Source organism: Podarcis gaigeae (assembly GCF_964106915.1).
Source record: "Podarcis gaigeae genome assembly, chromosome: 3".
NCBI classification, from domain to species: Eukaryota; Metazoa; Chordata; class Lepidosauria; order Squamata; family Lacertidae; genus Podarcis; species Podarcis gaigeae.
This window is the reverse complement of record NC_139680.1, coordinates 29,316,286-29,460,464: the sequence shown is the minus strand read 5'-3', so window position 1 is coordinate 29,460,464 and position 144,179 is coordinate 29,316,286. Positions and strand designations below refer to the sequence as shown.

At 42.1% G+C, this 144,179-nt stretch overlaps 2 protein-coding genes and 3 long non-coding RNA genes across 8 annotated transcripts; 3 read left to right on the top strand and 2 right to left on the bottom strand.

Moving 5' to 3' along the window:
• The first annotated feature begins 31,170 nt into the window (after nt 1-31,170).
• Nucleotides 31,171-42,375, top strand: ODC1 (ornithine decarboxylase 1). Its single transcript, XM_083730564.1, has 11 exons — nt 31,171-31,596; nt 35,635-35,778; nt 35,905-36,078; nt 36,226-36,398; nt 36,641-36,775; nt 36,880-36,961; nt 37,211-37,294; nt 38,794-38,956; nt 40,035-40,147; nt 40,722-40,936; nt 41,898-42,375. Exons 2-11 carry the CDS (start codon nt 35,677-35,679, stop codon nt 42,037-42,039), a joined length of 1,383 nt encoding a protein of 460 aa, XP_083586690.1. The 5' UTR covers nt 31,171-31,596; nt 35,635-35,676; the 3' UTR covers nt 42,040-42,375.
• On the bottom strand, nt 37,386-45,310 carry LOC310840699. Of its 4 annotated transcripts, none has more exons than XR_014562011.1 (3): nt 45,202-45,310; nt 43,531-43,681; nt 37,386-37,589 (listed from the first exon to the last, which is right to left on the bottom strand). It is a non-coding gene; the product is annotated as an uncharacterized lncRNA (long non-coding RNA). The 4 variants fall into 4 exon arrangements; XR_014562012.1 differs by having other exon boundaries at nt 43,531-43,653; nt 45,202-45,309; XR_014562013.1 differs by having other exon boundaries at nt 43,531-43,637; nt 45,202-45,306.
• A 140-nt stretch (nt 45,311-45,450) lies between these two features.
• LOC310840689 lies at nt 45,451-70,638 on the top strand. The gene is made up of 4 exons (XR_014561995.1): nt 45,451-45,703; nt 48,213-48,290; nt 65,130-65,252; nt 70,457-70,638. It is a non-coding gene; the product is annotated as an uncharacterized lncRNA (long non-coding RNA).
• Nucleotides 61,529-133,853, bottom strand: HPCAL1 (hippocalcin like 1). The gene is made up of 5 exons (XM_083730889.1): nt 133,639-133,853; nt 133,066-133,297; nt 67,913-68,315; nt 66,055-66,160; nt 61,529-62,151 (listed from the first exon to the last, which is right to left on the bottom strand). Exons 3-5 carry the CDS (start codon nt 68,288-68,290, stop codon nt 62,054-62,056), a joined length of 582 nt encoding a protein of 193 aa, XP_083587015.1. The 5' UTR covers nt 68,291-68,315; nt 133,066-133,297; nt 133,639-133,853; the 3' UTR covers nt 61,529-62,053.
• A 142-nt stretch (nt 133,854-133,995) lies between these two features.
• LOC310840729 lies at nt 133,996-140,463 on the top strand. The gene is made up of 3 exons (XR_014562054.1): nt 133,996-138,383; nt 139,549-139,624; nt 140,100-140,463. It is a non-coding gene; the product is annotated as an uncharacterized lncRNA (long non-coding RNA).
• Nucleotides 140,464-144,179: the final 3,716 nt, after the last annotated feature.

Sequence of the window (144,179 nt, the reverse complement as noted above, 5' to 3'; positions counted from 1 at the left end):
TCTTCTTCCTGCCCTTCCTTCTGTGATGATCAGTATGAAGAAAGCATACCTCACTCCTATTTCAGTAGTTGTATCCCTGGACCATTAAAAAACAAGCAAACAAACAAAAACCAACTAACCAACCCATTGAGCAGTGGGAGCTGATCCTTTAGAGGAAAGGGGCACTGCCAGATCAAACTTTGCCCTCAGCAACCCCTACCTTCCTGCCTTCTTATTTACAATCAGTCATGGAGTGAGTCTGCCTTTCATTGGCTCTATCACCACCTACTGTTGGTCTTCCTACCTTCTGGCCTACCAGTTTCAATGGGTACTAGTCACAATCACTTTTGGGAGGCGTCTCGCTGGGCTCAGGGAATAACATAGTAAACACCTGCCTACCAAGCATACCAAGTGGTGACATCAGAAGTGGATAAGGAATTTAACAGTACTGGAAATGCAGAATATGTGAGTCAAACGTGATCTTTTTTTTTTGTTGTTGTTCATACCCCAGCGTGGAAATATGATTGCCCATCAGCTTGAATTTCACTGATCTGGCCAGAATTTAATTAAACAAAACAAAACAAATTGATGGAGCTCCATTCAGAATTAAGTAGAGAGGTGAAAATAAAGATGGGATTGTGAAAAATGTTTTCATTTTTCTTTTTACATAACAAGATCTTAGTTCCCCATTCCCTGTAATATAGGTAAGAACTAGATAAGAGAGCAAAACAGTGGCAGTTGAGGCACCAAAAGGCAGGCAATCCTATACACATTTACCTAGAAGTAATTCCTATTGAACTTAGCAGGACACACAGGACTGTGCTGCAAATAACCATGGGCCAATAATCATGTATATTTTAGGCTTTGTTCCAGCTTTTAACAGGCTTAACTGAAGTGCTGCAGGTACAGTGGACAAGAGCCTGTCCCAAGTTAAGCTTTTTCAGCACCATTAATTGCAATGGAAGTGTTAAGCACATGTGTCGCTTTCTCCGACTGAAAGCAGTGGGATATAAATGTGCTTAGCTTTGGCTAAATCATGCCCTGCTCATTTCTGGCATTTCACGTGCGACATTTCATCCATTTGATGCCTCCAGTTGTGGCCTAGTTTTCACAGAGAGGTAGCAAATATGTCTGGGTTGTACCAATTCAGGCTGCCTGTGGCGGCTCACTGGACTGTCCTTCATGCAACATTTTGCTGCACATAATAAACTAGACGTTTGGGAGGAAAGTTCCAGTGTGTAACCTTCTCTCAGACGTACCGTTTTTCTATGCGCAGGGTGCATGTGGGATTGTGTATCGCTGATCTAGGCCACACCTTCAGTCTGAAGTGGCGCAGCCCTGAGACAGGCTTACTTCCTCAGCAAAAACTAGGTCAGCTCTTACTGATGTAAAAAAGGGGTTAGCTTTCTGGTCCAGGTAAATACTTGTTTCCTTTAATATAATGCCAAAAGTTTAATAGAGTGGAGAATTCAAGGAGACACATCTGCAGGATATACAAATCAGGGAAGAAACTTAAAATTTGGCAATCCTATCGGAAGGGGATGATGACGGGGTGATTGTGTGAGTGTGTGTGTATTTTAAAAATTAGGTAAAGGGAGCTGTTTATCAGTTCAGCTGGGATCACGCTTCCTTTCTCAAGATGTTTCCACATACCAAGTGTCCAGGGAAGATAACTGCATTCCGTATTGGAGGACGGGGATTTCCAACAAGAGGACATATGTTTCCTAAAACCATTGCTAGCATTTATTCATCCGAAACCGAATCAGCATACCTGCCTGTGGCAGCATGAAAATAAAGAAAAATAAAGCAGGTTATTATCGCTTTGTGTTCATTAAGTTACTGCCTGACGCTTTGTGAAGGCTCATCTTTACAAGTAGGATATAAATACGCAAATAAAAGAGGGGCAACAACTAGGATCCCCTGAAAATCTGTGCATTGTGATGATTCCCAGATCCTCACTAGTATATTTTTCTGGAGGGGCATGTCAGGGAATGTGGGAGCTTGGGAGTCTGCAGATCCAAAGCTGCTACTACTACTATTAATTTTATTATTCATACCCCGCCCATCTGGCTGCATTTCCCCAGCCACTCTGGGTGGCTTACAGTATATATAAAAACTTAATAAAACATCAAACAAAAAAAACTTACTGGTACAGGGCCACCTTCAGATGTCTTCTAAAAGGCGTGTAGTTCTTTATCTCCTTGACATCTGAAGGGAGGGTGTTCCACAGGGCGGGTGCCACCACCGAGAAGGCCCTCTGGCTGGTTCCCTGTAACTTCGCTTCTTGCAGTGAGGGAACCAGCAGAAGACCCGCAGAGGAGGACCTCAGCTACCTCCACCCCCATATTGCCCCATTCTGACCCCCACCAGGAAGGGAATACTTCTGTCTACACCACAGGAGCTTTCTGCAGGTGTATCAGTGGATCTCCAATGGCATTGGGTCCATCTCATGGCAGATCAGGTCTTTCTCTATTTATGCTGCATCCTATGATCTCTCGGCTTAATCCAAAATATACATGGTCACTTATAACCTATTTATATGTTGTGGATTTGGGTGACATATAACCCATGGACTGTGAATGCACTCGGATTATATTTTGGGTATGTGCTCACGTCGTATATTTTGCTTGTGTGTGTTCTAAGTATTTTTGCAATTTGTATTTTTAAAATCTGTGGCCAAACTTCATGAACCTGAGTTAATGACCTTAAGGGGAGTATCCTGGGATTGCGTGGTGTGTTTTTTTTTTTTTACTTTCTCCTGCAAACTCATTTTTCTAATGAGAGCTCATCTCATCCTTGACTTTTGTTTTTGTCAAAGATTTACTGACCCATTTAAGAAAAAAAAACAAAACCTATTATCTCACTGCACTTTTAAACATAGCAAGGGTTCATTTCCAGCTGGTGAATGAACTGTAGCTTCCTGCCGAAATCCTGTGGGGTTTTTTAATACCACAAACATTCCAGGTTGGGGGGTGGGAGGTATTGGCTTGCTTTTGTTGCACTATAGTGCAGGAGTGACCTTTCAGAAAGCAATAATGTAGTAACACTGGGGAAGCATCACAGAACAACTAATGAAGTAGAAAGATGTGTTGGCAGTCCAGCACAAATCCACCATTAGCGCACAATGTTACAGAATAAAGCACCAGTCTGGAGGGATTTTAGCATTTTTTAAAACTTGTTTTAAAGGTACCGCTTTATAGCGGGAAGGTAAACGGCGTTTCCGTGTGCTGCTCTGGTGCCGGTCACCGGAGCAGCTTCGTCACGCTGGCCACGTGACCCGGAAGTGTCTGCGGACAGCGCTGGCTCCCGGCCTCTAGAGTGAGATGAGCGCACAACCCTAGAGTCTGTCAAGACTGGCCCGTACGGGCAGGGGCACCTTTACCTTTAAACTTGTTTCTGTGGAAGATAGCAGAAAAAGATTATTATAAAGAAAACAGTCAATACTATCAAGAGAAGGAGGAAAAGGAGAAGGAAGAGGAAGAGGGGTTTGACTTTCTTTGTGTGTTAGATAATTTAGCAAGGGCAGTATTATTAGACTGAAGAGAATAAAATTCAGATCTGAGAGAAGAAGAGCAATTTTTAAAGACATTTAAAAACTTTGAATATTTTTATTGCAGTTTTTTTGTTTTATTGTTGTAAATCACTTTGAAATATTTTCATGACATTGCTGTACATAAATATTTTTATCAATCAATTAGAAAGTAGTAAGATATCCAAGACAACAGGAATAAAATATATGCAAGGGGGGGGGGGAATGAAGGAAAAGAAACACAGCGATAACTGGGTAGATAGAGTTTTAGGCTTAAAGATGGGAGTAAAGTCACCTGGAAAGTGAGAGACCAATGAGTTAAAGAAACTAAAACCAAATGAATGATAGAAGACAAAGGGGAAGATAGAATGGGATCAAGGAAACAAGTTAACGAAATTGCAGAAAGAAGAGGGGAAGCTTCTGTGGACAATTACGGTGATCTTTCATAGCTGTTTCTGTGTTTTGTCGGTATGTGATGAATGGCTCCCAGTACAGTGGTACCTCGGGTTACATACGCTTCAGGTTACAGACTCGGCTAACTTAGAAATAGTACCTCGGGTTAAGAACTTTGCTTCAGGATGAGAACAGTAATTGTGTGGTGGCGGCACGGCAGCACCGGGTGGCCCCATTAGCTAAGGTGGTGCTTCAGCTTAAGAACAGTTTCAGGTTAAGAACGGACCTCCAAAACGAATTATGTAACCAGAGATACCACTGTATATCGAAGGAATAGCTGCCATCCGCCCCATGTGTCCTTCATTTTAAAATGAAATTGAAAATCTAAAGCTTCCTCATGTTCAGCAAATTAAGAAAGCCCTCCATGTGTCATGGGTTTGCCATCCATATTTTTTACGCCTTGCATGGTCTCGGTGTTAGCTGGTTGTTTTACATGTGCATACTTAAGAATAAAAGATAATTTACAAATGATTAATACTTAGTCTGGCCTTTCAAGAAAAGTGGCAACTGGTTTATTGTGGAGGCATTCGGCGTGCAGTGTTGTGTTTAGAATCGGCTGGGTGTCAGAGACTGATTGGCTCTGAACCTTTAGCTGGACACTGCTATGGATTCATGGGTCTGCAAGTTTTGTCACCAAAGGGTTTGTTGGAAATTGAACTGTTGGTCTAACGGGAACACATTAATTTTGCACTCTGACTTGCTTTGTAGACGAGTCCCATGCAGCTTGGTATATGGGCGTTAATTTTTTAGCCCAGTTACTTCCTTATGCAAGGACTTGAAGAGCCAATGAAATGTCAGATGTGAGCTTCAACCTACTGTACTTCATGGCCACTTTCCTGCAAGTGGCTTGATCAGCTGCTTTCTATTGTTTTGGTTATTCTTTTATATTAAACACTGTTATGCTTTGGGACAAAGATACAGTGGCGCCTCTTGTCTGACTGCCTTTATGCTACTAAAAACAGAACTACTTTGGGCCTTCCCTAAAATTCTGCTCCCGTAGAGGTCTTTTGAAAAATATAGAGAATTTGCTGTCTACTTCTGGTTAATGCTTGATTTACGCTGTTGTTACTGCACCCCATAAAAAGAGCTTTCTCTATCACAACATTTCTAGGTACATAAACAATCATGACTCACTTGTTTGAAAGTTCCTTGTGCTTGAGATCCAAAATACCCTTTAGCCCCTTTCGCTTTGATCTCATGCCTGCAAAAAAGAAACCCTTTTCCTTGAAAGGGGTGAAAGTTATTTCAGTTCTAATAATGCATCAAAGCTAATACATGTACAGTGTACAGAGTTGAGCCAAACCTCAGGATCTCTTTCTCCTTTTCAGTTTTAATTTACTGTTTTCTTTTCGGTGAATTTGGTGAGAGCCTTTTTATGCCTTTTGATGCTCATGAAAGCAAGAGATTAGGATTTCTTTACAGAAGCAATCTGCAGCCATGGAGGCTTCTTTGCATTGGTCTGCTGGTGCTTGTCAGCCACTTCTTGGAGAACTTTTGGATCTCTCCTAAGTACTGATTTCAGAATGTTTCATGGGAAGCTTTTAGAGAGCTCCTTTAGTGTGGGGGATGAATTGAATATGTCAGTTTTGCTTCATTTTTCCCGTCTCGGGTTCATTCCTCCACATTTCCACATCAGTTTGCATTTTTTTAACAACGTCCTCATGAAAATTCATCAGCATTTTAGTACAAATCTCTCCTCATATAAACGGTTTTAAAATTCAAGTTTGCCTAGTTAAAATACACAAGTTTGCAAAGCAAATTTCCCTGCTGAAACCAGTGCAAGATCAGGACGAACAGGGACTCAACCCCGCTTGAAAGTTGTTCCCATTGATTCTGAAACACTTCTGTCTAATCCAGATGTGGTCTGCCGATTGTGTTTGTTCAAAGTTTTCGGAAAGGCACTATGCACTTGCTCACGTGCACTGTCTTGTATTGCATCCAGATGTGTGTCGTAAGCTTAACATGGCATGCTTCACTTCACTGTGTAGAGTTAAATGCAGAATTCATTTTGTAGGCTAAGTATAAACCATACCCTGGTATTACACCATCAATGATGACCAGAAAAACTAGAAGAACAACAGCAATAATGAAGGCTGTGTCTACCTTGACATTTTAAATTTATTTTATCAGATCTGCATGCCACTTTTCAATGGAGGATGGCTATGTTGAGAACACTATAAATTAGCAACTTAGTTATTTTATGATGAGGTTCTCTCTACTCCAGATATGACTTCTACATCACTTAGGAAAACCTTGGGGCCCCTCCGCATTCATTGCACATTCATGATTATTTGCGCTCATGATGGTATCGTGGTGTTACACATGATCCCACTGTCAATACTGTTTTTGGGCTAGACGTGCTGCTTTGTTTCCATTAAGTGCATGCCCCATAGCTTCTAGAGTTTTTTTTACCACAAATGTTCCTGGTGGTTGTTGCACTGTAGAGTGCTTGTTCAGATGGCAATAATATTGAGGAAGCACCACCGAATTAATAAATCAGAATGATGTATGCACTGTCTAGTATAAATCCACTATTATCACATTATTATTGCATCAATGACATGCTGGACAATACACTGGCAAAACAAACAAACAAACAAACAAACAAACAAACTCTGCAGTCTGGAGGGGCTCTTAAAGAACCTAGAAATAGTGCTCATAAATATATCACTGACCCAGGGATGGTATTCATATTAAATGGAGAAAATTGAAGCAAAAATGGGGGGGAGGGGGGATAGCAAGTGTTGATTGAGTTACAAGTTACTGTGAGATGTGAGGTTACAGGGAACCAGGGAGAGGGCCTACATTTAGACCTTACTTTCATTAACATCTTTCCAGGACTTCCCCACCCCACCCCCTTTTGTATTCCATTTCCATTAAATTAGTTCCACAAGTTCTTGCCCCAAATTTTAAGCTTGTTATCATTATTATCACTGACCCAATGTTCAATTTAATTCATCTTATATGACCACTTTCCCTTTATATTCCACCGTCCTTTCACTTAAAAATATTTTTCCCCCTAAGATCGACCCCTGTTCCCTTCTACAAATTCCCCTCTTTAATACACAAAACAGAATAAAATAACAAAGTAAAAAACAAAATATAATTTTACACCCTTTGGATTCCGAATTTCCCTCCCCCCCTTTCCCGGTTTCGATCCCCAAAGTCCATCAATCTATCTGTTGTCAGCCTGGAGACCCCACTTTCATGTCCGAATCTCGCTCAGTTTCACTTTGCCGTCTTTTTAGTAGTCTTTGCCATCTTTTTAATAGTCTTTAGTTTCGAACACCCAGTCTTGGAAAAGTTCTATCTCAAGAAGGTCCATTTTTTCTTTCATCCAGATCTCTATATTTAAGAGTAAAACTCAAATTTTGTTTCTTAATCCTTTTTAAATCTGAATGTCCCAAATGTTCCCACTTCCAGCTTTATCCAATTGTTGTTGTTCTCTTTCCTCACTTTCCTCGGGTTTCTTTTCCTGTTTCGCTGCAAAAACGTTCTAATTTCAAAAACTTCTAGTTCCACTACAGAGGCTTTATTTGTTCAGGAACAAAACCTTGCGTCAAGTCCCTTCCGTTCTTCAATAGATATATCTATTGTCTCCTTTAGTGTAGAGGCCTCTGTAGACAAAATAGTGTTTCATTTTTGCAGCTTTCCCAGGGGATAAAAAGTCCTGATCAAATCCATGAGTATTTTTCCACTTGCAGCGATTCTTGTAGTGTCCCAAAGCCCCCTCTAGAGGGATTATGGTAACTTTGTTTCCTTCCAGATCACACCCAAAAGTCAAACTAAGTTGTTATCCTTTGTTTTAACCAATTTATATCCAAATTGTAACGAATCTAAGCGGCAAAGTCATCGTAACAATGTTCTCTTTTTATTCTCCATCTTTGACAGCTACTTTGACAGCTGTCAAAATCTCTATATCTCCTCACCAGGCTCTCTCACGGATCACTCCCGGTTCCCGGGGGGGGGGGTTGCACTTTAGCTCACACAATCCACTTTTCTCCTCCAGCACTATCTTGTAATTTTCCATCGTGAAATTAATCACTTTTATCAATAAAAAACAGACCCTTCTCTTGATCTTAGTTGTCGGATCCTTGCTTTAAATCCTCTACAACGGGGGGGGGGGGGGAGACAGACTTCCTTTTTGCACCTCCCCCGCTCGTTCCAATTTTTTTTTAAAAAAAATTCCTTTTAAATCCGGATTCCCAATTACTCACGGGTTGTTGTTTTTAGTCCAAATTTCAATGGAAGAAGTCAGCGCTCTCCACCAAATGGCATGCGGCTTCACTCCGCAGGGGAAGCGGAGGACTCATAGCACCACACCACCCCCCATCCCCCGCTCCGTAGCCTTTAAAAAGGCTCCTTCGCGGGTCGGGGGGCGCAAACAGTGCCCGCCGAGTCACCAGGTCCATGGGCATCTGCGCCCATGGTTTTTGAGGGTCCCCGCGTCGCCGGCGCGGCGGTACCCAGCCCCTGCCGAGCAGGCTCCCTCCGTAGCTCGGAGGGAGTCCGCCATTTGGCGATGGCGCCAACCCAGAAGTCCAACTATCTGACTTTTAGGAGACACCTGAAGGCAGCCCTGTTTAGGGAAGTTTTTAATGTTTGATGTTTTAATCTGTTTTTAATCTGTTGGGAGCCACCCAGAGTGGCTGGGGAAACCCAGCCAGAGGGATGGGGTATAAATAATAAATTATGATGATGATGATGATGATGAAAACACACACACACACATAGCAAATTTCAGGAGCAATATTGTGTTTTAAAATCTTGTTCGCTTGGGTTTTATAAATTAATGTTCTTTGGGGTGCTCTCCTGGGGTTTGTTGTGCCTGTTGAATAATCAGAAAGAGGTTCTTTGAAGCAAAGAGATACTTAATGATGTGAGTAACTCTAAAGCCAAGCTGTGCTCCCATTGCTGACCTTGCCTTGTATTTTCTGAGGGTTAGTAACTCAACAAATGACCCTGATCTCTCCAAGCTGGCTCCTGTTCTAATCTCTCTGTGTGTGTGCAAATAGATTTATTGTAAGTGGCACAGCAGACATACAGCGCTGGAGCTGGAGCTGCGCATTCTGTGGAAGCAGGCTAGATTTGGTGGGTGATGCTATAGAGCCAGTCAGCTTAAGATAAGGGCATATTTTCTCAGCATCCAGCCGAAGGACTCAACAAATTCACATAATACATCTTGTGGGAGTGGAAAGCCATCACATCTGATTGTTTTCTCTCACAGTATCTCTCAAAGGCAGATCTTACGTTCCAGATTTGCTGCTTTCTTACTGGCAGCCAGCTTAATGCAGTGGTCCAGTGTTTTTCAGGAAATCTTTCTATACCCTACACGCCTGCCTTCTCTACGTCAGAGACACCCAAGGCTGACTGATTAGGTTGAAAGCTCATGTTCCTTCAGACATGAATGCTGCACTGATGATAAGAAGAAGAAGAAGAAGAAGAAGAAGAAGAAGAAGAAGAAGAAGAAGAAGAAGAAGAAGAAGAAGAAGAATTTATTTATACCCCGCCCATCTGGCTGAGTTTCCCCAGCCACTCTGGGCAGCTCCCAATTGTGTGTTAAAAACAATACAGCATTAAACATTAAAAACTTCCCTAAACAGGGCTGCCTTCAGATGTCCTTTAAAAATAGGATAGCTGCTTATTTCCTTGACATCTGGTGGGAGGGTGTTCCACAGGGCAGGCGCCACTACCGAGAAGGCCCTCTGCCTGGTTCCCTGTAACCTCACTTCTCGCAATGAGGGAACCGCCAGAAGGCCCTCGGCGCGGGATCTCAGTTTCCAGGCAGAACGATGTGGGTGGAGACGCTCCTTCAGGTATACAGGACTGAGGCCATTTAGGGCTTTAAAGGTCAGCACCAGCCCTTTGAATTGTGCTTGGAAACGTACTGGGAGCCAATGCAGATCTCTCAGGACCAGTGTTATGTGGTCCCAGCAGCCACTCCCAGTCACCAGTCTAGCTACCGCATTCTGGATACACATGCTATACAGCTCCCCATTCGTTTACAAATGGCAATCTTTCACTTTCTCCTTCACACTGACGCTGGTCAGATGTATGCCTAAGCAACACAAGAAATCCCAGGTGTGAAAGTAATCTTGAATAAAAAGAACCTCCATCACATGACTTGTGTGATAATTATACACATGCTGATTTTGCTGCAATGCACATGTGTCAATATGGAGGTGCCTTAGGGCGCATCATATCTCCTTCTCATCTGTAATAGGCAACCATAGATCTGTGAAGTTGAGCAATGGCCCTACACACTAGATCATCTAGATCAAGGGAAGTAATAGTGCCACTGTATTCTGCTCTGGTCAGACCTCACCTGGAGTACTGTGTCCAGTTCTGGGCACCACAGTTCAAGAAGGACACTGACAAACTGGAACGTGTCCAAAGGAGGGCAACCAAAATGGTCAAAGGCCTGGAAACGATGCCTTATGAGGAACGGCTAAGGGAGCTGGGCATGTTTAGCCTGGAGAAGAGGAGGTTAAGGGGTGATATGATAGCCATGTTCAAATATATAAAAGGATGTCACATAGAGGAGGGAGAAAGCTTGTTTTCTGCTGCTCCAGAGAAGCGGACACGGAGCAATGGATCCAAACTACAAGAAAGAAGATTCCACCTAAACATTAGGAAGAACTTCCTGACAGTAAGAGCTGTTCGACAGTGGAATTTGCTGCCAAGGAGTGTGGTGGAGTCTCCTTCTTTGGAGGTCTTTAAGCAGAGGCTTGACAACCATATGTCAGGAGTGCTGTGATGGTGTTTCCTGCTTGGCAGGGGATTGGACTCGATGGCCCTTGTGGTCTCTTCCAACTCTATGATTCTATGATTCTATGATTCACTCTCTGTCTGCATCTCGCTAGTTTATGTGTGTGTGAGAGAGATTAAAGCAGGCATGTATATGCAGGAAAAGGAAAAGGCATGGGCTGTGTAAAAAGATGTCTTGCTCGTCCTCGTAACATGTTTTCCTGTTTTATACTTCCCTCCTTCTTGTACTGCCTGAAACAGACATTTCTGGAAAATGGAGGGGTGGTGTGGCAGGGCAGACACTAACTTCACAGGGCCTGATTTGGTCCGTTGGGTCCTAGTAGCTGACTCTCAAAACTCACTGGTGGTTTTGCCATTCAAGATTCCCTTGTTTAAAGACAGGAACAGGTACCACACAAGGGAGTCAGGAAAAACAAACAGGATCTCTAATAACAATGGTTTGGGGTAGCACATTTCTTCCTCTTCTAAACGAATCAGGTTGCATCACCAATTAACTTTACAAGAGTGATGGCTGATTCATTTTATGCATGCAAAGCAGCAAGCTGTAAAATATTTAAACGTTATTAACATGGGTGAATCAGAACAGTTTCCTAAGTGGGTTTGTTCTCTGTGTTAGGCAACGAACTGAATACACTGACAATGTTGTCTACTTTAATAAGAAGGTGATTACTTATTTCAGGGAGGTTCTATGGCTGCAAGGGCCATAAATATAATGAAGATAAAAATCATGATCTGTGCTACTATCGTAGTATCAAATGAGTATGTGTTTGGTACCAACCATGCCTAGACAGTAGACATGATGCTGCCAAGTTATACATTTTTAAAGCCCAATTAAATTTGGTGGAAGAGTTAAGTATCTGTTTAAATTCCTCCCATATAAAACCATGGGATTTAAAAGCACCTAACATTGGCTGAATCATATTCTGTATTTTATAAAATGCAATGACTACATAATTGTTACTGACATATTGTGCAGGATCCAGGCTTTCTGCAAGATAACATTTCTGCTTGAAGGGCATGGGGAGGAGAATCACATTTCCCCATAATTCCAGCTGCAGGGGAGAGGGGAGATTACATGCCCTCAAATACAGTGGTACCTTGGCTGTCAAACTTAACCCGTTCCAGGAGTCCATTCGATTACCAGAATCATTCAAAAACCAAGGTGCTGCTTATGATTGGCTGCAGGAGCTTCCTGTGCTCAGCCTGAAGCCGTGGAAGCCATGTTGGATGTTTGCCTTCCAAAGAACGTTCTAAAACCGGAACACTTACCGTATTTTTCGCTCTATAAGATGCACCAGACCACAAGAGGCACCTAGTTTTTGGAGGAGGAAAACAAGAAAAAAAATATTCTGAATCTCAGAAGACAGAACAGCAAAAGGGATTGCTGCGCACTGAAAGCAGCAATCCCTCTTGCTGTTCTGGCTTCTGTGATAGCTGCGCAGCTTGCATTTGCTCCATAAGACGCACACACACATTTCCCCTTACTTTTTAGGAGGAAAAAAGTGAGTCTTATAGAGCAGAAAATACGGTATTTTAAAACGTACAAGTACCAAAGCGTTCAAGAACCAAGGTACGACTGTGTGCTGCATTATTGGGATTTGGGGAATCAGCCAATTGTCAGCACATGGAACTCTTAAGTTTCATTGTATTCGCGTATCATTGTGTATCGTTTCAACAGGAGTGGGTGCTTAATTTATCCTTACTATTCAATCTAAGGGGACGTGGGTGGCGCCCTGGGTAAAACCTCAGTGCCTAGGACTTGCTGATCGTAAGGTCGGCGGTTCGAATCCCCGCAGCGGGGTGAGCTCCCGCCGTTCGGTCCCAGCTCCTGCCCACCTAGCAGTTCGAAAGCACCCCTAAGTGCAAGTAGATAAATAGGGACCGCTTACTTAGCGGGAACGTAAACAGCGTTTCCGTGTGCGGCGCTGGTGCTGGCTTGTCAGTGCAGCTTAGTCATGCTGGCCACGTGACCTGAAAGTGTCTTCGGACAGCGCCGGCTCCTGGCCTCTAGAGCGAGATGAGCGCGCAAACCCTAGAGTCGGTCACGACTGGCCCATACGGGCAGGGGTACCTTTACCTTTACCTTTATTCAATCTAAGGACTTTTAGCTAGGGACTATTCAGAGCTCACCTGGAGAGCTGGTGAATTTCCAGCATCCATCCTGACAAGCAGTAGTGAAACCAATAGTATGTAAACACTTAAACAAAGTTAAGGACTTAAGCAAAGGTTGCTTGAGTGTGTCCGTACAACAGAGGATGGGTTTTCCTCTCATTTTCCACTTGATTCCAAAATAATGCCTGATCTTGAATGTAGTAACGCTGTGACATTGATAGTCCACATTTTATTTTTATTTTCTATTTTCATCATGTCTTAGGACACTGGATTTTGGAAGTCTTTTTCTTTCTTTCTTTCTTTCTTTCTTTCTTTCTTTCTTTCTTTCTAAGCTTTTGATCCCCCTTTTCTAATACAAATTATGGTACATCAAAGAGGTGCCTACAGTACATCTTTTGTGATCCAAACTGTGAAGTTGTCCGCCAGAAAGACTGGCCAGCAAGCAGGGAGTGACAGCTTTTTTTGTTCTGTCAGATTCTGTTGTTACAATGATATTCTTGCCCATGATCAAGCCCTTTCCCCCCTGTTTTGTAGCTTTTATCTACCTTTGAGTATGTTCTATGTGATCAGTAAAACTGAACTTCTTTCAAGTGGGGTATTGTGGGAAGCTCCTTATTTCTAGGAACCATAGGCTAGGTTCTCTGTCATTCATTCTAAAGAAAGAACACTGTAGTAGTTTATCTCGAATTCAATGTTAGATCCGGATTTTTGTCTGTGTGTGTCTGCGTGTATCTGTCTGTGCGTCAGAGCTTCAGCGTTGTCTTCTATGAACCCACCACAATCACCACTTCCTTCCAATAAATCTGGAAGTTGGAGAAGTACAATAAAAGAGAATCACCTTCACTGGGAGACATGGAATAGTGGTGACTGCCTCAGACCCTTCTTTGGAAGCGGGGGGGGGGGGGGGAGAGACAAGCCTGACACCATGGTCAGCAGCTCTGTTTCCTAATCAGCCCTGCCATATCCCACCAACCCAAGTGAGGCTTTCTATCTCCTCCTTTCCTTAGAGCAAAGCAGAGCGGAAGTGGCATGCATAAGGAAATATAAAGTAAGTTGTTTGGAGAATCCACAAAGCACAGCATTAATTAAGCCAAGGAGAGAGAGCACTGCTACTAATGGTGAAATATACTCGGAGTTGAGTGTGGATTTCATGCTCTTTATTCAGCTCATAGCAGTGAGGAATGAAAGTTTCCCCAAAATATCTGCTTTATATACATTATTTACACAATGGGCCGCACGTGATTGGCTAATTCTGGGATTCTCCTGTAGGCCAATCAGGTTGCGGATTCACTTCCACCTGGAGCTGGATTGGGTGGCTCCTGCGGACCAATCATACTGCTGCATTGTTCTAGGACCAATCAGACTGCTGCATTTTGGATCCTATTCAACTCAGTACATAACAAATGGCATGAAAGGGAGGAGGAGAGAGGCAGAGGCAGAGGGCATTTAAGGTAACAGATGGGGGATCTTTGCCACGATTAGCACTAGTGCAACAGGACTTTATCTCCTCATGCCCCCACAGAGGCCTCATGCCATGCCCAGAAGACATTAAGGGGGTCTCCAGGGCGGGGTGGGGGAGAAGGAAATAATGTTTTGTAGCACAAGTAGAAATCCTTGCACTGACAGAACCTTCTCCTTAGCAATCCTGATCTCACAGTGGCCAACTAGATGCTCTATGGGAAGCCCGAAAGCAACACCTGAGCACTTGGGAAATGCTGTTTGTGGGCTTCCTGTGATCACCTGGCCTCATCCAGCATGGCTTTATTTATGCATACCTCCCAAGTGCCTGAAAAAACATTCCATTTTTTTCGTGTGAGATTGTGGCAGCCATTTTGGGTGCCATGATCTCGCATGCTGTTTTGCCGTACACTTGCCTCCCAAAAGCACTTTTTCGGAGCTGTGATCTCATACGGGGAAAAAATATATGCCCCCAAATAAAGATGTGCTTCCCAGTTTTGGCTCTGGAAAAGTTGGAATATACGCTTATGTACTTACCGATGCCCCATACATATGCCTTCTCTCTATAGGCCCAATTTGGACCACTGCCTAGAAATAGAGGGCAAAGCAAGTGGCGGCAGCTTCTACATGAGAACTTAAGAAGGGCCTGCAGGATAAGGACAAAGGCCCATATAGCCCAGCACTTCGTCCTCACAGTGGTCAAAAATGTTCATTCACTTCGCTCCTCTCATACTTCGAGAGGGCAGGTGGCAACAGCAAAAAAGAGAGTTCAGTCAGGTCAGCAATGGACCCCTTGTCGGAGTTTGGGCTTCAGCAGCTACCCAGTGGTGCCAACAGCAACCCTCTGTAACACCAGCCACAAGTAGATTTTACAAGAAGCACAGAGCTGCAGCCACGCTGTCTCCTTCTCCCGCCCTAGTGTCAGGGTGCCGTCAGCGGCTCCCGGCCAGTTGCCCAGGAAAGTATAAAGACAGGGGAAAGTTTCTTACAATCCCTTTTTATTTCAAACTTTACAGAGAGTGGCTATAGTCCCCAGCCTCTTGGATAATGGCGTTCTCCCAAGTGAATCTCCATCCCTCCTTCTCTCCCACTTCCTCATTCATCATCATATGGGTGCTGCTAAGTGCCCTCTAGGGACGTGGGTGGCGCTGTGGGTTAAACCACAGAGCCTAGGATTTGCCGATCAGAAGGTTGGCGGTTTGAATCCTTGCAACGGGGTGAGCTCCCGTTGCTCGGTCCCTGCTCCTGCCAACCTAGCAGTTCGAAAGCATGTCAAAGTGCAAGTACAGTGGTGCTCCGCAAGACGAATGCCTCGCAAGACGGAAAACTCGCTAGACAAAAGGGTTTTCCGTTTTATGAGCTGCTTCGCAAGACGAATTTCCCTATGGGCTTGCTTCGCAAGACGAAAACGTCTTGCAAGTTTGTTTCCTTTTTCTTAACACCGTTAATACAGTTGCGACTTGACTTCGAGGAGCAACTCATAGAACGCAGTGTACATAGTAGCCTTTTTTGAGGTTTTTAAAGACTTTGGTGATTTTGAAGCTTTTCCAAAACTTCTTTTGCAGCCATTTGGTAAGTTAAGCTTTTAAAACTTTTTGGGGGGATTTTGGGTTGGGGTGTTTGGAATTCAAGGACTTGGTGTTGGGGAGGGGTTTGCAAGAATCTGGAAGCTTGTGTGTGTTTTTTCTGCATTTTTATGATTTTCTGTGACCATTGGGACACTCTGCTTTTTTTAAAAAAAATCTGGATTTGAATTTCTGTGTGCTGGGTGGGTGGGGGAACAGTTGGGGAGGGGTTTGCAAGAATCTGGAAGCTTGTGGTTTTTTTCTGCATTTTTATGATTTTCTGTGACCATTGGGCCACTCTGCTGTTTTTTTTTAAAAAAAAATTCTGGATTTGAATTTCTGTGTGCTGGGTGGCTGGGGGAACAGTTGGGGAGGGGGTTTCAAGAATCTGGAAGCTTGTGGTTTTTTTTCTGCATTTTTATGATTTTCTGTGACCATTGGGCCACTCTGCTGTTTTTTAAAAAAATTTCTGGGTTTGAATTTTGAAATGCTCTTTACAGTATGTGTGACTTTAAAGAGCACTTAATAAACTCTTGTTGTACCAAATTTGGCTTTGTTTGGACTTTTTTGGACCATAGGAACGCATTAATTGATTTTCAATGCATTCCTATGGAATTTCGTGCTTCGCAAGACGAAAACTTCACTAGACGAAAAAATTCGCAGAACGAATTAATTTCGTCTTGCGAGGCACCACTGTAGATAAATAGGTACCACTCCGGCGGGAAGGTAAACGGCGTTTCCGTGCGCTGCTCTGGTTCGCCAGAAGCGGCTTAGTCATGTGGGCCACATGACCCAGAAGCTGTACACTGGCTCCCTCGGCCAATAAAGTGAGATGAGTGCCGCAACTCCAGAGTTGGTCACGACTGGACCTAATGGTCAGGGGTCCCTTTACCTTTAAGTGCCCTCTGTCTTGAAGTTCTTTGCTCTCCTACTTTCAAGGTTCGCCAGGTTCTGGGAGATGGTGGGTCTGGAATGCTTTCTATTGACAACGTGTCAGCCAGCTGCTGCTCTGGCTCTGCCTGCTCCGCCTCTCCCATTATTTCCCAATTTCCCCCCTCTGAGGTGTAACCTCCCGCAAACCACTGTTGTCAATCTATACTTTCTTCTTCTACCTCCTCCCTGGAAGTGTCAGGATGGGAAGGCAAGTCTATACCACTCCTCTTCCTCCTCTGCCCAGTCCCTGGCATCTAGTGACGTCTAGGAAAACTTTAAATGTGTCATTATCACACTGTGCGCTGCTGTGCAATCCCTGCTGCCAATAGGGAGACACAAGAATGTGCTTGTGCATACGGATATCGCAGCACGCACTGAGTTTACCTCAGTTAAGAGGAAAGGGAGAGACACAGTGTGGTGACGTATCTGAGTATCTCTTCCAACCTCTAGTGAAGCCCTCAGAGATCTCACTAAATGAGAGGAGGAGGAGAAAAGCACAACCGGAGATGGGGGGGGTGTAATTTAATATAGCATAGACTGCAACAGGATAGCTGAGATAAGAAACACACACTTATACAGAAGCCAGCATATGGCATCACAGTTGAAACCCAGCTGCAAGAGGAATTGTAGCCAATGTTATTGTGGTGCTTCATTCTTTCATGTGTTTATGGTTTTATTGTGCTGGGTGCTGTTATTTATTGACTGCGGCGTTATTGTGTGTCTTTAATTGTGTTGCCTCATATACTGCTGTTAATTTTTGGTGACTTGCCTTGTAAGGAATTTTGGGGTGTTTTTGAAAGGCAGTTTCCAGAACTACAAAGTAAAAGTAAAACAAGAAATCTGTGTGTACAAATGTATTCAGTAGGTACACTGTAAAAACAGATAGCTAAACTTCAGAAGAATGGATGAAATACAACTGCATGAATAGTGGACACAACAGATGATTAGGATAAAAGATGACTGGAAAACTTGATAGCAGCATTAGATCATGGGTCAGTTTCTGGAATCCATGACTGAACCAGTTTTCTTAGCACCTGAAAATGCCAATTTTACTTATAGTATCTGCCTCAGTGTTTAAGCAACCTTTGGAACTCCTAAAGGCAGTAAAGTAGCCAGCAGATGTAGGTCTTGTGGGGATCTCAGTGGCACCCACTGAATACACACTGACTGATTAGCAAGGTACAGTTTGTTGTGTAGAGTTACATAATGTGTGTTAGTAAGGAGTGTTGAGTCATACACCTGTAGTCAAAATTACTGGAGAGCTTGCAGTTGATTACAAAAGTTTAAAACTAGGACATTGATGATTCACTAAGCCTCACTCTTAAAAAAAAAAAAAAAGACACAGCCACACATACCTGCCAGTATATTATTAGTCTGCATTTGCTTACGGTCTTCTTTCCGTCAAAGAGTTCAGTCAAAGCCAATTCAGTTCCTTTTACCAGGTGCCAAAGTGCTGTGCAACTAAACAACAAAGCACTTCCGTTTCAGCGGATGATGTGTTCAAGAAAATAAAGGTGGCTGTTGTGAGGCTTTTTGTTGGCCTTTCGTTTTTCATTTATTTATTTCTTTAAAACATTTCTACCCTGCTTTTCCTAGTGTCTCAAGATGTATTAAAAGAATGAGGAACAATGCTAAAAACAAGCCCTTATAAAGCCTCAAATGACACACAACAGAAGCAATAAAACCATCCAGCATTACCTGCGCTCCCTTGAAATTATTCAGTGCCTGAAGGCTCTCCTAAATGACCATGGCCATCTAAAATCAGGAGTGCAGTATATGGTTCCAGTTCCTAAAGGAGGCATATCCACAGTGCTGGGGCCATCCCCGAAAAGGCCCAGTTCCTAAGTTCCCAGGTCCTTAATGTGGAAATGTTCCAACTAGTTAGTGTTGAGTCAAAGATGCTGCCCCACTTTGCAGCTCATTTTCACAGGCCACAAAAATGGAGCAGCATTTTTAGCAATATTGCCAAGAAGAGGAGAAATTCTTTAAAAACGTCATTCTGTAGGATAGGGGTGTGGCTACAGTGGCTTTTTATCTGGATTTTTTATTTTACCACAGCCACCTTGATGACGTCACCTCCAGCCAGGGAGCACGGTAGTCTGCGGGAAGCCTGCTCCCTTCGCAAAGGAACTCTGGCTATTAGGAGGATCTTCTATGGCCAAAGCCTTCACTTCTAACAAATCTGCCTGGCTAAGCTTGTACAACTGACTAGACCTCTTTAGCGATGCTTCCCTCTCAAAAGAGGATGGCGGCGTCACAGATATTCTAAATATTGTACATTTATTTATTTTCTTTCTTCTGCCATGGGACTGGATCCTGTCCCAGGAGATCTCTCATCCAAGCACTGACCAAGCTCAAACTTTTAGCAAAGCGATAGGCTCCTTTGCCTTCAGATAATACCTGGGGTCCACCTGTCATATCACATTATGTCAGACGTACAATGGAGATGCATAAACCCAGTGTTCTATCTCTTGTGCAGTTATTTCCGCATTTGAGATGTTAGGAACTTGCCCTTAAGTATGCTGAGCTTTCTCTTGGTTCAGCTCATGGATATATGACAACGATTTTCTGAACAGCGCCAGCCAATCATTTGAGGATGCTCTGCCCATTTAACCAGTGAAGGAGAAGAGTGCAAGATTTCTGCCAATGGAATGAATCCAGTTGTCGTCTAAATAATTTATAGCAACAGGTGATGTGGATGATCTTGCATGTCTTTGATCCTTCACAAGTCAATAATGAGTGGAAGTGATCGGGAAACATCATAACCACTTCCAATTTAGAATGCTCTCGGAGGTGATGGTGGAAATCAGTGACTGCACATATAATGGAGATAGTAGGGGCACTTATGCCAACCAAAGCTTTTTGAGTCCTCGGGTATTTTTCATTTCCATAGCAGGCAACGGGGAAGGCCCTACCTGCTCATACATATGGATTGCAATCACATCTAGCAAATTAGCTCATGCAACTGTTATTCATGCTCTGCTTGTGAAATTTCCCAGGGGAATTGGGCTCCCACTGTTATAAACAGGAGACTGCGCTAGACAGATTGTTGGGCTGATCTAGCAAAGCTCTTTTTTCATCCTTATGTCATTCAAGTATAGGTACTGCACGCATTGTGAAGTGAAACTAGGTATCTAAAGAAAAGAGAAACCTAATCTCCGTTGGCTCTTGACCCGAGCTCAGGTTTCACCAGCATCTCTGTCTTTTATTATTTATGAGTTCATTTGCATTTAATGACAGGCTTTTATATTTATAGTCTCTTTTTATTTTATGACCATTTGCTCGCATGAATTAATAGCCTGTTAATGTCTTCTATTTTCAAAAGTTATGGGCACCATTAAATAAGTTAATAAGCTGTGTTTGACGCTCTTGGGTGTGTGTCATTCAGCAGGTCTATGCGTACCTTGGGTGTGTTAAGTTCCAGACGTATGCATGCTGAAGGGCACTTCTTGCTGACAAGGTATATTTTTCACCTTTCTGTGCCAGGTGAGATCTTTCTGTCTTGGGCGAAACCTGCCCTTATTTTGCTGTCCACCGTCATAGCAGGCACATGGAATTTGGTATAGCATTGCCACAATTAAACCACCCTTCTCCCAACAGTAATGACCTTGAACTTTTGTGCAATCCGTGCATGTGCATCTTCATTCTCTTTCATGGAAGGTGTAGCTTCCCCTTGCATAGAATGTGCCTGCAAATATTTTACACGATTAAAAATTGGGGCATGTCTGTGGAAGTGTAGGAAGAGATTTAAAAAAGGAAAAAGAGTGGCTAAATGTAAGTTAACAAATGGTGTAAGTAAACCAAAACTGACACGGGGACAAATAGAAGAAGACACCTTCACCCTGTTAAGGCTGCCCTTTATCCACATACACAGCCCAACAAGACAACGACAAAAATCTACCAACAGCATACAAAGCAATATGGCTAACCTGATCCAAAACACCCACCCACCCCACTCACACATGAAAACAAAGACCACCACAGCCAACCACAAATGAATAACCACACCACAGGCCAACCCCAACCTCTCTCACCACCAAAGGAACACAAGTGAACAACAAAGAACCTGCACAAGCAACGCTGACACCAAACCCTACATATAGTAAGTAAAATAGAAACCTCCCCCCATCTCCCCCCTTCTTCCTAATGTCTCAACAAATAAAACTGATTTGTAAAAATGTTACATGGGGGGGAAAATACGAGAGAGAGACATTGCACACACTTTTGTAAATCAAGAAAATCTTTAATTAAAAACAAAAACAAATGGTGTAAGGAGGAAAAAGTGTGCATCTCTTTGAATGCAAACTTGAAGCACACAACTGTGGGTTATGGGGAACAACTATATCATGGGTAGGCAAACTAAGGCCCGGGAGCCAGATCCAGCCCAATCACCTTCTAAATCCGGCCCATGGACGGTCTGGGAATCAGTGTGTTTTTACATGAAGTAGAATGTGTCCTTTTATTTAAAATGCATCTCTGGGTTATTTGTGGGGCCTGCCTGGTGTTTTTACATGAGTAGAATGTGTGATTTTATTTTATTTTATTTTATTTTATTTATGTGTTATTTGTGGGGCATTGGAATTCGTTATCCCCCCCCCTTCAAAATATAGTCTGGCCCCCCACAAGGTCTGAGGGACAGTGGACCGGCCCCCTGCTGAAAATGTTTGCTGACCCCTGAACTATATTAAGCACAAAGCTTCATATAGCTATCAACACAACAGAAGACCAGGAACTGCAAAGTTGTATCATGACCACTGTTTTATGGGAGTACTGTTGATTAATGCTCTGGAAACAAAGTAGTTCAAAAGAAAAACCCACCGCCACCAGTTGTGAAGTTATTAAATTGCTATCTACTATCCACAAGAACCTCATTTTTAATGCACAAGCAACTAATCTTTACTTGAAAGTAATGGCTGCTCCAGGCAAAGGGCCTTCTCAGTAGTGGCGCCCTCCCTGTGGAACACCTTATCTTCAGATGTCAAGGAAATAAACAACTATCAGATTTTAGAAGACATCTGAAGGCAGCCCTGTTTAGGGACGTTTTTAAGGATTGGTTTTTTTATTATGTTTTTAGATATGTTGTAAGCCTCTCAGAGTGGCTGGGGAAACCCAACCAGATGGGCAGGGTATAAATAATAAAACTGTTGTTGTTGTTCCAGACTGTTGCTATTTTTGGGTGGGATTTATTCATATATGGGTAAAACTCAGGTTATGCAATAAAAATTGATTTGGAGCCCTGGCAATACGATTTGGAACTTTAGCAGTATGAGCTCATTTCAAGATAAATATTATAAATACCTAGTAATGGTGAATTCATGCCCAGATAATGTTGAAAGTGTACCTACAGTCACAGACTACAAAATAAATAGGATTTGGGGTGACCCACTTGGAACAAAAATCACCCTTTACACAGGCTCACCTGAAGTGAACCTAGCACACTGACTGACTGGAAAATTCATTCCCTGATACTTCCACCACACACCTGTCTGTTTAGGGTGTGAATGGTAGACTTTTGATAATGTGACAAGCCTTTCCTTAGAAGCAAGTTATACTGAAACTGGTGATATTTGCTTTGACGTACATAGATATGTTCCGGAGAAGCCTGTTGCATAAGCAATAGCTTACCGTGTGCTAACTTGCTCCTGCTGCTTTCCCTCTAATGTTCACCTCAGTTGCTCTCACTACTAAACCATTGACCTGCTTTTTAAAGTAAAAGTAATTTGATATGTCAGCACTGGGAATTACTGTTAAGGAAATTAAGAACAAACCTTGGGTGTTCCGGTGGATGAGATGTATACTGTCAAGGGCCTTGTGGCCACAATATTTACGCTTGTGCTCACGCCTTGTCCTACAGGAGTTTCAGATGTCAGCACAAAGCTCTCTCTCTCTTTTTGCCATGTTTTGTAGTGCAAAAATGCCTAAGGTTTTCATTTAAAGAAATGGAAGTGAGAACACCCAAGACGTCTGAGTATTGCCCAACTGTGGATTTTGCAATTATTCTCATAGGCATAAAAACACCCTTTGCTTTTTCTGTGAGGGAAGTTAGTCTGCTAGTGCGTAAGGCCTTTTTGTAGGCTTCATAGTGCTCTGAACTTGCAGTTGTACATATCAGCACCATAATTGATTCTCTTATTTTTGTGTGTGGAGGGGTGGGGGTGGGGTTAAATTGAATTATTGAGTGTAGGGAAAATTCTATTTAATAAGCAGCAACGAACTGGACACCGGTAAGGAAGTCCTGTGTGGAAAATACCACACTGACTGGAAATGTGATACACCCATTGCAAGAGAACTGCGACATTTTAACATCGATATTGCAGCGCTTCAAGAGACTTGAAGAGCAGGCGAGGGACAACTGAAGGAAGAAAAAGGAGTCTACACATTCTTCTGGAAAGGTCTATCTGAACAAGAACATCAAATACATGGGGTAGGCTTCGCTATCGAAAACGACCTTGTGAAGCAAGAATTGGCCTCCACAGTCACTTACGGACTCACTGTTAAAACCGTGTTTATGGAAGACAAACTTTCTCGGCTACGAGTGATTGCCAAAGAAGAAGACACCCATTGAGAGAAACTTACAGAAATTTGGTGGGGAAATCATCTCTGGGGAAAAATATTGGGGCATTTCAGCCCCTTCCAATCCAGGATGGAGCCTGAAGGCTCAAAGCCCTGTTCCATAACATTCTGAATCAAATCTAATTCTGATCCACATGCCCTTTTGGGGTTTCTAGACACAAGGTTACCTGTTGCTTGAACTCTAGAATGATGCTGTACTTCATGATACAAGCAATGCACAGTAATAATAATAATAATAATAATAATAATAATAATAATTTATTATTTATACCCCACCCAGCATTCAGTATAATTTCAGGACAGCTTGGGAGTCATATTTATTCTGTCCTTGTTTTCCCCCCTCATCTATTTTGCTATACGAGAGTCTTCTACCATCTGATGCATGCCACCTCCTTATAACATCAGAACAAAACAAAACAAAAAATCAGTTGACAACAATTTCCTACATCACGAGACAACGGTTCATCATATTGCAAGGCAGTTGCCATGGCAAAAGCTTTGTGCTATTGCGAACCCCCTGATGGTGATAATAGGAAATGATGCCAGCAACATACCTACCCTTTATCAACAAGTATGTGCAGCTTGAGCTCCTTCAGGGCATCTTTCAAGCTTGCTTGAAAATGAAGAGAAAGAGCCTGCCTTACAACAGGACTACGCATGTGAAATGTAAAGTGCTGAATCAATCTTGACAAATAAAGTAGAGAGAAATGCAAAGCTATAGAAAGTAGCTTCAAACATAGCTCCTTAATAATCCCTGCTTATTCATCTTTGCAGAGGTGTGGGGGAGTTTTATAAAGTCCTCTGAACTACAATATTTTGTAATCAACTTTTTTAAAAAAAAACTTCCTACATTACTATAAAGGTAAAGGGACCCCTGACAATTAAGTCCAGTCGCGAACGACTCTGGGGTTGTGGTGCTCATCTTGCTTTAAAGGCCGAGGGAGCCAGCGTTTGTCCGCAGACAGTTTTTTCCGGGTCATGTGGCCAGCATGACTAAGCCGCTTCTAGCAAAACCAGAGCAGCGCATGGAAATGCTGTTTACCTTCCCACCAGAGCGGCACCTATTTATCTACTTGCACTGTGTGCTTTCGAACTGCTAGGTTGGCAGGAGCTGGGACCGAACAACGGGAGCTCACCCCGTTGCGAGGATTCGACCCACCGACCTTTTGATCGGCAAGCCCAAGTGGCACTAACCCTAACCCACAGCGCCACCCGCGTCCTAGAAGACTATAGAGATGCAAATATTCATTCGTAGTTGTTAATCACCCAAGATCAGCTACTGGGTTTTGCTTCAAGGTGTGCTGTGCAGCTACATGAGTAAATCACCAAATTAAGATGGGCAGGGAACCCTTGTTTTCCCATCCACAAAACCTCCACTGGTTTAATACAAGATGAGTAAATAAGATGGGTAATTAAATATATCAGTTCAAAACAACTCCAATCCAGTTAGGGGTAGGGGAGTTCTCACTGTGAAAATGTTTTTTGAAAGACAAACAAGTGAACATCTACATCCATGTCCCCATGACGCTGCATAAAATGTTGCATGTCATACTTCATAAAGCTGTCTATTACCTTTCTCCTCCTCCTCCTCATCATACCAAGTCAAACCTGTGCATCTTTACTCAGAAGATACAGGACATTTCCAGGTGACCTATTTATTGAGTAGTCATCCTGTTTCGTATTCTCAAAGTCTGGGGAGAGGTGAGGCAACTGTTTATCGAGCATCCATTCTGAAGTGTTTGCAAGGAGGTGATGATACTTGATATCCCAGGCTTTCTAGAGCATTTTATTGAGACTTTCCATATCACGAAACGTCTGATTTTGGGGAAAGGAGGTGTACCTTGTGCACCAAATCAACTTGGTGTGACCTTAATTTGCCAGTATGTGGCTGTGTGACAGCTTCAAAGCCCCATTTCCCCCTCTAAGAATTCTGGTCACTGTAGTTTGTTAGCAGTTTATGGGAATTAGAGGAGTAAAGTACGGTGCGAATGTGCTTTGAAATGTACTTTAAAGAGTGTGTATACAATCTGAAAACAGCAGCTCTCTGGAAGCGCCCACAGATACCTATATATTTTCCCCCATGGGTGAAAGAAAGCTGGGAGGCAATTGTGACTGGAAACACAGCAGAAGGGGAAAGGTGAAGCAGCTGGGTCCCGGCCCCCCCATCAATGAAAATTTCTGCTTCAGATTCAGTCACCTCTCTGTTATTTGATCTCTTGCAGACTTCCAGTCACCCTCCGGCAGCTTTGACTTTCAGACACCAAAAATTGCATTTGTTTCAAAGGGAATGGAAAAAAACCCAACAACCAGGTTTCAAAACTTTATGGAAAGCACATGAGGTTAGTGGAATAAATATTTGTTTCTGGATGCATCTGAGCACTTTAAAGCAGAAAGGGCAACCCCATACATGTTTAGTCAGAAGCAACTCTCACTATGTTTGATGGACACGCTTCTCATAGGGAGTGTATTTAAAATGGCAGCTGCCTGACGTTCCTCACTGCAATATGCACAGATCCAGGTATTTCCTTTTCGGAAAAAAGAAGTAACTAAATATCAAACAATGGCAATTTGTTTGAAGCTCTTCTCATACTTTGTCCCAGCAACAACAATCTTGTGGAGCAGATTGGAATTACTGACTTATTGCAGATATGAGGGAGAGAACTCAGGCTGAGAGATCTTACCTAAGGACATTTTTGGCATCCATCTGTCTTGAGACTCCTCCAGGGGTGAAGTCAAACCACTGCATTAGCAGTGCTCTCTTCCACCATGTGAATCTGACCAGAGAAGACATCTGGGCTAATCACCCCAAGCCCAGACTGTGTATTTAGAAGCACGACTAACCTTTTTTGCCTGTGTTTTCTTGCTGCTATATGAAAAAGCACATGAATGTGACCTTTGAAAGGTTTGAAAGTAAACCCTTTTTTTTACTTACCAAACTCTGTAGTTTTTTCTATACTGTACTAAAGTTGCTTTGAAAGAGACTTTAAAGAAGGTGGCTCAGTTGGTTAGAGCGTGGTGCTGATAATGTCAATGTCATGGGTTTGATTCCCATATGGGTCAGCTGCATAATCCTGCATTACAGGGGGTTGGACTAGATGACCCTCAAGGTCCCTTCCCACTCTACGATTCTATGATTCTAAAAACTGGGTATTTTAAAGGTATTTGTTGTTTAGTCGTTTAGTCGTGTCCGACTCTTTGTGACCCCATGGACCAGAGCACGCCAGGCACTCCTATCTTCCACTGCCTTCTGCAGTTTGGTCAAACTCATATATTTCCACACTTTACTTTGCTGCATGTTTTTGTGATTTTAAACCTCTGCTCGAGTTCTCTTATTGGAGAGTGCATGCCCCACGTCTGGATCCAGGGAATTCTTCAAACCAATCATAACCAACAATAGCTGAGTGAGATTCGAAGCAGAGATATTCTTCATACTCCTAGTCCCTACACTACACCAACTCTGTACCTAACAGTTCCTGTGAGGTGCAGAGTTAGAGCAAGAGTTAAGTTCAAGTTCACCACCCCCCCAGCCATGACTGGGTAACCCTGGGCAAGCTGGTACAATTTCTCAGCCTAACCTACCACACAGAGTTGTGAGGATAAAGCAAGGCATCGGCAGTGGGTTGGGGAGAGAGGATCAGTGTATGCTGCTGTGAGATTCTCAGAAGATGGATGGGATCAGATAAAGATGGACTAAAGGAATAAATTGGTGAGAAAGTTCTTTCCAAAAGTGTTACGTGACACACTGAATTCCTGTGCGGACTGCTCCACATGAGGATGTTCGACACAACTTTTGCCAAAGGAACTGGGCCAGTAATATGTGTCTCACCTGCGTTGCCTCTCGTCTCGCCTAACAAAGAAGCAGCCTGTCCTCTGAAACCCCTCTGTAAAGAAGGGGAGGATCAGGTAGCACTGGAAATGCACACAAAGGGCAACTGATAACCAGGACTCCATGCAACCTGCACCACTCTCCTGCTCAGACCCCCCATTTTAATTCTACTTCTGGGAAATCCAGTCACTACAAATGGTAAAACGGGAATTAAACACACTGGGCCGCATTTGTGCATTTCGTGTTACTTAGACTACTTCTAAGAGCCAATTTTACAGGAAAGATAACTTCATCAAATTTGGATCTCCGTGCCAATTTTCTCATTAGCTGGACTTGCTTCTTGCCTCAAAGAGGATGTTTTGGTTCCAGTCACAGAGTTCAAAAGGCTTGATTCAGGCTGCAAGTGGGCAACCTCTGTGGTGAGGATTGTAAAGCAGAATGGGTAGAAGGCAGTTCAGTCCACACTCACCCACCCGCCTGGACTCATTTTCTAATCTTTTCCACCCATGCCAGTGGCAATTATTTCTGATCACCCAGCCTCATGGGGAGAAAAATGGCTGACAAACATTGTTTCATGGGGGGAGAGCTCCACAGTGGCTAGTGTCTTTGGGAGTGGTAGGGCGGAAAGGCAGGTAGACCAACAGTAGGCATGGGCCAGACTGAATGACAGGTAGAGCCAATTCATTCAAGTTTTGTCTCAATCCTACCACTTGCTGAGTTCTACTAGGAGAACACGAACTGAACTCTACTAGGAGAACACAAACCCTAAGGACACTCGCCAGCTCATCGCAGTTCCTCTTGCTTCATGGGAATCACAGATAGATTAAATTGTGGCCTGCCATGGCACGTAAACCTAGATATATTTAAAGTAGAAAACGCTTGTAGATCCTCATGCTTATAATCGGATGCTTCAAATACATCATCTAGTCATCACTTACATCCATGCCTCCAGACTGCTTGGTGAAAATAAGAGGCCCACTGTACTGTGGGTGCGAAAGCCCACATCTGATGTGTTCTAAGATTAGAAACTGGATTTGTTTGGCTTGACTATAAAAACCATGAAGCTCTGCGCCTCGGGTCTTAATTTTTGATCCACCACAGTACCATGAAACACTAAATCTGATTTTCACGGTGAAATCGTCTCCATCTATGTTTTTGTACGGTAGAAGCATCATGAAATGTTGGATCCATGCTTCTTCTTTTTTGCCTTGAATTTCATGGGTATGCATGTGAGTCGTGGGTAGACAGCAGATCTGTATTATCTGATCACTTTGCCTCTGGGAAGTCGGTGGAGATACTGCAAGGCCCAATACCAAATTTCTGTCTAGTGCTTCAGATGCACTTTTATACAGTGCTTTTTATAAAAAAAAGAAAAAAAGGTTGTTACTGTAGTTGTTACTGTAAGTGCCACACTTTTAACATGGGCGGGGGGGGGGGGGAGGTGCCGGTACTGCATATCGTTGAGTACCTCCAGAAAAAGTGCTGCTTTTGTAGAATCATTGAATTGTAGAACTGTAGAATTGAAAAGGACCGTGAGAAACATCTAGTCCAGCCCCCTGCAATGCAGGAATATGCAGCTGTCCCATACAGAGATCAAACCTGCAACCTTGGCGCTTAGACAAATAATATGTTAGCAGTCTTGTGAGCTTTCAAGTTACACAGAAGCCTTTTAAAATTTCCTGTCTGGAGAAATTATTATTTGTAACTCCGTGGAATGTGACACCAGTGTTTGCACAGAATGCTTTGTCTGGTACAATTTTTAAAAAATTATTCTTAAAAAAGAATTCTATGCAACTTGCATTCTTAAAAATCAACCAGCATCTTAGATGAGGACGATAAAACATAGTATATCGTCCACAATGATCTGGAGAATTTCTTGTTCAAAGCCTGACTTCAGGCCAAGGCTATATATACAGTAAGTCTAAAAAAGACAGAGAGCGCAGATTCTTCAAAGTCCATCAACTCCTCCTCCTGCCAATTTTAGCTTGAAGTGGTTGGCTTTGCTTTAGGCCCAAACCAATGACCCTGTTTCCTGCGTTTGGAGCATGACTAACCTTGTAGCTGAGGAAGCTGAAAGGAGGCTGTTGCACAAACACATTCAAAACTGTGTTGAAATACTATATTCTTCTTGGATTGTAGAAATGTAAAAGTCATAGGAAGGGCAACAGCAGGGGTCGAGTTGTGTAATCTTTCGTAATCTGGAATCCTGTGTGAGGCCAAAATTTTGCACCCCCAAATGGATCTTCAAAGTTATGGATCTTCTCAATTTTGCACCTGTCAGCTTGGTGACCTGTACAGGGTTATGCCAACCTAGCAGTTCAAAATCATACCAGCACGAGCAGATTAGTAGGTACCATTGCGGTGGGAAGGTAAATGGCATTTCCATGAGCTCTGGCAAGATGAGTGCCACACCCCATAGTTGCCTTTGACTGGACTTAACAGTCCAGGGGTCCTTTACCATTTTACCTGTGTGGGGAACTGCCACACCGCCCTAAATATGGTGCTGGCAGCAGCTTGAACTATTACTAAGGAGGAGAAAGGCAGGTGGTAGAATTGAGTAGGGTGGCTCCAGAAGGCACCCAGCCAATTCTTTTGTTATTTGCCCCACAAACAGGATCATATATTTCCCCCCACAAAAACTATATAGGCTTTAAATTGGGGGAAGGAGGCAGACTTCTGTGCTGTTGTAGGCTGTGTATTATGTTAGTCAGAAAATGCAACACATGCAGCCCAGCTACCAGTCAAATTTCTGCCTCTTCTGCCATTATCCAGCTAAGTCCCCTTTTCTAAAGGTAAAGGTAAAGGGATCCCTGACTACTAGGTCCAGTCATGACCAACTCTGGAGTTGCGATGCTCATCTCACTTTATTGGCCGAGGGAACCAGTGTGCAGCTTCCGGGTCATGTGGCCAGCATGACGAAGCCGCTTCTGGCGAACCAGAGCAGTGCACAGAAACGCCGTTTACCTTCCTGCCGGAGCGGTACCTATTTATCTACTTGCACTTTGACGTGCTTTTGAAGTGCTAGGTTGGCAGGAGCAGGGACTGAGCAACGGGAGCTCACCCCGTTGCGGGGATTTGAACCGCTGACCTTCTGATCAGCAAGCCCTAGGCTCTGTGGTTTAACCCACACCCCCATTCTTTCTCCTTTGTACAGTGGTACCTCAGGTTACATATGCTTCAGGTTACATACGCTTCAGGTTACAGACTCCACTAACCCAGAAATAGTTCCTCGGGTTAAGAACTTTACTTCAGGATGAGAACAGAAATCGTGCTCCAGCCGCGTGGTGGCAGGAGGCCCCATTAGCTAAAGTGGTGCTTCAGGTTAAGAACAGTTTCAGGTTAAGAATGGACCTCCAGAACAAATTAAGTACTTAACCCAAGGTAACACTGTAACTGTCCCTCTTACAAATAGTAGAATCCCAAGTAAGAAGTGATGTGTTGTTTTAATCATGTTGCCAGCTGGACACTACTTATCCCATAGCTGCCAACTTTCAGATAAGGGATCAGCAGCCTCGAAAATAAGGGATCAGTAGCCTCACCTGTCCCGGAAACAGTCTACGGGATATCTAACAATCCGGGATAGCAGGAAATGGTGCTGGAATAAGGGAATTTCCCACAAAAAAGGGAAGGTTGACAGCTATGACTTACCCTGGTTGAACTTAAGGGCCCAGGAAATGACTGTTTCAAAGCACTCAGTGCCTTTCCTTATTTTATTGACAGCACTGTATTTAAAAGATTTCGACTGCTCTCCTTTACACAGCTCCCAGGGGGCTACTGGCAGTAACAAAAGTAGGCTATAAATGAAACATAAAGTGTGTGTATGTGGAAAAATATTATTAGCATTTCATTAATACATTAATTTAAACGTCTACACTGCTCCTTATACTGTATATTGATCCTCCCACTACTCTTGCACCGCATATGAAGGATCAGAATGTGAACGTGGAAGTGAAGCTTCCCCTCCCCTTTGAAGATGGGCGGGGATGACGGCCCCATGTCTCCTGGCATGCCACGCTCGCCTTCGCCACCTCTCGCCTGACGTCATAATAGCGGTTGGCGAATGCCTTTGGCCCGGTCGCAGCCGAACGCGGCTGGTTTGAGCTGGTGCGTCGTCATGGCGACACCGCCGGGCCTATAAATACAGGCTCTGCGGAGCTGGCGAGGCTTTGTCAGTGAGGCGGCCACAGAAGCAGCAGCAGCAGCCGCTATCCTGCGCGGCGGGCGAGCGGGCTCCGGCTCCTTCTCTCCTCCACAGCGGCCGGTTCTTCCCCCAAGTCCCGCAGGGTGCGACTGGGTAGACTCGACCCGCCCGTCGTCGTCCCCCCGCCACCGGCTGCCGCGCAGGGTAGGAGAGGCTGCTGCTGCTGAAGGACAAGAAACCGCCGCCGCCGCAGTCTGAGGTAAGGCCGGCCTAAGCAGGCAAGCCGGCCACGTGGATGGTGGGGTGGGCGGAAGAGCAGCCGCCGAGCAGGCCGGGCCGCCCTGTGGATGGCGGAGGAAGGGGGGTCCGCGTGGGGCCGAATCGAGGGGTGAATGTGGAGGATTTTGGCGAGCCCTGCCAAACAACGTGGCGTAGCCCACCGCGTTTCCATAAATAGGGGCTTGGGTGATTATTATTAGTAGTAATTATTATCATTATTATTATTAGTATTCGTTAATACTTTACCGTACGCACATTTAATTAAGAACGATTGTTTATGGTCCCCCAATTCCGGTGCATAATGGCCGTCTCCTAATTAACTTTATTAGCAGATTCGTCCCGTTGAGATTCTAAGTTGGCCTTAAAAGTATTTCTTTTCTCTCCCACCCCATATTTTTTCTAACCTGCCCCCTCCCCCGGTGAGATTAGTAATGTATTGGAAGTTCCACTTTAACCCCCCACCTTTTTGCGCGTCTCTCCCCCCCCCCCCCCATCTCCCTAATATCCAATATCCTTGATTGCCGTTGCGGTAAAGAGGATGACTTACTGTTCCTGGTAGGGTAACTACCATTCCGAGGTTGGCCTTGTGGGGAGACGGTGTGTATACGGAACTGCGGGCTTTTATTCCTTATTTGTACCGGGTAGGGAGAGAGAGAGGAAATACTGCAGTGCTTTTTCGTCTTCGGTCTCACTGCAGTAGATAGTTCAGCACTGGTACGAGGGGGTAGTGGGGATAATGAGGGGGTGGGGTGGGAGAAACCTTTGGAAATGGAAATATTAATTGTGGTAGGTTCTAGCCTGAGCAGCTGCTGTTCAGGTGGGGTCTGGGATAGAGGTTGAGAAGCCGGTTTTTTTGCATGTTTCTGTCCAGAAAGCTAGCATTAATGATGGCATGGTTTCAAGAAGTCAGTTTGAACTGGGTTACAGAGCCCCAGACTTGGGCCAACCCATTCTCATTCTATTTCTCTCTCTCTCCCCACCCCCCTGCAATATAAAGGGCGACTGCAGATGCGGCTCTATTCTTCTTGATCTCTCTGCTCCACCCCCTTCACATGTTGGAGCTGGTGTGTGCTTCACCCTGCCACAGTTATCTTATCAGTTAGGGGAGGAGGAGAGAGGTAGCACTTAGTCATTTTTGGCGGCCACATGTACAAAAGACAAAAGCCTGACCTTCCTCAACAGAATTTGCTAGGAGATCTGGCAAAGTGGTGACAGCTGGACATATGTTTAAGGCAAGAGGGAGGAGGAGCTGCTTGGGTTGTAGGAATTGACTGCCGGGTATACAGCTGAAGTTGAGTGCTGGAAAGGAGATGGCTTGTTATGTCTAGTGCTTACGAGTAAACAGCATTTTTCAAATGTGAGCCAGTAAAGCTTATGGGCTGGCCTTCAGCTCCTCTGTTCCAAAGAAGGGACTCTTTGCCATCTTGATGGTGGTAAATAGTGACTGCTACAATCCTAGGAACAGTTAGTGTTTAAACTAAAATGTGTATGCTGTTACTTAAAGCTGTTGAACAAGTATAAATGATACTGTTGTGTGTGGGTTACTTGAAAGAATTCTCCATAAAATGATGTATGGATTTATTTGGAAAGTTTTATGCACAGGGTTTGCTTCTGTGGAATTTGAAGTGGCATGTGAGCATGTACTCCTGAATTTCTGTTGATTTATATTTCTTAAGCAGGATCTATAGCAAAAAGATACGTTCAGTTTACTATGGGTTTGCCCACCATAAGAATTTAAGAGTTCAAATTCTATTGTTATACAATTGGAAGGCCATTGGTATTAGTGAAATAGCTTCCATTTATGCCCAAGGTTCAATGTTATTAGTGGAGCATAACCATAAGGCTATAAAAGATACTGTATAATTGATGAAAGGGCATAGAAAGATTGAGTCAGTAGGGACATACTAAAAAAAAATTGCTTACCTTGCTCCTTCAGTGAAATTACTGCTTTTCAGCATACTTGGTTGGTTGCTAAGATAACGCTTTCAAAATATGGGTCAAACATTGGAAAAGCAGTGTATTTTCGAATCTTGTGTTCTAAAATCATTTGTGCAGGCTGTAATGTACCACATTAGTGACATCTCAGACATTTTCTCATCTGTTCTTTCCCTCCCAATCTTTTAATGGTGATTTCAGACATGGAAAGTAGACTGAACTGAATGCAAATTAGGAATTCAAACACAATTAGTAATTTTAATAGCATCCATCTTGTTCCTTGATAATAAATTGAAATTTGAGTTAAATTTCAGGCCTGTACATTTTGCTCTGTTTAAATTATTTTTATGCTGTTTTTCAGAATTGTAGATCCTCCCTAAGCATCTTATAATGAAAGAATAAAAGATTATTAATTACATAATTAAAATCAATGCATATCAAATGCTTATTAAATATAAAAATTGATATCACCTTGGGAATTTTATTTATATTTGTTAAGTCTCTAAAACTTTTACATCACTTTTCTCTGTTTCCTGTGGCTGTTTACAAAAGGCATGGTGGGATGTGCCAGTGAATTCAAGCACAAATTGTTTCTTGTCTGTCTTTGAAGCAAGTTGGATTGCAGAACTGCAGAGATTGTGCTAGCACAACAGCAGATTGTTTCTATGTTGCATTAGCTGCCTTGTCCCCAATTATGCCATTCATTCCCCTAGGATCTCTACATCTGCCAATTGTTTTACTGTTAAGGGCCTGGAGGTGGCAGGAATGTTTTGACATTATGCCCTGCAGGCATTCATGCAGGAGTCTGGCATCAAGCCAAACCAGAGTGGGTCAATCTGTTTAATGCCATAATTCAGCTTTTTATTGCTTTTATCACCAGGTGTGTGAAAACGTGTGCTGTTATTCACTTGGAGTGACAGCAGAATTACAGTATAGGCAGCATGTTCCCACTGTCTTTAATGGAACTTACTCCAAGGATTTCAGCCTTAAATCTGTAGTGATATTAGAGCAAAGAAACAGGCTGTTTTCTCTAATGTTATACAGATTTTGTGTACACAGCTGCTAGTTCTTGACCCTCAATCTGTAGCTACCAGCTACAGAGTGCCTTCTCTCCTCCATTTTTCTGCCAACCAGTTCCCCCACCCCTCTTGTCTGGGCTCCTGCCAGGAGTATATTTAAACTCCTGAGTGACCAGCATGGACTGTGTATTTGGCAGTTGTATTTGCAATTTCACTTATGCTTTTTCTGTACTCTAGGCTCCCCCTTTTAGTTGAGTCAAAGCAATACTACATAAAATTCTCAAGTGTGACAACTCACTTGACTTTTTGTAGTAGCTTAATTAAACTCCATGGAGAACTTGAGTTTTTGGAAAGCTGTGGAAGAAAATGGACACTTAAATTGTAGCAACTACATGCACCTGTAGACAGACTTCTTCTTTTATGAGTAAAACAGAAACAAACACAGGAAGCTCTGTCTGTCTTCCTATTGTTTGCCTCTTCTAATCTCAATGTTCACTGCAAGAAAGTTTGTTTGTCTTTTGGTACTGGTTTACTCAGGAAGCTCCTAGGTCCAATTTCTTTAAAAGACACATTTTGGCATAAATGTTGATGCCTAAAAGCCTTTTATAATCCAGAACAGTTCCTGTAACTCTGATATGAAAATTGCTTAGGGAGCATAAAGGTTACTTTCCTGTTTCAGGATCTTTCTTTCCTGGAGAGACTTCCTTGGAGCACAACTAAAATTAGTTGACTTCAAAATTGCACCTTGAACTGTGAGAGATGGCTTTTTAAGTTGCTGTACTGTGGTACCTCAGGTTACAGGTGCTTCAGGTTAAGACTCCACTAACCCAGAAATAGTACCTCGGGTTAAGAACCATGCTTCAGGAAAAGAACAGAAATCGCGTGGTGACAGCGGGGAGCCCCACTCGCTAAAGTGGTACCTCAGGTTAAGAACAGTTTCAGGTTAAGAACGGACCTCCAGAATGAATTAAGTTCTTAACCCGACGTACCACTGTATTTTCCATTCCCCTTGTCTCACTGTGACGGGTGGGAGAACTAATAAACCCTTTCCTATGTCTTTGCAGTTTTTCACTGAAAATCACTTTGGTATAACAACATCAAGCAAGATGAATGACTTCAGTGGTGAGGAATTCAATTTTTCTTTCCTTGACGAAGGCTTTACTGCAAAGGATATCCTAGACCAAAAAATAAATGAAGTTTCTTCCTCGGTGAGTATGGTAGATACATTAATTTTTTTAAAAAAACGTTTTATACTAAACGTAGGGTTGTTGCTATTGTAATATACACTAGTAGGCAACTGCATATTGACAGATGAATGTTTTCTTTGTTTCCAGGATGATAAAGATGCATTCTATGTTGCTGACCTTGGGGATGTTCTCAAAAAACATTTGCGGTGGTACAAGGCCCTCCCTAGGGTATCTCCTTTCTATGCCGTCAAATGTAATGATAGCATAGCTCTAGTGAAAACTCTGGCTGCTCTTGGGGCAGGATTTGATTGTGCCAGTAAAGTAAGTGACTGCTTTTAAATATTTTGATTAAATACTGTGCATTAGAAATTAAAATATTTCTGCCTTTGATTTAAATTGTCTTATTTCCAGAGAAACCATTTCTAGAAACTAATGTGCAAACTAAAAAAAATGGATTTCCCCCCCCAGACTGAAATACAGCTGGTCCAGAGTGTTGGTGTGCCTCCAGAGCGTATAATATATGCAAATCCATGCAAGCAAGTCTCTCAAATTAAGCATGCTGCAAACAATGGTGTGCAGATGATGACATTTGATAGTGAAGTTGAGCTGATGAAAGTTGCAAGAGCCCATCCAAAAGCAAAGTAAGAAACATTTACAATTTATTTTAGTACAATCTATATGTTCTCTCGAAGTAAATGTGAGGCCCCAGATAACAGATGTTGACCATTTAGGCAGATCTGTGCAAAAAACAGGTGGCATTGCTGTTTTTGACAGAATAAAGGTAGCTCCCCACCCCCAACTATTAAGCTACTTTTTCTCAGACTACAAATGTGTGTTCTGAAATACATGTGCATGTGTTTATATGTTCTAAAATGTTTTCTAGGCTGGTCTTGCGCATTGCAACAGATGATTCAAAGGCTGTTTGTCGCCTAAGTGTTAAGTTTGGAGCTACACTAAAAACCAGCAGGTTGCTGCTTGAACGAGCAAAAGAACTTGATATCGACATAATTGGAGTGAGGTGAGCAGCAGGGTTGTGTGGAAGAAATTGCACACTTGCTACTTAAAAATTCTGCTTTTAAGAAGGATGGGCAAAACTCCCACTAACTTAACCCTCTTTTCTAGTTTCCATGTTGGAAGTGGCTGTACAGATCCTGAGACGTTTGTGCAAGCTATTTCTGATGCCCGTTGTGTCTTTGATATGGGAGTAAGTACATTTTAAGAGCATTTCCTATAGCACTAACTAGTCGTAGTACTGTGAGATTGCCAGAATGTGTCTGAAATACAAAATATTTAAAGTAAACTTGGGAAACCTGCATTTTTGTGCTGTTGGTCTAAGATGCTAATTCAGATTAGTTAAAATTCTTGTTTGCTTCATTAGTTCAGATGGTGAAACTGATCAATACTATCAATAAAAACATGATTTGAATCACATTTCAATATTTCTGCCTTTTAGGTTGAGCTTGGTTTCAACATGTACCTTCTTGATATTGGTGGTGGTTTTCCTGGCTCCGAAGATGTGAAACTTAAGTTTGAAGAGGTACATAACCTTAAGTGCTTTGTTTGTGAAGAGCATTCTTCAGATTTTGCTCCCCAGATCTTATTAAACAACTCCCAGCATCTGCTTCCAATTGACATGGAGGGGATTTCACTATTATAGGCAAAATATGTTTGTATAAGTTTCTTGAAGTACCAACAAGCACATGAGTCTATGGCGGCTGCAGGTTTCCTTCTCCCACTGAAGCGAGACTTGAAAGAGGCCTTTTGTTGTAGCCAATAGAACAGGTTGTAGCATGTGTGGTGCCCATGACAGCTTCTCCAGTTTGCAAATGTGCCTGTGAGTCAAAAAAGGTTTGTCAGCCTAAATGTAAGAGTATTGCTTAGAGTGAAGCCACCAGTTCAATTATTTCTAATATATATATTTACTTCATTACTTATATTGCTTAATAGATGTAGCTTATAGGCAGTTTACAAGTATAAAACAACTTGTACTAAGTAATAGCTTTACCTACATGAATAACTTTTACCTTGCCTCTGTGGAAGAGAAATCTGCATCGTGATTTTCAAGTTCAAATACTTAGCTATACAGCAACATCAATTTCTGGGCTACACCGTGATACATTTTACAGCATAGTAGAAATTTACTTGCTATGTTGCATAGCCTCCATACTGCTAAAGTGGCAATACAGCCTGCGTTAAGCTTGAAAAAAATGCTTACAGGAACTCTTTCATATATGGCTGTTTCAGTTCTGCTGTAAAACATTGAACCTTCAGTCTTAAATTAGACAGCTAGTATAAGTGAATATACTCTAGAATGAGTTAACAGTAGCTGAAGTGGGCAGGGTGAATGGAGGGATGGGATAACAATGGAAGGAGATAGCCGCTGCCACATCTCTCAACTCCATTGTTCACACTGAAACGAGGGGGAGGCAAATTGCTCTGCTAGCCTGGAGCTGATGCAGACAGTGGGGCTGACTGCCTGTCCTTGCCACCAAAACACCCAATACTGGGGCACAGTACAAACCACTGTGAAAATAATGTGATTCTGGTGTCGCTCTGGGTAGAGGGGACATCTCTGTCCCATTCTCACCCCCCAACAGTGCAAAGGGAGTTTGAATTGCAGCCAAAGTCAGTCCTTCACATTCTAGTTCATTTGAGCAATCCAGATGTGCATAGCTGAAAGTTCACAAAAGCTTTCTGTTGGCTTTAAATCTAGTTGAGATTGCTTGGGAAATCATGAACTGATTTTCCAAGTCATAACTTTTCTTAGAGCACTGTTGTGGATGATTTATCAAATTCAAAGCAACCTCCTTTCCCTAGTGTGGAAGTTCTATATTTCTATTCTAAATCATATCCAAGTTTTTAGTAGATTATTCAGCAAAGAGCCAATAGTTTGTTGCTGGATTCCAACCCATCAGTCTCTTGCATTGAGAATGTAGTGCAAGCTAATTGTTTATTGGATATCCATGTTGCTTAACAACTCTATTAAACCCATTTCTCTCTCTCTCTCTCTCTCTCTCTCTCTCTCTCTTTAAAAAGATAACTAACGTAATCAATCCTGCCTTGGACAAGTATTTTCCTTCTGATTCTGGAGTGAGAATTATTGCAGAGCCTGGCAGATACTATGTTGCATCAGCTTTTACACTTGCTGTTAATATCATTGCAAAGAAAGTAGTAATAAAAGAACACACTGGATCAGATGGTATGTAATACTTAAATCACATCCTGGACCTTACATGTTAACTGGCTAAATACTCACAATTGATTTTTTTTTATAAATTATTGATCTTTACAATTTTATCATCACCACAATCATTATTTCAAAAACAAAATACATTATAAATCCTCTGCTTCCCCCTCCCCTGTGACTTCCCTCAACTTCCTTTTTTGATTCTTTTGGCATATTATCTCATCCTGCTTATTGGTTAACTCTTAATTATTCTTCACTCACCATTTTAACATCTTGTTGCTAGTTCTACATTTATTTTGTAAATTGCAGGTGTTTAATCAAACCCTAAGGGGACGCGGGTGGCGCTGTGGGTAAAACCTCAGCGCCTAGGACTTGCCGATCGCATGGTTGGCGGGTCGAATCCCTGCGGCGGGGTGCGCTCCCGTCGTTCAGTCCCAGCGCCTGCCAACCTAGCAGTTCGAAAGCACACCCGGGTGCAAGTAGATAAATAGGGACCGCTTACCAGCGGGAAGGTAAACAGCGTTTCCGTGTGCTGCGCTGGCTTGCCAGATGCAGCTTGTCACGCTGGCCACGTGACCCGGAAGTGTCTGCGGACAGCGCTGGCTCCCGGCCTCTAGAGTGAGATGAGCGCACAACCCTAGAGTCTGTCAAGACTGGCCCGTATGGGCAGGGGTACCTTTACCTTTACCTTTTTTAATCAAACCCTGCACGTGAGTCAGTTTCTTTACATTGATTCTGTATATATAACATAAATGGTTCCCAGTCCTCCTTAAAATCTCCATTGTCTATCTCAGAGTCTTTCTGTTAGTTTTGCAAATACACATAATTGATGGTGAGAACAGAGGAGAGGTCCTTAGAGGGGGCTGGACCACCCAGTGTTGGAGTGAAAGTTGGTCAGTGTTTTGTTTTCTTCATAAGAATTTCAAAAGCAGGGGCTAGGCGGGCAATTTTTCCTGATGACAGTAACCATGCACAGGACTATCCCAGGTTTCTGTTCCTTGGTAATGGCAAAGCATGACAAAGTTGGGAACTGTCTTTTCAATATCTAGCCAACTGCTCTAATATTCTTTCCCCCCTCTCCCCCAAATAGATGAAGAAGAACCAAATGACAAAACTCTTATGTACTATGTAAATGATGGGGTTTATGGCTCTTTTAACTGCATCCTGTATGATCATGCACATGTCAAACCAGTTTTGCAAAAGGTACTATGTGTATATTTTATATTCTATTATATAGTGTATTTCTGTATAAAAGTATACTGTTAAACTTAAGCCCATTTGTGCTGTAGGTAACTGTTACTTGTCATTTATCTATGCCAGATACTTGAAACAGGAAAAACAAAAGGGCATCAGTTCTTGCAGGACTGGTATAATGAAGATCTAACTCAGGGACTTTAACTCCCCACATCCCCCAGGACCTTTTGAAAATTACTATGGGTCTTGGTGGATCTCAGTTGTTGCTCTGCCTGTTGTAACAGCTGCAATTCCATAGAATTCAAAATGTGATGCAATAAGATACAATATAAGAAATAAAAGCAATAAAATACAATTTAAACATCAGTATGACTATTCAATGTGATGGATGTGCCTCCTCCCATCTTCAGCTAAAAATCCACAGATGACACAAACCACAGTTTGAGCAATCCTATTCTAATTCGTCTCAGCATTATGTAGTAATGGAGCACATTCTAAATACCATATTATTTGCGATTGTCCTATTGTTGACTGCTGTGGCAGTAAGTATGCAATAACTACTTAAATTTTAAATTCTTTCCAGAGACCTAAGCCAGATGAGAGGTACTATTCCTGCAGCATATGGGGACCAACCTGTGATGGCCTAGATCGCATTGTTGAGCGCTGTGGCTTGCCAGAGTTGCAGGTTGGGGACTGGATGTTGTTTGAAAACATGGGTGCCTACACAGTGGCAGCTGCTTCTACTTTCAATGGATTCCAGAGACCAACAATACACTATGTAATGTCAAGACCAGCATGGTTAGTAGTTCTGCTTTTAATGAAAGTACACTCTTAAGTTTGACTTAAGTGTGAGTAAACTTGTTTGAAAAAGGTTATGTATATTATTATGATAGGATAGAATATAAATAGACGGGGGCTTAATAATTCCACCCTGAGTGCACAGAACACATTGAGATTCTTTGGTTGACTGACTTAATAGCCTGCCTCACTAGCTAGTTGCCTGGTTTGCATGTAGTTTTAATCCTTAGTTCATTTTAACAGTCGTGGCTGGGGAAACCCAGCCAAATGGGCGGGGTATTAAATTTTTTATTATTATTCTTATTCTTCCCCCCCACTCTTGACTGCCCTGGGGAGGGAACAAGCCAGTTTGGTTTGTTACGAGTTGTGACTGTGGGCTTGTGTCTTTCAAACAGCATGAGGGGTAAGCTAAGAACAAACCTTGACTCCTGTTTGTAGAAGAAAATTAAACGCAAGCCAGGGTTCATATCTCACAATAGACAAGACAGGTTTGTTTCCTCCCACACATGGCAGTCAGGAGCATGCATGTTAAACATGCATAGTTTAACGTTGTGAGAGATCTGGACAGCCAAATTTGCTGTCATGTTTTCTCTAGTTCAGGGGGGCTGCTGTTTGGAAGGCTTGCTTTATCATTATGGCTTCGTCACAGTTCTATGAAAGTGCAGAAACTCTCGTTGAGTGCAGAATTCACCTGTTTGAGAATCTCAGCATATTCTTAAAAAAAAATCCTTAAGGGTGCGAGTGCAGTGCTTGGCTAAAACTCAGAAGGCAGAGCATTTTCAAAATAAGGTTTGTGGTGCATAGTTTTCACTTTCCCATAGCTAGGAAGAGCAGTGATTTGTACTGTTCACAATCCTTTTTGGTGCAGAATCTAGCAAGAGATTAGTAGAGGGTACACACAGTCATGGTTATCTAGGCTGTTTAGGTTACTTACTCTGTTTCTTTCTCTCCCCCTTATTAGGCAATTGATGCAGCGGATAAAGGAGCAAGGTTTTCAAGCTGAAGTGGAAGAGCAAGATGTCACTTTGCCACTCTCATGTGCCTGGGAAAGTGGGATTGAACACTATCCAGCAGCTTGTGCTTCAGCTAGCATTAATGTATAGATACAGTTTTGGCTAACATGCAAGTTTAGGAATGGAATTTTAGGGCTTTTGGGACCATTAACTTAATTCTTGCTAGAATTTTTAAATGTTTTTGAATGGCTAGGGTGGCGTAAATGTAACTTGAATAGACAACTAGGAGACGGGGAGGTCACATTTATCTGTGTTCCTATGGAAACTATTTGAATATTGTTTTATATGGATTTTTATTCACTTCTCAAGTATACTACTAAAACTGATCCTTTCTGCCTGTCAAGCATTGTAGCTTGCATATCTGGCAGAATGGTCTGGACGTAGTATTGTGACCTGACTGTTTTACAATAAAGTCTATTGAAATAACTGGGTAGCTGTTCCTTGTCTATATATGAACAAAAATCTGGGCTGAATAGATTTTAAGATCTTGCGTTGTCACCAGCTCTGGGCTTGAACATTATTTTGATATTTCTACATAATTAGGCCTTCCCAGAAAACAACTAGGTGGTTCCCCTCAAGCTAGCTTTCACTGTGTGCTGCTTTTTGTTTTCTGCCTTTGATTTTTTTTTTTAATCATACTTGATAAGACACACACAAAATGAAGGGAAGGGACTCTTGAGATAAGGCTTGCATGTTGTAATTATGTATATACCTGTAACATCCCATTTAAAGTATATGAAGTATCTTTTAGTTCTTGGCTACCTAAATTTTAATCCAATACAAGCCTGCTTCTCTCAAATTACAGAAATGCCAGTCAACTATACTTTGCATACAGAACTTTTGTAAATTGTCCAGGCACATAAGCTTGTATGGTTTCTTTGTTTTATTCTGCTGAACAATAAAAATGTTCTCTGCAAAGCATTTGTGTGGGAAAATGGCCCGTATGTAGCATTTAACTAATGAAAACACTTTAAGAATCTGCTGAACTGCTTTTTTAAGGCAGGTTTTTTTTTTTTTAAGTTTAGTATGAATTTTAGCTCAGAATTGGATTCCGCTATAAAACATAGGCTTGAAAGTAAATGCATCTTGTTTCAGTGGGACTGATTTCAAAGTAAGACTTGGAAGCACAACAGCATGTTTGCAATCCTCATGAGAATGAGTTTTGGTTTTGACTGCTTAAGTGTAAATGAAATGCTGCTTTTGCCTTTGCCACATCAGAATCTGGCTTTTCTAGTATGTCTCACCCTTTCATAGTGGTGTTAGCGCCACAAAACTGGGGGGAGGGGAGCTTTGCACAAGCATAATCTTGATCAGCAGGAACTTACAAATTAATACTTGATTCAGATTCTATGATTCCTGGTGTTCTGAATGGTGTATAATAGCTATAAAACAAAATAACTTAAAGCATGTTTTATAAAAACCAGGATGTGAATTATAGCATGTAAATCAAACATTTTGAAAAGCAAGCTATTTGCAACACAATTTTTCCTTAATTTCAGCTATGAATGATGGGTTAAAGCCCAAAAACACTTAGAAAACATACTTAGGATAGCTATTAATCTGGTAGAGAAGTAGCTTTACCTGTACTCCGGAGGATGAGCAGGCAGTATTGAGGAGCTGGGTGTCTTGCAGGGAAAGAGCTCACTAGAGCTGGCACTAGTATTCAATTTCTGATTTTCCTTGGATCTCTAGGGCAATGGAGTTCTGCGATAGTTAGACATGCATAGCTTTGCTGGTCAATTGAGTATAAATTATACGAGAAGATGTTATTTAAGTTTTAAAATACAACAGAACAGGAAAAGCAGACAGATAACCTAAAACGAGATATTAAGGGTCAAAGTCACTACACCTTGATTAGTACTTGGAGCATAATAGCATATTGTCCCACATGGTGTATTCTGAGCTATGATTATCCAAAAACTATATCAAGCTGCCAAAAGCAGTTGCTTCCTACTTTATGCAGCACTGCAGTTACCCAAACATTTGGAGCTCTGCACTGGACAAGGTTAATTAAAAATGCATTCCATCTTCCATAGGTGTTATCTGCTATAGATATGCAGACATTAAAAATATCAATGGGTGCTCTGTCCCTTGCTCTATCTGCTACATTTGCACAATTACTGTTGTGGATGGAATGGGGCTATTTCCATACTTATTAAGAAAACCCATGCCAATGTTTTTTCTAAACCATACCACTGCTTTCATTTAATATCACTTATACCCTAAGCTTATATTATTACTAAGTCTGGACAGTTTTGAATAACTTTATTAAAACTCTGTTGCCAAACTTATCCCATCCCAATTAAGCCTCACCAACAATATAAAATCTGTTACAACCCCTACTGACCTATTGAAGCATAGGTCTCCTGCTATAATATCCTGAAATCTTGTTCTGGCTCTCCTACTAGACACCAGAGTCTTGTCGGGTAAACAGCCTCAAAACAAGTATGCTTGACTCTTAATTAGTGCATGAAGGGGTTAAAACCATAGAGCAAGCTGCCCTGTGAGGCTTAGCCTATGTCACTTCCCCTCACCTTGGGAGGAAATAGGTAATCAAGCCTTTTTTTATCTCACTCCAACATGTGAGGAGGTCTGAGGCAGCCAGCCTTAATTATTTTTCAACCAGCTTCTTTTGTTTCAGACAAAAATGGAGCTTGAAACTAGTATTTTTTCTATACCAATAGTTTAGAAACTTATCTTTTGTAACTAAGCAACATATTACAGCTGTATGGAAAAACACATGGATCTGACCTTGGAAGAGTTTTGTAAGTAAACCATTTTATGACTTACCAAGTGGGCGGTCTACCTCAGTACCAGGGCACATTTTAAAGGTTTTGCAGCCTATATTTCCACACTTTGTTCTTTGTTGCATGTTTTGCAAAGTTAAATATCTGTTGTGGTTCTCTCACCAAAGAGTTCTTGCCCCAAACTTGGCTTTCAGGATCCTAACAAGCCTAGCCTTCAGTGTTGGGAGGCTGGTTCTTCCATTACAGTGGTACCTCGCAAGACGAATGCCTCGTAAGACGAAAAACTCGCAAGACGAAAGTTTTTCGTTTTTTGAGTTGCTTCGCAAGACGAATTTCCCTATGGGCTTGCTTCGCAAGACGAAAACGTCTTGCAAGTTTGTTTCCTTTTTCTTTTTCAATGCATTCCTATGGGAATCCGTGCTTCGCAAGACGAAAAAACTCGCAGAACGAATTAATTTCGTCTTGCGAGGTACCACTGTATTTCTGAGCCAAGCGATTTGTCTACCTTTGCAAGTCTTTGGCCACCACGCCACTCTTGCTCCCTTTCAGGTCTGCTTCCTCATTCCCCTTCCTCTGCTGCCGTCTACTTTTGGCTGCCCACTACAAACATCAAGCACCAATCAACACAGACTGACCCCGGACTGAGTTGCTCCCAGGCTTTTATTGTCTTCTTCTGGTTCTCATTGTCTACCCTCAGCCAATCACGCTGCCGAACTGAAAATTCTAAACCTGCTGTTAACCAACCAGAATGTGTCTTGCCTTCTGTCCTTTTGCATACGGAGAGTTCTATCTCCAACGCCGCCTCAGTTGTCAGTTGAGGTTCCTCAGTGGCAGTTAAACCAAATTTTACTCGGCTTTCCCCATCAAACACATGACAATACAAATGACAGAATACGTGGCAATGTCCATTAACCGTTTCAGCTAAACAGGGTTTCTTCACAAATACCACTACGTATGAAAACTGGGATGGACCGTAGTTAAAGCTCAATGGGGATAAAGGAAAGTGAGTGAGGCAAACAAATTAAATGAATAAATAAATAAAATAAACAAGGGCCTGAGGGTAAGAAGTGCAGGCTAGACAGGGGAGACTAGGAAAGGTGGGAAGATGGAGGGAGGAGGACGTAGGAAAGGAAGGGGAAGATGGGGCAGTGGAAAGGGGACAGAGGAAGGTTTCTGTGAACCGTCCTGAGAGCTCTGGGTATAGGGCAGTATATAAATTCAATAAATAATAATAATAAAGTAGGCGCCTGAGAGGAAGGGTGCAATAAAGCCAGTGGAGGAGAGATGGCGGAAGCACACTAACGGAAAAAATTGAGAAAGGATACTGGAGTGCTAAAGTGGGGGAGGGGGGAGTGGAACAATTGTTATCTTCAGCAATTGTTTTGTTGTTGCGTTAGCTGTTTTGTAGTATTTGTATTTATAACCTTTTCTTTTTCTTTTTGCCAAACCTGTCCTAGGAATGGTAATTGGCCATTTAAAGACTGGGTATACATTTCAGAAACAAAACCATAAACAATATCAGGCTCCAACATTAAATCCTTAATTTCATCTGTGTTGGTTTTATTACATGGCCAGAAACTTTAGATACGCTCAAAAGTCACATCTGGGTCTGAGGGTGAACACCAGGAAGAGTAGACTTAACATACAAAATTGGTCAGGGCAGGAAAATATTGAGAACCCTTGAATTTAAAATAAAACAACTTTATTTTATGCAGTTTTGATGTCAATTGCCAGTAGGTGGCAGCAGTGCTACATGCAGTACTTATTTCTGTCTGCTCCTTGCTTAGCTATGGGCTACATTTTTGGAATCACAAACATGTTTTCCCACGGTTCATATCTTGAGCCAGATAAGCTCACCAATGATGGGAGATGAGAAGGCAAGAGCTTTAACATAGCTGAAGAAATTCAGTTTTGGGTGATTCTAGATGAGTGTTTTTATCATAGAATTGTAGGGTTGGATGGGACACTATGGGATGCGTGTGGTGTTGTGGTCTAAACCACTGGGCCTCTTGGGCTTGCCGATCAGAAGGTCGGTGGTTTGAACCCCTGCGACGGGGTGAGCTCCTGTTGTTCTGTCCCAGCTCCTGCCAACCTCACAGTTCAAAAGCATGCCAGTTCGAGTAGATAAATAGGTACCCTGTGGCAGGAAGGTAAATGGTGTTTCCATGTGCTCTGGCTTCCATCACGGTGTCCTGTTGCGCCAGAAGCGGTTTAGTCATGCTGGACACATGACCTGGAAACCTGTCTGTGGACAAACACTGGCTCTCTCTGCCTGAAAAGTGAGATGTGCATTGCAACCCCATAGTTGCCTTTGACTGGATTTAACTGTCCAAGGGTCCTTTATCTTTTACCTGTGGGTCGTCTAATCTAACTCCCTGCAAAGTCAGATGGCTTTATCTTACACATACATTTTTTTTTTTTTTTTTGCAGTATCTACATGACACTGTTGTCATTAAAGTGCCACTTTGTATTTTCTCCTATTTTCTCCTTTCAGGATGTAAATCAATAATGATGCCTCCAGACAACCTGTTTACTGAGTATTCATTCTGATTGGTTTGCAGGGAGATAAACTGACATTTCATTTTATTTCATTTCACTTTTAAATTGTATACCGCCTTTCTACATTACTATATGCAAGGTGGTTTATAAGCTGAAGAAACAAGTTCACACACGTAATAACAATCTGATCCATTACAAAAAAAGTCACAATAGCTTCAAAATAAACAATTTATTTATTTATATTATTTTGTTTATTGAATTTATATACTGCCCTATACCCGGGGGTCTCAGGGCTGTTCACAGAATAAAACCAAGATATAAAACCACAAAATACATAATAAAAATAAAAACAACAACCCAATAGCCACCCCCACGAAAACACATTTTAAAAGGGCATTGTTTTAAATTTATATCAAATAAAGCAACATTCAATAATACATTAGAATATAATAGTAAACAGTAAAATTAAATATCGGCAAATAATTAAACAGTTTACACTTATCAATGACAATAAAGAATTACTAAACTATAATCAATAAAAATAACAGCAAGTCACAGTACATAAAATAACACAAAGCATACAAAACCATGTAAATGGATCAAATTCAGAAACAAGGGCACACAACTTACAAAATTGTTATTTTTTATGTCCCTGCACTCCTCTCTTCCCAGCTGTTTCTGCTGTTCTCAAAGTAATGGCATGAGAAAGGTTCCTAGGCCTGGAGGGTGGGGCAAGGCAGGTGGAAAAAGCCATTGCCTAATGAGCAGCAGAAAGTCTCTCTCCCCTCACAGTTCTTCTTCTTCTGGAGCAGCTCCTTCAGGGCTGGAGGGCAAGTGTTAGCCTACACTTTCCAGTGATTTTGAGGGGATGGAGCTACAAAGGAGGAGGAGAAGGAGAAGGAAAGTTTGTTGTGTAAGTGGAATGGCAGCATTGGCTCTATGTTGGCAGTTTCACTGTGAGGTATTATCAGTATGCTAATGGCACTCGCTTCTTTTTCTCTTTTTCATTAAATACAGATGAAGCTGTGGAAATTCTGAATTGTCTGTGATCAGCATGGAGACCAGAAAACAGAAGCTCATTCCATACCAGATAAGGTAGAGGTTCTGTGGGTTGGTGGTTCATCTAGTATTCAACCTGTTTTTGGATGACTTTGCACACCACCTGTTAACTTCAGTCTTATCTACAGAAACTCGTGGGGTTTGTCTGTAGCATAAAATATCTTTCAGAGGTCTGCATAGAACAATTCATTTTAGATAGAGATAGCCTAGTCCCAGTTATCTATGCCTTTGTAAATTTTGTTCAGATTATTACAATGTGTTGCACTTGGGACAACATGCTGTACTTAGGACTGTTGCTAAGGACCTTTTATTAACTACAGTTTGTGCAAAACACAGTAGCAAGTGTACAGGGCGTATCTCACCTGTTCTCAGGTCAGGGAGCTGCACTGGTTTCTGGTCCACTATTCAATAAGCAAAGTAACCGTATACAAAAAACTGTTGCCAGGTTAGTCCCAGAAAAGTGCAAAGAGATAAAATAGCTAAGGTGACACCTTTCAAGGGACCAATTTTCTGCATCTGTAATGGCATATAAATTGAACTAGCGTTACATCAGTGAAAGCTGACCCACTGGAAGAGATGTGTAGTATTATCTGAATTTCTAGCTTGGTTCATCACCTCTACAAACCAGAATGGGAAAATACTCTGATTCCAAACAAATAAAATGAACAGAAGCCTAGGAATCTGTCCAATACGAAGTCAGACCACTGGTCTATCTAGTTCAGTATTGTCTGAACTGACTAGCAGCAGCCTTCCTTTATTTCAGGCAAAAGCCTTTTCCAGCCCACTCTAGAGATGCTTGGGATTGAACCTGTGATCTCTGGCATATAAAGCACCCTACCAGTGAACTATAGCTGCTCCCTAAACCTCTGTGAGAAACAAGACTGTAAAATGCTACTTTCCAGCTGGCCTTTCAGACCTAAAGCAAACACAAAACAAGACTGTCTTACAAAATGTCCCATACACTTCAGCATGTCAGAATGCAGGGGGTAGATTCAGAGGACCGCTTGATCTCTCATAACTCAGAGCTGCACAGAGGGAGAAAGAATAAAATGTATTGGCTCTCATCCTTAGGGCACCAGCATGCCTGTTCATAGCAGCCGTGTGTCCGTGTGTGTCGGACTTTTAGAAAACAATGCAAGATTATCCAAATCCCCAGATAATCTGTAGAATGAATGTGGAGTCCACAGTAGGATTTCTAGATGCACAGCTGAATCCTAATATTAAAGCAGAAATCCTTTCAGTCCTGGGTAAGAGCACCAGCTCCTACTAGAGTTCATTGGAAGCTGCTGTTTCAAATGGAAGGTCCAGTTCACTGAATGTGATGTAGTAAACCAGGGGCAGCCAATGTGGTGGCCTCCAGATGCTGCTCACATCAGTCCCAGGCAGCATGTCCAATGATGAGGTGAGTTGTAGTCAGAACTGTAGGAGGTACCTGGTGGGGAAAATTTCTTGTCACCTCCCCCCTCCATATAGGTTTGTTTTTGTTTTTTTTTGCCTGCAAAAATGGTTTTACGTTATTTCATATTTTCTTACAAAGGAATGTGGATTCTGGGCCTCTGATAATAAGTAGGCAACTGTGGACAGATACTTAAATCTACAGGATGGATTGTGTTTTGGCTTGTGTTATTTTATTTATATTTATTGTTTATTTATTTAATAATTTTTTAAAAAAACAACAACCTGCAAAGTGGTTTACCAAAAGAAAAAAAACACCACAGCAGTAAAATAAAGAAAAATCGGCTGTGTGTAGGGGGTGGGGCGAAGGCAAGGCAAGGCCTCATCTACTCGGCCTAGTCTCATTTTCTTCACATAGGCAGACTTTCCAGGAACTGGGAAACCCAGTGGAGGGTAGGGCAATAGGGTGGTTCATAAAAAACTTTTTTTTAAAAAGCCTGCTCCAAAGGTCTTACCTTACTAAACTAGGAATTATATAGCTATATCTGAAATTTCATGCATATCAGTTAATATCTTGACCCTGCTCCACTGAATTGAAATTTCAGCCTTCACGTCATAGGAAAACGGCCAAGTAAACAGCTATTTTCGTGGAGAAGGGTCAATATATTAACTGATATGCATGAAATTTCATATATAGCTATATAATCCCTAGTGTAGTAAGATAAGACCTTCGGAGCAGGCATTTTCAAAAAAAGGTTTTTTATGAATTGCCCTAGTAGGGCAGTAATTGTTCCTTGATAATTTGTCAACCCCCTCCATGATGGCACCTGGGGCAGACCCCCCCTTTCCTACACCCCTGGTTGTAGTTCAGCAACATCTGGAAGGCACCATGTCAGCCAACCCTGTAGTAAACAGTAGCATAAAGTGCACCCATGGGAGATGGCAATTAGGCTCTAAATCTTTTAAGATTCCAGCCTAAACCTAAGGCATTGAAAGTATGTTCATTAAACATTTCAAGTGATTCATATGTTGTTTACCAACTGCTTGTCTGGAGACTGTTCCATCCATCTGTAAAAGTGTGATTTTGTGAGAAAGAATGAAAATTGCATTCATGCAGAAACACACAGGATGCAACAATCCCATTAATATGCAATGTATATACCACCCTGTGTTTGGTAAAGGTGAAAGCTGTTTGCTGTGGGTTTTTTTGAGGGGGGTGGTTGCATATAAAAAATACAGAAGGCAAATTGCGTGCTCCATTGTTCCACAACCTCACATGGAAGCCTTAGCTTTGTCCTAAGCAAAATACTGGAGAGCACATTCCATAGCTCTGCATCAGAGCTAATGGATAATATTCAGACGTCTTACTTTTTTATGTGTGTGTTACGTTTTTATTGTGGTCCCCTCCAGATGTTGTCAGCCCTGATGATTGGCCATACTGGCTATGACTGAGGAAAACAAGAACATCTGGAAAGCACCCTATTGGTTACCCCAGTATTAGAAGGTTTAAACTGAAGCATCTCACTCATATCCCTAAACCTCTTTCTTGCCCTTTCTTGATGTACTAACAATCTTGCTAATCTGTCCAGGTACACACTGAGCCAGGCAAAAAAGTCTGTTCTTTTGTGGGGCCTTTCCGTCTGCCTCACTAACTCCACACATAAAGGGACCCCTGACCATTAGGTCCAGTTGTGACCGACTCTGGGGTTGCGGCACTCATCTTGCTTTATTGGCTGAGGGAGCCGGTGTACAGCTTCCAGGTCATGTGGCCAGCATGACTAAGCCACTTCTGGTGAAACAGAGCAGTGCACGGAAACGCTGTATACCTTCCCGCTGGAGTGGTACCTATTTATCTACTTGCACTTTGACATGCTTTTGAACTACTAGGTTGGACCAAGCAACGGGAGCTCACCCCGTCGTGGGGATTCAAACCGCCGACCTTCTGATCGGCAAGTCCTAGGCTCTGTGGTTTAACCCACAGCGCCACCCGCGTCCCAACTCCACACATATGAAGCAGGAAAAAGAATTTTTCATGGGTACATCAAGGTGTTCATATTTAGTAAGTCAAAAAGAAGGCCAGCATTTTACTCCCTGGAATTTTTGAGATGGGGTTACACACATCATATATAAAAATGTTTTTACAGGAGTGAGCATTCAATCATAAGACCTCCCACCTGTGCTCTGAATGGTTATCGCTACCTTTGACAACCTGGTGGTTTGGACTACAACTCTCATCAGCCACAGCCTACGCAGCTGGAGCTGATGGGAGCTGTAGTTCAAAAGAGGTAAGCAAAGAGGGGTACAATACAATCAAGAACACTATGTGCTATTTGTTCACATATGCAAAAAAAAAAAAGTCACTTCTTACTGAAAGCACTGTGAAGAGGTGGTTAAAGTTAGTGGTTTACTAAAGTGAAAGAACAACAAGAAGAGCAGAGACCCAGTTGCAATGTTTGAATTGTCTGGCAGGGCTAGAAATGGCGTACATGTGTGCGTGCATACACAGGCCCTGAGTAAACGTAAAGCTCTGAGCAAACACTATACAACCCACTGACCAGTGAAATGCAATCAGCACTGGAGCAAAAAGCATTCATTATTTAACCATGTATAATGACACTATGCTGCTACATAGCAATGAATTACCGTAAGTATATATTCTGGAGTATTTGGCTAGGGTACCTGGAATAAGAGTATTTAAATATATGCATTTCAACTAGATAATATATATCTTACTATTATAAAAGGATGCTAGCTGGCACTACGTTAAGATGTATATTTCAGGTTGAATAGCAGTCTGGTTACCACAATTTGTTACGGACTAGAAGGACCTTTGGTCTAATCCGGCAAGTGTCTTCTGTGTTCTTAGAACATGTAAATCTCTCCATTCCAGACCTATATTGGAGCCAGGATTATATGTGTCCTTTTCACTTGTATCTGGCCTCAAATGTTGCTCCGCAGAAGAAGACCTATTGTAGCATGATGAGCAAAGGTGGCTACTGAATGAGCTTTTGGTTGGAAGAGTTCAGGAAAAAACCATCTAAATGATACATTATGCACTGTGTATTTTATAGATGTGTACAATGAATATTTTAAAATCCATAGTATCCAGGCATTTGGGCATGGATGAACACACACAGGGCTCCTGTGCTGAATCATTCATGGAGCTTTTTGCATCGTTGACCCATAAGTTCCATAGAGTTGCACCCACTGCACTAAAGGCACTTGTGTTTCTGATCTTGAGGGACCACTCACAGTCCTCTCCCTAATTCAGGGATTGATCTGGGGCATACGAGTAAGGTGTTCCTTAAGGTATCCAGGGCTTAAGATATTCTGGACTAGTACAAAAACTTTGAACCTAGTCTGGTAGCAGATGGGAAGGTCTTTTAACACGGATGTAATGTGTTGGAGGCAATCTGTTACCATCACCGGTCTAGTTGCAGTGTTCTGCACTAGCTAAAGCTCTGGACCAGACCCAAGGACAGCCCAACAAAGAACACATTGCAGTAATCCAGTTGAGGTTATTGATGCATGGACAATGGTCAGGTTGTCCTTGTGTCCTACTTTATAGGGGATACTTCTCTATTTGAAAAGCTCCTCTGCTTGAAGAGCTGTCCAGGCCAAGTCTTAAAGATAAGGAACTATAAAAACAGTGAGGAATAGGGGCCTAGAAGTTGCACATCAACAGTTAGCACCTAAAAAGTATATTTACAGAGCAGCTGATCACTCTCTTGCCCAAAATGCAGTGAATTATATTTCTGTTTTAATTAGAGTATTTCTCCTTCAATTTGCTGCTATGCACAAACATCAGCATATGCAAATCTGAATCCACCTTTGCCCTACTTTTATTTTTATTTTGTATTGTATTTCCCTTTTTTGGGTGATGTGTTAATCGTCACACTATTTTGTGCTCCTGGACTTGGCGACCTCAACCAGTCATCTTATTCTTAATAATATCATGTACAAAACAAATATTCTATTAGTGAACCATGCAGCATTGCATAGGACAGATCTGCAGAGAGAAACTTGCCTGGTGGTCTATGGCAAATAAGTATTGCTGAGCTTGGAAGATTTTGTTAATTAAAGAGACTTTTTTTTTAATGTAAGGCCACCAATGCAGGGGCATTTCAAATTTCAGCGGCACCCTGTGCAAGGCCAAAATTCAGGGCCCCCTGCCTCTCGCCTTCTGTTCTGCATGTGCACTATGTCATAGTTGTGATGCTCTGCAGTGTGTCCTTTGGATTGGTGCTCAGCATGGGGGGAACCTGTTGTGTTGCCCTAAATCTACCTCTGACCAAAGCACCACAGTTCATATATGATTCTAGTAGGTCTGCGTTGGCAGTAAAACTAGATAACATTTTAGTAAGCTGGTAACTTTTATAGGCCTATTTGCAATGTTAGCATTGGTAGATTTTGTATGATATGCACTTAATTTAATGGATTTCACAATATTGGCTATAATTTGACACTAGTTGATGTTGCAGAAGGTATGGGGTTGACTCTCCTTATGTCATGGGGCGGTGCCCAAAGTCTGCAGCCTTTAAAGAGACTGTGGATCCAGAGGTGCATGACAACTACCACTAAGTTGCAAATAACCCCTTAGAATTATAGGTTCATAGAGTTGGAAGGGACCCCAAAGGTCATCTTCTACAACCCCCTGCAATTCAGGAATCTCAACTAAAGCATCCTTGACAGATGGCCATCCAACCTCTGCTTAAAACCTCCAAGGAAAGAGATTCCACAGCCTCCCAAAAGAGACCATTCCATTGTCAAACAGCTCTTATTGTTAGAAAGCCTTTCCTGCTGTTTTGTTGGAATCTCATTAACTGTACCTAAATCAAGACACGTATTTAAATCCTCAAAGTCTTATGGTTAAATATAATAGACACCTGAACCACCAAAGGCACTTCCAAATTCAGGGGATTCCCAAATTCGTGGGCAGGGTCCTGCGAAGACGTATTCTTTAACTTTAAGTCCCGGGGTGTATGTCTCTTTAAATCCCGAAGAGAGTCGCAGCCATCTCTGAAGATCGAAAAAGCGTATCAGATTGGGATGACGAAGGCGGGTCCCCTTTAACTTGCTCAATATGGCGATCTTTCACAGTCTCACAGTCCCTGTCTTTAAACACAGTCTCACAGTCTTTAAACACAGTCTCACAGAGTGCTGAGAGGGTGCCTATATTCCACACTCCGTTTAAGTCCCAACTCTCCCCAAACCTGAGATTTAAACCTGAGATTTAAAGGCAGAAATCCTCCACCGAAACCCGCGCTGGCTATAGCGCTCTCCGTCCCGATGAAACAGAAAAGTCTTTTTCCCCTCTCTCTAGTCCATTTAATAGTTTCGCTGTTACACTACTGTTACCTTGCCTCCGACTCTTTATACTTTGTGTCTGAGGTCTTTCCACCACACTCACTTGGCGGCTTGTTTCTTCTTCTTGTTTCCTCTCTCCCAGCGTCTCGCTATACTCTTTTTTCACCTTACCGCCAGGGGTGGACAACTCCTTTTCACCAATTATTTCTTCTCCGCTGGGTTCTTATCAGAACGTTCCTTTAATCTTATCTAAGTATTTTCCAATATTTCTTTTGTCCCCACTGCTTTTTCCACAGTGTTTTATAGCTACTTCCCAGCTTCTCCGCTGTTGTTGGAGGTCCGCCGCTTTCCCTCGGAGCTTGAGGCTTCACAGAATGGAGTCTGTTGCCTCCCCTTTATGCTGCAGCTCCAGCCTTGTTAAACGCCGGCAACACAGGCGAGCACAGGCAGCGTCACAGGGTGCTTTGTCCCGCAGGATTCCCTCCTGTGGTTTCAGGGTTCACGTAGCCTTCACGACCCCTCTAAATCTCCATGCTGTTCGAGACTCCCCCGGAGGAGTTATCTCGCACTCCTTTTCTGCGGCCGCGGCGTCCCGGAAGTCCTAGTCTCATTCCATTCTGGTTTCAGGCTTAGGTTTGTGACAGAAACAGGTCCTAACTGAGGACCTTATGTGGAAGAAAGACTGTGACTCTATTGATTTTCCTAGTTCTCTCCGAAGATTTAGATATGGTTGACCATGGTATCTTACTGGACAGACTCTGCAGGATGGGAGTTGGGAGCACAGCCTACCTCTAGGATCTGTTCTAGAAAGTGGCACAGCAAGTGATTAAATGCTGAGGCAAATGCATTAAAAATATAGCATCAGACTGTGGGCTGGCTTTGTTGGATACGGCCAGAGGAAGCTACAAGCTTTTGCTATTTTAACTGGCAAAGCTTTGCCAGTTCTAATTGTGCTGCTCCTTCTGTAATCAAGACCCTATATGCTAAAAAGAACCAGGGCACTTATGGGCGAGCCTTCTCTTTGGGCAGACAGTCCTAATTACTTAGTATGTTCTGGTTGTTCCCAAACACACTGTGCCTTCTGGGCCGTTATATGGCAATATTATCTGTATATCTATGACTGTAGGCTGGTTCACACTTGGTGACTCAGGAATGATGAATGTGTGACCCAGCTCAGTTGTAAAACATTGTACTTGAGGCAAAATGAAGATTCTTTCTGTTGCTTTTGTTCTAAGATGGCTGATTCATTCATTCTCTCTTTCACACACAAACACACACACATCACACAATACTGCAGCCATCTGGACATGAATGAGTAAATCAGACTCTAAAGACCTGATTTGTAGTAGTTTATTCAGTGGTGCCCACCATTTTCCTAAAACAAGCTTACTTTCCAACATAGCCCACTATTTGGGGGAAACAGCATTTCCCAAACTTGGGTCTCCACCTGTTTTTGGACTGCAGTTCCCATCAACCCTGACCACTGATCCTGCTACCTAGAACAGGACGCTGTGCTGGAATGGATAGCCCACAATTTGATAAATGCCTGGTGCGACGCTAGTAAGAACAGTCCTAGTGAAAAACCCTAACCCTGAACAAACTGTATGTCCACACATCTCATTAGTTTTCCATGGTATATAATGTTGGGACCATGGCCTATTTATGCTTCCTGGCCGAGCCATTTATCCAATTGTGTACGCTCAGAGTACAGCCAAGTGAGCAGTTTCATCTAAATATACAGTATGCTGCATCTCCCATGTATTTCTGACATCTTTTCTTATGAACAATAGCTTTTATATCAACCAAAAACATTTGCCCGCAGGTGGTCCTCCTGTTCAATGCCAATATTTGCACAGGGAGCACTATGTCAATTGTTCCATCTGCACAAGTTTTCGGCTTGCCAGATGGAATGAGCCCTTCTCTTCCCCCTGTTCTGGGAAGTCTCCCTACCTCCTGAGGAAATTGGGGTCGGGTACTGAATGGGAAGTCCCATTGCCCCAGCATAAGTCTTTGTGTGGGCTTCCACTAGCAGGACTAGCTAGCTGATTCCTGCCCTCAGCATCACTCCCAAGAATGGAGAGAATAGGTGGACCTTGGAATATGAAGTATGGAGGAGAGTACTACGAAGTTACCTACAAAATATTTCATCTCTTTTGCCTGTGGGAAATTGCAATGATTTATGCAGAGATTTTATTGTGGTGAGTTTTGTTCATACAACTTCAGTGGTTGCATCTCTTGGATTTCCAACTGCACTGTGTGGGAGATGAGTCAATACAACCAATACATCTTCCTAGTTCTTCATAGTTCACTGGCATTACTAGCAGCTTTGTTTTTCCTTTTAACCCCTTTGCTGTTATTTGCACATTTGCAGCAACTCAGAGGCATGTTGTCAGATTTTTTCAACTAGACATTAGTGCCTGTTTAAAAATGTGTACCCTTTTTGCTCAAACGGTCTCCAAACAGCTTACAACAGATTATAAACAAATACAATGCAAACAGTGTTCGAAACTCCCATTGTTCTAGACACATTTTGTGACAGGGAATTTCATTGGCACGAGCCGTTTCTGAGCAGTTTCTGTCTGTGCCTGCACATGGAAGCTGCTATATAGGCAAACCAGTTGTCTGCACTAAAGGTGTCTGACAGCAGCTGAGAATGTCATTGCTGTTTCCATCTTTTGCATAATGTATGTACAGAGTTTTGTGTCAGCATCGCGTGGATAGGTTCTCTATTTATTTATTTTTGTTGGCTCTGTGGGAAATTGGGGAGCCCAGAACATGGTTGGTTGCAGCGAATTTTGTTTATGTGTGTAAGGGGGTGGGAGTTGTTGAGTCAAATTAACCATATCAATCTGTATACTGCCGGGGGAGTTATGCTGTTGTATTGCTGGGATATGTTGTATATGTAATAAAAGGAAGCCACACCAGGGTGAAGGCATCCTCTTGTCCCTGTGCTAATTTCAATTGATTGATTAGCTTTTCTAGTATGGCTGTTTCCCATATAGTTTGGTACCAGTGGTCTATATTCATTCTTGACAGGTCCCTCCAATGTCTAGTTAGGACACTTCTAGCAGCTGAGAGTAGGTGGCTCATGAGTTCTTTATAGTGTGTGCGTGCATTGTTGTCTTGAAACACTGGTTTAGGCCAGAGTTTAGACCATTGGGTTTGTGGGGTCTTGGAGTAGTATTTTGTATATTGTTGATGCTAACCCCTTACTATGTCCCTCTGTTGTGTCAGAAGTTTTTCTAAGGTGGTTAGGGGTCTGGTGGCTGCTGCTTTTATTGTTGGATTATTTAAGAAGGCATATAGTTGGTGATGTATCAGCCAGAATATTTAGATGCCCCCTAGTTTGTCTTGTATTTCTTGTGTTGGCAAGGGTTTGTCATTTTTGTAGAAGTCTGTTAGGCGGTGTAAGCCTTTGGCTTGCCATGTTTTTATTTGGAAGCTCAGGCTTCATGATGGAATAATGGGTGGTGGGCTGAGGGGATTAGTGGGAATGGGTTTGGGGACATTTTCTCTACTTTTTCCGTCCATGGACTGTGTGGACCTGTTTAACGTTGTAGGAATTTTCCTTAGATTGTTTTGGAGGAATGGGTGCACTTAGCTGGCGATGTAGTATAGTTCTATACTGGGAATTCCCCATCCTCCTTCTAAGGGAGCTTATTCATAGCTTTTTGTGTGAGAAGATAAATGTTTTTTCTGCCACCTAGAGTTGAGTTGGGAGAATCCAGACTGGAAGGGTTTGTTATAAACAGGTCACTTTTGGGGAAATTATCATTTTGATCATGGCTATCTTGTCTGAGAGGTTGGTTTTGTTCCATTTATTTAAGTCTTTGTTGATTTCCTGCCCTAGGGAGTGGTATAGTTTGATGAGGTTTCTGGTTATTTGTACCCCAAGGTATTGAATTAGGAGCAGCACAGTTTATCTTTCTGGTGTCAGTGAATTCTTTTGGGATATGCGGGTGAAGGGTGTTGAAACACATAGCCTCAGATTTTGCGAAATTCACTTGTAGGCCCAACAATGTTGTGAAGATGTTGAGTTCTTTGGTTAAGGTGGTTGCTGTGTTTATGGGGTCTGGTGTTGTGACCATCAGGTTTTGTATTTTATTCCCACTCCCTTGATGTCAGGGGCTGCTCAGAGTCAGAATGCTAAGGGTTCAAGGGTTAGGATGAATAGAAAGGGAGATAGTGGACATTCCTGTTTTGTGCCTCTTTGGATTGCTATGGTATTGGAGTCCATTCTGTTAATCCTGATTTTTGCTGAAGCTTTAGAGTAAAATTGTTTAGGGATTTGTAAGTTGGGGCCAAATTTCATATTGGTTAATACCTCCAATAGGTATTTCCATTCCAAACAAGCAAAGGCTTTAAGGAAGCCCAGGGACATGATCATCAGTAGAGATTTGGTTGTTTTGCTGTGTTCAAGCAAATCCACTAATTTCCTAATTTGCAACTAGGGACAAAGCCAGGCTGGTCTGGGGTTATTAAGTTTGTGTAGGAAGCATTTTAAATGGTTGGCCAGGATTGATGTGAATATTTTATAGTCTTGATTTATCAGTGAGATTGGGTAGTATGATTCTACTTTGAGACTATCTTTGAATGGCTTTGGGATAGAGACTGTTTTGGAGGGCATGCAGGTTTTAGGGATGGGGGCCCCTTTATGATGTTGTTAAACATGCGGATCATGTAGAGCATCAGGATTTCTTTGAATTTCTTGTAGAATTCTGTTGTAAAGCCATCTGTGCCTGCGGATTTGTGTGGCTTTAGGTTTTTGAGGACCGTCTCCATTTCCTCTGTGGTATTAGTACTGTTCAATACTTCTTGTTTCTCTGCAGTTAGGGTTAGGATGGTCATTTCCTGTTTGGTCAGGTTGTGGGAGGTATATAGGTTAGAGTAGAATCTAGCAAAACCTGCTATTATTTCTTGGAGGAGAATGTTACATTGCATCACCAAAAAGGATGGTAATGTATTCATGCTTGGAGTGATTTGCCCCCCTGCACCTGTTTGCTAATAGTCTGGAGTTTCCCCCTCCATATTCGTAAAAGGGTTGTTTCAAGTATAGGATGTTGATCATTGTTTTATTAATTTCTAATGAGTCAAATCTCCCTTCTTTTTTGTTCTATGAGGTTGGTTTTTTCTCCCTCCTGTTTGTTTGTAGCATGTTGAGAGGGCCGTGATACCCTCTTCTAGCTTGCTAATTACTCAAGAGGTTTGTTTGTTTTTTAAGGGATGCCTTTTCTTTTATACAAGCTCCTCTGGCAACTGCTTTCATTGCATCCCAGTTGTTATGTTAGCTACACCATTGTTTTGGAGGGTCTTTGAGGCTCTCTCTTGTTACTTGATTTGTGGGCAGTATGGGGCTAAAGAACCATGATGGGGTGGTTTATATTTCCTCCCCTATCTTCTACTGTGGCATGGTCTGTGATTTTAACCTTAGTGATGTTTGTTGCTTCAACCAGGGGGATCAGACCTGGTGTGAGCAAAATGCTATCCAGTCTGGACATTGTGCTATGGTGCCCAGAATGGAATGTGTGGCTGGTGTTGCCTATATGATATAGGAGATCAATTTTTAAAGGCATTTTTTGATTTGGGCAGGGTTCTCAGAGGAATGTTGCCCATGGGGATGTGTAATGGATGTCTCTCAGGGAGATGCCTCTCCCATCTAAGCTGAGGTTGCCTCCTAGAATTGCTTCCCTTCAGATAAGGAACTGAAGTCTATCTGTTTTGAGTTTGGGGCATATACGGAACCAATTGTCAGTTGTTGTTTTTTCCATCTAGTGATTCCTTGGCAAAAATGAATCTGCCTTTTTTTGTCTCTTAATATTGTGGCTTTGAAATGTAGGTCTCTGCTGAGCACTATAGCTTATCCCCCACACTTTTCCTAAACTGGGAGAACGATATTTTAAACCGAGCATTTAGCTCCTCACAACTGGCCCTTTTATTGCTTTTCAGAGAAGCCTTGCCATGCACAATCCTGAAACATTGGAGTATGACACAGAGAGACAAGAAAATCAAGTCTTTATTTCAATTAACATTTCTTGGCATTAGGCAGATATTAAATAACACTGGAATGCACAAGACTATTAACAGAGATGGACCGCAACAAGGTAGGACGGCCATAGCAATGTGTGTGTCAAATCACCTCACTTCACTCAAATGCCATTTTAAAAACGCTGCAGCCACAGTAAAGTGGCACTTCACTGATAAACACAGAAGGAAAAATATTCCTTTTAAATTTCATTAACACAGTAAAATGCTTGAACAATCAACAGTAAAAATGAACAAAGTGTTGCAATTGGTAATTAAACAGTGTTATTATCCACAAACAGCTAGTCATGCAGTGCCTTAATGGCAACCTTGCTATGCATAAATATCACTTAAAAAAAAGATTTGAATAATCACAGACAACTAGAAGAAATGAAGCATGGATTCTACTTGATATATTAAATATGACCTAAATATTAAAAAAAATTACTTCACCATATATATATATATATATATATATATATATATATATATATATTTGCTTTCGTAGATATATATATATGAATGGAATATATATATATATATATATATATATATATATATTCATATATATATGAATGGAAAGACCATTAAGTAAGTGCAAGCAATTTTCCTCATAGCAGGAAACTGGTATCATGCTCTTTAAGAAAATTCTACTCAATTTATTCCACATTTTATATCCGTTTTCTGGGAAGCAAATTAAAATGCCTGCCATTTGTGTTGGTCAAAAGGAACACATGGCATCTCTTTCTTAGGAGCTAACTAGAAAGTCATCTGTTCATATTAACCAAGTGATGTGCAATAAACCCCTCTTTAACCTGCCATTGTAAACATACCCTTCAATTATGTTAGATGTGTAGAGTGAATCATAAGGGGAAGAAACAAAGGACGGGATAGTGGAAGGAGGAATTTGCATCAATGTTGGTGAGAGGAGTGAGGCTCTTTTTCACTTGGTTACACAGACAATCTGGCAGTGGAATCTCATCCACTAGCCACTGAGGAATGGTTGAGAAGGCATCCATTTACGAGTAAAGCTTGAACAAGCCAGTAATTTTCTTTGCAAACTGTCCAGAGTTTAATTAGAACTGACTTGCACTGCTTGGATCACATTGTAACAACCGCACGATAGAGGGATCACTCTTGGCACCTTTAATAAACTCTTCGAGAGATAGTTTACCTTGAAGGGAAACAAGAGAAAGATACAAAATCAAATAATTTGGCAGCCAAAAGAAACTTACAAAAATAAACTTAGCCTCTCAATTATTGGCTTTTAATATACCTAATTAGTTGCCAATGAGTTTAAAGATGAAATATATAATCTTGAAAAGATGGGCCAGGCAATTATTACGACGGATCTAACATTTCCCAGTTCAGGGTGCATTTAGATAGGATTGTGAACTTTGCACTCCAAATGATGGTACTAACAATACTTCTAGGTCCTTCTAATAATCCTTATTCCAGAGATCCTAGCAGGCTGTTCTTGGGATGGGCTGTGTAAGGAAATCTTGATATGATGTAGACAATAGAACAATAATCAAGAGTGTGAACCAGATAAGACTTTCACATTCGTTTGCATATCCCAAACACTCAAGACAAATGCAGATATTTTTAATGGAACTGACATGAAAAGCATATTTAATCTCAGTAGTGATTCACTGCTTCCTTGAACTGACACCTTGTAGAGGTGTGAACCTGAATAAATCCAGACAGCAGCTGAACCTCACTCAGACATATATGTTTTTGAAACAAATGTAGAACACCTCCCTTGCTCTTGGACTATGGCATACAAACCAGTGATGCTGATCTATTTTTAACTAAGTAGACATAAAAACCAACTACTCTAGTTTAGCTTATTTGCATGCTTGGCTATCTGCATCAATGGAAATATTTGTGCTTCAATAAATGGCTTACATTAATTCCAAATTAGAGCAGAACTACACATTATGAGAAACACAGGGCAACCTCTGAAAGTGACACCCTTGCTGGCAGTCCCAGATTATTTGAATTCACTATGACTCATTGCCGTACTTTGGATTGTCCTGAATACCACCATTTGGTAGCCAAGCCCCAAGTCCTGTGGATGCATTTTGGCTTGCCTGCTGATGAAATTGTGTGGTTATTGATAATATCGTCATTTATCTGTTTTAGACCCCTAAGCAGTAGCAGTTGCCAGGACATTAGCTTGTTCGCCTCTGCATAGTTCCATCCTTATTTCAGACATTATGGTAGATTACAAAACCAGGTATCACCTAACCCTCACATACGATATATTGCTAGGTCAAATATTATGAAGCTTATCATGATGTGAACTTCAAACTGGTTTTGTACGATATATCAATATATCTCACAGCCCTAGAAGAAATAACTGTATCACTTCTAGGGCTGTGAGATATATCAATATATCTCACAGCCCTAGAAGTGATACAGTTATTTCTAGGATGATTTGGTTGAACACAGATATAACCTCCACAGACATCACATACTATGGAGGCATCTGTGCTTGATCAAATCATCCTAGAATCCCAGGGATACAGCAGGACAGAAGTTACACAATCGAAACATGCATCTATTTCTCTCTCTCTTATAGCCTTTCAGAAAATCACAATTAAAAGTAGCAGGATCTCTGCCTTAAAATTGTTATACTTGCCCTTCAATTAATTTCTCCCACAACTTGATGCTACTAGAGAGAGACAGATGCATTGTGCTTACTCCAAAATGCACTGGCGCCTGAAGTGTTAATGAAATGCTTGTAAAACCTTGAGGAAGCTCTCCGAGCATTCAAAGAGTACAAATACATCCAACAACTGTTACCCCACCTCTCCTAGGATAAATGTTCTTCTAAGAGTACCAGCCAGCAGAGGACTTCAGTGAAAACTGGGGAGTCAGCAAATGAAAGGTATAGCATAACTGCCAGCCAGGAAATCATAGAGCCTGTAATTCCTCCCATGATTTCCTAGCAGGGAAAAGAAATGACATTCTAGGCATAATTACTACTCTCCTGATTTTGGTGAAGTCCTCCAATAACTGCTACCGTATTCTCCCCTTCCAATTGAAGTTGGGGGGGGGTTGTCATTGGGGAACAGGGTAGGAGCTGGGAGGATTGGGATGAAGCAGAAAAGTTGGGGACGCTGCTTGAGATAGGTTGTATCTGGTTTTAATTCCGCTCACAGTGATTTGAGCAGGGGTGGTCTCATAGTTGAGCGCCTCAGTTTAATATTCTCACTGTTGACTGTTTCTTAACAATGACTGTTTCTTAACAATGTCTACGTACTGCATAAGGTAGGGTTCTTCCTTTTCCAAAGCTGTTTGAACACTGTGTTTACTAATAGGTAGATTTTATTTTAAAAATTCATTGATGCACATTTGCATTTGGTGCCTCTGGAGACATTTTTTTTAAAAAAAACCCTACTAAGTAAAAAAAACAACCCATTTTAAGGCAATTTTTATCCCAGTTCTGATTGTTGCTATTATGAGAATAACTTCCATCACATTTATTTTGCCAGAGGGGAGGTTATTAATGTTGGAAGTCATGTAATACCTAGCATGAAAGGGGCTTTGTTCATGCCATTGTTATCAACTGAGATGTTAAATCTTTGCAAGGCTAGGACACTTCTACCCTTGTGGGATTTTACCCGCCCCCAACAAAATAATCACAGTTAGGTTTATGTTCTTCCTACCTTATAAATATTACTTTCTATTTTGATAACTACTATATTTTTATGCATTCTCTTATGCCATTAGAGAGGTAACATTTCATGGAATGAAAATTTTAGCTATTCTTAAGTCCTGCTGCAACAGTTATAATTCAGCGATTGCTGTATTAGCCACATGCTCATGTTATGAGCTGCACTGGTGATTTATACCCAAATAAGTCTTTCTTGATGGTCACAATCTCCCTGAAGGCACCATCAGTATTTGAGAATGGCTCCACAGTTTGGGATACGAGTCATGGGTTGGAGAAACCCCATTTGAGGATATGTCTAATTAAATACCAGCTCCAAATTTCCCCTGAGGTTAGGCTGGTCTCAAACTATGGTCTCAGAGCAGTCACACCACTGTCCTATCAAATCTCAGTTCACTTCTTTATAGATGGGTAAGAGTCCAACTAAATGGCAATTGTCAAATAACATCTTGGTCCTTCCCCCTTTTCTTCAGGTCATTAACAAAACACCTGGAAGAAGACTGTCCCACTTCTTAATAAGAATTGGAGTCCTCCACCACAGCAGTTTTTAAAAGCGAAAAAAAGAGACACTTGGTGATGCAGTTGGGCTCTCCTGGGTAATGTATCATTTGACTCGAAGTTATTACTGAATTGTTACCTTTTTCATATGATGCAGCACACTGACAGTTTTAACTGTGCTGCACTGGGTAAAATGGATTTGACACAATATTTTAACCTGTACAAGTGCTGTGTTATGCAAAAGAGTAGCTAACTAAATATATGTGCTAAAATGCTCAAAATACTGCAGTGAGAATAAACTGTACAAATGAGGTTAAAAGTACTAAAGGTAAAGGGACCCCTGACCATTAGGTCCAGTTGTGGACGACTCTGGGGTTGTGGCGCTCATCTCGCTTTACTGGCCAAGGGAGCCGGCGTACAGCTTCCAGGTCAAGTGGCCAGCATGACTAAGCCGCTTCTGGCAAAACCAGAGCAGCGCACGGAAACACCTTTTACTTCCCGCCTTGCACTTTGATGTGCTTTCGAACTGCTAGGTTGGCACTTATACCCTAAATTTATTTCAGTTGCAAAGCATTGCTTGGCAGGGACTGTGGTCCTGGAGGAGAAAAGTTAGGGCAAGGAGAAAGGGTTAAAAATGCATGCCCAGGTGTCACTCCTCACAAATGCTGCTTTCAGCAGACTACTTTTTCTGCAGCCAAAGGGCTAGAACATGGTTTGGTTGTAAAAAAATGGAAATGTAAGATTTTCAGGTTTTTTTCTTTTTGTTTTTTAAATGTATTTGTCGCAGATTGTGGCCATGTAGATCTCTAGACCCTAGAGATTAAGGAGTGATGAGCACATGCATACACGCATCAGTGTTCCAATTTTGTTTGTTATAGTAACTTGCTGCAAAAAACATACCATCATTGTTTGTGTCCATCTGTCTGAATATTTTGTCTGTTCGTTTCTCTGGAGTTGATTCATCCTCTGGCATTTTCATTACCGAAGACACCATTTTGTAGATTGCCTACAGGAACAGCAAAATACAGGAAGTCAGTTTTGCATCCTTGAAGGAAGTAGTGGAAGCTTATTTTGCAAGTTTATGGGAAATAAGTGATAAACAAAAAGCAGAACATGTTGGTCATTGTTTACGTTGTTGCAAAAAAAATCAGGACACTCCCTATGATATGTACATAATGTATTCTCCAGATACAGTGGTGCCTCGCAAGACGAAATTAATTCCTTCCGCAGGTTTTTTCTTCTTGCAAGTTTTTCGTCTTGCGAAGCACGGTTTCCCATAGGAATGCATTGAAAATCAATTAATGCGTTCCTATGGAGACCGCTTGCCAGGCTGGCGGTGCGGAGAAGGGCTTTTCTCCCCACTGCAAGCCTTCAGGACAGGTACGGGAACAGAGGGGAAGGCGCACAGCCTTCCTCCCCACGCCAACATTCAGAACTGCATTCTGAAAGTTGCCAGTGGGAAGGAAAACCCTCCTCCCACCGCAAGTCTTCAGGACAGCCATCCGAAGTCTGGCGCGGGGAGAAGGTCTCTCCGCCCCACCGGCAGCCTTCGGAGCAGCCATCCCAAGGCTGGCGGCGGGAGGAGGTCTCTCCGCCCCACTGCCAGCCTTCGGAGCAGCCTTCCAAAGGCTGCTGGTGGGGCGGAGAGACCTCCTCCCGCTGCCAGCCTTCGGAGCAGCCATCCGAAGGCTGGCGGCGGGAAGAGGTTTCTCCGCCCCACCGCCAGCCTTCGGAGGAGGTCCGAGGACAGTGGGGAAGACGCGCTGCGCTTCCCCGCTGTCCCGGAGATTTCCCTATGGGCTTTCGTCTTGCGAAGAAAGCCCATAGGGAAATTCGTTTTGCGAAGCGCCTCCAAAACGGAAAACCCTTTCGTCTAGCGGGTTTTCCGTCTTGCGGGGCACCACTGTACTGCATTTGCTTGTTTATATGCCAACTTACATTTTTAGGCATAACAAATACACAGCCCTTATGTTTTCCTAGAAAATACCCATCATTTTGATAGACTGTGTGTGCATTTTGTTTACTCATTGGGAGGAATGATGCGTGAATGCAGAGGGCTGCACATTTGGAACTGGGTCTAAGATTTGTGTCTGTAAAATATATAATAAGTACCTAAATATTGCCTGTTTGGTAGTCTGGTACAAGATGAGAATAATTTAATCTGGAATGTGCTCCAGGCATGTGGCACACTGATCAGGATTATGCACACCTTTAAGTGTTAAAATATGTAGTATGTATGTTTGTTAACAAAAGATAGCATATATACTTGAGTATAAGCCGAGGCACCTAATTTTAGAACAAAAAACTGGGAAAACTTATTGACTCGAGTATAAGCCGGTTCACCACACCACAAACCTGGTGGTGGCGGCAGTGGCGGAGGAAGCCGGCTGCTTGTTCCTCCTCCTCCGCTGCTGACAGCGGCAAAGGCAGCGGAGGAGGAACCAGCAGCCCTCTGCCTCTCGTAATAGCAGGCATAGGAGCTGTGATTGGGAGAGGCACAGCGCAGCGCCTTCTTCCAACCGCGGCTTCCTGTGCCTGCCCTTGCGAGAGGCGGGCGACAGCAGTGGGACCAGCGGCGAGAAAGGGCTCCTTTTGGGCTGCTCGTCCCGCTGCTGCCTCACTTGAGTATAAGCTGAGAGGGGCATTTTCAGCATAAAAAATGTGCTGAAAAAGTCGGCTTATACTCGAGTATATACGGTAAATGAATTATACTGTACTGGGTGAACTTCCTGTGCCCTTCCTGTATCGATTTACTTACCTGCACTATCTCAAGCATTTCTGCACGGCTGATGTAGCCATTGCCATCAAGGTCATACATGCTAAATGCCCATTTCAGCTTCTGCTCAAGTTTCCCCCGCGATGTGACACTCAATGCGATTATAAATTCCCGAAAGTCAATCGTCCCATCGCCATTGGTATCAAAAGTGCGGAACACGTGCTCTGCAAATTTTGAGGCATCGCCGTAGGGAAAGAAGTTAGCATATATCTTTTTGAACTCTTCAACAGTCAAATGGCCAGTTGGGCAATCTTTTAGGAAGCCTTTGTACCACTCTTGCAGTTCATGGTCTGTGAATTCTGTGTTCTCTCGGAGGTCCTGGAGCACTTCGGGTCTCAGTTTACTGTTCTGTTTCCCCATTTTGTTCTTGGTTAATGCCTAAGAGCTGCAACAACAACAAAAATCCGGTCATTCTTAAAGCCCCTGGTGACATACAAAACACTGTGTTTTAAACACAGATATTAAACATATGGGATGGCAGAAAAGGGTGATGCATATATACTGAATTTAAGAGAAAATGGATTATTTCATTGAAAGAGAGGGCACGTTTGATTAAAAAAAAAAAATTCAGAAGAAACAGCCAACATCCTTTCCACTTTTGCCCAAGTTTATTTCTGCTGTCTGTATCTCCTTCATATCCCACAGTGGCACAATGTGGATCACTTTCTCTTCCATTTTGATTGCGGGTGGTGCTGTGGTCTAAACCACAGAGCCTAGGGCTTGCCAATAAGAAGGTCGGCAGTTCAAATCCCCGCGAAGGGGTGAGTTCCTGTTGCTTGGTCCCAGCTCCTGCCAACCTAGCAGTTCAAAAGCACGTCAAAGTGCAAGTAGATAAATAGGTACGGCATTTCCATGCGCTGCTCTGGTTTGCCAGAAGTGGCTTAGTCATGCTGACCACATGACCCGGAAGCTGTCTGCGGATGCTGGCTCCCTCATCCTTTAAAGTGAGATGAGTGCCGCAACCCCAGAGTCGTCCACGTCTGGACTTAATGGTCAGGGGTCCCTTTACCTTTACTTGTACTGAACATAAAGAGTTCTGAGTCCACCCCTCCATTGTGAGTTGCTTCCATAAAAATAAAAGAATCTTCTTTTGATTTAGTGACTGCTCTTTTTTTGCTACTTTGATTTAGTGAGGTTCTTTTTTGCTACTTTCCACACTCCCACACTTTTCTGGAAAGTTTCCTAAACTCTCTGGAGCAGGTTTTTTTTTGGGGGGGGGGCTATGAGTATTTCTCCAGCTGTTGTTGGACTACAACTCCCATTATACCTGACCACTGGTAATGCTAGCTAGGGATGATGAGAGTTTTAGCCCCAAAACAGCTGGAGATTCAAGTTTGAGAAACACATGGCTAAATGAAGGAGGGGGAAATCAGCAAAAATCACCCTCCCACAACTTCCACTGGTGGAAGGCTTCAATGGGTCAAAAGTCTTTTCACAAACAGAAGAGCACAATTGGACATACAAACTTATTCTTTACAAAAAAAAATCCTTCCAGTAGCACCTTAAAGACCAACTAAGTCAGTTCTTGGTATGAGCTTTCGTGTGCATGCACACGAAAGCTCATACCAAGAACTGACTTAGTTGGTCTTTAAGGTGCTACTGGAAGGAATTTTTTTTGTTTTGACTATGGCAGACCAACACGGCTACCTATCTGTAACTAAACTTATTCTTTGTGTAACAAGTTACAAAAACCATTATAACAAACTATTCCTCAAGCACAGAATTCTGTTCTCCCAACACTTTGTGTACCCAATCATGATGATTGCAGTCCTCCTGCTACTACTTCATTTGCCACCTCCTAAGAAGACCTATTATTCTTATTACTTTTAACACTCTTAGGACAATATTTCTAGACATACTTACTGCAGCTTCATCAGATCTGTTCTGAAATCATTTCCCATGTTTGTCAGGATTATATTCAAGCCCAATTTCATATCTACATGTACATCTTTATCACCTCAGGTGTATGAACAAAGTGGCAATATACAGTATTTTACAGGAATTTCTAATACCCAAAGGTATCAACCAATACTGTCAATGTGGTGCTCATTTTAGCATATAAGTTTCTTCCTCCCATCATAAAAATATTGTATAATTTAGACATTGAACGTTGGGCTTTCTTTTCTCTCAACCTTCTGTTCTAGCTAAACAAGCATACACAGTTGGAAGGCCAAAGATTTTAGAAATGTTTTGAAAGTTGATTGAAGAATTCCAAAACAAATAAGCAGGATACAGGAAGAAATATGATAAATTCACTGGGAGGCCTGGGCTAACAGCCACCCCTATGTTTAATGGGATTACTCTAGAGGAGCACTTCTCTCACACTCACTATCACATTACACAGAAGTTCTCAAGGAAAATTCATTTGTGAGCATACAGAGTGATTAACCTGATTTAACATGTATTTAACAAGCCAGGATAATAAGCCCACGACCTGATCTATCCATCCTGCTTCAATGCGACCACTAAGCATTCTTTACAGTTTGAAAAGGAAACAGTAACTCTCTGTACTATCATTCATTGCAGGATGACAGTGTCAATTTGCAAAGACCATGCATCAAAACCCCTCTGAAAAGGATCTGTGAGAAACCAAACTCTGCCTGCTTCCAGGTTTTGGGGGGTGTTCATGGCAGTGGGCCAATCTGAAGAGTCATAACAACAGACTGAGAGTGCAAAATAAACTTTTAGTAGCTTGCTACACTGAACAATTCCCCCCCCCAAGGGTTAACATGATTCATACATATCTACAAAAGAAAAAGTCCACTCTCATTAAACAGGATTACAAATAGATACAAACACCTCTTTCTCTCTTAGCTGTGAAATTTGCTATGTTCCTCTCATTCCCAAATCCAGTCCATTCAGCTACATCAAGGGGATTTGTGATTGGCAAAACGAATCATACACGAATCATTTGTTTAAAAACCCCAATAAATATAGATTGGAGTAGCACTGAGTGCAGTACTCCTGAGCTACATTTGGAGAGGGGAAAATAAAGAGAGCTTTAATGCACACACTGGAATAATTGGAAACAATGACGGAATGGACTGTATGGACTCTGGTCATGAGTTCTCAAAGCAGCTAAATACTTTAGGATGCTAAGAGTAACTGTTCTTCCCAATGTCACAAGAGCCACTGTATTTACAGTGTATGCAAGCAGAGATTTGAAAAAAGACATTACATAAAGTTTGCATATACATTAGCAAGCAGCCACGGTAATATGCAAACTGAATGTTAGGGAAACATTACCTGCGTGAAGAAATAATTAACAATAATAAATCATTGCAATCTGAATGCAACCCTTTATTTCAAAAGGGATGTGTACAAATGGGCTAGTTTGTCTGTGAAGTAGAATGTTTTAATGATAAGATAATGGCAGCCAGTGCAGTCTGGCTGGGAATAGGTTCAAAGCAACCTGGCCACCAAATTCTGAATCAGCTGAAGTTTCTGAACCATCTTCAGAGGCAGCTCTATGTATAACGCATTGCAGTAATCTAACCTAGAGGCTACCAGAGCATAAACAACAGCAGTCCCTGTCCAGATAGGGGCACAGCTGGAAGACTAGCCAAAGCTGATGGAAGGCACTTTGTGCCACTGTGGCCACCTGAGCCTCAAGCAACAACAAAGGATACCTTCCTTCAGATATAAGAATTCATGTACACAAGTGAACACATGTACAATCATATTTGAAATATAAAGCCTCATGAGAAATAAGTCTTTAAACAAAAGCAAGCTGCCTGTAAATTATTTTCCTGCAGTCAAAATTTCAATTTATACGCCATTCCATGGGGGGAGTGGGGAGTGTACGGAAAACACATTACACATTACATACCTTTAACCTGGATCTCCTTTTAAGGTTTATCATTATTTTAAAGAACTTTTCAGGGCAAGTAATTCAGTTATTAAGAAGGAATATGTATTGTGCCTGGTGCAACATTATGCTTGTAAAGCATCCAACTATTACATATACAGTGGTACCTCTGGATGCAAATGGGATCTGTTCCGGAGCCCCGTTCAAATCCTGAAGCGAACATAACACGCCACTGCGCGTCTGTGCATGCGCGGGACGTCATTTTGAGCGTCTGCACATGCGGCTAAACACGGAAGTAATGCGCTCTGTTACTTCCAGGTCGCCGCGGAGCACAACCCTAAAATATTCATCCCAAAGCTACTTCAACACAAGGTATGCCTGTACCTTCTCGGTAGTGGCACCCGCCCTGTGGAACGCCCTCCCACCAGATGTCAAAGAGAAGAAGAACTACCAGACTTTTAGAAGACATCTGAAGGCAGCCCTGTTTAGGGAAGTTTTTAATGTTTGATGTATTACTGTATTTTAATACTTTGTTGGAAGCCACCCAGAGTGGCTGGGGAAACCCAGCCAGATGGGCGGGGTATAAATAAATATAATAATAATAATAATAATAATAATAATAATAATAAGAAGAAGAAGAAACCCGAGAAAAGCCTTAAAAGCAGGAAAAGCAAATTGGGAAGTGAGATCTCTCTCTTTTTAACAGTCCATGTCTGCTCCTGATGGAACAGAATCACTTCCCCTAACACTTATCTCCAGTGTGTGCTCTTTGTTAAAATCACAGCCAAATCATAAAAAATAATCTAGATAACCACTCCATGGATATTGATATTGTTAGAACTGGGTTATCATTGCAACACTAGCAACCCAAGTACAAAAGAATGCAAACTCACTCTCACATAACTACCACACCATTATTTACATACAGTTTAATGCAATTTAAAAGACTATTTTAGCACCTTTTCTAAAAACCATCCTACACAGCTTTTCATCATAAACACCACAGAAAACACAAGCTTAAATTACACTATTAAAAATACCACAATTCTGTACACAACAGAACGCAATATGCAGCTTCAGCTTTAAAAAAGCTCTTCCACAGAGCTTCCAGGAACTGATGATTTCTCCACAATTTCCCACAAAATCTACTCTCCATTTAAACTTCAGAGCCCAAGCAGTCTACTGAAATATTTATTTGTAAACATTTATATGCCACTTTTTGTTGGGTTCAGAATCCAAGGACATTAGTAAAGAAACAGCAATTTGAATGTGCTAAAAACATGCAGCACCAGATGGCGCCAGAGAGCAGAAAATGTTAAAACACAATTTTCCATAGAGAATTTTTTCTTTTGTTATAACAATCTAATTTCTGACTTATTTATAGCAGATTTTTCCATTGTCTAGATCAGGCAACCTAAGGTCCATGGGCCGGATGCGGCCCAATCGCCTTCTCAATCCAGCCCGTGGACGGTCTGGGAATCAGTGTGTTTTTACATAAGTAGAATGTGTCCTTTTATTTAAAAAGCATCTCTCGGTTATTTTTGGGGCCTGTCAGGTTTTTTACATGAGTAGAATGTGTGCTTTTATTTAAAATGCATCTCTGGGTTATTTGTGGGGCATAGGAATTCATTCATTTTTTCTTTTCTTTCAAAATATTCTCCAGCCCACCGCATGGTCTGAAGGACGATAGACCGGCCCACGGCTGAAAAAGGCTGCTGACCCCTGGTCTACATCCACCCTATGACAGTGTACAACAAAAACTAATAACACATAATTTATCCACAACAAATATGAGAAAAGGCAGCAATTAAAACTGTTATGCAAGCTAAACCTTAGACCAGAGGTGGCTAATCTGTGGCTCTTTAGGTTTTAATGGACTACAACTCGTCTTATCCCTGACTACTGGCCATGCTAGCTAGGGATGATGGGAATCAGAATCCATCATCTGGAGGGGCACTGGGTTAGTCGCTCCTGTCTTAAACAACATAACTGGGTAAATAAAGTCTTTTCACCTGGCAGCCAAAGGATTGTCTTGTGGGTGCCTGGCTAGCAAAGCCAGAGTGTCGTCACTGCAAAACAACAACAACCCTCTTTTGTGGCTGGATAACATAGTCTGGATAGGGAAGGCAACCGGGTTTCCTGTAGAAGATCTTAAGACATAGCCAGGATGGTCTGGAAGAAGCACCTTTCTCATGTATTTGGTTCCCAGGCTGGCAAGCAGTCAGCCACTCTTCTGCTTGACTCTCGGCCATCTGAAGCTTGCACCTGTGTGCTCTTCTGCTGCCAACATTTGGAAGAAGCATTTTGGCAGTGCTACTGTGCTTCCACTGGGATTTGGGGCGGGCGGGGGGGGGCAGAGAGAGAATGTTTTTAGATTACATACACATCACATGAATTTGCTTGTACAGTTTGGGGCTCTCTACTATACAGAAACACATTCCTGGTTTTATTTCTGATTTCCTCACCACCTCCTGAGTTTCTCTTGACTAACGGAGGGATTGACAACAGACTATGGGCCTGACAATCTCACAAACACGGACAAAACAAGCAACCCAAGACCGATGCGCATGTAGTTTCTCAGGCCAAGTTGCATATGAGCATCAAAAGTGGGGGCTGGGGGTGGAGCAGGACTGTTATCAAGAAATGGTGACATAACCAGAGTTCTCAGAAACGACACACTCTGGTATGCTATTAATACTCCATTTATTTTCTACCCAGCATTGGCGATACAAAATCTTTATCCTGCTCAGAAACAGAAAGAAGAAAAAGAAAAAGCAGCCAGCTGCTCATTAATAAAACACATCAGGTTTAAACAGAAACCTGTGTTTATATCATTAGCTACTTCTGCACTGAAGGAAACCATAAACATCCCAGCCTCCTAGCTTTCTTTCTATTCACTGTTTGCTCTAATGGAGCCCTGCTTGCTTCCCAAATGTTGAAATGTTTAAACTAAGCTCCCAGCTGGTAGAGCCATAAGCCATGTAAAGAGCACAGAGGAACTCTCCAGCTAATTGCACACATTGACATCTAGGCAAATACCTGGCTCTCTATCCTTATTTCAGAATGCTACATAAGATGTACTGCTTGCGCAAAAGGGTGGGGAGAAGAAAGAAAGAAGCCAAACCCTTTCCATTCTCGAGTATGCTAGAGGGCAGTTGTAATTACCAGCCTCACTATGGAAACAAGGACAAACTTTGCATGAGAGGCTACTTTAAAAAGACAAATAATGGGCATCTTGTATTTCCACACACCCCCATACACCATTTACTTTCTGAAGAAAACTGTCGTTTTTTTCTTTGTCCCTAATGCAGCATAAAACGCTGGATCAGCAAAGTCAACAGCAACGCCTCACATTGGCCTGCCAACAGGCTCTATTGCTACCAATGCCACTTACTTCCACACTAGGCTGGTCAGATTTGGCCCAGAGGCCGTCAGCTGCTCAGAGCAAAAATGCCCTATGTCAGAGGTGGGGAGGTTGGGGCTCTCCAGACATTGCTTGGCTATACTCCCATCATTTCTGAAGGGAAAGGTCTTTGTGGATACGATTCAATGGGATATGGATGTGGTTGTAAGGGACATGGCAGAGGCAAAGAGTGTGGGCCACATGAAGGGTCCAATGGAGGGCAAATTGGGGGTAAAACAATGGCAAAAGAGGCACTAGAACTCATACTTGTTTTTCCACAAGTATGGTGGAACAAGCCATTTAAGACATGCCTCCAAACAAATCTTTAGATCCAAAGAGCAACACTCCGTGAAAGATGTCCACTGTGTGCATTAGCAACTTGTAAACCACATTGAAATTAATCCATCTATCTGTATCTATATTACATGTCCAATGAAACTGAAATGGGAAAGGAAGAAGAAACTCACCCAGCTTAATGTTCTCTGAAGCAATGGAAACTGAAATGGGCAGCTGTCTATGAGAAAAGACTTTTTCCGCTGCAGGATATCCCCTTTATTTTGTTCCAATTTTGCCTCACATTGTTAAAATGCATTGGTCTTATATTATGTACTTTTCCCACGCTCCCTTTTCCAACACAGGGGTTAGGCAAAATAACTTAGGATATTCCTCATAGGTCATACATACAAACATTTTCCAAGTTGGCTTTTGTAATCATTTTTAATCTCTTGCAATGGTTGTGGCACTGTGTGGCACACTCATGCAATTCCAACACCTGCACTAAGTATGCACAGTGCATGTGTGATGTTGCACACCTAACATCCCCCACTGCCATATTTTAGTCACATGTTCAAGAAGGCAACTTCTAATGCTTCGTTTTCAGAAACCTCACTACCTGGCAAAAATAATGTCAGTCCTTACATGGAAGTGTGTCTCTGCTAGATCGTTTCAATCAATTCACGAAATAGGTAAGAGCCGCTACCTGAATATCAAAGGGCTGCTCCCCATTTTAAATATTGACTCAGCTGCAGTCACAAGTTCAGACACAGTTTGTGTTAATGGAAAAAAGAAGAATTCTGCATAGCTTGTTAAGCAACCTTACCTGAGCAGTATGCTTCCAATGACCTTACAGAATATTTAAAGTGCTCCCTGTGTGCCTGATTGGTCCCAGGAAGACTCTGTAATCTAAAGAAACAGGAAAAACATCCAGTATACTTTTCATTGTTTAGCTCAGGGGCCTATGGCCATTTAGATTTTGCTGGACTCCAGCTCCCATCATCCCTGTCTGTTTGCCACGCTGGCTGGGGCTGATGGGAACTGGAGCCCAACAACATCTGTTGCCACAGGTTCCCCATCCCTGGTGAGGAAAATGCCTAACAACTGAATTGTTTCAGTTGTTTACTTTGTACTCAGTGTTTGGTTTAAAAAGCCCTGGTTCTTTCAGTGTGATGGGCTTTAGTATAAGCCTTCTGTTGTATAATCAATTTATTAAGAGAAATTAACCCATAACTGTTATTTAAATTAATTTATTAAGGCACATGTCATGCCCTTGAGCATAACTTGTGCTTCAGATAGTTCCTACGAAATTAAATGCCCCCAAATCTCATTAATTGTGACGAAGAAAAGAAGTCTTGCTGCTGGCATCCAAGTTAACATTTCCTTCAATAGCTCTAAAAAGCTTTTATCAAATCACTTCCCAGAGTCTCATTCTCTGACTTTGCCATAGCAACCCTTGGAAGAACACACCTATCCCTGCCCTGAAGTACAATTTATACAAATGTTCGGTGAACATACATGAAAATTGCAAAATACTTCAATTTTTCATGTACTGCATTTACTTAAAAACAAGGTTAAGGTTTTCTGTTTTATTTTGTGAGCTACACAGTTACCAAAAGGAAAGAAATGCATGTTAGCTGGGGGAGCAGGCTTACCACTGAGTATATTTTGAGGACAGAATCAAATACGCCAAGGATTTGCCCCAAGCTTTTGCACTTTTTATGTAAACATTTTTACTGTAAAGTGCCATTCAGAAATATATAATTTTGTTTGTAAGATTTCAAGAAAGTGACAAGTTCACAATACGAACTGGGCAGAAATATGTGATCCTCCTATCGCTTTTTTGTTTGCCTTTGACGTTATTGAAAAGAGCATGAAAAGGAGCATCAGCTAAAAGTAAATGCACAATAAAAGAAAGTGAATCAAAATCAAAGTTCTGTTGTTTGCTTCTCAGATATTTTCAATACAAGTTGCACACTAGATCATGGCAGTGTTCATATTCTTTCCATGCCAGATGTCCTTTAACTGTCAGAACCAAAGCCTCTTTAGGGCTTAGCATTCTTGTGTACAGGGTCAGTGGAAGAGCTCTGCTCACTGTGTATGTTGTATCTATGAGTTGCCAGCAACACACATCAAAATACACTGTGCATTAGTAAGAGATTTTCTGTGCTGTGCCACGCCATCTAGTACCATGGAGCATGAAGATATATAAAACGCATTAGTTCTCCTCCCTGCTTTGTTCTAAGAGGCACATTTCATATTTTATATTTAAAGACTTCCAAGTGTGTTCACTGTGATAAAATAACTACGACACATTCCTCCCCAGAACTACTTGCTACATGTGTACACAGTCTTATCATCAGCCGTCAGTTACCATTTTCCCCTTGCCTTTTAAAATTCCTCTGTCTTAAAAGGGAGTCTTCCTAGCTAAGGGAGCCAAATTGCACGTTGTTACAAGTTTAGGGTTGTTTACAGTCATTTGTTGCATTGCATAAAGCAGGGGTAGTCAACCTTTTTATACCTACCGCCCACTAATGCATCTTTCTTGATGGTAAAATTTCCTTACCGCCGACCAGTGCTCGATGGAAGGGGGATTCAGCTTGTGCCATAGAACTCCCTACCACCCACCTAGAATCCTGAAAAGCCCACTAGTGGGCGGTAGGGACCAGGCTGACAACCCCTGGCATAAAGTCACATAGGTGAATTCACCTTGAACACACCAGAGCATGGCTACGTTTGCACTATACCCTATGTATAACAACTAATAAAAACTTTGCAAAATCTTCAATTAGGATTGGAAACAGGCCAGAAGCCAGTGAAGGGAGCAAAGCATTGGCGTGATGTGCTTATATCACCCAGTCCCAGTTAACAGTCTTGCCACTGTATCCCAAACTGAAGTTTCTAGATCATTTTCAAAAACAGCCTCACCTACAACACATTGCATAATGTGACAACATCTTGAGAAGGGTTTAGGAAAAACATGACAAACCGAGTAGCAACCTCCAATGAGCTTTCCCCATGTCAAATGAGTATCACCTTCTCTACCAACTTCAGGCACAGAATAACTTTACTGTGTAGTCCAGGGGGGCAGAATATCTGGTTCATGGGCCAAACTTGGCCTGCTCAGGGTAACAATTGGCCCTTGAGGTCATTTCCCCAAAACCACAGCACCCCAAAACCACAGGGCTGTTTGCAAAAGGACGTTGCAACTGCCTTGCCCTGTGCTTTGTGCTGTTTAGTCCCAACAAACAGGGCTTCAATGTGCAGCATCATCCAATGTCATCATGACATCAGATGACAGCTGGATGGCCCTGCTCACTTGTCAAACTTGGTCCACCAGAGGTTGGGCCAGGGGTTGAGCCTTCTGGCCAAAAAAGGTTCCCAAGAAATGTTCAAAATGACTAGTGGTGTGTCTGACTGTATCTCAACTCTTTTAAGTTGCTAGTTATAAATAGAGAAATTAAATCCAGAGAAAATGGGGGAAATTGATGGCCCGAAGGTGGTTAGAATCAGAGGCAGATTAATCACACTTCATTCCTCAGGCTAGTTCAACACACAGGTCTAGAAGAGGGCAGAACTTGATCTAATGTAGAACTTACACCATTTTGAAAAAAGCAGGCTCTGCTGTCCTTATTATCCAAATATGTAAAAAGCAAATTCAGTAGAAAATAATGAGGGCAATCAAGTGAATACTTGAGACATTTTATGATAATGCACATGCAGATGTTTTCAGAGGGGTTCATGCATATATGTGTTCACATGTATCCAGATATTCAACAGGTCTTTATACTAATTTTTAGCAGTGCAAGTAGAATGAAAAAGTGAATTGGACATTTCAGACCAAATGCTAAGAGATCTTGTCTTGTGTGTAAGACCTGACATTCTAGTTAACAAGACTCCTATAAGTCAAGTTGCAGTGAGTCCATTTGCAATGGGGGGAAAGTCCTCTTTTGTTATTATTTCCTTTAAAAATGAAAATACCAGCAAATCATAGCACCCATTGCCTTCTCAAGGAGATTAAGTAATGAGATATATTCTTGCTACATTTTGCTGACAAAAATACTAACTTGTAGCTATCCCTATGGTCCCCAAAAACATTCCACAAGTAGCTCCGAAAAGGCAGCCTAAATACCAGCCTGAAACCATTACTGGTTATCACAATATATGAGTTCAATGGCCTGGTGGTTGATGTTGGTGATTGTTGTTGTTATCATTATTATTATTATTATAGAAAACATGCAAAGAAAACAAAGAACCAGAAATAGAGACTCTGCGGAAGCTGAACATTTCCCTTCAAGAATGGCAGCACTCCAATGAACACAAAGTAATGTAGGGAAATTCCAAACGAGTGGCAGCTCCTTAATTTCAAAAGGGAAGAAAGAAGCAAGAGAATCGGGGTGGAAATTACACAGTTGTTCAAAATAGCTAAGCCCAATGCTCCAATAGGCATTATAAAACATTTTGCTTTAGACAAGAGAAGATATAAATCTTAGGACAAACTATGTACCCATTGGAGCTTCTGTAGAGACTGGGATTGGAAAAGTTCCAAGCAGGGCTGGAGGAGGCAGGGAAATGGGGGGGGGGGGAATCAATGGAATTTGGGCAGAAAAACCTGCTGGAAGGAAATAGTTCATACTTCCCTTGTTACTTGAATGGAATAAAGAATTTTAAATAATTCTCAATCTTCAGTGCTTTATGCCGCCATGTCCTTCTATTGCTTTGCCTTGAAAGATATGTGATATACAGGTACTTTCTGACGAGTTGCGGGGAGAAGAAGCTTCTCACAATTTCTACTTTATGCAGGGAAAACAGTAATACATCACACATAATCAAGGGCTTTTGAGCTCTTCTATCTTTCCTTTTCCTGCACTCTATTCACAATTAACAGAGCAAACACACACAACACCCAGAGTTTCTCACTGAGAACCAAGTCATGATTTTATTATGCCAGAAGCATACAAAGGAATTTGAAGAAACAAATATAATCTACAACAGGCATAGGCAAACTTGGCCCTCCAGATGTGGCCCCTACAAGTCCCATCATCCCTGACCACTGATCCTGTTAGCTAGGGATGATGGGAGTTGTAGTCCCAAAATATCTGGAGGGCCGAGTTTGCCTATGCCTGATCTACAAGGTCATGGATGGTGAATGATACCCATTACACCACACCACCCTCCGACTATATATAACGTCTGGTGACTTCTGTTTCAGTGTACATTAGTACCTTGGGTTACAGACCCTTCAGGTTACAGACTCCGCTAACCCAGAAATAGTACCTTGGGTTAAGAACTTTGCTTCAGGATGAGAACAGAAATCGTGCAGCGGCAGCGGGAGACCCCATTAGCTAAAGTGATACCTCAGGTTAAGAACAGTTTCAGGTTAAGAACGGTCTGTCAGAACGAATTAAGTTCTTAACCTGAGATACCACTGTATCTGAAGAAGTGTCCATGCACACGAAAGCTTATACCCAGAACTAACGTAGCTGGTCTCTAAGGTGCTACTGGACAATTTTAAAATTTATTTCGACCCATTACACCTGTAAGTAATACTATAAGATGAAAAGAGCCAGTTAAAAACAAATCTTTGGTTTTGTTTCATTGTAAATATCTACATTATGTACCCTCCTTCCTCACTAATTGTAACAAACATAAGCCATGCGGTTTCATCTTGAGTTACTCATATGCATCCAAGAACAAACGAATGTGCATCTCTTTACCTCCCTTTAGGTTGTTTTGCCTAAATGTAGGTCACCTGGAATAGGCCAGGCACACGTTTGCTGCAAAATACGTCATCCTCCAATATTAATATTGGGTTTTTTTCCAATATTCTAAGCATTTTTTCCAACACATGCATAAAACTACCATCCCTTGGTACTGAAATGAGTATGCTGAAGGGAATAAAAAAAGCTGTATATGCATTACAATAAAGTCATTGTTAATTAGCCATCGCCTCTTTTATCTGTATAAATCAAAACTTAAATAGTTTTCTGCAATGATTTACAACCCAGTTCCGCAGAGAGTGTTTCAAAGCAAGCAATATAAAGCAAAACTAAGAAATCATTTACTGTATATCTGACAATTAGCATAAAATCCTGCGCAATTAACTAATAGGAGCTGTATACAACCTAGTGCACAAAGTTGTCCTGAAGAGCAGATGAGGATATGCAGTCACAGTGAGTTGCCATTCATGTTTATGTACCGACAGTGAAATCATTCTGCTGTCTTGCTGAAGAGGGGGCGAAACTGACAAAGAAGAGAATATTTTCCAATAGTAATGACCTCAAGATTAAATTAAGCTAAAATATAAAAGAGACCATCTGGCAGCCAGCTTTCTAAAAGGAAGCTAATTTCTAAAAAGCCTGCTGAAGGCAAATAAAGATTACTAAGAGCATCACTGGGAAAGACTTGCAGCGAGAGAACACTTAAAATGGCGTGGAAAAGCACAATAGACACTGTGCCTTGTTTGGGTGACGATGAGAGAGATGGTGTTATGAAAGGGAGGCACACTTGGATGTATCTAGAGGGCATGGGTATTTCTTTACATATCTTCATGCTCAGTCATCTGTGATCTTGTCAATACAGGGAGATCCAGCTGATCTGCTGACAGATCCTTTGGCTCAGATGACATAGAACATCTTTTATTAGGCAACTTCCTGAGGTTACACCGACCTGGAATACAGCACAGCCTCCAAGACAAATGTTCTCAATCTCACAATGATTGTTTTTAAACAAATAGAGAGAATAGTGGGGGAGAAGTCAGTGGGGGTGGGGGTGGAAAAAAAGAGAATTCCTTTTAACAGATATAAAAGTTTACAGTTGGGATATAGAAAAAATGCTAACAGGTTGAGAGGGCTATGCCTTACAATTAGTATGTTCAACACACTTCAGCCTAACTGCTCTCTTGGAAAAGAACAGCCATTTTACATCTTTGGGTAGACCAGTATACAGTGGTACCTCTGGTTACATACTTAATTTGTTTGTTCTTCCTAAATGGAAGGTGCAAGGAACATGTTCCTAGAAATAATTAATGTATTTTTACCTTGAACTGAAATGTGTTTGATTGTCCATACATGTTTCCTAATACAGTGGTACCTCGGGTTAAGAACTTAATTTGTTCTGGAGGTCTGTTCTTAACCTGAAACTGTTCTTAACCTGAAGCACCACTTTAGCTAATGGGGCCTCCTGCTGCCGCCGCGCCTCCAAAGCATGATTTCTGTTCTCATCCTGAAGCAAAGTTCTTAACTCGAGGTACTATTTCTGGGTTAGCGGAGTCTGTAACCTGAAGCCTCTGTAACCTGAGGTACCGCTGTACAGGTATTTGACAAATACATGTTTGTAAGCTTGTGTTTGCAAAGGTAACAGTAACGGAATAGGAAATGCCTGCAGGTGAGAATCAGGCAGGAAAGAGAGATACTCAACCCTTTCCCTCCACCACAACTTCTCTCCTGGAGCAGTTTCTCCCCCTTGTGCTCTATATGGCCCAAGCTCTCTTTTGGTTTTGGAGCGCCGATGGCGGAAAAGAAAGTCTGATCATGGCCAGGAGGGGCATTTGCAGAACAGAATTGACAGGCAGTAGGGGAAGCACCTCTCCTGACTTGCCAGTCCTCCACTGCAAGCCCCCCGCCCCAACCATCATTCTCCACTGTTGTTTTTAATGTCTAGTTCTGCTCTGGAAACAAATTTATTACAAAAATGTACACGCGTGCCACTTGTCAAACACCGCAACACTAATGCAACCATGCTGGGCTCGCCTCAATTTGTTTCCCAGGGGATGGAACCAAGCATTGGCTGGTTGGGCCCGCCCTCTGGGGAATCCCCAGACCCAGGCCTGCTGCCATAGGCCAATCTGCAAGCAGGCCTGCAGCCCTCCCCAGCCAGCTGCTGGATCATTGACCAGGCCGCAATGCTGCCTGACCGTAAGTAAATTTATACAACACTCAATAGTCTTCAAAGACCTGAATTATTTTTTGAGGCACTCAGAACCACCACCAATACTTGATTTCAGCTTAAGCCAGGCAGATATGAGATCCAACAAAATATTTAAAGGTAAACATTCCATTTAAAAAGCAACACGATCTCCCCACCCACCCACCCACAACCCAATCTTGATTGAAATTTTCTAAATTACCTCTGGCAAATATGCACCAGATGCACCAACAGTACTTGTTACCACAAATAAATATATATAAAATAAAAGAAGAGCAGAGATAAGAAAGCACATTTGATTTGAACATCTTTGTTTATGCTACAATATAGATAAGGAAAAAGAATTTACACTGAAACATCCTTTTATATTGCAATGCAGATCACTTCATCAGAAGACATTAGTATTAGTTTTAAAAAGGTAGATAAACTTACGATTTACTTTTTTTTAAAAAAAAATGAATCACAGCATGAAAATTAATTGTTCTAGCAAGGTTTGATTTAATACTTAGCCAGGCCAAATCCACAAGATGTTCCTGAGACATCGCAGACCTTAAATAATTCTTAATTAGCTGAAGTTTGCTAAATGACCTCTCCAGAAGCTACTGTTGCTGGAATTGTTAACAGTATTCTTAAGCTAACACAAACATTTGGAAACAGGTCGGCAAGTTCTGTACTCTGTTAACAAGTTCAACAGATCCAATGGCTTTAACTGTGCATTTACAAATGTGTGTTATGTGCTGTGAGTAAAATGCTTCATTTTCTTTCCAAAATCATCTCCATTAAGGTCAGCAGGATATTGCTGTGATAGAGCTTTTCTCTCCAAATCATTTACAGACATTGTGAGACATTTCTACAAGAAATCAATTTTTTCGGTCAACTGCTTAACAGCATTGAAATGAATGGTTAATCCTGCTATAACATGGTCTATCAAAATGTCAAACACACGCTTTCGGAAGCAGGCCTCTTCTGGAGCACCATCTGTGCCATTCCTTTCTTTCAAGTGAGCATCAGGTGTGCTGTAATATATGGTAGAGTTTTATTTCTTGTTTCCAAGAGCTCTGTGAGAAGAGCTTCTATGTTTGCTACTTCAACATCCAATGTGGCATCTCTAGTTTGAATGACCTTGTTGCATTTATGCCAGCTAATTTTTGGGGTGTGTGTGTGTGTGTTTTGTTATGCCAGCTAATATTTTGTACCACACGGCTGACATTAACACACAGGCGAAAGATGTCACATATAATAAAACTCCATGGACTTCATTTATTGTTTTGTCCATCAAATTTAGTTCTAGGGGGTATTCCAGTGCCAATTTCATGCCAAGCAAGTGAGTTGCAAAAATCTGGCCAACATGTTTCAGACATACAATGAAAAGAACTGAACAATTTGAATTGTTCCAAAAAACATTTGCTTCATGTATGTCTTCAGCATCAGCATTTCCAGATAAGTTTAATGTGAGACAACTGCAAGGTTAAAAAAAATGCTGTTGAGCATTGTTCTTGTATCCTTGCTTGTGCTCTGTTGTATTTTCTGGCCATATTTGCCCCATTATTGTAGGCTTGAGCTCTACAATCACTGAGAGGAACGGCATGTTCTTCCAATGTATCAGTTATCAACTGAGCAATTTCTTCCCTGCGTTTGTTGCCACAATCTGCAAACTTGAGAAATTTTTCTTCTATCTCACACTGTGTTTCTTTTAAAAGTATATATCTGAAAAGAAATGTTGTTTGTTCAATATGGGTGGAATCTGGTGTGTGGAATATACTATTACTGCAAAGTACTTTGCTGATTGCCTCTCAAGCAAAATGTGTTGTTTCACAAGATTCAAGCATTCTGCAATAAATTCATTTTGTGAGCCAGGGGACAGATAATGAACTTCAAGCCGCTCGCTCCTTTTCTGTGACTCTTCTACACTTAGCAAGTTTTCTTGAAGGATGGGTCCCACCTAGAAAGCAGTTTAATGAGTCTAAAAATTTGCTATTGTTTGAATCTCCAATTCTAGGGGATGAAACCAGTAAATGCTAGACCACGTTCTCTCAAGAATAGAACATTGATGATGCACTTTAAAAGTTTCTACCATTTCAGTTTTGATTGCTGCTTCTAAGATGATGTAAACTCCTGTCTCAGACAGCAGGCACCTTTCTAGCACTCATTAAGCTAGGTAACATTCTCTATGACTTGCCTTTTTCATGTTTTTGGATCCTGTAGGGAAGTTTCTGCCACTTCCCACTAGAATCCCAGCCTTCAGCAGATACCAGTACAGACTTAAGACACAGAGGTCCTAATCCTGACTGTCTAAAACTGCCCTTTACCTCATGCTATAACTGATCTCCCTCTGTTCCAGCTTTTAAAATGTTCTCCAGTCTTCACCATTCTTTCAGTCAGTTTCAGATTTGGAAGCAATATTATAAATATAAGTAAAAATTGCAGCTCCTGTGTTCGTTTGATCAATATGACAACAATGCAGCAAGAGCTCCCCTGAAAACTTTGAAATAACTTGAGTTGTGCTCAGCTGTAAAAGAGACTTTACATTTCCTTGTGTATTATATCTGAGCAACACTGTTTCTTAATTTAACCAATAATTCCAAATTAACTACTCCTTTTGTCAGAGAAAGTCCAAATTAAAATACACAGAGATGAATAATTCCAGTCATCTATTCATAGTATTAATAAAGCAGAGCACTATGAAATATCCTGGGTGGGTTTCTTTTCTTTTCTTGAGTGGCTCCCCACCCCCTTTTATTATACCTTAACTAATATAACTTGAATCAATGCAAATATAATAATAATAATTTATTATTTATACCCCGCCCATCTCCTGATTTTAATTTAATCTCTGGATTCTTAGGAGAGTTGTCTGCAAAAGATAATTCTACTAATGTAGTCAGTTCTTCATCTGTTTATGATGATAATGGTGGCAATGAGCTGCTTTGCCCTCCTCTACTTGAAGGTGGGCCACTGTCGGAGCCAACACCTGCTGCCCTTCACTGGCAGATGGCAGTCCCCTCCGTAGGTGGGGCGTGAGAGACAAGGCAAGCCCACCTTCTTCCCTTGCTCACTCGCTTTCTCTTTCCCTGGGATTTCACTGCCGCCTCTCTGAATTGCCTGGGAGAAGAAAGCGGTGGCACATTGGCAGAAGAGGAAGGTGATGGGGGAATAAGGGTCATGACTCTTTATGTAAAAGGTAAAGGTAAAGGGATCCCTGACCATTAGGTCTAGTCGCAGACAACTCTGGGGTTGTGGCGCTCATCTCACTTTATTAGCTGAGGGAGCCGGTGTACAGCTTCCAGGTCATGTGGCCAGCATGACTAAGCTGCTTCTGGCGAACCAGAGCAGCGCACGGAAACGCTGTTTACCTTCCCGCCGGAGCGGTACCTATTTATCTACTTGCACTTTGAGGTGCTTTCGAACTGCTAGGTTGGCAGGAGCTGGGACTGAGCAACGGGAGATCACCCCGTCATGGGGATTCAAACCGCTGACCTTCTGTACGTCCCCCATCTCTTTATGTAATCTTACACAAAATGCAAATGCTAGTCTTCACACAATATATGCAAATGTTTTCTGAGGTCCCAGAAAACTTCTGGCTCCCCTCCTTCAGCTCCCTGGTCGCCTTTCGACCCCAGGCAGCGGTATGGTGTACCCCCTGCACACACCTATGCCGGGCCCTGTCCTTAAGTGCATAACTTCATTCTCATAAAACAGTATTTTAATTACATCCTCACAGACAAGAGTACTGATTCAACAACAATGAAATAAAGAGACCAAGTGCAAAATGTCTCTGGCTGATGCAATGCATGGCTTAAGTCGCTTATGCAACTAAGAAGCTGTAGGGTGAAAGGGCAGGAGAACCACCACAGTACATATCTGAACAACAGCTGAAGTGTGAGCTGTGAAAAGCTCATAAAGAGCTTTTACTGGAACCAGAGGAGTCTTGCAAAAATAAGACTGAAAGTGAAGCCATGCTCACAGTCTCTGGTGGTGAGGACCTTGCTGTAATTATCATGTGCGGCAGCGAGATAAGGTTACTGGCAAATGTACAAATAGTACATTAATGCCTTAAAATAACAGAGCATCAAAAACTGGCTTTGGCTTATCTTTTCACACATGAAACTATTAGGAGCCGCCAGCATATAGTGTTGTTGCGTACTTTCAAATGCTCAGCGTGCACTCATGCTTGCTGTATATTCATTCTATGTGTTACATAGGAGAGGCTTTTCTGTTTGTTCTGTGCTTTGCTGTTATGGATTTTACTCATTATTTTAAGTCCAACGTCCTCCACACAGAAAATGATCAAGTATTTGTAGTAGGACCTCATGAATGCAGTGTCAACATAGTCATAGGTCCAGTGTACATATAAATTCATAACTGCTGCCTCCTGAGTTGTTTTTGCTGCATTTGTAGCACCAAAGTGACCTCACCAGGGCGCAAGCCAAGACAGTGTGTTTGGAGGTCCTGGGCTGCCCAGACAACAGCACACCCACACCCCCGCCTCACTGGAGTCCTTCTTTCCTGCAGACGGTCTCAGCTTCAGCCTTATACAATTTCAGCCCTGATGAGCAAATTTCTTATTTCTTGGACAGTCACCACCTGCTGCCACTATAACTGACCCAGACCCTGCACTTGTCTTCTGAGGCCCTTCTCTTTGTCCCCCATCCGGGAAAGGTTTGGAGGGTGGCAACAAGAGAACGGGGCTTTTCTGTGTGTGGTGGCTCCTGACTGTGGAATGCTCTCTCCAGAGAGGTTCGCCTGGTACCATCATTACATGTCTTTAGGTGCCAGGCAAAAACATTCTTCTTTACCCATGCCTATGGCTATTAAATCATCTATGGCCTGTGAAGGTTTGGGGGGAAAGGACTGCTATTATGATGACTATTTTATTATTAGGCTGTCTGTCAGTATGCTTTTTATTATGTTGTTATTATGTTTTTATCATTCATGTTCTGCAATGTGTTTTTGATGTTGTACACCGCCCCGGGATCTTCTGAGAAAGGGTGGTATATAAATTGAAACAACAACAATAACAGTTCAGCACTAGCCCTGCCATAGATTCTTCCTCTGGCTGCTTCATTTTAGCTCCTGCAATGCTGTGTCTGCCTTTTTGTTCTCTTCAGCCAGTCTTTCAACCAAAGGTTATGCTCGGATAATGCAGTATCTCATTGGTTTTTAAATAAGGACCAATTATTTCAAATGGAATGTGCACTGAAGGATCTATCGCAGCCTGATCTTCCTGATTCCACTAACCCAGATTAAGACAATGGTCTGTGATGCCTAACAATATAACAAAAAACCCAGAAACAAAGCTACCTCTTAACATCTGCATCAGTACTTTTATTTCTTGGCAGACTGCTAAGTGAAGACACACAGGTACCATTATCCAGTTAGAAATAAAACAGCTACAGAGATGTGGCCACGTTTGGGAGGCTGTTTCTTGGCTTGGCTCATACGACACAAGGCCTGCTTGCATCTTGACTTGTAAGATGCAATTGTCCAAGCAAGGCTATTCATTGAGCACTATGGCATTGGGTAGGAACTCTTAAGGCACAAATGCCATTTAACTTCACAATCCCCTTCATAATCCCCTAGCCTTGAAACAACAGGTTTCCATCCTGTCTGCTTCCTGAAGATGATGAAGTACCAAAACCTGGATAAACTAAAAGCAGTTCAACCCTTTTCAGATCTTTGCTTTGTGTGTCCATGATTCATTAAAATTTGAGCCAACGTCCATGATTCATTCAAGCTGGAGCCACTAAGTATACCACCACACCCATGTTTTCAGGGAAATTTTGAGTCTGAACAGTTACGGTAACCTGATTTATTTATTTATGAAAGGTTCCCTTCCAGTTCGGCTTTAACTGAGATTTCACATAAAGATTCTGTTTAGGGGAAGGAGGGAAGAAAATATAGATTCAGTCCTCTTTCATTTAGGCCCTGTTTAACAACTTGTCTTAAATTTTACTCTGTCAGGTTAATTATGCACACGACACATATTACACAGAGCCCATCTGGCTTAGGGAGGCCAGTTGCCAAATTCAGCAGCAACAGCAGCAGCAGTGACACATAGAGCAAACTACAGTGCTAAATCAGTCACTGCAAACAGGAGGGAAGTGGTTACTGTCCTTCACAGACTACAGTATTTGACAGATTTTCTTGTGGCTACCCTATTATTATACCACTTTGCTTATTTGCATGGGTACAGAGATCAAGCTAGTGTTTAAACTTCAAATGGAGAATCAGAAGCAGGCTAGAAGTTTCATTTTTAAAGTATCTTTCCTGGCCACCTTGGAAAATGGGTAGGTCATGGCTGAGGCTCAAGCATGAAATGCAGAATTCTATGCTAAACACACATATCAGGTAAACTGCATTTGGATATTGACGTTAACTAGAGTCATATTACAAACATATTACAAAACAGAAACATTACCTCAGCATTCATACCTTGCTCAGTCAACACACAGCAGAACAGGGTATCTAGCTTGCAATAACACCCAAAGTAAAAAATTCAAACTGACCCTATCCTTTGTCTTCATTTTGTACTTTTTATTGTACTATTAGTAAGACAAGCAGGGCCAGCATGCCTTAGCATGAATGGTTTGTGGCTCTCAGCCACTTTAGTCCATTGATTCCCAAACTTTTAAACTTATGGACCACTGGAAAATTACTGAGGGTCTGGGTGGACCACTTATTGATGTTTTTGCCTGTTGTAGCAATTGTTATGTGCTGTTGTGATCCATGGATGACAGTTTGGGAACCCTTGCTTTAATCTAAAAGGACATAATTCTTAAAGCACCAAATTTCACAAGCTGTGCACTCTGCTTGTGCTGGGCAATGACAAAACATTTTGTGGGTATCATCTGAATGTCCATATCTATCCCACCTCAACAGATTATCATTATGGCTAGCAGTTTCACACTATCTCTAACAATGTGAGAGCGACTTTCCTGTACTGAGATCTAGTGCCACAGTGGTGAACAGCTGGACACAGCAACCAAAGGGGAGTGGCTGATTACAGAAGTCTGTCCCACCAGATCAGTCCTGCCCAAGAGGTTCCTGTATTCAAGTCTCCCATTACAGGAGTAGAAGAAAACATGGAGAAGCAGTGCCCACTTCACTTGTATCATCATTCTGGCTCAATGGGCCTTATCAAGATTAGTCTTGCGGGCTGAATATGACAGGTGGTTAGGGGGTGCCCACCTTTGCGCAGCCTTGCAAGCCACCCCTTGCTCCCTCTTTAAGCTCTTGGTATTTAATGTTTAAAAGGGGAGCACAGGGAGACTTGCAAAAGTTTTAAGACAGCCCCCATGTTACTTGTTGTTGTTGTTTAGTCGTTTAGTCGTGTCTGACTCTTCGTGACCCCATGGACCAGAGCACGCCAGGCACTTCTGTCTTCCACTGCCTCCCGCAGTTTGGTCAGACTCATGTTTGTAGCTTCGAGAACACTGTCCAACCATCTCGTCCTCTGTCGTCCCCTTCTCCTTGTGCCCTCCATCTTTCCCAACATCAGGGTCTTTTCCAGGAGTCTTCTCTTCTCATGAGGTGGCCAAAGTACTGGAGCCTCAGCTTCACGATCTGTCCTTCCAGTGAGCACTCAGGGCTGATTTCCTTAAGAATGGATACGTCTGATCTTCTTGCAGTCCATGGGACTCTCAGACTCTCATACATTCCAGTAGTGATGTATGGAAGTGAAAGCTGGACCATAAAGATGGCTGAACGCCGAAGAATTGATGCTTTTGAATTATGGTGCTGGAGGAGACTCTTGAGAGTCCCCATGCTACTATTTGACTCCAATTGTTTTATTGAATTCTCATAGAGGTAGCCAATGTGGTGTTTTCCAGATGCTGGTGCACTACAACTCCCATCAGCCCCAAGCAGGATGGCCAATGGATGATGGGTGGGTGTTGTAGTCCAACAACATCTGGAGGGCACCAGGTTGGCTATCACCAGATTAATATATTTTCTTTACATCTTCTATAGTCTTCTTCACTCAAATAAGTAGGAAGCCAGTGTCAGTAAGCCAACTAATAATAAAAGTTGGTGAATCAGCCCTGTGAATCACAATTATTAGCTGGAAAGTAAAGATTACTGAACTGCTTATCAAGATTACTGAACTTGCCTTCTCACTCTCTCCTGAAAGAGACTAATAACATGGGGACTACTGAGCAATCAGTTTCCAAAGATGAGTCACCTGGCTACTTTATAGTAAAAGTACTTGTTTACAAAACTTAATACCCTACCTTTTTTTCAAAAGTGAACTCAACAAGGTTTATAGCATAAACATAACTACATAAAGCCATACCCCAGAAACATTACAAAAAACCCCAAACGAAACATGAATTATGGAGGAACAAAACTAGAACAACAAAGCCAAGAGAATAAACTAAAAGCCTTCTGGTACAGACATGTTTGGGCAAGATATGCAAAACAATTAGGAGGGCATTCCACTAAAGTGAGGGCTACTACCCAAACCATCCTACTTATGGTGGGTACCCACTGTATCTTGTTAAGTTGTGGAACCTGGAGTAAGACTTCAGATGCTGAACACATTATGCAGGGAGAAATGTATGTTTCTCCTTTGAATACACAGCTCTCAACCATTCAGGACCTAACACTTAAAGCCAGCACCTTGAATTGAGCCTGGACACAAATTATCAGCCAGTGTGGAGTGAGCAAAATGGTGCAATATGTTCTGGATACCTAGCCCCAAGTCAGCAACCTGGCTGAATTTTTTTGTGTATTTTGAGAAACCAGCAGCTGCAAAATCCACATTAAACTCTGCTTTAGATGAGTCCTCTGCCAGGAAAGGTCATTGCTAGTTTACTAGGAAAAAGCATGCAGTTAAGGATGAGAAGGGCAGTTCTTGTGACCTCTCATACCTGAGCCATTTGCCCTTTTAACTACAGAATGAACTGCCAGGAAGTCTTTTTAGATCTACAGAAAGAAACTTAAATAGGTAAAAGGTAAAAGAACATAGGATAGATATGCAGAAGAAATAAAACAATGCAATAGGAGCTTGCAGGGCTTCAGGTTCACATTTCTCTCTCTCTCTCATGTGTATGTGTGAGTGTGTAGAACAGTGTTCAATGAAAGAAAGAAACAGCTTCCTCAGGAAGCTCCATGTTTGGCTGTAACAGATTATTTTGTAACATATCTACTGTCATGCAGGGCTGCAAGTAGATACTTCACTCCTCATACCAATACCGCCAGGAAACATAATCTTTAATTACAGTATGTGTTGTGTGACTCAATTCTATATTTTTATCTGTCCTGAATCCAGTGCCAAACAATTTTATGGGATAACTCTTAGTTTCTAGCTTTATAAGGAGGAGATTTTTTTAAATATAAAAACTATCCTTTTAATAATTTTATCAAACTCCATCATGTCTCCCAAAGCTTTAACCTTTTCTCATAAGGGAAGAAGTTCCAACCAAGGAATTGTTTTCTGTTCTTTACTGTAGCCCTTTTATCCTTTTGGATATGAGGTGACCGGAATTGTACACAGTATTCCAAATGTGTCTGTGCTCTAAGTAATAGAAAAAGGATTATGATACTGGAAATTTTATTATCAATCCTTTCCCTAATAACTTCTGACATGCAGTTTGCCTTTTTCATTGCCACTGGTTATTAACATTTACGCGAGTGAGCTGTCCACCACAACCCCAGGAACTTTTTCTTGGGTGACTGACAGATTGATTCTTATGCCCTCCCGGAACGACATCATAGGCGTAATTCTGAAATGGAGGGGATCTAGATTTTTCAGATGTCAATTAGTGACAACTTTATGCGGCAATCTGACAGAGAAGCATGGATTATGGAACTTTCCCTGAATACAAGACGGAAAAAGATAGTGAGATGTGTTCTCCTAGGTAAACAACTAAGGTGCATGCCACTCTTTAATATTTTGAAACTGGATGAACTGATGTCTTGTCTTTGAAAGACCCTCTACTCTACCTTAAGATATTATAAAGCAAGGAGAAGGGATGGAAGCAGTTCACCAACTAAACAGGGTGTGTCTATTATTTGGCAAAGCTGGTTTCTCAAGAATGTTCATAAAGTGCTGCTGCTATGATGGTGGGGTCATTGCCAGAATGGGATATTTAAAAAGTCTAACAGCCATATTGGGCTTCACTGTGCTGCATGATTCTGTACTTTTTAACTTTGCCAGAGGCTTCTCTCTGGGTGAAGAGCATGTTTAGTCACTGGAAGGACAGATCCTGAAGCTGAGACTCCCATATTTTGGCCACCTCATGAGAAGAGAAGACTCCCTGGAAAAGACCCTGATGTTGGGAAAGATGGAGGGCACAAGGAGAAGGGGGCGACTGAGGATGAGATGGTTGGACAGTGTTCTCGAAGCTACGAGCATGTGTTTGACCAAACTGCGGGAGGCAGTGGAAGACAGAAGTGCCTGGCGTGCTCTGGTCCATGGGGTCACAAAGAGTCGGACACGACTAAACGAATAAACAACAACAACTAGAATCTAGGGATCCAGTCAGTTCTTTTATTGTCCCACATGGGCGATATATTATCTATTCCTGCCCCCATCCCACAACTAGGACCTCCTGGTGTTCAGAAACCCTGGCCTGGGAATGGGGAGCCTGTGGCTCTTAAAAGGTTGCTGTGCTGCAGTTCCCACTGGTCATGCTGGTTGCAATTGACTGGAGTTGTAGTCCAACAATATCTAGAATGACACTAGACAATATCTAGACACTGTGTTAGAAGCAGAAATAAAATGCAAGGGATATTGCCAGCCAGAAACATTTTAAGATATGAAGCTAGAGTTAGTTTTGACCACAAGCAAGGTAGGAGGGAGATAGATCAGCATATGTGGCTATTTAGGCTAAGTGGCAGTTACAGATAGGTAGCCGTGTTGGTCTGCCATAGTCAAAACAAAAAAAATTTTGTTTACGAAAGCTCATACCAAGAACTAACTTAGTTGGTCTTTAAGGTGCTACTGGAAGGAATTTTTTTTGTTTAGGCTAAGTGGGTGTGGGAAGAAGCTTCCAGACTCCAGCACCATTCACTTTATACCAAATTGTATGCATGAACTAATCGGGTTTCTGTATGTGTCCTATCCTATCTTTTATATAAAAAGTGAAATACGTAACACTATCATAGCAGTAAACTTTATATGAGCTAATACAGTTCTTCAAAGAAGTAATGCTATTTAACTTTTATATTTATAGGCAGTTAAGAACACCTTTACCCAGGAGGCAAATCCTGTAAGAGGACATGATCCAGTGTTAATATTGAGCATGCCAAGCACCATAAAATGCCCTTCAGCAAGAACAGTTGGCTCCCAACGTATTTCCACACAACTCTCTGGCATTTTTGTAGTGAAAAAACCATGTAAACAAATTATATAAGTAGAAATGCTTCCAAATATTCAGACGTGGCAAATACAGTGGTGCCTCAGGTTACATATGCTTCAGGTTACATATGCTTCAGGTTACAGACTCTGCTAACCCAGAAATAGTACCTCAGGTTAAGAACTTTGCTTCAGGATGAGAACAGAAATCGTGCTCCAGTGGTGCGGCGGCAGCAGGAGGCCCCATTAGCTAAAGTGGAGCTTCAGGTTAAGAACAGTTTCAGGTTAAGAACGGACCTCCGGAATGAATTAAGTACTTAACCCAATGTACCACTGTACACCAGTAAAGCAACTCACTTAACACCTTGATCCTAATTATTTTGCCCTGGGAATATATCCCACTGGGGATGCGTCCATACATGGCTGATTTAGCCACACCCACTCATCATTCTGCTTTAAGCTGAATGGAACAGCAACTCTATTTTCACTACCAGCTCTTTGTTGCCAAGTGGATAGTCTCCCTTTCTTCAGCCCCAAATATTGGAGGAGGGCAATGGGTGGGGGAAAGAATTAAACAGTCCCTCTCCCCACCACCGACTACACTCCCAGTTTTGACTACTGGGTGCAAACAAATTTAGAGTGACTGGTTTTCTGATCAGTATATTTACGATTGCAATCCTAACTATACTCGGTTTTATCTAAACAGAAGCAGCACCCAGGCCAGTCCAAAGGCTTCCTACCTCTCCTCCCCCAATGTGTACCCTGTGCCATTTCCAAATCAGATCCCAAGGTTTGGGGGAATCCCCAGAACAGATTTAGGGGGCATGTGTGGGAGGACAATAAAAAAACGATCTGTTGTGCAAGGCGAAATCCTTGCCCTGACAGAATCTTGGCTGTAGCGCTATGTTACATACAACCTAGTGTTCAAAATAAAAGCAATGCCTTCACAACCAAATTGTTCTCCCTCCAATTTCAGTCATGCTGCCCCCCCTAAAAACACCCTGGAAATTATTATTCTCATGTACAGATGAGGAATTGACACTGACACAGCGACTTGCCCCAGGCAACATGTATGGAGCCAGTCTGGTGTAGTGGTTAAGAGCGGTGGACTCATAATCTGGGGAACCGGGTTCACGTCTCCGCTCCTCCACATGCAGCTGCTGGGTGACCTTGGGCTAGTCACACTTCTCTGAAGTCTCTCAGCCCCACTCACCTCACAGAGTGTTTGTTGTGGGGGAGGAAGGGAAAGGAGAATGTTAGCCGCTTTGAGACTCCATAAAAAGCGAGTGAAAGGCGGGATATCAAATCCAAACTCTTCTTCTTCTTCTTCTTCTTCATGTAGCAAGTCAATGTCAGAAAAAAACGTTTTCACTACTTCCAATATTATTTAACCAAGCTAAGTAAAGGCAGAACTCTACATCTATCAAAACTCAAAAGTGGGTTTAAACTGTCAATTCCTGGGAAGTAATTCAAAACGAAAATCACAAAATTTGGAGAAACTAACACGTCTGTTCTGACTGGGTCTTCCTTACATTCAGGCCCAATGCAATAGACTGCTACTCTTCCACCACTGCCCATGGAGAAGCTTTATGGAAGACTCCATAAAACTTTAGAACTTTGACTAGGCATGCCACCAGTAGTACAAAGTCTCTTCATGAAGCGGAACACTCTGGATAATTCAGCAAATGTTTGAGAAGGTTGTCATAAGAAAATCTCCCTCCCCCTTTCATCACAATGAAGTAACATTAAGGGAAAGAAAGAAGTTCCCGCCATTCAATCACAGCAGTAATTTCCTCAAGTTTCCAGCAGTGTTTCAAAAGTAAGAACAAAACTATTGTTTGCAGAGATGTCTACAAACTTAAAATCTGCAAGGAGGCCCTTTAGGCAGAAAGCAATTTATAGAAAGTGTCTCTTCTCTCAGCCGCTCCTGCTATGCTATTGACCCAAAAGTGAACTCCTTAGGAAGAAGATAATTGCTGCCACAGATGGCAATATACAGTTGAATTTTTTAAAAAAGAAAGGGCATGACTTTCAGAATTGCGATTACAAGAATGAGGAAATGGACATACTATCTGCATGCTGCAGATTCTGTGGAAGCAGGAAGTTTACACACATCTTGCTTCTACTTTGAACTATGTGTGTGTTGGTGGGGAGACTGCTAAACACTGGCATTCAGAAAGGTTTCCTTTTGGTCTCTATATCCTCTTTCGATAAAACTTGCACTATATTTACATCACTACTACCATTTTTATTGTAGCTTATTATAGCTGAAGCGGATGATCCATCTGCTGCATCATTTGGGTGCTTTGCTGTACTACCTTCGTGAAAGCAGTGGAAGAGGAGGGGTTTGGAAGATGGTCCAGATAAGTGAACCTCAGGCCTGGGTGTCAGTTTTTTTGCCCTAGGGATCCTCTCTAGGTCACATGCATTCCTGGCCCTGCTTTGCAACCTCCTTGCATGTTTTGTTGCCTGGCTGGAATGTTTCTTTGCTTGTCTGGATAAAGGGTACCGAAGGGGCTGTAAGTGTGCATGGAAACTGGCCTATCGTGCATAGTTAAAATTTTACATTTGTTGCTCTGCCCACTTCTGTGTCCAGCCCCACCCACTGCGGGCATGTGGAGCTCACAATGTTGCACAAAAGGGAATGCATCCCTTGGGCTGCAAGAGGTCCCCCCCCCCAAGTTAGCCCCACTGCAGCTCCATGGACATGCACAACCTATGAGAGATGCTGGCTCCCCATACTTCATATCAACATATCAAAGAGAAGGACAAAGGACTTGGCTCTTAACATCTGTTTTCAATTATCATTTCTAGGGTTTTTCCATTTAGGGATATGATGGTTTCCTTGTTCGTAAGTTTGCTGTGTGAATATGGACTCTTGTGCGGTAAAGTCGTACCTTGGATCCCAAATGCTTTGCGAGTCAAATGTTTTGGCTCCTGAACGCCGCAAACCCGGAAGTGAGTGTTTCGGTTTGCAAACGTTCTTTGGAACCCGAACGTCTGATGCAACTTCTATGGCTTCCGATTGGCTGCAGGAGCTTCCTGCAGCCAATCGGAAGCCGTACCTTGGTTTCTGAACATTTTGGAAGTCGAGTAGACTTCTGAAACGGATTCCATTCGACTTCTGAGGTACCACTGCATTTCAGAGAAAGCTGCCATCAAAATATCAGTCTTAAAAATATTAAAGTGGAATGTTACTAGGCTTTGTAGGTAGGGAGGCATGTGTGTTGGAATTATTTGCATATTCTTTATCAAACCTCAGAAGCGAGAGGTTATCTGGGAAGGCTTGCTGAGTTCAGCTGTGTGGCTACTGTTCTATCAATGCTTATTGGCTCCTTCCATTTATAGCTTCTCCCTGACTTTTAATTATACTAGCTCTTCCATATATACTCTATGTTCTTTGAAAATCCATACAAAATATTATGTTTTCTGCTTTAAAATGCAAAGCACACATTTATGAAGTTCAAAATTAGTAAGAACAATTGGTCCCCCCCCTATTTTTTTTTTTTGCAGAGTACATCCACTACCTTCATTATAGTTCACAAATCACGTTAGAGGTAGCCAAAACCCAGACTTGTTAAAAGGACAAGACTCCAAATGCCCTAGGCAGCGTAGGTGTATATAAGGGGAAGCTGTGTGTCTGAAATACTCTTAAAACCAGGGCTAAAAATAGACCCATCTGAACTGAAGTTTTATACACATTGTATTAAAGACGCTTCAGACATAATAGGATTTGCTGGGTAGCCCAAACCAGTTACAGCAGATTTCAGGTTGGCCTCTGTTCAAGGAAGGAAACAAGGCAGGAGAATGCCACACCATTTACACGCCACTTCAGCACAGCAGCACTTTCCTGACTGATAATAAAATTATCTGTATTGTACACTAAGAGAATTCGTGCTCCAGGAAGGCCAATGAGTCATATCGCCCATCAAAACAAGTATTTTTTATAAATAAGACAAAGAGGTACAGGAATTAAGTAGTCTTTCAACTAGGGACTATTAAGAGACACAAGAAGCTCAATGTTTATCTTAAAAAGTATTTATATACTGTCATGTCATAAAATATCAAGGTGGTGCACAACAATGTGCATTCAACAAAACATAAAACACCCTTAAAAAACAGTACAGTAAAGGATAGCATGATGGTGAGAAGCCTCACCTTGATTCCAGCCTGCTGCAAGGAAGCAATAAGGGTCTCTGCTCTTGCACATAAAAGAAGGAACAGAAAATCTTGAGCCTTATTGCTTTCTTGGAACCTCTTTCCCCTATGGGCTAATAGGATCCAATATTTGTTTCTTATTAAGCATACTTTTCTTCAGGACTTGAGACAACAAAACAATCTAACCAGTGTCCCTTGGACCTTGCATGCTAGGAACATTTATATTACTCATACAGTTTCACATAAAGAGAAATACAGACGCTTCAGGTTACAGACACTTCAGGTTACAGACTCCGCTAACCCAGAAATAGTACCTCGGGTTAAGAACTTTGCTTCAGGATGAGAACAGAAATCGCGGTGGCGGTGCGGCGGCAGCAGGAGGCCCCATTAGCTAAAGTGGTACCTCATGTTAAGAACAGTTTCAGGTTAAGAACGGACCTTCAGAACGAATTAAGTTCTTAACCCGAGGTACCACTGTAGGGGAAAACTTGAGCAAAATATGGACTGAAGCTATGGCCTAAACAATTAAGAGTAATTAAAAAAACAATTTTATTAATAAATTGAGAATTATATAGTGCTTTAGAAAGTTCAAAGCACTCCCTCCCAGGCATTATCATAGTAATCCAAAGAACTCTGAAGTAAGTCAACATCATTATCATCACCATATTGCAGGCGGTTAGCTGCAGCTTTTTAAGGCCATCGAGTGAATTTATGCTAGAAGACAAAATCCTTGCAAAACTGGAGTACTACATCAACTCTTTATTCCTCTAATTTCCACTCACTCAACATTACAGTGTCAAATCAATAGCCAATTCTGGGCTGGGAATATTTCTTGCAGGACTAGATATTCAGCAGCAGGGAATATCGAAGGACTGGAGGTAAACCTGTGATCACATTTCCCCCTTCCCAATTAACTGTTCTCTGCTTTGTTGCATTTTATAGAGATTGCAAGCCAACTCAAGAACTCTCGTTCAGGGGTCGGCAACCTAAGGCCCATGGGCCATAAGTGGCCTACGGGGGTTGTTTTACCAGCCTATGAGCCACCTCTGAACCGAGCCACCCGTTCAGTGAGTCCCTGCACGCTGCGCTAAACCAGGAGGCTCTGTGGCAGTGAATTGGCCCAGGCAAGGTAAGCCTTGCCAACCACTGCTCTAGTTAGTAGGTGTGGTATAAATACTCCAAGACAAACCAAAAGGGCAAGATAAAATCAGCACCTTATAGAGAACATTAGTGATAACATATCCATTTAATATTAAATGAATTGTGGTTGGAGAATTAAGGCTGCTTCATGCACTGTGGTAGTAGTATATACATTACAACACACACACACACACACACACACACACACACACACACACACACTTCTGCATGGCAATGCCTCCACCCAAGGTGTCATGACATACAGGCAACGACCAATTAACGCATGTCTGAAAGACAATTGATGATGCACATGCGAATGGCACTAAACTCGGAAGTGACCAAAAAGTCACTCAACACATCACAAAAATGGTGCAATGGGGGCGTAACAGGGCAGGGCAGACTTACACGTGTTCCGCTGATGCACACAGGGGCCAGGAACAGAACTCCCATATGATATGGTCATTGACTGTATATTAAGAGGCTGACCAGGTGAATGGCACTACTGAAGAGAAATTCTACACCACACCACCTTCCTGGGACTATTGTGGGGGCTTTTTTCAGTAGTAATCCCTTCACATGGGTTTAAAAGTTTTATTTGCAGACATGCTCTTTCTACTATGATGACTGATCGCCTCTTTGAACGACATGCAACCTCTGTCACTAGAGCTATACATGGCTGTACGTTAGCCAATTATTTTATAAAACAAACTAACTGGAACAGAATACCAGCTGGAAGAGAATACAATTCAGACAATTAAGCATGTTGCATACATGCTTTTATTGTAGTACTGCAAAGACGTTCCCTGCCCTGTCCTTTTCAGCTCTGTAGCCTGGTAAGGTTCTTTATGAAGAACATCACAATACTTTTAGCAAAGTTTGGTCTTCAGTGAATGGCTCTGTGAATGAATTATATAGATCCAACAGAATATTTCCTTTAATGAAAAGATTATCTCTATTCATAATTAGCTGGCATACCAATATGCTAAATCCACACACTGCAGGTTTAAGCATCTTTGGCATGGTTACTGCAAAGCATATTTAACTCAACAGGGTTCTTTCGTTTTTAAACACATCCATGTGTGCTTAGGAGCTATTTTGCTTCTAAACAAAAAGAAACATATGAGTGAACAAGCTGCAATTCAACATAATTCAAGCTAATTAGCTATACAGAAAACCAGACTCCCATCTGTCAATTCTGTAGGGCTGGAAAAAAACACTTCATCCCTTCCACTGAAGCGCAATTCCCATTCACTCAAGGAAACCAAGTTTATCCTTTCTCTCTCATTTAATTAAACTTTATTAACAAATAAAATATATACAACAATAAAAGAGGAAAATATTTTTTTATAATACAACAAGTTACTCTCAAACACATCTCAAATGCTAACATTTTTTTTGTATTTTCCTACCCTTGCCTTGCTCTCTATATTTTTTATAATATCAAGTAGTCCACTCCACCACTGGAAATACCCAATTCTCTTTTTACATAAGTAGTTAGCTGACTCCATTTATTTAATTCTTCTTGCTAATTAACTGCGTAGTTTAACATTGCTGACAATTTAATCAAGCTCAGCTGCTCCCAGATATTTTTGATGATATTCTGCTTTGTTGGTTGTATGCCATGCTTTGGCATATAACAGCCTTGCAACAGTCAAAACATGTAGACTCTGGATCTTATATAAATATTGGGACTGTCTCTTTACAAAATTTTATAAGCAGACTAGGGGACTTAACAGGAGATCAATTTGCAAGTTTTTTCTTATAATTTCAGCTACTGTACAGTTCTAAAACACTTTGCTTTAATTCACCCATACCATAAATGGAAGAACTCTCTTTGTAATCTCTGCAGATTATTTTTTTCAAATTTTCCTGGTTCTCAATTTAAATTATACCTTTGTTCAGTATGTTCTTATTTGTACCAATGAAATAGGTAGATTAGATGCAACGTCACCATACCTCCCCAAAAACAAACAAAACAACTGAAGACTTTGAATGCATTTCTTTTTCTAACAATATTCTTTTAGCCCAAATAGTGTACAAATAGCAAGAATAACCTAGACCAGTAGATATTATTGTGCCACACCCTGTTTTCAGATATGCTGCATGCTTTATGCACTTCTGTAATGCGCTGCATGCTCAAAGTATATATACAGTAAGTAGAACTAGAATTTTGCATCTCAGTTTCAATGGAAAGTAATAATGCTGTAGGCTTAGCTGTCTCAACTTGTTCTTCCAACACTGACAAATGCTGAAAATATATTTCATACCATAAAGGTCACATCTTGGAGAGAGAATTGGTTCTCCTTTGATATTGGATCTGATCCTATTTAAATTCCCTCCAAGCTTATAGAATAATAGGGGTGTATTTTAACATAGAAGGTAGGATATTTTTCTTAAAACTGCAATGCTGAAGGGTGCTGTTCAGGTGCACTTTTAACTATCTGATAAAAAAATGTAAATACAAACAATCTCTCTTTTTAAATTCCTGTTGACTTCCCAGTTGCTGACTGGAAACTTACCGTATTTTTCGTCCTATAGGGCGCACTGGCCCATAGGACGCACCTTGGTGTTTTTTTGGGGGGGATGAATAATAAAAAAATATATTCCCCCCCCCAGCCGCGGCTGCCGCCCCAAGCCTTGCACACACCCGCCCGAAGCACGGGGAGCCCTCCGGATGGCGTCCCGTGCTTCGGGCTGCAGGCTGCTGCCCGCAAGCCTTGTGAGCCCACGGGAACTCCCGCCGGGCTTTCAAGGCTTGCGGATAGCTTCCTGAAGCCTGGAGAGCGAGAGGGGTCAGTGCGCACTGATGCCTCTCGCTCTCCAGGCTTCAGCGAAAGCCTGCATTAACCCCATAGGACGCACACACATTTCCCCTTCATTTTTATAGGGGAAAAAGTGTGTCCTATGGGGTGAAAAATATGGTAATTTATGGAGACTTATTGCACACAACTAGAAAGTTGACTGAACTGGCAATCGTAAATGTTATAAAGTAACTATTTAATGGTTGTGTATTAACTTATTTCTTTGGCTGAGAAGGAAGGTAAACAAATTAGTATTGTTTTATTTGCGGCATTAAGCCATATATTACAAACAGATGTGACATTTGTTTTTAATTTGTTTTTAATGCATCAAGTACACCTAACAATGGAACAGTTGGGTCTTGGAACCTGAAATTGACACACACGTGAACATCCCTCAGCACCTTGGCAACTGCAAACTTGCAGATGGGCATGTGAACTGGTTCCCTTGTGCTTGATCCAGAAGCTGCAGTTAGTGCAGAATTCTGCAGCACAACTGCTGACAGGAGTGAGACCTGGTCAACATATAACACCTGTGCTCAGATATCTGCATTGGTGGCCGATTTGCTGCTGGGCGAAGTTCAAGGTGTTACTATTAGCATGTAAAGCCCTTGACAACTTGGGACCAGTTTACCTATAAGACTGCTTTATCCAGGCCCATGCAGAGTTTGCCTGAGGCCTGAAGCAGGAGTCTTGACCAGGCCACACTGAGAAGGTCTGGCAGTCACCTGGTGCTCTCCCCAGCCAGCTTAGCCCTCCGAGGCTCAAGGAATGTGGCCATCCACCCTGCATGGGCCCACTCAACCACTTTGATCAGCGGAATTGGCACTACTACAGGTGCCACATAATAATACCCATTCCGCACTCGTAAAAATTTGATTGTTTTACTGTGGCAGCACTTGCACTTCGGAATTCCCCCACGCTGAAATCAAGCAGGCACCTTCACTGTACTCTTTTTGTCTTGTTCAGACAAGTTTACCCAGGTGCTTACAAAGTTGAAGTAATTTTAATTTGTTTTAGCATTTTAACTTTCGCATGTTTTAAGGTAAAGCTGTGATTTTTTCTGTGTTTTGTTGTTTTACCTTTCTATAAAGCGCTTTGATGTATTTATTATATTTTTTACAATAAAGCGGTGTATAAATTTTATAAAATAAATAAATAAATGAAGTGCTTGAGGAATTCCCAGGAGGCTCTGAAAGCTCTGATTGCTGTGTTTGATCTGAAAGCTCACTCACAAACGAGTCACCGCTCAATGTCAAATTGAGCTATGGATATAGTATGGGGGAAGTGACCCTAAGATGTCTTTAGATGCATATGAAATAAAAATAAATAAAAACAAAATTGTCCAGTAGCACCTTAGAGACCAACTAAGCTTGTTCTTGGTATAAGCTTGATATGTGAAGAAGTGTGCATGCACACGAAAGGTCATACCAAGAACAAACTTAGTTGGTCTCTGAGGTGCTACTGGACAATTTTTACATTTTTTAAATATATATTTCTACTGCGTCAGACCAACACAGCTACCTACCTGAATTTAGATGCATATGTTAATTTATGCCAGCCTTCCCCAACCTAGTACCCTCCACATGTTATATGGATCTACAACTAACTTGACCCCTGGCTATTGGACATGCTTACTGGGGCAGATGGAAATTAAAACCTAACAACAGCAGCAACAATTGGAGGGCACCGAGCAAGAGAGGGAGCTCCTGCAGCTTGTTCCTGATTGGAAAAACCATGGGTGCTTCAATCAAATAGTTTCTTAAGGTCTTTAGAGATCGAAACAGACCGGCTCTGTCAACACAGCAAGGTGGCACATGAGATGGCGGAAATAGGTGATGAAAGGAAGTGGTGTCTGAATGGTGCATGTCTGCATACATGACATGAAGGCTGGATGCCTTCATCTGCCCCAGCTCAACAAAACATGTCACTCCTGTATCAGTCTCTACAGCCACAGCAGGCGCTGTAAGTCTCCAGTGGTTTGACTTCACCCCCAAAGATGGACTCCTCCATTGTCTCCCAAGGCAGATGGATGCCAACAACAGGATATTACAACCACACACAAAAACCTTCCCTTTTTAAAGTTTTCTTCATCCATGCTATCAGGACCATCAACAAACATCCAAGTTATTTTCACTGAAGATTTCTAGAAGCCAACGTGGTGGGGTTGTTTCCAGGCAAAATGAATAAGGCAACGGAAGAATCTAGAACAAGGTCCTCAAAAGAGCAGGATATTTACAGTAAAGGAGATTGATGACTATTCTTTTTCAGATCATGCCTCAACCATCCTCCAAGATGTGCTAAAATTAAATTCTAGTTCAACACAAAAGATCAACCATCTGTTGAAACATACCTGTCACTGTTAACTTTGCTGTGTGATAATTGTGCATCAGTTACTCATTCATCAAGGAGGGGATGATTGAAACATCCTTCCCTAAAAATATTCCTGCTGTGGCAACATCATATTCCCCCAGTACCCAAACCACAATATTTTGTTTGAGGGAAGATTACTTTTGAGTGCTATGTAGAATGCGGCTGCATGAATGTCACAGGCACCTCCCACTGAATGCCTGTAACATGACTGACGATGCTTTGATCCCTTCTAAATATTTTTCAGAATGAGCATTCTTCAGTGTATCACCTCCCCCTACTAGTTTTTTGGGGCAAGGATGGACCAGAGTTGTTGCACTTTTTGGGGGGAAGATGGACAAAAAAAATGGATTGGTTGGACATGCCTGATTTACTGCATCCATGCCAATTTGAAATTATGCTACTAGTGCTGGATGTGTGGCAATGCCAGTATGAATAGAAAACAGTGTAGGTTTTGGTTGTTTGAATGATTTTCATTCTACAATGGTTGAGAGCTAATAGAACTCATCATGAGCTAATGGCACATCATCAGACTGAGTGTCTTTTCCATGGCCGTGTTCATTCTGCCCTGTTGTACCAAACAAGCATGTGTTTTATTTTGGGCTGACAATCTAGCATATAAAACACACTATCTCAGCCCCACATCACTGCACAGACAAAGGTTTAAAAATGTATGGGAACCAGAGCAAAGTTTAAGCAGAACTTCTTCAGGTTGTGAGACGGAAATCAGGACTTAATACAGTATTCTCCCTTTTTAAGTAGTACAGTACATTACATTCTCTCATCTCTTTCCAAGTAAGATAGTCTTGGGAACATTTTTTGGAGGACAGAGAAGAGAATATCAATGCAAAAAAGAAAGAAAGAAAGAAAGAAAGAGGAATGTTGTAAGATATATTATTACTGCCTTCATCATCCAGGGGTTTCAGGATGCAACCAAATCTCATTTTAGACTTTATGAATTTGATCAGCCTATCTACAAGACTTTGAAACACGCTCAAGGTCCCAGCCACAAAACTTCAAACACTTCAAAGCGAACTCCCACAAGAGTTGTAGGTTCAATAGCTCCAACTCCTGCGAAATTCAGGAGTCCTGGAGGACTGAGTCTATTGAGCTAAGAAAGAGAACTTTTTATTTTAAAAAATAATATTTAGTATTTCTTCTTGACCAGCAGATCAAGAGTATCACCCCAAGTTGTCTACATCAGCAACACTTGCATGATCCAAATGCATGTTGTGAAATGGGTGCTGAGTGGCAGGAGGAAGTTCCCATAGCTGGATTACTTGTATTCCAGCATAACTTGCACATGGGACATTCCTTATAATGCGGTCCCTTCCGGTAATCATCGGTGGTAGAGGAATTAAATTATTGTTCTATTGCCATTTTACTTATTGACTAAAAGTTCTTTGAAATGAAGCTTCGATAGGGCATTACTGGAAGAATGCTTGTGAGATAGTTGGCATATAACTGGGATAAATCCTGTCATGTGTTCATTCAAGTGCTGCAATACTGATGTACTTTTCCATTTATCACTTGGAGAGAGGAGAAAGAACCACTGACAAAAATCATTATCAGAAGCATTACACTATCTTCAATATAACCTACTCTAAAATCTCTATGAGATAGTTGTGGAGGCTGAAGATCCCTGCCTTCCCAGTTGCCTAAATCTTCTTCTCCCTTGGGTCCTTCTCAAACAATCTGAGACTATGCCAACGTGTCGATCTCTGCTACTCTCTCTTCATACATTTCCTGGTCCTGGGAGACCAGGGTGGAGGGGAGCTTGTCACGACAGGAGGGGAAAACACCCTCACCAGCCTGACTCATATCTGCCTCTTGGCTCCTCTCCTCTCCTCTCCTCTCCTCTCCTCTCCTCTCCTCTCCTCTCCTCTCCTGCTTCTGCTTCTGCTTCTGCTTCTGCTTCTCATTCTGGACTTCTGTTCCATAGACTCTCCCTCCTCACTAAACCCTGTTACCAGCTTCTGTCACCTCCTCCTCCGAGGCTTCTTCTCCTCCTTCTCTCTCAGACTACTCAGCATTGTCCCACCACTAATTCCCAGGCTCTGGGCCTTCTTCCTTTGTAGGTTGCCCAGCTGGTGCCTCCCACCATTCCTCTGTGCCCAGCTAGTCCATGACACTCAACAATGCCCCTTCTCTAATCCATATTCCCTGTCTATTACCTAGCAAAATGAAGCATGAATCTCAGCTGGCATATTATGGTAGGACATCCAAGATGGATTGCAGACATACTACCACCCACTCCTAAGCCGTTGTTGTGCATGAAAGCATTGTGCATAGGAACACAGGAAGCTGTCTTTATAGAGTGAAGTTATTGGTTCATCTAGCTCAGGATTGTCTACACTGAATGGTAATGACTTGCTAGGGTTTCAGATGGAGTTTTCCCCAGCCCTACCTGGATATATACGGGATGAGTCAGAGACATTCTGTGTGCAAAGCAGATGTTCTTATGAGCTATGGGCCCTTCTCAGGTATATTATCAAAAAACTATTCCCTGGTTTTACCAAGTGTGCATTTCATTTCTTAAATGCTGTTAAAGAACAATGGAACCCAAACACTTGCAAGGTGACTGGCTGAAAGCAACTCAGTTCTCATTAGAATTCTCAAAGCCGAGTTTCCTTTGTGAATTAACTATTCCACCACACTTAAAATATGGGGGAGGGGGGGAATAAACTGGCCAAAGCAGCATTTTTTACTTAATATACAAACATAAAGCAATCTTAACTGGGGTGGTTGAACAGCATTAAGAGACAAAATGAATAAATTATGAGAGCAACTTAAAATCCAGTTGGCACTGTTGTTCCCGCTATCATACACCAGATGAGCAGTGAGCACCCCATGAACCGGCAGGTGCAAAGGCAGACAACTTGGCAGAGCATAGCTCAGTATAACTAGCAACAAATGTGCAAGCATCCTTTGAATTGTTAATGAAATACTGCTTCCACTTAAGCTGGAAGAGACTTTTTAAAATATGCATCAAGTTGTTGAAATCTCTCTAGCATGGATCAACTCAGGTCCAGGACCCTTTCATTAGTACCATGGGAGAAAGGCAGCATTGTTATATTTATGCCTTCCTTAAGGGTAGACATTTACTTACTGACAGAATTCATACCCCAGTGTTCAGCCAAAAGGGGTCTCAGAGCCGCTCACATTAGATAAAAACAAGCCACTCCTTACCCACAGGCTTACAATCTAAAAACCACAACACACAAGGGAAAAGGAACGAGGAAAGAGGACAAACAAAATCAAAACTCAAGACACCAATTTGTAGACAGTTTCTGTTTCAGAAAATACCTCTTCCCCGTAGCGTGAAGAGTGATGCTATGTCATCAAGCTTCAGTTATTGTGAATGATAAAAGTTTTGGGCCAGAATTCAGTGGAAATTTTAGTGTAGGACTGGGGGCAGCCAGACATCAGATTCCATTCCATTTTAGGACACCTGGATAAAATTGTTAAAATCCATTCTGACTTGGATACTGTGCTTATTAATAATAGCTTGCTTCTTCTTTGTTCTTATTATATTTTCATTATAAAAATTAAGCAGCATCAAACTGGATGTCAATGGCATCATTCTATTAGAACTGCTTGAATTTCAATTGCTGCACCTTGTCCATCCACAATCTTTGTTTTAGGCCCTTGTACAAACCTTTCAATTATAACAAGCCAAGAGAAGGCTCAGTGAAGGGGGTGGGTTCCACAGTTAAGGAAGCTTAGTTTGAATTTTTCATAATCTGTATCATTTGTATTTGATTGTGTGTGTTTATCCTTTGTGAACTGCCTTGGGGGTCTTTTTGGTGGAAAGGCGGCTTATAAAGAAACAGTAGCGGAAGCAGACAAAAAACCCAGTTTGAAGAAACCCCCCTTGGATTTTCTATAAAATCTTGGAAATTAAATGCTAGGCTCAAAACATTTCATTCACTAGCAAGGTGATAAAGTGGATCAACTGCAATTTCTCTTGGGTGAAATGGATTATTTAGATCCATTTCAATCTTGGGTACATACAATTTAAACTTTAATACACTGAAAAAGATATCCATGTAGGAAAGTCCTTGGAGTCTTATAACCAGAGGGTTTATATTATCCTTTTTTCTTGCTCAGAGTTCATTTAAGCAAGAAATAAAGACTGATGGAACATTTAACACAATGCAAACCTATACTTAAAGGATACAGTTCAAGAGGTCAGTTAAGGCTGTCATGCTGCAAAGACATGCACAGTACTTACCTCTCTTTACTTAACGCAGATAAATGAATACTTGCAATGGATGTTAAGCAGTTTTGCACTGCCTAAAAATCATGCATTTATATCTATGCAATGGTAAGAAAATGTTCATTTTCATGAATTTCAAAAATTAAATACACTTGTTTGGGTATCTTAAGGAGTTTTCACTTCCGGTAGGAGGAAATGTTGCACCACAATTTCATAAAGGGATCCAGCGGTTCTCAAGCTGTGGGTCCCCAGATGTTGTTGGACTACAACTCCCATCATCCCTGAGCTCTGACCTTGCTAGCTAGGGCTGATGGGAGTTGTAATTCAACAACATCTGGGGACCCACAGGTTGAGAAAGGCTGGATTAGACCATGGGTAGGCAAACTAAGACCCGGGGGCCGGATCCGGCCCAATTGTCTTTTCAATCTGGCTAGTGGATGGTCCGGGAATCAGCGTGTTTTGACATGAGTAGAATGTGTGCCCTTTTGTTTAAAATGCATCTCTGGGTTATTTGTGGGGCATAGGAATTTGTTCATCCCCCCAAAAAAAATCTAGTCCAGCCTCCCACAAGTTCCGAGGGAGAGTGGATCGGCCCCCTGCTGAAAAAGTTTGCTGACCCCTGGATTAGACTGTTCTGAGACCGTCCATCAGCGTTTTAATTGTAAAGAAAAATCAAAGAATGCAACTTCTCACCAATAGAAAGAAACTGAAAGCCCTAAATTCATGCCTATAATCTTTTCAGTTCTTGGTAGTGGCTGGATTTATTCAGCCATGTTCACTTTTATAAAAATAGCAAATCGCATTACCACTATACTGCAAGACCAAAGATGCCCAGCGATACCTTAATACAGATTAAATAAAAATAGTGCCACCTGAGTCAATCTGAAGATGATAATACTGTGTAATCCCATGCTATTAAAGGATGAGCATTGTAATAGCAGTGAAACAGCAGCACAGGCCTGTAGGAGGACAGAGTTCATCCTTTTCTTCCTTCTCATACGCTCAATTTTGAAAATGTTCAGTATATGGCAAAAGGCAATCCCATATATTTGCTTTTAGCCAAACTTAGAGCATTTATAACAAGAATGAACAACCAGAAGTTTATGTTCTAAACAGCCTTCATTTTTATTTTAAACTATTCCCATGAGGAGCAATGGGAACTGCTTTCAAGTAGACAAGTTTAGGATAATGGTACTAAGATAGAAACCTTCTATATACACAAATATGTTGATTAAAAGATTCCAAAGCCTTAGTTGTCACCTTTGCTTGTAAACGTCTCCTGAAAATCACCAGTGTCCAAGAGATGTAAAATTTCCTCAGAAATGTTCAAGCCATACGAAATAGTGTCTTTGGGTGGGGGAGGGGGAGGGATTTGGAGAGAAATTAGAGAACCCAAAATACATTGTAAGCACAATAAATGCTCTGTTTAGTATATTTATAAACCTTGTAATGACAATGATCCTGAGAATCCCGCAAGTATTTCTGTGCCCACAAGGGAACTTTGGGCTACATTCTGAAACAGTAGCTCCCCCTCTCACATGGAAAACTGCTTTTTGAAACTCAGAGACTTTCCAAAGCAATTTGTGATATATTTATTGCACAATTAACTTTAGAGACCAGAAAAAGTCAATAAAATTATGGAGTACAATAAAGCAATCTGGGTAAGTACAAAATTGCCTATAAAAAGATGCAACATTTAAACACACACGAAAAAGCAAGCTGGGTAAATACAAAACTACCAATATAAAAGATGCTGCAATTAAAACATGTACAAATTGCTCTATTTATCCACTATATTACTTTATTTTGAAACCTCAGAGGGGCTGAAAAATCACAATGGAACCGGTCGTAACTGTTTGTTCCAGGAAGTTTGAATATAATAAATGCACTGGAGCATCAGCTACCCTTTATTGTATGGTATGCATGAGATCCATAAAGACTAAGGCTGCTGGGGAAAGTGCAAGCTTTGCTCTACAGACACCCTGAATAGCTCAGAACCTATAGGACTTAAGAAACTGCTATCTACTCTATGGCTTGCTGCCATCTCCATAATGTGCCAGGAGCCCCTTCTTAATATACACGTTCCTAAACTTGCAGCTATGGAATTGCTTCCACCTGGGAAAAGACCAGACATGCATTTCTAGCAAGTGGAATGGTCCAATGTTTTCTTTTGCAACTAACTTTGAGTAACTGGGGTTAAGTGGAAAGGAGACTCTCTCAAGTCTTCAAAGGTCTATATTTAGTTGCTATATCTGCCCTATTTTAAGAAGTACTGTTAGCAGTATCCACTAATAATAAACCATGAAAATGCTCTACAGGCATAAACCCACCACAGAAACTTGTGCATAAATGATACACAGACAGGTAGAGCAGCAAACAAGAATTGCGACCGGAGAGTTTTGTAAAAAGCAAACTCCAGCAGGAAGTGTTATGGGGGAGGAACGAAATGTAATTTTTACAAATTTCTTCAGGGAGGAGGGGGGTCTTAAAAAATATGTTTTTGGGTGTGAGAAATTCAGATCTGCTATTATTTTTTTGACTGGACAAGATTTATTTTGGGAGGCCTATGTCTGATGAAGAAGCACATAAACTCCTTTCGGAAAAGCGAAGAATTTTAATTTTTCCTTTTTGAAAATGCCAGGTAATTCTAAATAATAAAAAGTGCACACAAAAGAAAACAATAAAAAGTGCACATAAAAGAAAAGTGCCCTAACTGCCAATTCCTGCATAGCAGGGGTTAAATGAGATGACCCTCAGGGTCCCTTTCAACTTTGCAATTCTATGATTCTATGCCACAATTCCTAATGCAGCCATGTGATGAAACAGCCATTATGCATGCACTTGAGGACCCCAAACATATATATGTATAAAAGCTAAAATTAAAGCTAGAAATCATCCTGTAGAATAGCAGTCAAAGACACATCATCACGGTCTTTCCTCACCATACTTCCCTGTTACAACATAAGCCCTTGTGGGACAAACATCCCTCACTGAAGATGGGTTCTGGCCAATATTTTGGGTGTGTGAATAGATAAAACTTCCCTTGTATTCAAAAGCAGAGTTCATTTAACTGTTTGTGGTAGCATTTACGATCTCACAGCAGAAATATTCTAAACTTCTGTGAAGGATGCCCAGCATCCACTCCCTAGTCAGAGGTTCAAAATATGAGGAGGCACTTCTGGAACAGAACTGTATATTTATTTAATTATGTTTGATGGTTTCGTAAGTAAGGCTCAAACCTTTGTTAAAAACAGGTAAGTTTTTAAACAGTGCACTTTATCAAACCAAGTCTCAGGTAGATTTTTCTCACAGGTTATCTGTGTTCTAACCAGCAACACCCAGCCAGCCCCTTCTAGGATTTACCGTATTTTTTGCTCTATAAGACTGACCTTTTCTCTCCTAAAAAGTAAGGGGAAATGTGTGTGCGTCTTATGGGGCGAATGCAGGCTGCGCAGCTATCCCAGAAGCCAGAACAGCAAGAGGGATTGCTGCTTTCACTGCGCAGCGATCCCTCTTGCTGTTCTGGCTTCTGAGAGTCAGAATATTTTTTTTCTTGTTTTCCTCCTCCAGAAACTAGGTGCGTCTTGTGGTCTGGTGCGTCTTATAGAGCGACGCCTCAAGACAGGAAGTCCATATTTGATTGCACTCAGATAGTCTGCCCACCCAGACAAAGTTCCTATCCCACCGTGAAACCGTCAGCAACTAACTTAAATTCCACACCCTCTCCCCTGTTTGGCTGATGGTCTCACCAGATCTCATGAGTTGCTGGATCACCAGGAGAGACTGTCCGTCACATCCTGTTCTTTACAATGCGTAAGTAAAGGTAAAGGGACCCCTAACCATTAGGTCCAGTCATGACGGACTCTGGGGTTGCGGCGCTCATCTCGCTTTATTGGCCGAGGGAGCCGGCGTACAGCTTCAGGGTCATGTGGCCGGCATGACTAAGCCGCTTCTGACCAACCAGACCTTCTGATCGGCAAGTCCTAGGCTCTGTGGTTTAACCCACAGCGCCACCCCGCCCCTACAATGTGTAAGTACTCAGTCATAAATATACTTGTGAAGGCTAATACAATGCTAGAAAAGTAAAATTTAAAAAGTGATGGAGAATTAGTGGTAATGTCCCCAACTCCTCTCCAAGCATCTACACACACACAACCCTACAACTTTGCAGGGTTCACAAAGATTAAGAATGGAGTGGACTGGTTTTTAAAACCTATTTATATTTCCTATTTTTTGCATTCATGTTCCTGAAACCTCTGGTTTAATATCCAGGTCTCTTTAAAACTATCCATCGTTAGAACCACCATCTACATTCCCTAAGTTCAAGTTCAGATACAACAGGGAACTATTATTAATGCAAAATGGAATTTACATGGAATATGCATGGAAGAAAGTGTGGGAAGAACACTCAAAGTTCAAGTCTCATTCTTGTATAAAAATCTAGTAAAATTACCTAAAATCCTGTAACCTCCAAGGAGACATTAAATGACAGTGCAATGGTTTGTCATATTTACACCCCCCTTTTCCATTGCTATATAAAATTCTATAGGAAGTTTAGGCAATGTGAAGTCACAACTAGCTCAAGATACAAGGTTCCAAGGCAGCAGAGATCTTACCTGTGCAGCATTCCCCACACCCAATGCCTTACTTAAGTTGGGCTCTATAATGTTCACAGACATGGTGCCCACCTAAGCACTTTATCTCTGACATACTAAACTATCTACACCCAGAAAAAGTCACCTGGTTCAAAACAGAATCTTGTTTTGATGCAGAGGATCTCACACCGTTCAGATTATTACACACTCTATCTCACATTTAAACAACAGGCCTTGGGTTTCTTCAGACATTTGTTACTTGTAAGACACTGATACTCATTATAATGACTTTCTCTTTCTACAACCAGTCCAATTTCCCATGTATGGAAATTATTCAGGGTTTTTGAAAAAACAAACAAACTCTCTTCTCTTTTCCAAGCCTTCAACTTTGTTCACATACCCCAAGTTTCCAAGTTATTTCTTTTATTTCTAATACTTACTTTAGTTTTTGCTTGTCAGCCTCCTCATCTACCCTGTTAGCAGTAGTCTCAAATGCAAACTATTTCAAGAGCCAAGCATAAACCTGCAGAGCAGCTTAAAATCCATCTTGATACTTATTTCTCATCACAGTGACAACTGAAATGTTGTAGACTTTTTAAAAAACCCTTGTCAGTTTTTATCATTACCTTATGCTGCTTGTTCTGGTCCCCTCAAATTCCCCTCTCTCCAATCTACTCATACCATTTCACATTACTTGCTTATTGCAATGACTGAACATTATTATGTGCTACCTGAATGAATGACACTACAAAGTGTTTCCCTGAAACACATTACAAATACCCAAAGGGCATACACTAATTGCACGTCTTGTTTGCAGCCAGCTACACAAAGAAAATCCGCAAAGAAAACTATGTAGGGAAGAAATCTCTTAGCCACAAAAGCTTCATTATGTATTATTTTAAAATGCAATAATCTAGGACACTACAAAACAATTTGTCAGGCATGACTGTGTAAACATGAATAGTATAAACAAAACAAATAGGTTTGCTAAAAACTCTGTAAGGCTGTTAAATTCCTATAACCTAATAATTAACAAGCCATATTCATGTTACAACAGTGCACCTGTCAGTTTCACTGACCCCCACCCCCAATTATTATTAATTGCATTTAGTGATTGCTTTCTACATAACACGCCTCAAAGCAATACAGATATATAAAATATCACACAACGTGCCAGCCATTTAAAAGCAAATACACAGAATAAATACAACAGAACAATAACAACCTTCACAGAAAAGTGTGTCCTATTAACACACTTCACTGCTGGGGAATTAAATAAATTCTGGTATTTTTAACCCACCTCCATGGACATAGACATCAATAGGGACACGGGTGGCACTGTGGTGTAAACTAAGGTGACTGTCCCTGGGAAATGAGGACGTCTGGTAACCTTAGTCTAAACCACTCAGCCTCTTGGGCTTGCCGATTGGAAGGTTGGCAGTTCGAATCCACGTCTGACAGGGTGTGCTCCCGTTGCTCTGTCCCAGCCTAGCAGTTTGAAAGCATACCAGTTCAAGTAGATAAAAACATACTACTGTGGTGGGAAGGTAAACCTTTTACTTTAGATATCAATATCAACGAATTAAGTATATAGTTCTTGAAATCAGGGGGATATGAAGGCACAACACACACATCTCTTGTGTACAAGCGAAATACAATTTTAACCAATTCATCAAGGGGCACATAAAATCAAGAAAACACAGTCTTCCCAACAGCAACAAATAATGCAAGTGATATAATTTGTTGCTTTAAAATGATTAGTTAACATCAGATGACAGTACCAATTTGCATGGGATTGAAACAGCTTGTTATTTCTCCAGAGCAGATGCCATAGAAAAACAAAACTTCTTGAAAAGGGTAGTGTTAGTATTTCACTGACTTCCAGTAAGATAAACCAGCTATTAAGGCTTGGGTACAGAGTCTACCATGGCACCATTGGAATATACAACATTCCCATAACAAAATAGTAATTTTCTGTAGTTTTTGACAGTTGTGTAGAAGAGGAAATCTAAAAGGCATCAGGCATGTGACTACTTTATGTTTCTCTCTGTGTGTGCACATGCTTAAAGAAAGACAGACAACAGTATAATTCACACAGTATTTCAGCAACACCAAATCTTGTTATTAAATATCCCATCTAATATACCTCATTTCAAGTCTGTTTGCTCTTCGAAAGCAAAAGTACAGTGTTAATGAATTTTAAACCAAAGCTTCTGATAATGATTCATGAACTGTCTCCAGGCTGCAGAGGCTCTAAGAAAATATCAAAAGCTAGTCATACTACACAGAAAGTTTAATAATTAGACTAAGACCCTTCCTGCAAAAATGTTCCCTCCAGCAGAAGTGAGGACACAAGAGGGGGCTCCTTGGATGTGGAAAGTTTTTCCCAAAGAGGCCTGCCTGGCCCCATCTTTGCCACCATCTCAGAACCAGCATCAATATCTTCTCTCAGGTATTTAATTGTTGATTTTATCACCGCAACTTTGAGGCCATTTGCTGGCACTGTTATTTTTATGGTGATCACGCTGAGATTGTGGAGCTTAACTGCATGGCCATTTGCAATTTTATTTTGCCTCTAGCTTTCGATTTTTGCTAATAAGACATTGTGGTGTCTTCTTAGCTAACAATAATAAAATACTGCAAATCAATGGTCAATCAAACATTGATAAAAATTAAACAAGCCTTGGCTTTCAATTGTACCGTCTAAATACTGCTATAAAAACACAGAACCTCCCCCATCTTTGATAAGTTCATATAACATGCAGCTACAAGGAAAAGATGGATGGCTTCAAAGAGAAGTACCAGCAACATTTCTGCTTGGTCAGGCTCAAATTTAAGTGCGTTGAAGCAAAGCAGTGGAGGCCCTATTGATGCTTATCCACATTTAGATTCATGAACTAGGGCAGGAAGCCCTTCAAGTTAGAAGGGGAGGATTGCTTCTTTAAGCTACTGTAAGATAACTTGAGTCAACACTACTAACAGATGCTTTAAGAAGAAGAAAAGGTTAGAACATAACTGCCCTTTTATGCTCAATGTGTTACAGCCACCCAGGGAAAAGATTTCTTATACAGGGCATTTAGCCCTCAATCTAAAATTAACATTACATACTTAGGAAAAACCATCCATTTTTAAATAGGCACGTTATTAAAATGTTTACCAATTACAAAAATCCTGCGGCAAACATTTATTTGGAAGTATGGCCCAAGGATTTATTGGAGCTGTCTTTGAAGAATGTGTTCATAAGATTACACAGCTTTATTGAACTACTCCCATAAGAAACAGCAACAAATCCTTTAAGACAGACATGTGGATTTAGGCAAGCTTTATTCACTGCATAACTCATGACTGTTGAATTGTATAATCAGACATTCCACAGCAGCATTTTAAATAGACATGCTCTGACATCAGATACAGTTTTCTTATGCTTCAGAAGGGTAGGCTGACTTGTTGTTTACCATGGAACTGATCTTACCCCACAAGAGGAGGGGCGAACCTGATGCATTCTAGGTGTTGCTTGGCTGCATCAGCACCCCCGACCACTGGTCATGCTAGCAAGCGCTGATGGGAATTTGAAGGCCATGGGTTCCTCAACCTTGCATTACGTAATAAAATTCTGTGCCACTCAATCCATCATCACAGCAAGGTGAAATATTCAGGAGGTTCAGGATGAAGCAACTCTGTCAACCTCTCCTGCTTCCTTCAAATTCCTCCTCAAAACCACATTTTTTGTGTGACTTTTGGATTAGCTTTCGGGACATGTTTCAATTACATGTAACAGAATTTGCTGACGTTTTCCTGCCCCTGTCCTTGTCTATCTCTTCCTCCCAACCCCTCTTGTTTTCCTATTGTTTAGAATGTAAACTCCTTGGGAATGAGGAGCCCTCCACGTAACATGAACTTGCATATACATTAACTGGCATGGTTCTAACATTGTGCAATACCACCATGGTTAGCAAACTCAGCCAATGGAATGCATTACATAGATATCATAGTCTTCAAACATGTTCATCGGGGAAACAGGTGCTTGGACCTCTTTCTGCTCTTCTTGGGCGCTTAGCTCAATGATGTAGAGCACAAGCATTGCATATATAAATGCAGGTACCATCCCTAGCATCTCAGGGAACAGTGCAGGGGAAGATCTCTCTGAATGAGACCTCAGAGAGCTGCTGTCAGAGTAGACAGCACTGAGGCTTGCTGAACCAATTGTCTGACTTGGAGTAAGCCAACTTCATATATTCATATGTCAAGCAGAGCGACAGAAGGAGTAAACCTATGCTAATATTACCACTAACAGAAAAAAAACCCTCATTTCCTACCAGCTTTTCTCGTTGGTCTCTAAATATTTAGCAGTAACTACCAAGAACCTTTCTGTGCCTGTTTTACTATGTGAAAAACTGATTCAATATATTTTATGGTAACCCTCCACTTTTGCATTTAACAATGTTTCTATACCCCTTAATCACCAAAACTTCTAAGAGGTTTACATGAAATAAATGTATAAGCCACTTACTACACCGAGTAGAATATACTGAACTTGATACGTCCCTCAAACCACTTTCTTCAGAAGCAGTTCATGTAAAATGTTGCAATGCTGTGTTACATCTCATTTAGTCACATCCTTCAGCTTTTGAAGATCACACATGAGATTTATTATTTTCCTTCTTTCTCTACTAAGGCTACAATATATTTGTTAGTTGGCTGTAGTTCCTTGCGAACCATTCAGACATTTTCTTTAAGCAATATTAAAATTCTGTTAAATAAATAGATCAACTACCAAGGAAGAAAGGGGGCCGATGGGGGAGAGTAAATAGGCAGCATACAATAGAACTGTGCCCATTGATTTTCCATTTTTTAATGTTAACGCGTTTCCAATAAGGTTAACACAATTATATCTATGCACATTAATTACTCAGGAAGTTTATCATTTCCCAATCAACTGCAATTCCAGTTGCCCAGGAACCTAACTGCCACAGTTATTTCTTCAGCAGATAAAATGTAATAACAGCTTTGTGGGGAGGAAGAAATTGAGGGAAAGTAGGAAATTAATCGCCTACCATAAAATTTTCCAAGTAGAATCTCAATTAAATAACATTTGAAAATTAGATTGAAAGGTCTAAATGAATTTCTGTTAACATGAATAGGAAAGTCATAAAAAACCAGCCATTTCATAGTTTGGAACATCTGGAAAGCGACAGATTTAAAAATAACCAGAGAGAACATTTCAGATGAGAACTGCTGAACAGAAGAAGATTTTAGAAAATGTTTGTAGCATGTTATTCACCTGCAGTATAATAGTACAGTATGCATGCATTTATAAACATATCTTAAAGTACTCCACAGTGCTAACTGTAATGATTTTGCAATTAACGGTGCTGTACTCTACAATCTTGATTTTATCACAGAATTCTCTTAAAATTTGTACGGCTGTAAGACAGTAGCGTCCAACTCTGTAGAAATGCAGGTGCAGTTCGGCTTATTTCAAGTGTATCAACTATTTCTGTGAACTCTTGTTCTCTCAGCAGCTACATGACAATGAATGTTACGAATGTGATATTGTTGACAAAAATGAGAGGCGAAAACATTACCTGTAGCTGAAGCCTGGCTGTTACTTTGTTATGTAGCCTGCTAATGATCAGTTGCTACAGTTATAAGGAAAGTGTTGCAGGCCTTACTGGTTTACACTCCAACCTATCAGCTTATATTCTAGACAGGAAAATTCCAAAGGTCAAGTGCTGATAGGCCACTTAATGGACACTCCCTTGGCTCATAGCTATAGGCCAGCGATCTGGAAACTACAGACATGGAGGTCACTGGTCAGAGAGTCCTGGTTGAAATTGCAGAAAAGGACAATTTGGTGTCAGCATGGTCTGTGTGATTAGTGGGGGCATTTTGTGGAAGGAAGAGACTGAGGAAGCAGCAGCAGAATGCTATCACACAATATCTGTATCACTGATGGTGTACTAAGGACACAGTATTACTAAAGGTTTTATGGCGTCAAGTGAAATTTTTAGGGAGAAAAGTGTATCTGTAATATATTTGAGGATTTGTAAACCAGGTCTTCCACGGTTAGGTGGATCCTCTACTGCAGCGTTTTCCAAACTTGGGTCTCCGGCTCTTTTTGGACTACAACTTCCAACATCCCTAGTTAGCAGGACCAGTGGTCAGGAATGATGGGAACTGTAGTCCAGAAACAGCCGGAGACCAAAGTTTGGGAAACAATGCTCTACTGTCTAGGGAGGGTTTGTGTATGGTACAAATGGGCAACTCTGCCTCTACTGCTATTTTCCGCTCCAAAGAAGAAAATGTTTCAGGGAATTGTTTGGGCACCAGTTCATAAAGGCACCCCAAATCTTCCACTGTGAGAATTATTTCTCTCAACTCCTTCCGACAATTAGTTGGAACATGCATTTCATGTACACAACTGAACTTCTAAGAATGTTGTGGAAACCAAAAGCCGACAGGGGTGACGACGGGAGGCCTGAAAAGCCAAGAAATGGATAAAATTATTACACTGGGGGGTGGGGTGTGTGTGTGTGTGTGTGTGTGAAGACGTCGTCAGGATTGCTCAGTGAAGAGCAGACTGCATGCCCCGTCATACTCTGTGGCAGGTTCAGCAGCTGCTATGGGCACATCTTTTTGAAAAAAAAAACCAAAGAAAGGAGAAAGGAGCTAGAAACAGCGAGCTCTGTTAGAGGAAGTTCCCACAGCTTCTGCCTATATAAGACTTGACCTTTCTGTAGCACTCTCATTCCGCATTTGTAATATCACATTGCACCAGCCTTCTGGGCAAACCTGAGTGCATAGGAGCCAAAACCCTTTGTGCTACACCCTTCAGGCCAGTTTATTTGGCTGAACAGCTTTATTTGGCTCTATTAAATCCAACCACATTGGGGCTGATCCAAGCAGTGAGTTATTTGTTTTGAGAAGCTCATCATAATAAGCCTTTAAGGTATAATCTACAGCTGTCCTCCCCCCCCCCCTCTTTGCCCTTTGGGAAAGAAGTTAGGGTGCCTTCTGTTTTATATATAAGTTATGCTTACTATCCTCCCTTCGCCAAATGGTCCGAGGGCAGGGTTACAGAAAACAGCACAATTTATAATTCATTATGCTTCCCAGGGGTCCTAACATTTGGGATGCTGCTTCAGCAGCAGCAGCATTCTAGGACATAGTGGAGGCTCTGGGTCAGCCCTCGTTATTGCGGTGCAGCCCCTCTGAAGAAGCACTGGGTTGATGGGGCTGTGTCCTTTCATCAATCAGGCCTTGCCATCAATCAGGAGAAACAGGACCATGATATTCCAAAGAGGCTCTGAAATAATAGGTCTTCATTTTAAAATACTCAAGCCAATTCCAAAAACTGATATTTCTGACGGCGGATGGTACTTGTCCATCACTGAAGAATAGCAGGTTGAGGGAGAAAGATAAATGGAAGATGAAATGGGATGGGGCAGAGAAGAGAAATAAGCAAACCCAAATGTATTGTTAACAAGGCATGCAGCAAAACAGTTTTCAATCAGAGTGCAATAGCTGGTCACGCGGGTGGCGCTGTGGGTCAAACCACAGAGCCTAGGGCTTGCTGATCTGAAGGTTGGTGATTCAAATCCCTGCGACGGGGTGAGCTCCTGTTGCTCGGTCCCTGCTCCTGCTAACCTAGCAGTTCGAAAGCATGTCAAAGTGCAAGTAGATAAATAGGTACCACTCCGGCGGAAAGGTAAACGGCGTTTCCGTGTGCTGCTCTGGTTCGCCAGAAGCGGCTTAGTCATGCTGGCCACATGACCCGGAAGCTGTACGCCGGCTCCCTTGGCCAATAAAGCGAGATGAGCGCCGCAACCCCAGAGTCGGCCACGACTGGACCCCTTTACCTTTACTAGCATTGCAAAAGCCACTTCTCATACAAAATCTACACTGCAGCACACATGCAGGCTTTCCATACATGGATTATACTTTTTACCCAAGCTGGGAATAATATATGAAGCATGGCAAGAGGCACGAGAAGAGGTAGAAGCACAATGCTTAGGGTTGCCATGTCAAAAACTTCAGAAATGGAGTCCTCTCTTCTCTGTATGTGCAGTAAATCCCAAACAAGGGAACAAGGAGGGGAAAGGGATTGCAGGGACTGCATCTGTCCCAGAAAGTCTCCACAGAGTTCTATGGAAGGGATGGGGAAACCTGCGGCCTCACAGGTGCTCCAGCTCCCATCGGCCCCAGACAACATGGCTGATGGTCAGGGATGATGGCGGGGAGCAGGCCACAAGCACTTGTGAGGGCACAGGTTAGCCATACCTGTTCTATTGCAACCGAATGTACTGAGCTGGAATAAGGTGAATAAGCAGGTCATGGTTGTCCAGGGTGTGGTTTTTTTAATCACTCTGAGGAAAAACAATTTTTTTCTCCAAGGCCAGGGAAGGAGGAATTAATTAGTTCCTAATTTAAAGCATAAATACATTTCATTACCTTCTGGTACCACAATTTTCCTATTAATGGCAATAAAAAAAGGTTTACTCTTCCTCCTTGAGGTCTGACTTAATTCACTATTACTTGGCAATACAGTAGCATTTGTACTGTCTTCAAAGTCAGATTACAATAAATGAATATTGACACCCCAAACAATGATTCTGGCTTTCTTCTGACTCTGCCTTTTTTCTTTTGGGAAAACATTCCCACACGCCTTTCCATCCACGTTTTCTTTTCTGGCTTCTGCACTAAAAATGCTTTCATCCCAAGCAACAACTATTAATTAGGAGCAAATCCCATTTTACATGGCGCTTGCTTCTAAGAAGCAGAGGATCGACGGCAACAGCCTGCCAATTCCAAGAACTTTTCTGAAACAGCCATTAACTGGGTCAGGAGTAGCCTTCCAACTTTTCACATACTGAAATATTTACACGTCACTTAACTCAGCTGCTGTAAAATGTTCCAGGCCACTGGGACAGTTTCTGCTCCAGGATGCCAAGTAGCATGACCCTTAAGGCTGCGGCTGAAACTAACTTTAAAACAAGAAAGACTAAATATTTCAACAGCTTCCATTGCTATGTTTTCAGCTTAACCAGTAAGAACTTTGCACAACCCTATCCTTCGCCGCCTATCCAAAATTCAGGTTGCCCTATGAAATTGACGATTTCAAATTTAGTTTGAACAGACATGTCTGATGCCATTCTGAAATAAGGAACAGACCCAAAAATAAGGAGAAGTGCTTGAAATAATCATCATATTGTAGTTCTAGGCAGAACATTGCATAGCACAAGGGGTGAAAATGAATCTGATACTGAACCATGGGGCCATTTTACACACGACAATAAAATTTATATGCTGTGGAAACACATGGGCCTATCAGCCACATTTCCCTCCAACAATATTTGGAACATAGGAAGCTTTCCCTTAAGCCAAGTCAGACCCGTAGTCTTTGTAGCTTAGTATTGCTTACAGTGACTGGAATCTCTCTCCGGGATTTCAGAGAAAGGTCTTTCCCAACCCTACCCAGAGAGGCCAGTGACTGAATGCAATACCTCTTGCATGCAAACCACACTGAGATTTGTCCCTTCCCCCTAGGGAAGTTGCAATGTGAGCTGCAATTCCCTGAACTGCCTAGAACAGTGATGGCCAAACTTGGCCCTCCAGCTGTTTTGGAACTACAACTCCCACCATCCCTAGCTAACAGGACCAGTGGTCAGGGATGATGGGAACTGTAGTCCCAAAACAGCTGGAGGGCCAAGTTTGGCCATCACTGGCCTAGAAGGATGCACCCCTCACGATTACATGCAAGTACCGGTACATCTTGCATGTTAAAAAGGAAAGAGCTACAAATACACCTACCAGTTACCACACCCAGACCAAATTTTATCAGCTTCTCTGCAAGAATATCATGTGGAAGACAGCCAAGCAGTTAGCTCTTGGCTACAGTGCTCAGAAAATACTGTTTCAACAAGTAAATCATCTAGTGTAGACATTTATAAGATTTTACATGCCTACACATTTAGGAGGTAGGAGCAAAGAGAGCCCATATCATTATAATGAGTGTTTTGTTCAACATCGTGGGTATGTGGGGGAGGCCATTATGTTGAAGTCACAGCATACCAAGTCCAGAGTTCTCAATCCACTCATTTTCAGCAGTTCAGCATGGACTGTTTTGCAAGGCAGTTGATTTTTGTGCTCTTTCCATTCACACTCTTTAACAGCTTTATCACCATCAGAGAAGGGGGTGCCAGAAAGGGGTGCTATTGCTTAATTATCTTCATTACATACAAACCCAGATACTGTGTACACTAGAAATAATTTGTGGCTGTTAGGAAAACATATGCTCGTGTTCCATTGTCTCCTTTTTTTGAAAATGCACGAACAAGCTCCAATTGCAGAAAATTAGAACAGGAGAGGTGAAAATGGTGAATGTCACATTTTGTTTCCTATTTATCTATCAGGGCTATAATCCTATTCACGTTTATCTGTAAGTAAGCTCCACTATACCCAGGAAGACTTGCTTATGAGTAAATATGGGATTGCAGGGCCAGCAGTGTTCTAGGAGGTTGCTCCTATCAATTTCCCATCCGTCTTTCACTTCTTTTTCTATTCTGTGCTGTCTGTGTCACGGCAAGGTTTTGTAACGCTATGGAATCCTCAGTGGGGGAAGTGGGTGTGCATTCATAGATTTAACATATTACAATTTTTTTAATATTAATTCACTGGTCTTCAACTGGTAGGTCAGGATACACTGCTAAGCCATGGCCTGATCTAAGGTGGGTTGCAAGAGGAGCGCCACAACAATGCAAATGTACTGTTTGGGAAAAGATTCAGAAAGCCCCCCCCCCCATGCATGTCTAGGTTAAAACCAAACAGTTTGGGGTTAAAACTGGGTGGTCCTGGGTATAAGAAGGTTGAAGACTGCTCTACTATACACTCTCACATTCCAAATCATTCTGTAACCTACGGTGAATTTAGCACACATCTTAAGAGCCCTGGGAGGCATGGAAAGCTGTAGTGAGAAAGGCTTCGGGTAGACTAAACTGTTCAGCTGGATGGGATAGGCTGCCACGATGTAGCTACAGAAGAAGGCCAGAGAAGATGCAATGAACAAGAGGGTCAAATGGTGGGCATCCCTCACACATACACAAGACAGTGAACTGAACCTCCAAAGGAGACCAAGCGGAAACAGCTGCTTTTTACCGTGCAGAGATATAAAATGCAAGGCCAACAACAACATGCAGAAGCAAATTCTAATAATACACTAAAGGTTACTTAAAAGAACAAAATAACAACAACAACATAGCCAGCTGAGTAAAGTTAAGACTGATTGCAGATATTATAGCAGCTGGAAACCAAAGAGGGGTTCTCTCACACATGCAAACAGTTAGCAAAGGAATAATATTTAAGACACTTATGTAAAACTAAAATAAAGGGAGTAAAGCAGAATGAATGCTCATACCCAAAATGAACTTAAAAATCATGGAAAGCCAGGCTGACTTTGCTTTCCACCCACCCGCACACCTGATTTGTGGCTCAAGAAGATGCTCTCCTCCCTGCCTCTGCCCATATTCCCAACCAAAAACTCCAAATGAAGTTTATACAATATACATGCCAAAAACGAATGACCTCGGTAAATGCATTTCCTTATCCTGGCCATTCCCTAGATCTCTGACCTAAAAAAAAAAAGGAAAATAGTATCTGTTATTTTGACAGAAATCTAGCTGCCAAGCTTGCTCGCAGTAAAGGGTTTGTTTTTTTTTTTTGTTTCGTAGAAGAGATTAAACATTACAGCTCATTTGCAGAGGGTTCAGCAGGACCTGACATGCAGATCTGATGCAACTCACACATGCCATCTCCCTGTCTATATAGCAGCCCAGAAAAACTGTCAGGGCAGTATGGGTGGCACACCCCAAACAGAAGGTGGTTGTGCAACGCTCGTCCCATGTACTCCTTCCTGTTCACAGGCATTGCTTCCCATTGCTCAAGTTTAACACTGAAGCAGTATATTGAAACTGCAAGAGCCTCCTCTGGTCGTATGTCCCATTATATTCAATACAAATGTGGGAGCACCACCGCCGAGATGAAAACTCTTGTAATGTGTGCTAAATTTAATCAGGGACAGCATGCACGTCGTTCTCCTCTATTGTCAGCTGCCTCACTCTACCCAATAGTAGGGCTGGCCCCGTGTATCATACAGGTAATCTCTCTCCCACCCCTCCCAGCAAGATTTCCCTTTCTCTTTGTTCCCATGCTGTTGTCTACACATTGGACTCAGTGCAAGAGCCTTCCTGGTGTGTTATTTGAGTGAACGGGCAACACAGATTATAAGGGGCAATACATCTGGACATTTAGTTCTGCCCCTGAGGTTGCACAGTTACTCAATATCCCCTTCCTGGGGTGAAGGATAGCTTCTGAAGTAGTGAAATATTTCGAATCCTCAAACAGGGCCCTAAACCACACAGCGAGCCTACAGGAATAGAAAATGCTCGTCAGTTCAGAAATTACTCAACATGTAATGGGTAAGAGGGAGATGAGCCACATGGCCTCACAGCTCTGAGTAATGTGTGAAGAGAATCTGATTCAGGTCTGCTCATAATACAGCTCCCCACCCCCCTTTTAAAGGATGTGCTTGCAACAGTGTGTGCACTGATATACAGAACTACTAGAAAATATGACTGACTGCTGCTAAAGTCTGAGGCATTTTGTGTTCCATGTGGTTTGGTTCATTCACTGTTGGTGTGGCGTGGACTATTACTTAGGAGTCTGCTGTGCATTTTTGACCATTAGATACAGAAGTCTCCCATTTTTTTCAACTCTTCTACTGAATCTCAGATTATTCTTTGCACACAACATTTCAACTTACTGTTAAAATTCCTATCAGTCACTCTCAGAAGTCTTCACACACACATTGAATATCTAAACATATTGGTATTATTCTGCCATCTTGATGACAAATCCAATTCATGTTCTGGCCTGCTTGCTGTATATTTACACGGAAGACTGAAGTTCAAGGCTAACCAGGCCCCAGATGTTCTACAGATAGGATACGCCATTATAAGTGCCTCTACCCAAACTTTCTTGGTTTATTGGTTCTAATTTTTTTCAACTCACAAAGTACACTACAGTGTGTTGCTCTGGCAACTAAGGATGTTGCACTTGGTACACAACGCATTTGGCTTTAATTTGAATTCTTTATCAGCAAACAATTGCAGCATGCACTTATACTACTTTAAAATATTTATATTGATTATGAAATCACTTTAAAGCCACAGTGGAAGATTTCCTCTTACGAAATACAGTGGTATTCCTTCCTGCCCATTAGAGTGGCGGCACCTTCTTCTACCTAATCTCCTATCTAATTTGTCTAAATAAGATGTAACTTGTTGTGATTAGGAAGACTGTCAAACAATTTCTTGTGGATGGATAGACTCCAATTAGGATGCAAGACCACAACGATTAAAGAAGCCCCTATAATCTCATTTTATCTTAAGCACAGAGGTATGCACAGCTCCTGCTTTGGTCAATATTGTTGCTTTTTTTACACCCATCAGATGAATGTACTTCCAAACCTCTTAAGTTTGAAAAGCAAAGGCAAATCCCTTATCTTTTTATCGTGAGCCAAGTAAGAATGTTGCAAACTTGTGTATTTGTCTGCCTTATTTTCCAGCCTTTGATGTCTAAAATAGGACAGTGTGAAACTGCAGGAATGTGTGTGTATGTGTGTGTGTTTCAAACTTTCAACTATGCTTTAATTTGCGTCCTGGTTTTCTGAAATAAATATTTCCCCCCAGTATTTATTTTTTAATTTGGCCCAGAGTTATTCAGAACTCAGATTCCTGCAAAGTCTTCTGTTGCTTGTATATATTTGCCTTTTGAGCTACCGTATTTTTCGCTCTATAAGACGCACCAGACCATAAGTCGCACCTAGTTTTTGGAAGAAGAAAACAAGAAAAAAAAAACATATTCGGAATCTCAGAAGCCAGGACAGCAAGCGGGATCACTGAGCAGCGATCTCGCTTGCTGCCCTGGCTTATGGGATAGCTGTGCGCAGCCTCTCCCGGGCAGGGGATGAAGGCTCCCCCTGCCCGGGAGAGGCTGCGTGCGGCTAAGGCTCCCCCAAGAACTGCGCTCCCTTTACCTTTTCCCTCCTCAGGGAAAAGCCCCAAAGAGCCCCACACATGCTCCATGTGGCTCTTTAAAGGGAGCGCTGAGCAGAGCCTCCTGCCTGCATTTGCTCCATAAGACGCACACACATTTCCCCATACTTTATAGGAGGGGGAAGTGTGTCTTATAGAGCAAAAAATACAGTACTTATGTATTATTTCCAATAGGACAGAGAAAAAGGGTCGCAGCTCAAGTCGTTTGGAAAGCCATGTAGAATAACTGAGGAACATGTGCATAGAACCCTAGCGTTATTTCTTAAAGCTACTTTAATTAAAATAAAGTATATTATAACTGGAGTGAAGCAGTTAGAACTGAGTGGTCAAGTAAATTTGGTTACTCATACTCTTGTGGTTTTAAAGTCACGTGATAGTGGTTCTATGACTGGAGAGTCTGTTGGTCAGCCAGAATGGTCCCCAACACCATCATAGTCATTTGAAGTTACAACGTGGGGGAGAATGGGTTTTCCTCAGTACAATTCATTAGTAAGGAAGTTTCAAATGTTCCAACTCCCATTAGCCCCCAGCCAGGATGGTCAATGGTCAGTGATGGATGGAGTTTTAATCCAGCAAAATCTGAATAACCACAGGTTTCCTACCCTGCCTCTATTGACCAGGAAGGTGCCCGTTTTTTCTAGACAACAAAGTATTCTGTTTGTTAGATATCAGAGATCACAGAATTGTAGAGTTGGAAGGGACCACAAGGGCCATCTAGCAGCCCAACCCCCTGTGATGCAGGAATCTTTTGCCCAACATGGGGCTTGGACACAAGACCCTGAGATTAAGAGTCTTCTGCTCTACCGACTGAACTATCCCACGTTTTGGTAGGCTTCCTGTAAGACTGATAGGCCTCATTATTCTAATTATGAGTAATACGTAATATTTTAGCTGGAACTACCTGCCCTAGATAGTGCACTCTGGGGGAATTAATGCACTTCCCCTATGAAAAAAGCTACTTAGTTTTCAGACATGAATGCCGCAGCACTAATGAATTCAGAGATCACAAAGAAGAACGTTCAGCCAAAATTAGTAGGCACCTGAAGGTTCCATGTCCCATGTGTAGAAATCAATCAATAGTTCTCCCTCCCGTTGCGTTTTAGAGTTTGCTTTTTTCTTTACTGTTGGAAGGAGGGGAGGAAAGCATTCCACCCCATTAATATTCTTTCACAATTTTTTTCTTTCGCTTTTTCTCTGTAGTATGGAAGATGACAACTGGAGGAAGACTTTGGACTACATCAATCAAAGCAAGCAAGCACATGTAAAATCAATACGCCAACAGAGATTTGCAATTAGCAATAAGCTGCTAGAGTGAAGATCATTTGTTGTCCTGCACATTTGTTCGATTGCAAACAGGCAGGATACTGAAAAATCCAGAATTAACTTAAAACATACAATACTCATTGAAGTTTAATTGATGGGTTTCTGCATGCACAAGCCTTTTTGCATCGGTAAAGAATTTATAGCTCAGCCACCAGGGGTAGCCAACATTACCTTACTAATACGGTCAACCTGAGCAAGAGATAAATGACATCTTGCCAGCAGAAATTAACTCTACTGAGGGTTAAGCTCCCTCACTTCTCATTGCCTCATATGCCCTAAAGGTATATATATTTTTGACTCAAGATGAAGTATTATTAAATATCAGAAACTTAAAAGCTTGCCGAATAACAACAAAATAATTGATCTTTCAATCCAGTAATGAAAAACAATTCCAATTACTACAAATTAACACCCATAATACATTACAACTTCCCAGAACATTCAAAATCTTCTTTCTTAAAGCATTAATATTTTCTGCAAGCTAGTTTTCAGATGGAATTCTATATACCAGAAACCCAAACTGGTTTCAGTGGGAGTAAGTGAACAGAGCAGAATGCATGGCTTTCATTTATAGCCTTTGCAAAATTAAGCAAGATCATAGGGATATTAAAAACACATTAAGCAGACACTAACTCTACTTACCTGGGAGTAAATTGAATTGAATTCAATGCAACTTGCTCCCAAGCACACATGCTTACAAATGCACATTCACCTGGGAGTAAGCCTCATTGAACTTATTTGGTCTTATTCCTGAGTGGACATGCATAGAACTGCACTATTACAAAGAGTTTTTCAAAGTATTCCAAAATTAGAAAATTACAACAGGATTTAATGGGGGTGGGGGGGGGGAAGGATGGGCAATGTAACTACTGATTCTCTCCCAAAATAGGTAGGATTTGTTGGGCTATAATCAGCAAGCGTTTCCCTTGCTGGAAAGAACTGACGCTAAACTATTTTCTCCTTTAACTGACTTTGCTTTGGGATAAATCATCTTATTTCAGCAAGTAAATTACAAACCCATAAGCAATGCTCTGAGATCTTCTGTCACATTAAACTCAAATGGTTACTTTCTTGCAGTTAAAAACAATTTTCAAAGTACTGGAAATGCTCACCAGCATCACATTAACAGGGATCAAATACTTCTAACTAGCATTTCTGCCTCTGCCAGAAAAGAAATGTGACGCAAACTAATTTCTTTCTTATAGCTCAGGTCTACTTCTCTGGAACATTCCCTTTCCCCGGAATCATGTACCCCTTGATAGAAGAGGACTCCGCCATTCTTAAATTTGCTTGTATGAGATGCACAGAAGCACCACAACCACTAAGTGCAAAAGGCAACTGACATGCTGAATTATCAACACACTAAAATTGAGACTCTCAGGGTCCTCTTCATGTCTCTCCTGCAAAAGAATTGTTTAGTGCCAGTTATACTATACAAAACTCACACGTGACAGGGATCCTTCCCCGGAAGACTTCACAATCTACATCAAGACTGGAACTAGACCAAGATCTGAGAATTTATGAGGAACAGGCGCCATGAGGAGGGACATCCAGACAACTGAGGGGCAGGTGGGAGAAGCCTAGGTTGGATTTTCCCTGATAAAAGGAGGATGTTGACTACTCAGTCAGTTAAAGCCTTTTTTGGATGGGCTTGCACCCAGACAGTCTGGAGCTTGCAAAAGCACATATATATGTGTGTGTGCAACAGGCATGGGTCAGTCATACAAGCCAGAAAGCGTTTCTCAAAGACCAACAGGCAGGGCACTTCAAAGTCATAGCAGATTAACTGTTGTCACGGCTTTTCTTTTTTAGTGGCAGCAGGAAGCACTGACGGGACATTGGCAAGAACCCATGCAAGGCAAGCTTTATCACAATAATGGTTTACAGGACATTCCCTGTGCTCCCAACACTATAGCAGCTTAATTTCAAACACTGGAAGGTTCGAGCTCAAGATGGCGCCTTAACTTGCAGAATGTGTTGCTAATGTAAGGACTGGACTAGTGCCTTTCATTGCAAGAAGCATTTGCACTGCCTGACATGCCCAATGGAAGCTTTTCTGTTGCTGCTGCCAATATTTCATGAACACATATTATGGATAACAATGCTATAAACACAGACATGCCAGCAGGCTCCACTGACCTGAGCAGGACTTAATACTGAGTAAAATTACTCAATTACTGATGGGTTTTTTCTTTTTTTTAATGATGTAAAGCGCTGTGGCACTTTTGTGTGTGTGTGTAAGTAAAAAGCTGCATAGAAATCATTTAAAACAAACAAAGAAACAAACAAACAAACAAGTCTTGATGGCTGTGATCCCAAGTACAGATATGTTAAAACAGTTTCCACTGAAATTAGTGCTACTTATAAGAAGCAGATGAGTTTAGATATATCCTCAAGAGAGATGCAAAGTCATCTAGCTGTTATGCAAACTCACGAGGAGAGGAGAGTGTTATTTCAGATACTGACAGGTTACATTTTGCTGCTTATTCTGTCGTTAAATCTGTTTGTATGGAAAGTTGTTTGAAAAGGACAAGTGGATTATTTTACACGTCATTCCCTAAGAAACTCCAAATGTCAAAGATCTTTTCAGAAGCTCAAGTATGTTGTCTCCATAAACTATCTAGCCAATTCAACCAGAAACAGTTTACAAGGGTTCATTGAAATTTCCTTCACAAACCCTAGATTTATAACTGTCTCTCTTATCAATATACACATCTGGAAGAAGTCAAGATCTGTGTTTTAAGGGGGGGGCAAGAGGTTTTGACAAGACAGTTTGGAGAACAGCAGCTAGGAGTCTTTGTTTTGAAGTTAGTAGCAGCTTAATATTTATGCATTTGTACATTGACCAGTCAAATATTAACTACCCTTAACACAAGCCTTGTGGGTACTGAATAACTTTAACGCTAGTATTCTTTTGCGGCATGGGACAGCTTGCATGCTCATAGTCACAAAAATACCACACATTTCTATTTCCTACAGCCCAAAGCAAAGGACTGTCACCTTTCAGAAAGCAGGGGATGGGGGAGGGGTAGAGAAAGTACCCCAAGTACTGGCGTCTATAAGGGGTGGGGAACCTATATGCCTCTCCAACTCGCTCCAGCCAGCACGTTCAAGGGTCAGGAGTGATGGGAGTTGTAGTCCCAATAACATCGGGAGGGCCACAGGTTTCCCCCACCACCCCGATGTATGTAGGACGAAGTTGGAAGAGCCGTTCATCTCCCTAGTGAACCAAGTCTCTCTCAGGAAAGAGAGAAATGTAGGAGTTTGCCTCAACAACCACGAATCACAAAGCGGCAGCCAAAAACACCACAGCGTTGTTGCAAAATGAATTGAAACCAAGCACACACCGGGGTGGGGGTGGAATAAAAGCTGCTGCCGGGAATCCTAGAAGGCAGCCTGAGAAGGGTGTAAAGCTCTTTTCTCCCCGAACTGGTCACATTAATTCAAGTTGGCCCAGAGGCTTGTGAGAACACACCTCGCTCCATAGCGGTCAACCCCGCCTCGTCTTACGAGTCTGCGCATCTCTCTTTTTTTGCGCGAGGATACCTGCAAAAATGCAATGCCTCGGGTTCGAGTCCCGTGACATGGCTGCAAAACCAAGGAAAGTTCCCCATTCGGTTCAAAGAGTCGCCTTGGCGAGGGAGAGGCTGCTCCAGAAAACAACCGAGCCGAGAGAGGACGAAGACCCCGCCAGCCCGCTCCCAAGCCCCCTTACCGGACTCGCGGCTGCTGCGCGCTCTTCTTCCTCGCTCTTCGCAAGGCGCGGTGGGGCCCCGAGACCGACCGGGAAGGTGGGAGTTGCTTGCGACGGGCGAGTCCGCCTTTCGCTGGCTGGCTGGCTTCTGCTCCCTCGCAGCTGCAGCCGCGCCTCGGCGTCGGCGAGGAAGGGAGCCTGCGAGGGAGAGCGGGAAGGGCGAGGAGGCAGCGGCGGCAGCAGCAGATGCAGCCTGAAAGGAAACGAGCGGCCCAAGTGAAGGGAGGGGAGGAGGAAGCGGAGGAAGATAGAGAGAAAGAAAAGTGCGTCTGAGAGACCGAAGTTGCCAGGCGCGTAAAAAGGGCCGTGCGCCCAGCAGCGCTCACTTCCCCATAGCGCGCACAGCCAAGCACTACCGCGCGCCGAGCCCTCGGGAGCTGCTCGCAGCCTCCGCGCTGGTTTACGCCCGACGGGGAAAAGAAGCCGCGCTCATATTGGATTAGGGGGCGGACCACGCGCGCCCCGGGAGGGGTAGCGGCTTAGCAAGGCGGCTCTCGGCTCCCGCGCGCCCGCTCCGCGTCGCCTTCTCCTCACCTGCCCTCCGTGTCTCCTCCGCCGCGGGAGGGCTCGCCTGCAGGGACGGGGCAGCGCGGCTCTGCCAAGCGGCCGGGTTGGGGCTCGGAGCGAGTTGGCGCCTCCCGCTGCTGCGCCGCGCTTGGTATCGCCCTCCACGCCCCGCAGATACCACGCTGCCCAGCCCGACGGCGGGGAGGAAGTTGCGAGGAAGTCCCGAGAAAAACAAAAGTGACTCGCTGCCGCCGCTCGAGTGTAGGGCGGAGGGGAGTTGGTGCGCCGCCGCTGCCCGCGTGGGAAAGCAAATGTGCAAGGAAGCGGGCGGAGGGGGCGGCAGCGTGAGCTCGGCTCGCGCCCAGGAAGAAGCCCGGCTGCTTTCGACTCCGTGCAGAGGCAGCTGCGTTGCCTCGGAGTCCCAGCGCAAACGGCTGTAGCTTCCTCGCTCGTTAAGGTTGCCAGCTGGATAGCTCAGTAGGCTAGACAGAGCACAGCACAGTGCTGATAACGCCGAGGTTGCAGGTTTGATCTCGTATTATGGGATAGCCGCTTACTCCTGCATTGCAGGAGTTCGACTGGATGATCCTTTGGGTTCCCTTCCACTGTTCTATGATTCTATATCAGTCCATGCCCTGTTACCCCTGAATCCTTATTAATGATGCTTCTTTATTGAGCTGTGCCCGTTCAGTGTAAGGACGACGGTTTCAAGTTAACATTCTGCAAGGCAAATTAAAACAGAAACGCTTCTGCAGTACAGCGGTTAGCCTTTCTATTGCAGCTCACGTGCAACATCACACCCTCAGTTGTTGATAAGGATGGGAAATCTGTTGTCGTCATTCCTTCCCCTTCTCTCCATGTTTTTAACTCTCCACTCGCATCACATCCAGCTACTATGGCCAGAGGTCAAGAATGATGGGAGCTGTAGTAGTCTAATACCATCTGCAGGGCACCAGGTTGAGGAAGGTACCACAGGCAATGACACATATCGTGGATGAGGATTGTTCCCCATCCCTGGTTTACATGTTTGCTTCCCACTCCACTCCACCGTGTTTCACGGTGAAAAAAAGAAGCAGCCAAACAACAAAAGGGAAATGATAAGTTATGCGAGGGCAGCGTGTCCTGTTTTGCTACCTGAAGAAAATCAGGGAAAGTGCCATGCCTTGCTCAACCTCCGCCCAAACCTCCATTACCTGGGTTGCACAGTGGTGGCAACAGGTTCTGGTGAGATCCTGTGGAGTGCATAAGATCTAATGAAATTTCAGGGAGATCTTGCAAGATCTCACACTGAAAGCCACTGGTGCCACTGTCGCTTCTCTGCCAGCAACAGGGCAGATTGCATGCCACCTCTTGCGGTTTCGCTGCCTGAAGCAGCTGCCTCCATCCACTTCATGGGCGAGTTGGCCCTGAAATCATTAAGTGGAAAGACATCAGGAAACACAAGACTAGCATGGTGGGTAGTCTTGGAACGCTGGGGTTTACAGGGTGTTTATTGTGGGGTGTGGGTTCTTCCTGCATACACATTTTATTTTATATATTTTTGCAGAATCATGGAATTGGAAGGGACCCTGAGGGTCATCTAGTCCAATACTCTGCGATACAGGGATCGTGTCCACAGCCATCTCTGGGTGGACTCCAACCACTGGTTAACAGTCAGATGCACTGACCTATTTTGCCACTGTAGCAATATTTCTGCCCACCCAGCTTAATCCCTAGACGAACAACTTTCCTGGGGAAAATCTCATAAATTAAAAAAACCCCAAACCTGTTGCCAACCACTTGCCTGTGGTATCCAGACTTCCCTTAAAATATTAAGCTTCTGTCCAAAAGCTCTCTTAAGTTTAGCTGAGGATCAGAACTCAGATCTCCCTAGTTGTTAAGCAATATCCTATGTGGCTTCCAGAAGGGGGCTTAATATTGTAAAGGGTTGGTCAGCTATTGAAAATGGGTGGTTGGCAACAGGTCTTTTTCTCAACTTAGGGTGCTTCCAGACTGTCACTCGTTTTGAGTGGGATTTGGTAATATACTGGCAGAGTCAGGTTCTGCTGTTGTAGCTGATTGGGAGGTCTCGCACAACAAACTCGCTTTCTCAACAGATCAGACTTGTTATAACTGCACTAGAAAGTGTGAGGTAATACCTGCTTTGACACATTATCCTGCAAACGAATCGGAAGGAATTAAATAGCCACAGCATTTAAGCTCCCTGCAAACAAATCAGAATGAATAAACAGATTACCTGGAAGCACCCCTAACTGTATTTTTCCTGGAAAGGGTAAATCTGGATTAAATTATGGGGGCGGGCAGGCTGGCAATTTGATGCTAAGAACACTGAATCAAAGAATAGACACCTTACCATCTGACTGCATAAATCAGAGATCTGCGCTAGCTGACAGTTTGGACCAAATTTAAGGTGTTACTATTAGTATATAAAAGCTCTCAACAGCTTGGAACTAGTTTACTTGAAGGATCATCTTACTGTTTAGATAAATATATAGATATAGATGATACAGATATAGATATAGATCTGCTTGACGAGTTCAGTCACTGGAGCCAGCATATATTTAGGCACCAGGCAAAAATGTTTCTCTTATCACCCTCTTATCACCACATTGAAGGTGCCGTGAGGCTGCAGAGCACCCCCCAAGCATCACCCTTTGGAAATGTCCATCCAGGTAGGACTGCAACCTCCACAAAGCGGTGCCAACCACCCCTAAGGACACTTCAGGCAATTGTATCAAAAGCTGCTGAGAGGTCAAGGAGAATTAACAGTGACACATTTCCTCTGTCTCCCGCTCACATACTAGCAGACACAGGTGGTGCTGTGGGTTAAACCACTGAGCCTCTTGGGCTTGCCAATTGGAAGGTTCGTGGTTCGAATCCTGGCAACAGAGTGAGCTCCCATTTCTCTGTCCCAGCTTCTGCCAACCTAGCAGTTCAATGGCATGTCAGTTCAAGTAGATAAATAAGAACCGCTGCAGCAGGAAGGTAAACAGTGTTTCTGTGCGCTCTGGCTTCCATCATGGTGTACCGTTGCACCAGAAGCGGTTTAGTCATACTGGCCACATGACCTGGAAAGCTGTCTGTGGACAAATGCCGGCTCCCTTGGCCTGAAAGCGAGATAAGCGGCACAACCTCATAGTCGCCTTTGAATGGACTGAACCGTCCAGGGTCATTTACCTTTTAGCTTTACCTACTAGCAAATCCACATTGCTTAATTAAAGTGGATTTGGTGCGCCGGTATAACAGACCCACTTCCCTCGCTCCCTGTCAAAATCAGACTTTTTGCAGTAAGGAAAGTGACGGGAAAGTGTGTGGTAACAATTGCTTGATACAATGTCTTATAGCTCCCCTACAAACAAATCAGAATAAATGTTCACTAAACAGGTAATATTGTCTAACCTTCCCACAAACTTGTGCAAATGATGAATGCTCAATAAACAGGTTGTCTACAAGCTAACTCAGCCTCATATACGCAGGCTTGTTGTGAAGGCCTGCATACCTCCTTGCCGAGCAGCCCTCAGTTGTGCTTTGGAATTGCAATAATCCTGTAAGGCGAGTCAGTAGCAGTCCTCTCTATACTTATCTATGAAGCAGCACTCAGAAGGAAATATGGTATGATTTGTGCCCCTTCACCCTGCACACATTGCTGGCTTTCCTCTCTGGCAGCACAACCTACAATTTATTATAGCTGTTGTATGGACAGAAAGATAACATGAGGAGACTTTGCACAGGTCTGCGGGGCTTCAGGTGCACCTTGAAAGGCATGAAATCATCTAATGAAACTTCTGTCAGAAACAAATTTTATATAAAACCTGACATTTGTTAGGACCACCTCTCGGAAGGGGATGTTTGCTTTCAGTTGTTTATATGCACCCCAATAACCCCAGTCTCAGAAAATTTTCTTGTGCAAAAACTTTTTGTACAAATCCTATACTAGTGGCACTCAGAGTAGACCCAACAAAGTTAATAGGCACAACTAAGGTTAATGCAATTCTTAAAAAAATAGCTGAATGCAACCCTTAATTGAAAAGTGTCTTCTTGCAAATTACGGTAATGCCCTCTTGCAAAATAATTTAGCACGTGGAGCATACATGCGACTATCAAAGAATCACTGGAGAGAATAATTTTCAAACTACACAAGCCAAACATCTGCACTATCCCTCATTTTCTAAAATTAGAGCAATCTAAACTGTTGTATATAATCAAGAGCACTCAGTACTAATATTGTGATTATTTGGCAGAAGTAGCTATAGCTAAGAGCTGATCCTAGGAATTATGCCAAGACTAATCTTGAAAAGGAGAACTGTTTGGCTGTATACCATCAAGAGCCAGGGCAGAGGAACAGGGAAAATGGAGGTTATAGAGCCTGGTTTGATTTTAATGAATTTCTAGGTTCTTTATTGTGTAACCATTAGATTTTTATTTTTTTTGAAAGTGTATAAAAGAGAGATACCAGAAATGAAGCCTAATCCTATGAAGTAAGCTCCACTGAACCCATTAGGCTTATTTTAGGGCTTATTTTAAAATAAGTATACACCAAATTGGAGGAAAGTCAGGTATTTAAAAGGGAAGATCATTATATAACCTTATTGTAGTAGCTACAGAGAAAAAGAAACTGGCCACCTTCTCTAAGTTTTGTTCCAATACCTTCTTGTTATATTTCTTCTAGAGTTGTGAGTTGAAGCTGTTGGCAAGCCAGGATAAGATCGGACAGATTAGCCAGCAGGGACCTCTCCATGAATGGCTGTTTGCCCGTGTGTTTCCCAACAATGGTAATATTAATAGAATTTTGTTGTATGAACAAATGAGGTTGGATTTAATCACTAGAAGAGCATGCTTTTCGGTTAAAGGCTCTTGGATCTATTGCTTGTTCTTCTTGTTATTAGTAATGTAAAATGAATGTCTTTTGGCTTTTCCTTCTTGTTTGTTTGATCCTGCATGTCATTTTCTGAATTCTTACAGAACACACACACTGGCTAGTTGATGTGGGCAAGGAAAAGGGATTTCTTCTTGAATCCATAGATGGTGATCCATCACACCCACATGCTGCATGCATTGATCATGTGTCAACCACTGTTTCCATGGTAAACACTAAAGTATATGTGTTCATGGGGGTGACACATGGCGTGAACTACAGATATAGAAGAGTTACACACAATCCAGTTTCTGTTTAAGCATTGCTATACAGATTGCAGGAAATAATGTTTTGGGGAGTCCCTCTAATTCCAAATCTCTATAGCGTCCTGCCCCTTTTACAGTGGTACCTTGGGTTAGATGCTTAATTCGTTCTGGAGGTACGTTCTTAACCTGAAACTGCTCTTAACCTGAAGCACCACTTTAGCTAATGGGGCCTCCTGCTGCCACTGCGTGGCCAGAGCACGATTTCTGTTCTCATCCTGAAGCAAAGTTCTTAACCCGAGGTACTATTTCTGGGTTAGCAGAGTCTGTAACCTGAAGCGTATGTAACCTGAAGCGTATGTAACCCGAGGTACCACTGTATTTGACTAACCAGCTAATTCATTTGCAAACTGAAGGAGTCACTATGGTTTAACTGAGTCAGCCACCTCTTCGTGTGCACTGGTCCATTGACTCCACGCATGTGAACCAACTGGTCCTCCTATATTCACCAAAATAATTACAGTGCAGCAGTCATCCTAGGCAGGCTTCATGTAAATGAGAGAGCCAAGCTGCTCTTTAAGAAATGTGCAGTATACGTAAAAACATACATGTATTTTCAAGCACATGTATTGTACATTATTTGGCAACTGGTGTAGATTGTGGTTTCCTGCCAAATGTACAGTTAGCAGAAGACCTGGGTTTTGACCTCAAAAAGAATGAAATGGGTTTTTTTGGGGGGGGGGGGTTGCCACTTTTTAATCACATCTTCACTACTACCGTCTGATCAAATTCTGCAATGATCATTCTTCCTACTTTCAGATTGCTCATGCAAAATTCTTAAAGGAAGATACTCTGGGGTATTTCAAATGCATGCCAAGTAGCATCACCAGCTGAGGTAATCAACCCACTTTTAGTGCAATGAAGTCAAAAGCATTCATCTTTAATGGTGGTGTTTGGGGAAATCTCAAGGAAGTCTGTCCTAAAAGCACCATTTTCTTCTGCAGGACAATAATTTCCTGGAATAATAGAACTAGATGAGTATTCAGTGTAAATTAACAAAATGCCTGACATTTGTTGCTGGCAGATGCTGATACTTGAACCTTTGCCCATTTCAGTTCGGCTCTTCAGCACTTCCTGATCCCTCCGGATTGCTAACCTGGGCTTAGAGTATACATAAATAGGTCTTTGAGATGCTAGTTGAATATGTGGATTTTTTGATCAGACAGCAAAGGTTAGTTTAGTGCAAGAAGAATTGGTGTCTAGCTGTAGTTTATCAGTTAAGCTAAAGGCAGGCGGGATTTCTGAATAGTCATTTGTTTGACAGCAGATGAGAAACAGCTAGTGGGATTTTCATTTTTATTTCCCTTCAGCTCAAAATTTCCATCTGCAAGCAGAGACAAGCATGTTGTTTGGATGTAAATTCCACTGAAATGAATGGGGCTTGCTTACAACTGAATATGTTTAAGATCTGGTTACAGGAGCAGATGTGTTGTGTTTATTTCTCCTCCCCCAGAAAACCAGCTGCTTCTCACGGCAAGTTAAATATGCATGATAGTGAATTAGTTAACAGTAGAGTCTCAATGGGTCTTATTATCGTATCATACCTGAAGCACATCTCTACAAACTCCCACAGATTCTGTGAGATTCACCAAATGTTAACAGATCCATGTTAAGCTGTAATGTTTTTAGTTAACTCCACATTATCCACAGCGTAAAAGATTGTCAGTCAGAAAATACAGTGTTCGTGGTAATGCTTTATAGTCCACAGTTGCCTTCCTGAGAATGTCTGCCTGCCTCATTTCCCTCCCCAAGTTCTCAGAATAGCCACCGTTGTGTATTTTTTCATGCACCCAGCATGACACACGTGAGATACAGACTTGCACAGCTAGACAAAGAAAATAGGTTGCATTTCAGTCCTGACTTTTGTGTGAAAGTGCCCTGGGGGACACTGTCATGCGGAAGTATGAATATATGATAAGACCAAGCCATAAAGTTGCTCACAAAAAAGAAAAAGAAAAATGCTTTTTCAGTTCAGTGATAAGAAATTGTGACAGTATTGAAAATAGAAAGTATGCCCATCCCTAAGGGCTTTTGTAAGATAACACAACAAACACATTCTGATAAAAACCATCAGTGCTGAGTAATGCTTGACGTTGCCATTCCAATTCACTCATAAACTGGTCTGGAAACAAAATAGCATGGCTGGGCTCCATTCTCCAATTTGTAGGTATAAACTTGGGCTAACCTGAAATCATGAGTATCTGCAGGGGGAATGGGCAACAGAGGGCAACTGCCCTGCCTCACTGGAATAATATATAAACACAGAGATACACTACAGTTGCCAGATTTTTTTCAATGAATCTGGGGACATGTTTTTTAAAAAATTTTTGAAGCTGAGTAGCAAAAGGGGGTCAGTAGTGGGGATAGTGAGGCAAAAGACCCTGGGCCCAAGCACACATGCATATTGTATAAAGGTGCAAAGCCCTTCTTTGCACCCTCTGAAACATAAATGCACAGAGTTTTTAAAAAACTGGGAAACAGCCACCCGCCCACAACCCGCGAGCCTGCCCTGTTCAGTCAAAATGAAGGGGGTAGGGGGCAGGAGATCTGTACTGCCAGACGTCCCCAGTTCCCCTTAGGCAGTGGCAGCGGCAGTCAGCAGCCCAGAGTCAACCTGGTAGTGCAGTTGGCTCTGACTGGCTTCAGGAACTACTCGCTGCCATGGTGTCCGCCATTTTTCCTCGCCAGAAGCTCCGGCAAGGAAAAATGGTGGGCACCACAGCAGCGAGCAGCTCCTGAAGCCAGTCAGAGCCAACTGCGCTACCAGGTTGGCTCTGGGCTCCTGAGGCTGCCGCTGCCACGTTTCCCAGGGACAGATTTGCAAATACGGGGACTGTCCCCAGGAACTGGTGACATCTGCTAACCCTAAGATACACACACACACTCACACTCACAGCCAGCCAACAAGAGGTTTAGAGTGAGCTCTGTGACCACTTCTATTGAGAGTGGGTGCCAGATAGGCTCTTTGTACTTTTCTGGAGAAGGCCTTCCTGGGCCAGCAAGGAGCTGAGATGTAAGCCACTGCTTCTGATCTAATGATGCTGCTTCTGCAAATGTTCAAATGATATAAACAAAGGAGTTGTGCTGGCTCTTGGTGATCAGGTGAGGAGCTTCAAGCTGCTGCAGGACCAGCTCTGCTTTATGAGGGGTGGGTGAGTGGCGGCCAAGAGAAGAAGCCAAAAGTAACCCAGCAGGAAAGAAATCAAAAGTGCCGACGAGGCTCTCAGGAAATGGGTAGCAAAAATCCTTTTTGTTGAGCAGCAGAAGCTTATTGCTTCTGTTTTGAAAGAAAGGCACAAAGGTGATATGTATAAGGTTGCTAGAGAAAGCAAAGAAGCAGAACTGTTTTTATTTGCTTAGCTGTGGATGTTTTCAACTACTTCAGAACTCCTGCCTTCCAAATTATTTCTGTCAAGTTGCACGTCTGAAATGGCTGCCTCTGCCTGTTTTTTGTCCCAAGGTTTGAGTTTGTTGTTGTTGTTTAGTCGTTTAGTCGTGTCCGACTCTTCGTGACCCCATGGACCAGAGCACGCCAGGCACTTCTGTCTTCCACTGCCTCCCGCAGTTTGGTCAGACTCATGTCTGTAGCTTCAAAGACACTATCCAACCATCTCATCCTCTGTTGTCCCCTTCTCCTTGTGCCCTCCATCTTTCCCAACATCAGCGTCTTTTCCAGGGAGTCTTCTCTTCTCATGAGGTGGCCAAAGTATTGGAGCCTCAGCTTCACGATCTGTCCTTCCAGTGAGCACTCAGGGCTGATTTCCTTAAGAATGGATCGGTTTGTTCTTCTTGCAGTCCATGGGACTCTCAAGAGTCTCCTCCAGCACCATAATTCAAAAGCATCAATTCTTCGGCGATCTGCCTTCTTTATGCTCCAGCTCTCACTTCCACATATCACTACTGGGAAAACCATAGCTTTTACTATACGGACCTTTGTTGGCAAGGTGATGTCCCTACTTTTTAAGATGCTGTCTAGGTTTGTCATTGCTTTCCTCCCAAGAAGCAGGCGTCTCTTAATTTTGTGGCTGCTGTCACCATCTTGCAGTGATCATGGAGCCCAAGAAAGTAAAATCTCTCACTGCCTCCATTTCTTCTCCTTCTATTTGCCAGGAGGTGATGGGCCCAGTGGCCATGATCTTCGTTTTTTTGATGTTGTGCTTCAGGCCATATTTTGCGCTCTCCTCTTGGGTGCCTTTTCCAGAGTAATGTTCGTAGGAGGCAGCTTCCTCTTTCTTTCTCTTCTAAATCATTTCATAAAAAGATGCCACCAGGGGGGTGGGGGGAAGATACCAGTTTTGGCCCCTTCTCCCTGAAATGGCTGTTCCTATTTCTGGAGGCCTGGAGGCCATGCCTACTTGGAGGGGTAACAGGAATCCATAACTAGCAGAAACCCAGTGCAGATATGTGAGGTGGATGGAGGGGAGTAAACATCCTTAGCTTCCAACATTGGTTGTTGTTGTTTTTACGAGCTGAGTGACAAAATGCCTGGGATTTTTTGAGACCTGTTTATATGCTTTATGGCAATGGCTGCTGGGCTTTATAGGGCAACTTAGCTTTTACAACATTTCTATGTGTGGCTCCTGAAGCATGGAGAAGAAAATAAAGAGTATGGCTAGATGCTGCTGTCCATCTCCAGCTCCCTCCTCCTCCTCTAACTGTCCTCCAACTGTCACCCCAAGGGTTTTCTGAGGGGATGGAGAAGAAGCATTTGCAGTGATCTTTCTCATTTTAACTTGTAACTTTTTTTTTTAAAAAAAGTGTTTCTTGTCATAATAACCTTATGTTAACTACTTTGTGAGGTTTGCCTGCAAAGTAGCTTGTGAATACCATAAACAATTGAACGTGTAATGGAAAGTTAGGAGATATGAAGAGCCAAATATGTGAGGGCAGAGGAAATGCAAGGTACACAGAGATTAGGAAATTGATCTGAGGGTTGTGTGAGATCTACCGGTTGTAGGCTGTGCCAATCTTTTTTCCGTTTTGACTTTCACTTCAAACGTGGCATATTTGATGCAGCCCAACAAATTATGAGAAGAAATCCACAGCACTGAACATTTGCTTTGTTCCAATTCCAGTTGGTGCCCTTTTGCTTCCTTGGATCCTGCCATTTTTCATCTTCTTTTCCCTCATTGATAGTTGTGGACCTTCTGGTCCATGACTTCAACAAGCCAGACAAAGCATTGTGACATCATCAGCAAAATAATTTGATTTCCTCCAGCCCAGAGGTGGATTTAGGGGCTCATGATTGGTTCACCCACACTGAGTGGCACCAAGGCGAGACGGCGCCGCATGGGGTGCAGTGTTACATATAGTTTCATATAGTAGTTTCATATAGTTGGAGATACGGCATCCCTTACAGCCTAATAAAAAGGTAGAAAAGAATAAAGAAT

Coding starts and splice junctions, on each gene's coding strand:
- HPCAL1 (XM_083730889.1), bottom strand. CDS start 68,290: ATGGGGAAACAGAACAGTAAACTGAGACCCGAAGTGCTCCAGGACCTC. Junction 66,161..67,912: donor AAATGCTTGAGATAGTGCAG/GTAAGTAAATCG, acceptor CTGTTCCTGTAG/GCAATCTACAAAATGGTGTC. Junction 62,152..66,054: donor GATGGACACAAACAATGATG/GTATGTTTTTTG, acceptor TTTCCCTTCAAG/GTAAACTATCTCTCGAAGAG.
- ODC1 (XM_083730564.1), top strand. CDS start 35,677: ATGAATGACTTCAGTGGTGAGGAATTCAATTTTTCTTTCCTTGACGAA. Junction 36,776..36,879: donor ATCGACATAATTGGAGTGAG/GTGAGCAGCAGG, acceptor CCTCTTTTCTAG/TTTCCATGTTGGAAGTGGCT. Junction 40,148..40,721: donor TCAAACCAGTTTTGCAAAAG/GTACTATGTGTA, acceptor AATTCTTTCCAG/AGACCTAAGCCAGATGAGAG.